This window comes from Erpetoichthys calabaricus, chromosome 14 (genome assembly GCF_900747795.2).
Source record: "Erpetoichthys calabaricus chromosome 14, fErpCal1.3, whole genome shotgun sequence".
NCBI classification, from domain to species: domain Eukaryota; kingdom Metazoa; phylum Chordata; class Cladistia; order Polypteriformes; family Polypteridae; genus Erpetoichthys; species Erpetoichthys calabaricus.
In genome coordinates, this window is record NC_041407.2 from 30,520,131 (window position 1) to 30,660,704 (window position 140,574).

At 39.2% G+C, this 140,574-nt stretch overlaps 1 protein-coding gene across 1 annotated transcript; it reads left to right on the forward strand.

The window, feature by feature from the left end:
* Nucleotides 1–2,666: 2,666 nt before the first annotated feature.
* Nucleotides 2,667–101,028, forward strand: mrpl58 (mitochondrial ribosomal protein L58). Its single transcript, XM_028791826.2, has 6 exons — nt 2,667–2,925; nt 18,044–18,080; nt 30,567–30,626; nt 79,826–79,908; nt 87,631–87,800; nt 100,715–101,028. The coding sequence occupies exons 1-6, from the start codon at nt 2,725–2,727 to the stop codon at nt 100,797–100,799; spliced, it is 636 nt and encodes a 211-aa protein (XP_028647659.1). The 5' UTR covers nt 2,667–2,724; the 3' UTR covers nt 100,800–101,028.
* The last annotated feature ends 39,546 nt before the right edge of the window (nt 101,029–140,574 follow it).

Below are 140,574 nucleotides of genomic sequence, written 5' to 3' on the forward strand. Positions count from 1 at the left end.
GGGCAGGACGTGATTTTCTGAAGTCCACGATTATCTCTTTTGTCTTGTCGACATTGACAGATAGATTGTTGTCTTCACACCATGCAGACAGCCATTCCACCTCATCTCTGTATGCTGTTTCATCATCCCTGCTTATCAGTCCCAGCACCGTCGTATCATCCGCAAACTTGATGATGTGGTTGGTGTTGTGCGTGGCTGTGCAGTCGTGAGTCAGCAGGGTGAACAGCAGTGGACTAAGCACGCAGCCCTGCGGCGCTCCAGTGCTCAGTGTGATGATGCTGGAACTGTTGTAGCCCATCCAAACTGACTGGGGCCTCTCTGTCAAGTCTACATCTGTCTGTTTTTTTACTTCTCTTTTTGAGCTGGACGCAGATGTTGCTACAATATTATAAAATTCAGGAGTTCCCATCTTTTCCAATAAGAAGCACACTTACATACGCAGATAAACGACAATATCAAAATGCCTTGCAAATACAATTCAAATCTAATGAGTGACGCGTGTCGTAAAACATTCGACAGGCGCAGTACAAATCGGGGAGTGTCGTAAAAGTAATTTTTAGAAGGCAGAGTACGCACCATAGACATAGAATTACTAGACGCCTCATGACCAGCAGCATCGTACGTCAACGTTGCTGCCATATTGCGAGTGGCACTGCTGTGGAGTGAAGTAATGGATAAAGATGCCTCACGCATGTGCTGCTTGGGATTGTACAAACCGCTGTACTCTCCAAACCAGGTCACAGGGATTACATTTCATAGGTAAAGCCGAAACAATTGTTTTGGTTATATTTGGCCATTAGAAAATCCCGTTTTACAATCTCAACTTTAGCTACGCCAGGCAAAGCTATGCATTTATGTGCTCAAGTGAGCCTCCAAACAACGTTTCGGCTAAACGTATTTAGTCACTAACTATGTAGATTGTTGTTCGCTGTTAACATTTCTCAAACCTTGAAATTTTCCCAAAGAAATCCACCTCAGGAAGCAATGGGAGGTAGCCCCTTAGACGGGATTTTGAGAAAGCTGTCCTGTGATGTGTGCCGTGCTAGTTTGGTAACAGATGCTGTACCGGCATCATATGATCAAAGCTACCATTTGCTCACATTAAAAAAAAACAAAGGAGGTTTGATGATTCCTTCTGAGGGTACAGTCAAGGTGGTCAAAGTAGCTGAGCGTGTTATCCGACAGTTGACATTAGGGCAAGCTGTCAGTGTATCTTTGATCAATCAGTTTGTTCGGACTGAGATTGATTCAGATGATGTGTTTTTTCTCAAGGAGCACATTGAGGAAACACAGTTTGAAATTGACAACCATCATTTTATGCTCATATCTTTAGTTGTGCCTGTTTCCACAAACTAAGGCTGCACCATATTGCCAGACTGAATACTCTCAAATTACAGAGTGGCAACACACGGAAAAAGTTATGTAAGACAGTTCTGTTTCATGGATTTTAGATCCTATCCTGCATATATTTAAGTAACCACATTGTGTGTGTGTGTGCGCGTGTGTGAGAGAGAGAGAGAGATTAAGAGAGGAATGAGTGAAATGTTTTCAGAAATTATTAAGGCAATTTGTATACAATAAAATTGTTTATTTTTTGTCATTGAGTGTATCATTTCACTGTTAAAAGAAAGACAAACAAAGATAACTGGCAGTAACAGCGCAAAATTCACAATTGGTATGCCAGTTTGAAAAAATAAGTTTTAAGGGTAGTTTTAAAATGTGTTATTGAATCGAGCTGATATATGAGAGGTAAGAGAATTCCAGAGTTGAGGAGCACAATGAGAGACGCGCGAGCTCCCATAGCACAGAGTTTGATGTACGGTACAGAAAGCAGAGCTGCAGATGAGGATCTGAGTGAGCGAGAGGAGTGTAAGTCTGTAGGAGATCAGTGAGGTTGTGGAGAGCTTTAAATGTTAAGAGCAGTATTGTGTATTGTATTCTGTAGTTATCAGGGAGCCAGTGAAGTTGAGTGAGAATAGGTGTAATATGTTCAGTGGATTTAGAACAGCAGGTTATTAAACTGGCAGCAGAATTTTGAAGACGTTGTAAGCGATGGATAAGTTTTTGTGGGATGCCAGATAGAATAGCATTACAGTAATCTATACGTGAGGTGACTCGGGCATTAATCAATACTTCAGTACTGTGTTGCATAAGAACAGGACAAAGTCTAGAAATGTTTCGGAGATGGAAGAAGGCAGTCCGAGAAATGTTACTTATATGGGATGAATTATTTGATAATAATAATTATTATTATTTAATAATTGTCATTATTAGTGTATAAATTGATATAAATAATTGCATTTAAACGATTCGCCAAAATCTGTTGTATGTAAACGATACTGTTTTAAAAGTTATTGTTTTTTCATCAGAAAACCCGGTTTCCACGTTTACCTGTATTAGTTTAAATAGCACTTCCGCCACTCGCAATAGGGCGGACGCGCTGACGTATCGTGTCGACTGGGCAACACGGTGAATGCGGCGTCTATCTATATATGTCTACGGCGCGCACAGCAAATAAAGTTATGCGCATGCGTGCGTATGCGTGGTGGTTCGGGCAGTCATTGTGCGAACGGAAACGGCCGGCCTGGTAGCAACATGTGATCGAGTAGTGACTGTGACAATGACATCACACACGCCGTAAATTGTTCACGCATACGTAAAACAGATCGTTCGCATTGTAAACAAGTGTTCGAGGAAGTAGGCGATTAATACGTCGGTACATGAATGATGCGAGTGCTGCTAAGAGCACCCGGTATTTCTTTGAGCTCACTTTCATTTTTTGTTTCAAGAATCCATTCACCTACTCTCTCCAGTATAACTGGAAATTATGATGAGCGCCTTGTGCCGAACTGTCGAAGCAATTACGTCTTTAAGAAGATTTATTCTGTTATGTCTTTCTGTGACATAAGAAGAAAGACTTCTGGGGTAACTTTTACATCGTCTTTAGTTTCTTTATAATGATAATTACTAGTTATTAATGATAAATACTTGTTATTAAAGTACTGTACTTTGTAAGGTTATTTTGATAATTTGGTAACATCGTTTTCAGTGTATTAATGGTAATAAATAAATATTGCTGTATATATATATATATATATATATATATATATATATTTTTTTTTTTTTTTTTTTTGATTGATTTTAATTTGAAGCAAATAACATTCCATACAATCAAGTCAGACTTAACAAACTAAAACTAAACCCCTACCCAAGAGAAAGAGAGGAGAGCCAGCAACCAGAGCAAATCTTTAAAAGCAGCAGGAAGAAAGAGTATTCTTTTCCCTGATATAGAAGCTTATTCTAAAATATTATTAACTAGCAAAATGCCCGCGCTTCGCAGCGGAGAAGTAGTGTGTTAAAAAGGTTATGTAAACATATATATACATATCTACATATACACATATCTACATACATATACACATCCACATATATATACATATATATATATACACACATATCAACATATATATATACAGATACATATACACACATACATAAACACACACATATACATACATACATAGTGCGTTGTAACACGGGCTGTGATTGTTACATGGGAGGGAGACGACAAATCACAGCTTCCCGCTTTCTAATCGGGCCTGTGATTGGTGCTTTGACGGATGCCCAGATCCCACAGTATGTCCCCTTAGGAGAGGCGTTAGGCAAGTGTAATTGAATAGCGGTGCTGCAAGTTTAGCTTTACACCTGTTTTTAATTCTTATTGACTGAAAGGGGCTTTCATGAAAAAACTTAGGGCTTTGCTACAGGATACACCCTCCACAAGTTAAGGAAGTAAAAATAAAGGTATATATTTCTGTTTTATTTAAAGCTTTTAAGTTTGTATGCGGGCAGTATGGTGGTGCAGTGAAAGGTGCCAGTTAGGAGACCCGGGTTCACTTCCCTGCGTGGAGTTTGAATGTTCTCACCGTGTCTGTCTGGGTTTCCTCAGGGTACTCCGGTTTCCTCCCACAGTCCAAAGACATGCAGGTTAGGTGCATTGGCGATTCTAAATTGTCCCGTGTGTGTGGGTGTGTGCGCCCTGCGGTGGGCTGGCACCTTGCCCGGGGTTTGTTTCCTGCCTTGTGCCCTGTGTTGGCAGGGATTGGCTCATGTATTTAGTAGGGATGCACCGATACCGAAACGGGTATCTGGTATTGGCCTCGATACCACATTTTCTAAAGTACTCGTACTCGTTAAAAGTCCCCCGATACCGGGGACCGATACCACGGTCTGAGAAATGTCTATGTTTGAGCAGCGTGTAAGGGGTTAATCACAGGCGCCGAGTGCCCGCCCCCAGGCCCCGGCTGCAGCTCAGAGCGGGGAGAAGGCAAGGTGAGGCGAGACATGTCAGCCGTGTGGAACTATTTCAAAGTGAATGAAGACGACAAAACAAAGGCGGACTGCAAATTGTGCTCAGCGAAATTGTCCAGAGGAGGCTCAAAAGGTAGCGCATTTAACACAAGTAATTTAATCAAGCACCTAAAATCCCAACACGACAACAAGTACAAAGAGTTTACCCACGCTTCTAAACCAACACAACCCACGCTGCAGCAAACTCTTGCAAGACGAGAGAAAATGTCCAGAGACAATCCACGTGCTGTGAAAATAACACAGGCAATTATCGAGTACATTGCATTGAGTGACCAGCCACTCACGGAGGTAGAAAATGTGGGATTCCTGCGTCTCCTCCATGTTCTGGAGCCCAGATATGATATCCCAAGCCGCCGCTACATGACTGACACGGAGCTGCCTAAACTACACGACTCCGTGAAAAAACATATCCACAGCCTACTGCAAGCCTCCTCTGCGTTTAGTTTCACCACGGATATTTGGACAAGCAGTGTTAGCCCCGTGTCGCTAATTAGCCTAACCTCCCAGTGGATAGACGAGAGTTTCTTGTTTTTTTTGTTAAATTATATGACTAAAGCTGTTACCTGTAAATTTAAATCATGTTTTTATTAAGTACTCGGTATCGGCAAGTACTCGGTATCGGCGAGTACTGAAATGCAAGTACTCGTACTCATACCCGTTTTCCAAAAAAGTGGTATCGGTGCATCCCTAGTATTTAGGATATAGCGGGTTGGATAATGGATGGATGGACATTTGTATGCATAGCCCCATTTGCCCGTTTTCGTTTTTTTTCATTCTTCAGTAATATTTCAGCAAACCCGGAGCTTTTCAGTTCAAATCCTGGTACTGACACCACTGTGTGACCCTGAGGAAGTCATTTCACCTGCCTGTGCTGCAAAAAACCAAAGTAATGTAACAAATTGTACCTCAGATGTTGTAAGTTGGTGGAATAAAGGCATAAGTAAAATAGATAAATATGTATTATACACATAGGAACTATTCATTTATTTTCAGTTAAGTCATCTGCAGCAAACTTTTATAAATGAGGGTTTCTGATTTTTAGATTTTTAGATGTTTCTTCTTTATTGACGTTTTCTCTTGGAGAGCTTTTTTCATTTCATTGAAAATGAAAGCAGCAGCTGCCAAAATATGTAGCTTTCTTATTAATTTTTCAACATTGTGTAAAATAAATGTATAAAGTAACATAAAAGGTTTAAATACTGGTTATTCTTTTACACTAAAATTTTACTACAGAGATACAAAAAAAGTAAAATGGATATGTTCTTTTTCTTTAAGGAGATTAAATATTACTGAAGAAAAAAAAAAAACCTAAAACAGCCAAATGGGGCTATGCATACGAATTTAAAAGGTTTAAATAAAACAGAAATATATACCTTTTATTTTTACTTCCTTAACTTGTGGAGGGTGTATCTTGTAGCAAAGCCCTAAGTTTTTTCATGAAAGCCCGTTTCAGTCAATAAGTCTTAAAAAGAGGTGTAAAGATATTGACAATAAGCTATGCAAACCCACCAAGACATGGAATCATTTAAATAAAGGCGCGAGTCGAAAAACACCATCCGATACTATTAGTTAACGATTAACACATTTCTATATGAATTGTAAGCATACAATACAACTGATAATATGTTGCGCTTATCTATCTGGTGTACCGACATTTTTGCGCGTTTAACGGCTGAAATCTAACGTGGTTTGTGCCCTTCAGAATGAAAACAGTTTGCATTTACCTTTTTAATAAAAAGCGAGCTTTTAAGCCTGAGAAATCACTCCGTAAATGCACACGTTTAATTCTTTATCACTTCAAACAACTGAACTATCCAGAACATTTCAGGCATACATCCAGCATTCAAACTATGTATAAAAAGCACAACTGTTAAAGGAATTCAGCATTTCTTAATTGAAAATGTTCCTTTAATCCCCAGCATGTCTCAATGAGTCGTTCTGGTGGTTTTACTTGACATTTTGATATTCTGGTTAATTGTGTTTGCAGTTGAGATGTTCTTTCCTGATTTTTACTTGTTTTCTCATTAATATTTGTTTCGCTGGTGTTAGTGTTCTGATTAGAGGTTATTGGTCCTTTGATGTCTTGACGGTTTCTTCTTAGAACAGCTCCGTCACATACTGGTCTATTGTTTCTCTGCTTTTCTGGAAACATGTAAAAAAACTTGTGCCGCTCAAACGTCACATTGCGCTTTGGGTTGCAATACGTTTCGAATTTTTCAACTATTTTGTTCAATTTCATATTGTCTCCATCTTTTTCAAACTGAAAATTGTTATACACCTCTAGCGCCTTTTCGCCAATTACATGTAGAAGCATAGACGCTTTCATTTTTTCACTTTTCCTATCTGCTTCAATCGCAGCAAGATACAACTCAAATCTCTGTTTAAATCTTTTCTAATTTTCAGCTACATTTCCCTTTAACTGGAGATTTGGTGGGGGCTGTAATCCTAACATATTTTTTTTTCTCTTTTGCTAGAACGTCTTAGCGCTTTCTGATCACGTTTTCGGGTTACTCACAGACACGCGACTCATTCAAAAGCTGAACCTCTTCTTCAGATTCCTCTTCCAATCCGCCACTTCTGACACCATGTAGTGATCTTGTTAGGTTCGTAGTTTAATCAATACACAGGATTGAAAGATATAATAACTTTTTAATAGACAGACTTTAGAGACATTTACTGTACAAGTTACTAATCGTTCTTTAGTTCACGCCCATTCTCCTACTTGCATTGGCATTCACAGGCATTACTAATCATTCTGAAAGTATCCCTTAATAGACCTTACTAATCAACTATCATTACAAAATCCAACGTGGTTTGTGCCCTTCAGAATGAAAACAGTTAGCATTTACCTTTTTAATAAAAGGCGAGCTTTTAAGCCTGAGAAATCATCCCGTAAATGCACACGTTTAATTGCACATGTGTTAATATGTATGCTTACACAGTATTAAAAGACACTCAAAAATTAATGTCATTTACCTTAGTTCCCGCGTTTGACTCATGCTGTAAATCTCTTCCTTGTTTTTAGTTCAAGTGATTACGTAGGAGGCGTGATGACGCGATACGTGACTCCGCCTCCTCCATTAGAGTATATGGACAAAAAACAGGTTCAAGTTATGACCATTACACGTAGAATTTCTAAATGAAACCTGCCTAACTTTTGTAAGTAAGCTGTAAGGAATGAGACTGCCAAATTTCAGCCTTCCACCTACACGGGAAGTTGGAGAATTAGTGATGAGTGAGTGAGTCAGTCAGTCAGTCAGTGAGTGAGTCAGTGAGGGCTTTGCCTTTTATTAATTAGTATAGATTTGATCCTGCCATATTTTAAAGTTTTCAACAGATCCTCCCAATGAGAATTAGATTTTTTTCCACTTTCAAATTGTATATAACATCAATTATCCACTGACTTAAAAGAGGTGCGGTGGGATTCATCCAGTTGAGCAAGACTAGTCTATGTGTTAGTAGTGAGGTAAAGGAAATTACAGTTTGTTTGCCTTCTCATCTTTAAGCCCATCTGAGAGTACATCAAACACAGCTTTTAGTGGGTTAGGAGTGATCGTGACACCAAGGCTGTCTGATAGGCATTCAGAGATTTTTGTCCAAAATTATATTAATTTGATGCACACCCAAAACATGTGGCTTAGTGTGGGTGGAGCTAGATAGCAACTTTCACAGGTTGAGTCTTACCGTGGACACATTTTTTGACAATTTTAACAAGATAAATCTGATTGATTAAAATATTTTAATTTGTATGATTGAATGCTTTGTGCATATGGGACTGGAGTGTATCCTATGCAGGGCTACCTTTCACTCCTTTCTGAAACATTAAGTGAAAGGTGTTTTCTTCACCGTACCCTGGGATCTTTTAAAGGAAGGGACTTCAAAATATTTTTATATATTGCAGTGATGCTATCTGAGACTTTAAGATTGATCAGTATTTATTCTGGAATAGAAATAGGTGAGAGGTGAGGAAAATTGGGCAGGTTCCATTAAGCAAAGTTTTTAATTTGAAATTAGTGGAAAAATTGTGTTGATGAGAACTTAAATTTGAAGCTTAATTGTTTGTATGATGCAAAAGACCTTATCTATGTACAAATCTCTCAGTATTTTCCAAACATTAAATACTGTGTATGTTTGAGAGTGTGAAAAAAGGTGCTTGTCATGTAAAGGTGCAACAGTTAAAAGCTTCTCTGTCTTAAAGTAGTTCATTGGTGGCACATTGTTTCCATATTCTGAGCGAATAAAGGGCAATTCGATTATTAGTGAATTGACAATAATTTGTATTTACTGGGGCCCTGAGCAGGGACGGTAAAGAAGTACTGCAAGATTTTAATTCTATTGCAGACCAGGTGTGTTTTATCACTCTTTAATTTAATATTGTTTTTTATTAGTATGCTGCTGCTGGAGTATGTTAATTTCCTCTTGGGATTAATAAAGTATCTCTAGGTATCTATCTATCTATTCATTGATTTGTTTCAATGTCCAAGGGCCTCATGTATAACGCCGTGTGTAGAACTCACACTATAACATGGCGTAAGCACAAAGGCGGGAATGTGCGTACGCACAGAAAAATCCAGATGCAGGAATCTGTACATACGCAAACTTCGACGTTCTTCCGTATGCAAATCAATATAAATAGCCTTCTGTGAAAAGACAATGGGAAAAGCACGGGGGAAAATATAAGAATTTCAGCGAATATCAAGTGGAGGCAAAGGAAAAACGTACTATTTGTTGGTTTAAACAGTGGTATAATCAACAAAAGGAAGTTGATCAAGTGACAGAGTGTCGGAGAAACTCGAAAGCTCAAGTTCACAAAGTCGCACAGTGCCCAAAATAAAAAAGAAGTCACATATCAAAGTCGCCGTGAAAAGGCGAGTTGTAGCCCACCGTCTGAGTGTCATATGAAAGCTTATTAGGGTACAGACAAAAAAAATAGGCACACAGTGGGGAAAAAAGCACGAAATGTCAACTTTAATCTTGAAATTTCCACTTAAATCACATATTTTATTTTGCCATTAAAGTAGAACATCATAAACTTCATCTTAAAATCGTTTAAGTTACTGGTTTCTCAAATCCCATTGTAACTAAAGTAGCACGTTAAATGCTTTGTTCTGTATTTGATCTTCTATGTGCTCTGTGTGTGAATCACTACCTGCTTCTTAAACAGGCTTTCTCTTTCTCCGACAGGACACATAATCCATTACATTCATGATATTACTCTGAATAATTAAAATACTGAGATGTATACGTAATATCTTTTTCATGATGATAGGAATGAAAGCATGTTATTAAACTTGGGAACACGGTGGCGCAGTGCTTGTTCATGTCTCACGCAAGAGGCTTGCTGCACCATGTGTGACCTTTGATGAAATAATTTATTACAGAAGTACTGTCTCTTTCAAACGTACTAACCTCCAATTCCTGTCCTTACTTTTCTTTCTCCAAGTACCCAATCACCACACAATCAGCTCTGTAATAGACGTTAAGCCATTTGTAAGCTTAGAATGCCGATTCTTCAAAACTTTTAAGGAACATTGAAATATATTCATGGTACATGTTTAATTATTCTATCCGTCTATCCTTCCAGTGTCGCGTCAGCACCATCAAGAATACAACACAATGCAGGAACAATCCCTGAACTAGCTAGCGCTGCGGCATCGTGTCCTCACATGTTTAATTATTAACAATACAGATTATTTAAATGAAGTTAAAGTTTTATCTGTATAATATAATCAACATATTTTGCTGCATTTCATCTTAAAAATGATATTGTCATCATATGTAAATACGCGCTTTATAAAGTGGCGCAGGTTGTGCAATATTATAACTGTAGTGCAAGTTTACAGTGAGGTAATTGTACTTATAAGTGCAAACAGTTCTACAAGGAGCACTTGATGGACTGATTGAGTGCGTTTATAGTTCTTGGAATGAAACTTTTTCTAAACCGCGAAGTCCGTACAGGAAAGTCTCTGAAACGTTTTGCCGTGGCTCAGGCAGCGTTTGCTTCATGCTGTGTACCGATAATTCTCTTTCCAATTAGATGCTGCTGTGATTCCCCACTCAGATACAGTGATATAAATACTCCGAGTGGTGCAGTGAGAGTAATATGGAAAAATATGATATGCTGTGGCAACCCTTAACAGGAGCAGCTGAAAGAAGAAGAAGATGCATTGAGAGTAACAACGTTAATGCAGTTATGGTATTTGGAATACTATGGCTATTCCCTGGACCATTATATTGCTGCAGGTTAATTACAATCAGATGCATTACACTAATAAACATATGCAGTTAGTTTCAGTGTATTTATAAAGCCGCGTCAGGAATGTGGATCTAAGAAAGAAAGGATGACCACACAGGAACAGTAGCACTGCTTTGACGCTGGGTGCCACCAGTCTGCAAAACCGAGCGGTGAAACTGTTTACGCCAGGGTATGAGGTACTGTGGAAATGTGCATGCTTTACGCCAAGTTTAGGTTTTATACATTGCAATTTGAGTGTGGAAACGTTCTAACGCAACATTTCTGTGCGTATGCACCGTTTATACATGAGGCCCCAGGTCTTTATGGCCTTTATTTGTGCCACCCAGTAATACAATTGAAAACTAGTGCCATGTCCCCTTCTGTTTTAGGGTGTTGTAGTGTCACCCTTTGGATGCATGGATGTTTCAAATTACAAATAAATTAGATTATAGTTTAAGTCTAATTTATTAAAGAACAATGTGTTTATATGCATTGGGATGTTCTGAAATAGACGAGGAATCTTAGGAAGGATGTTCATCTTGACAATATTCATTCTCCCTGTTAATGTGAGATGGAGTGTAGACCAGGGGTAGGCAACGTCGGTCCTGGAGTGCCACAGTATGTGCAGGTTTTTGTTCCAACCCAGTTCCTTAACGAGAACTCAATTATTGCTGATGAAGCACATATTGCTTAAGTGACATTTTAATGCTTCATTTTAGTGGTCTTGCTTGTTAAGGTTCTCCAACCTTAATTGCTTATTTCAATCTTAAACTGCGGCATTCAGTGTTTTAATTGCTCCTTATTAGCAATAAGATGTAAAACAGGGGTAGGCAATGTCGGTCCTGGTGAGCCGCAGTGGCTACAGATTTTCATTCAACCCAATTGCTTAATTAGAAACCAATCATTGCCAATCTCAGACCTTATTTAATTTTATGGCTTGTTAGTCTGTGCAATGTAAGGCTTTTATATCGTAGATTTTTTTCCTTTCCAAGGATATCATCCAAATGATTTGAAGCCTAAAACAGATCATTTTCAGTCTGTCACATTTTTCTATTAAGTGTTTTATTAAATCAAACCGTGCATGATGAACACACACAGATGTAATTGGAAAAAAGCTAGCTGGAGAACTGCTGGCTGCTTTGTCTTTTACATCTTATTGCTAATAAGGAGCAATTAAAACACTGAATGCAGCAGTTTAAGATTGAAATAAGCAATTAAGGTTGGTGAACCTTAACAAGCGAGACCACTAAAATGAAGCATTAAAATGTCACTTAAGCAATATGTGCTTCATCAGCAATAATTGAGTTCTCGTTAAGGAACTGGGTTGGAACAAAAACCTGCACATACTGTGGCACTCCAGGACCGACGTTGCCTACCCCTGGTGTAGACGGTCGGTTCACATCTAATTTAATTTTTTCCATGCAGTCAGCAAAATTCTGTTGATAAAGTTCTTTATGTTTACTTGTGAGATTTACCCTTAGGTATTTAAACTGACCTGCAAATATAAATAAAAAGGTGTCCGTTCTAATATTGTGTGCTAAAGAGATCACTGGAAAAAGCACACTTCTATTCAAATTGATTTTGAGTCCAAATATCTTTTGAAAATCTGCTAGTGCTTTTTAGGACTGTCGGCACGGAATTTTGTGGGTCTGATGTATACCTTACCATATCTTCTGCATATAGTGATATTTCCTGTTCAAGTCCTTTTCTGAAAATCACCTTTATCTCTGATGTATTTCAACTGTAAACAGCCAGTTGCCCAGTGGGGTTTGCAAAGAGCAATGGTGATAGGGACATCCTTGTCGAGTACCATGTTCTAGTTTGAAGTGCTCTGAAATAATGTTGTTAATACAAACTGAGGCTTCTGGACTAGTATAGAGTGGTTTGATCCATACACGTGTTTGGGCAAAACCTAAATTTGTGTAATATAGTGAATAGGTAGTCCAGTTCACCTACATGAAATGCCATTTCTGCATGCAAAGAAAATAAGATCTCTGGGGTGTTAGATTGAATGGGTGACTATATTACATTAAACAAACAAACAAACTTTGCTTCTAATATATCACATTAGAAACAAAGTGTCTGCCTTTATTAAATCTGGTTTGGTCTTTTGATATTAAGAAAGTAAGCACTTTCTCAATCCTTCTGGCTAGAACTTTGGAGAGTATCTTAACGTCATTATTGAGGAGTGAGATTGGCCTGTATGATGCACATTGTAACTCCTTATTTTTCTTAGCAAAGTTGATTATTAATGCTTGGTGAGAAAAGTTTGAGGTAGAATTTTGTTGTCTCTGCCTTCCATAAACGTTGTTAATTATAGTGGAGTGACGTTATTTTAAATTTATTTTATACATTTCCACTGAGTAGCCATCAATATGAAGAAATAATCAATTCTTGAGTAACAATGATGTACTACTGGTGAGAAGAATAAATATGCTCTTAGGCTTGAATTTAAAAATGTTCATGGGTCTGATAAGTCATGATCCATTATAAACTGCAATTATTTTTGCAATATTAGATGTTATCGCCACTGTAGATGTTAGGTGGGGGAGAGAAAGATATGTTTAGGTCCTTTATTTCTTTCTTTCTTTCTTTATTTCCCTTATATCCATCCATCCATCCATTTTCCAACCCACTGAATCCGAACACAGGGTCACGGGGGTCTTCTGGAGTCAATCCCAGCCAACACAGGGCACAAGGCAGGAACCAATCCCGGGCAGGGTGCCAACCCACCGCAGGACACACACAAACACACCCACACACCAAGCACACACTAGGGCCAATGTAGAATCGCCAATCCACCTACAGTTAGGTCCATAAATATTTGAGACAGCTTTTTTCTAATTTTGGTTCTGTACATTAACACAATGAATTTTAAATGAAACAACTCAGATTCAGTTGAAGTGCAGACTTTCAGCTTTAATTCAGTGGGGTGAACAAAACGATTGCATAAAAATGTGAGGCAAGTAAAGCATTTTTTTAACACAATCCCTTCATTTCAGGGGCTCAAAAGTAATTGGACAGTTGACTCAAAGGCTATTTCATGGGCAGGTGTGGGCAAATCCATCGTTATGTCATTATCAATTAAGCAGATAAAAGGCCTGGAGTTAATTTGAGGTATGGTGCTTGCATGTGGAAGCTGTGAACAGACAACATGCGGTCAAAGGAGCTCTCCATGCAGGTGAAAGAAGCCATCCTTAAGCTGCGAAAACAGAAAAAACCCATCAGAGAAATTGCTACAATATTACGAGTGGCAAAATCTACAGTTTGGTACATCCTGAGAAAGCTAGCAAGCACTGGTGAACTCAGCAATGCAAAAAGACCTGGACATCCACGGAAGACAACAGTGGTGGATGATCGCAGAATCATTTCCATGGTGAAGAGAAACCCCTTCACAACAGCCAACCAAGTGAACAACACTCTCCAGGGGGTAGGCGTATCAATATCCAAGTCTACCATAAAGAGAAGACTGCATGAAAGTAAATACAGAGGGTGCACTGCAAGGTGCAAGCCACTCATAAGCCTCAAGAATAGAAAGGCTAGATTGGATTTTGCTAAAGAACATCTAAAAAAGCCAGCACAGTTCTGGAAAAACATTCTTTGGACAGATGAAATCAAGATCAACCTCTACCAGAATAATGGCAAGAAAAAAGTATGGAGAAGGCGTGGAACAGCTCATTATCCAAAGCATACCACATCATCTGTAAAACACAGTGGAGGCAGTGTGATGGCTTGGGCGTGCATGGCTGCCAGTGGCACTGGGACACTAGTGTTTATTGATGATGTGACACAGGACAGAGGCGGCCGAATGAATTCTGAGGTGTTCAGAGACATACTGTCTGCTCAAATCCAGCTAAATGCAGTCAAATTGATTGGGCGGTGTTTCATAATACAGATGGACAATGACCCAAAACATACAGCCAAAGCAACCCAGGAGTTTATTAAAGCAAAGAAGTGGAAAATTCTTGAATGGCCAAGTCAGTCACCTGATCTTAACCCAATTGAGCATGCATTTCACTTGTTGAAGACTAAACTTCAGACAGAAAGGCTCACAAACAAACAGCAACTGAAAGCCGCTGCAGTAAAGGCCTGGCAGAGCATTAAAAAGGAGGAAACCCAGCATCTGGTGGTGTCCATGAGTTCAAGACTTCAGGCTGTCATTGCCAGCAAAGGGTTTTCAACCGAGTATTAGAAATGAATATTTTATTTCCAGTTATTAAATTTGTCCAATTACTTTTGAGCCCCTGAAATGCTTTAGTTGCCTCACATTTTTATGCAATCGTTTTGTTCACACCACTGAAAGTGTGCACTTCAACTGCATCTGAGTTGTTTCATTTAAAGTTCATTGTGGTAATGTACAGAACCAAAATTAGAAAAAAGTTGTCTCTGTCCAAATATTTATGGACCTAACTGTAACCTGCATGTCTTTGGACTGTGGGAGGAATCCCACGCAGACATGGGGAGAACATGCAAACTCCACGCAGGGAGGACCCGGGAAGCAAACCCAGGTCTCCTAACTGCGAGGCAGCAGCGCTACCACTGCGCCACCGTGCCGCCCTATTTCCCTTATATCCTACTATATATCACTCTTTATATAATTTATAGATAGATAGATACTTTATTAATCCCCAAGGGGAAATTCACATACTCCAGTAGCAGCATACTGATAAAAAACAATATTAATTAAAGAGTGATAAAAACACAGTGCAAGTTAAAAAGAGCAAAGTGGACAGTGAGAGGCAGGTATAACAGTTCATAACATTGTATAATGTTACCATTTACTCCCCAGGTGGAATTGAAGAGTCGCATAGTATGAAGGAGGAACGATCCCCTCAGTCTGTCAGTGGAGCAGGACAATGACAGCAGTCTGTCGCTGATGCTGCTTCTCTGCCTGGAGATGATACTGTTCAGTGGATGCAGTGGATTCTCCATGATTGACAGGAGCCTGTTATGTCCTCCCTGAGTGTAGCAATCATTAACTTCCGCTCCGGCAGGGTGTTTTGGTTTTCTCCGCACTCTGTAGGTGGAGTTGTGAGACCAGTTGGAGTTGATGCAGCTGACTGTAGTTGACAGCGTAGATGAAAGGCCATGCTCCGTTCCAATAATCATCCTGGAATCGACAAGTTCTCCTTTCCTGCTTCACTTGAAGTTTTGCTGCCACATATTTGTAATCTCTAAGATCATAGAAAACTAAGCAGCATGGATACAATAAATAATTAAAGTAATAACACTGCTCTAACATTTGAAGCTAAGGTCTTAACTGTTTTTACAGTTTTTTATAGTTTATTTTATGCCACCTTTCCTGTTTAACATGAAATTCTAAGAAAAACTTACATACATTATAAATGAATGACATATTATCTTGGGAGTTTTTAGGGCTAATGACCGTCCTGTCAGCATTGGCCTGAAGGAAGAAATCAAGCAGTTTTTTTTCTCCTGGAAACGAAATAGTATACAGTATACAATCAACCAAACACACATATCTTTATAACATGGAGGGGTTAAACAATCATGTGAAAGTCCAATCTAGACATGCCTGGATTTGAATCTACTATTCTGGAGCAATTGGGTTTAGTTTTCCCCTGCTCCTTAAATATGTATTTCGAACAAACACATTAATATGATAAAGTTTTACTTTATTAATTTAAAACATTATTGCTTTTTGGACAAGTTTCTGGTGCACCAATTACACTTTTATAATTTTTTTTTTCCTAGCACAACCCCAGCAATGGTTGTGAAAATGAAGACATTCTGAAAAATCAGCCTGAGCCTACTGTGGTTGCATTCATAAAATACTTGATGTCAGACAACTTCTTTCTTGTTGACAGCTATCACTTATTTTACCTAGAATGGTCATTATTTAATAATAGTTTCCTCATCAGAAAATCACACCAAATGCAGCAAGAGAGGTACCATTTAGTTGAATAGTTAAGTGGTATCAAAATCAGAGAAATGCCAGTCTTCAGATATTCTTAAAGAGAATGTGACTGGTGCATACATGGTTGTGAAACATCATCATTAGACTAAGGCAGAAAAATAACCAAAGAACTTTTTTCACTCAATTGGAGTTCCATAGTCCAAACCCTACACCTACTTCTGGTCTTGGGTATAAGTTTCTTTTCATTCCTCTATGCAAACTTGTGAGAAACTCAGGTGCAACCTCAAAAAGTTCATTTCCACCCAATACAGTCCTTTGAATTTTATGCAAGTACCTGAACATACTCAAGCTTTCCACTGGAGTATACTTTACTGACTGAGCTGAGCAGCCCTTTTCATTTGCTGAAATGAATGAATGGGTACTGTTTATACTTGAGTAACCATGGAGTACACTGCCTTTTTTTTCTATGTGTGTGCAACAATGCGCTGTATCAGCACGTGCTCCTAAGCTCTCTCTCTCTCTATTGTGCCTACGTGACCACACGGTAATACCCGAACTATTCCGAAGCAACGTTTGCACTGATTTGTGTTTTTTGTATGTCACACCCTCATACACCTTTATCGTAAGAGCATCCCTTATCTACGATGGAGCGTTCAATCAGAAGAAAATATGAAGCTGGTTTTAAATTAAACGTCGTTGAAGTAGCGAAAGATATTGGTAAATGCACTGCTGGAACAAAATTTGATGTGTCCGAGAAACCGATGTGAGACTGGAGGAGGCAAGAAGATGAAAAAAATAAAAATAAGTGTCTGATTTTATGATCAATTTTTCTGGCCTCAAGACCTGACTTATACGTGAGCATCAATATTCCCTCTAAGCTGAGTGCGTGAGCAATCGCTCACATGAATTCAGAGTGTCGCTCATACTTCCCGCACAATCGCTCATTCTGACGGCGTCGCTCGTGCTTATCGCACGATCGCTCACTCCGACCGTCGGAGTTGGTGCTCATAAGTTTTTGGCTTAAACAAAATGTCGCTCATAAACAATGTTTTTTGCTCACTATATGCTACTCCTTAGAGGGAACATTGGTGAGCATATATGGTACGTTAGTTAAACACATTAAAACAAGTTGTTTTCCTAAATGAAACTACATTTTGAAATAGTTAAATCCCCTTTGCAGTATATACGTAGAAGATAACTGATTGTGTCTCATATTATTACAATTTTACCATTCAGCACATTGTATTAATCTGTAGTTACCCTGTAGAACATTATCTATATGTCAGTAATGCCATCCTGTATTGGCTCTTTCTTTGACATTAATGTGGTGCAAATCATGTGAAACTCAATATAATTGTCCACTTACATTTTTCTTCCTGAATACACTTTCCCCTACAAAAACTGTATTTTTGCCATGGATGGGGACTCATATAATGAGAAGAACACCTATCTGCAAACTATGATGGCCAGAAATCTGAAAATTTTTTGCATATGTTTTTTTCTTAAAGAAATGTGCTTAAACATTTACTAATTTGTTTTTATTATTCATTGTTTTACAGAATGAACAAAAACAAAATGCTGTTGATGTACCACTTGGTATGTTTTTTATTGATTACAGTTTACAGTTTTAATAGTTTTAATGATGTGGTAAAATTATATGTAGCATTTTAATTTTAGTTTCCATATAATTTTACAATGTAGCACTTCTCATTCCTTCTGATATAATACAGCAAAAAACGTTCCCTCAGAGTTCATGCTTAAATGGTATGGTTTTGATTCTGTTACTAGTGGCTTTTTCAGCTTATTGTGTGCTGTCAGTCATTCTTACCTGTAGTTGGAAATTTTATGTAGCTGGCTCAAGGTCTACACTACATTCTATTCTTTTTTTTTTTTTTTTTGTAATTTTGAGACGTTCTTCTTGCTAACTGTTATGTATACTTCTTGATTTGTAAATGTCAAGGGGTATTCTGTTATTTCTTATATGCTAAAGGGCATGGTTGTGTGCGCATACAGTGGTGTGAAAAACTATTTGCCCCCTTCCTGATTTCTTATTCTTTTGCATGTTTGTCACACAAAATTTTTCTGATCATCAAACACATTTAACCATTAGTGAAATATAACACAAGTAAACACAAAATGCAGTTTTTAAATGATGGTTTTTATTATTTAGGGAGAAAAAAAATCCAAACCTACATGGCCCTGTGTGAAAAAGTAATTGCCCCCTTGTTAAAAAATAACCTAACTGTGGTGTATCACACCTCAGTTCAATTTCCATAGCCACCCCCAGGCCTGATTACTGCCACACCTGTTTCAATCAAGAAATCACTTAAATAGGAGCTGCCTGACACAGAGAAGTAGACCAAAAGCACCTCAAAAGCTAGACATCATGCCAAGATCCAAAGAAATTCAGGAACAAATGAGAACAGAAGTAATTGAGATCTATCAGTCTGGTAAAGGTTATAAAGCCATTTCTAAAGCTTTGAGACTCCAGCGAACCACAGTGAGAGCCATTATTCACAAATGGCAAAAACATGGAACAGTGGTGAACCTTCTCAGGAGTGGCCGGCTGACCAAAATTACCCCAAGAGCGCAGAGACGACTCATCCGAGAGGTCACAAAAGACCCCAGGACAACGTCTAAAGAACTGCAGGCCTCACTTGCCTCAATTAAGGTCAGTGTTCACGACTCCACCATAAGAACGAGACTGGGCAAAAATGGCCTGCATGGCAGATTTCCAAGACGCAAACCACTGTTAAGCAAAAAGAACATTAGGGCTCGTCTCAATTTTGCTAAGAAACATCTCAATGATTGCCAAGACTTTTGGGAAAATACCTTGTGGACTGATGAGTCAAAAGTTGAACTTTTTGGAAGGCAAATGTCCCATTACATCTGGCGTAAAAGGAACACAGCATTTCAGAAAAAGAACATCATACCAACAGTAAAATATGGTGGTGGTAGTGTGATGGTCTGGGGTTGTTTTGCTGCTTCAGGACCTGGAAGGCTTGCTGTGATAGATGGAACCATGAATTCTACTGTCTACCAAAAAATCCTGAAGGAGAATGTCCAGCCATCTGTTCGTCAACTCAAGCTGAAGCGATCTTGGGTGCTGCAACAGGACAATGACCCAAAACACACCAGCAAATCCACCTCTGAATGGCTGAAGAAAAACAAAATGAAGACTTTGGAGTGGCCTAGTCAAAGTCCTGACCTGAATCCAATTGAGATGCTATGGCATGATCTTAAAAAGGCGGTTCATGCTAGAAAACCCTCAAATAAAGCTGAATTACAACAATTTTGCAAAGATGAGTGGGCCAAAATTCCTCCAGAGCGCTGTAAAAGACTCATTGCAAGTTATCGCAAACGCTTGATTGCAGTTATTGCTGCTAAGGGTGGCCCAACCAGTTATTAGGTTCAGGGGGCAATTACTTTTTCACACAGGGCCATGTAGGTTTGGATTTTTTTTTCTCCCTAAATAATAAAAACCACCATTTACAAACTGCATTTTGTGTTTACTTGTGTTATATTTGACTAATGGTTAAATGTGTTTGATGATCAGAAACATTTTGTGTGACAAAACATGCAAAAGAATAAGAAATCGGGAAGGGGGCAAATAGTTTTTCACACCACTGTATGTAATATAAATAAGGGGATGTGGAGTTTAGAGCAAACAGTGTGTATGTAAGGAGTGATAGAGAGACACGTGTGTGAAAAAGATAACGTTTGTGGTTGGTTCAGTTTCATTAAATAAAGTGTTCCTGTTGTTCATCACCCCGTGGAATTGGTTGTATTTAAACATATACAGAAGACAAGAATATATAACACTAACCTACACTGGCAAGAGAAAAAATAGTAATAATCTTATTTCTGAGCATTTCCATGCTTTTAAATATATGGACCTTATTACCAATTGCTCATGACTTGTTTGTATGTAGAGATACATATAGATAGATACTTTATTAATCCCCAAGAGGAAATTCACATACTCCAGCAGCAGCATACTGATAAAAAACAATATTAATTAAAGAGTGATAAAAACACAGTGCAAGTTAAAAAGTGCAAAGTGGACAGTGAGAGGCAGGCAGGTATAACAGTCCATAACATTGTATAATGTTACCATTTACCCCCCAGGGTGGAATTGAAGAGTTGCATAGTGTGGGGGAGGAACAACCTCCTCAGTCTGTCAGTGGAGCAGGACAGTGACAGCAGTCTGTCGCTGAAGCTGCTCTTTTGTCTGGAGATGATACTGTTCAGTGGATGCAGTGGATTCTCCATGATTGACAGGAGCCTGCTCAGCGCCTGTCGCTCTGCCACAGATGTCAGACTGTCCACCTCTGTGCCTACAATAGAGCCTGCCTTCCTCACCAGTTTGTCCAGGTGTGAGGCTTTCCTCTTCTTTATGCTGCCTCCCTAGCACACCACCGCATAGAAGAGGGCGCTTGCCACAACCGTCTGATAGAACATCTGCAGCATCTTATTGCAGATGTTGAAGGATGCCAGTCTTCTAAGGAAGTATAGCCGGCTGTGTCCTCTCTTGCACAGAGCATCAGTATTGGCAGTCCAGTCCAGTTTATCATCCAGCTGCACTCCCAGGTATTTATAGGTCTGTACCCTCTTCACACAGTCACCTCTGATAATCACAGGGTCCGGGAGCAGGGAGTGTAGGACACACCTTGTTTAGAACTATATATAGAGGAACAAACAATGGTGTAGACGTAAAAATGCGTAGTAATGTAAATTCTAACCCAACATTTAAATATAGAAGTAACACATTAAAAATAGCTTCCCTTAATGCTAGAAGTATCAAAAATAAGGCAAGTGAGTTGTAGCTGTATGTAGCAGAGCATAATTATGATATTATAGCAATAATGAAAACCTGGCTAAATAACAAAGATGGGGATGAGTGTAACATAGAGGGATACACATTTTTTAGGAAGGACAGATAAAACAGCAAAGGCGGTGGAGTTGCTGTTTATGTCATACATAATTTAAATGCAAGTCCTCTTCAGTTGGATGATGAGCCCCATCTTAGTGAGGACGTGTGCCTCCCCTGGAAGCATTGGGGAAAGAGGCTTTATTTTGTGTGTTATTGACCACCCAATACAGACATTAATATCAACACACATCTTTTTTGTTTAACTGTAATTTTGTATTCATTGGGACTTTAATTATATCCTAATATTAACTGGGATAACCTTTCAAATGGAGGAGCACAAGAGCAGGAGTTTTTAGAAGTAATCAGTGACAGTTTTTTAACACAGTATATTAAAGCACCAATGCTGGGTGAAGCTTGTCTGGATTTAGTATTTTGTAATAACCAAAATAGAATTGGGGGTGTAGAGGCGGTTAAACCACTAGGGTCAAGTGACCATAATATAATACAGTTCTCAGTGTTTTTTAAGAGTGCAGATGCAAAGAGTAAAAGTTTAACTTTGATGGGGGAAATTTTGATCGGATACACCAAAGTCTTAGGAGGATAGACAGGGATAAGATTTTAAGTGTGGAGACAGTCGAGAAGAAGTAGAACAAGTTTAAAAACTGTTTTAGGTGTAATGCAGGACAGGATCATACCTAAATTTGGAATTAATCAGAAATTTAAAAAAATTCCACAGTGGGTTAGTAAAGAGTTAAAAAAGAAGCTGCAAAGGAAAAAACAACTTTATAAGGCATATAAGACTAATAACTCCAAAGTGAATCATAGGGCGTATGAGAACATGAGGGCAACCATTGAGAAGGATGTTAGGGAGGCTAAAAGACAGAGTTATATAGCAGGTAAGGCGAAAGACGACCCTAAGAGATTCTTTCAGTATTTTAGTAGTAAAAGAATAGTCAAGGAGGTGGTGAAGTGCATTGGAAATAGTAAAGGGGAATTAAAAGATACAGACAATGAAATAGTGCACACTCTAAACTTGAATTTTTCTGAGGTCTTCACAAGTGAGGAAGTGGATAATCTCCCAGTGGTAAATAGGACTACTAAGGAGGTACTGAAGGATTTGGAAATTGTAGAGGAAAAAGTACTGCTCAATATAAATAGGATGAAATCAAACAAATCACCAGGACCAGATAATATTTACTCTAGAGTTCTTCAGGAGGCTAGTGAGTACATATATAAACCCTTGACGCATATTTTTAGGAAGTCACTGTGCACTGGGGAGATTCCGAAGGACTGGAAAATGGCAAATATTAACCTGTTATATTAAAAAGGGTGACCAGGCAGATCCAAGAAACTATAGGCCAGTAAGCTTAACATGCATCACTGGAAAATTAATGGAAGGAATTAGTAAGGATAAGATTGATCAGCACATGGCAAGTATATTAGTTTTTCTGAACAGTCAGCATGGGTTCAGAAGTGGGAGGTCGTGTTTTACTAACATGCTGGAATTCTATGAGGAAGGAACAAAAGGATATGAGCAAAGTGGAGCATATGATAATATTTATCTTGACTTTCAGAAAGCATTTGATAAGGTGCCACATGAGAGCTTGGGCATCAAACTAAAAGAAGTTGGAGTTCAGAGTGATGCTTTTAGATGGGTGCAGAATTGGCTCAGACACAGGAAGCAGAGGGTGATGGTGAGAGGAACCTTATCAGAATTGGCTGATTTTAAGAGTGGTATTCCACATGGGTCGGTGCTAGGGCCACTGCTATTTTTAATATATATAAATGATTTAGGTAGGAATATAAGTAACAAGGTGGTTATGTTTGCAGTTCATACCAAGATAGGTGGATTGGCAGATAATTTGGAATCTGTTAAATCATTACAGAAGGACTTGGACAGCATACAGGCCGTTGGCAGATTTGTGGCAGATGAAATTTAATGTCAGTAAATGTAAGTATTACACATAGGAAGTAAAAATGTTAGGTTTGAATACACAATGGGCAGTTGGAAAATCGAGAGTACACCTTATGAGAAGGATTTAGAAGTCATAGTGGACTGTATACTATCAACTTCCCGACAGTGTTCAGAAGCCATTAAGAAGACAAACAGAATGTTAGGTTATATAGCACAGTGTGGGTGTGCAAGGCCAGGGAGGTTATGCTCAAGCTTTATAATGCAGTACTGTGTGCAGCGACTAGGCTGATTCCAGAGCTAAAGGGGACGAATTATGTAGAAAGATTAAGAGGTGACATGATTAGAATGTTTAAATTTATGAAGGTAATTAGTACAGTGGATGGAACGAGACTGTTATTTTAAAATTAATTCACCAAGAACACGGGGACACAGTTGGAAACTTGTTAAGGGTAAATTTCACACAAATATTAGGAAGTTTTTCTTTACACAGAGAACCATAGACACTTGGAATAAGTAGACAGTAAGACTTTAGGAACTTACAAAACTAGACTTTGTTTTTTTAGAAGAATTAAGTGGATAGGACTGGCAAGCTTTGTTGGGCTGAATGTACTTTTCTCGTCTAGATTTTTCTAATGCTCTAATGTTGTAACTTATAAGGCCTTGCATGGACTTGCACCAACTTACTTAGCTGAGCTAATTACACCATACACTCTCTTCACTCTCTTAATGTTGATCTTCTGCTCATTCTTCCAGGGAATTAAAAATCAGTTGGTCACAAAGCACTTGCCTTCAATGCACCTTATCTTTGGAATGGCCTTCCATTATGTGTTAAAGAAGCAGTTAATATTTTTAAATCAAGATGAAAAACGTATCTTTACTCCCTTCATTACACCTTAAAATTCAGTCAGGTCTATCTTCTTGAAACATTCTCATAAATGCTTAAATTTGTATTTTTATTATTTGCTGACATCCCTTAATAAGGTTTCTTAATGTTAAATTTAATTTATTATTTCTTTAACATCGATGTCATAATTTATTTAACTTTTGTTTTTTTTACTTGTTTACTATATATTTTGTACCATGTTTTCTTCTTATTTGTACAGTGTATTCGGACCATTCTGCATGGTGATTTTTGCACTTTTATTGAAGTTGATTGATTGATGAAGTCAGGCCAGGTCTGAATTGTTCTCACATTTTATCCTCCCTTCAGATCTTCATCTCTTCCATTTCCAGACAAACTTATTAACATTTATCCTTGCTATTCGCCCTTTCACCCTTCATTTTCGGATGAGCAGCTCTTAACAATGGGGCATAATGGGATTCCTTATTTGGTGGTGATTGCAGTGCTACCAGGTGAACATGGAAATATTTAATACATCCCACTTTACATTCCTTAGAGCTTCTTATACTCTCAGATGTTTTAGACGTAGGCAGCCACCAGATCTTCTACACTTACTGTGTGACAGTTCCTAAGTTTGCAGCTTGTCTGAGATTCAGTTGAGGTGGGCTAGAGCAGGGGTCTGTGCCAACAGCAGCATCTTTTCAATTTAGTTTAAAAATTAATTAAAAAATGTATTGTAACAGACCAGAGGCCAAATCTTAACATTACTAAATAATGACATTAATAAATTACATTATCAACACAGTCAATAAATAAATAATTTTTTCCAGTGTAATGAAACATAATGGTAAACAAATTTTTTTGTTTTTTCAGGACCTGCTGAAAATTAATTGTAGTCAATTAATCTAAAAATATATAGCCTGAGAGAGTTCCTGTGGTTCCACTTGCAAAATACAATAAACTTGAGAGAACAACACAAAATACATAGACACTAAAGAGTAGAAAAACAACATTATTAATAATCAATACATAATTACAAGAAATATATGAAAAATAATCATTTTAAATGAACAAAGAAGGTTCAAAATGGGATTATAAACATAAGCCAAAGAACATACCCTGGTTGAAACATAACAAAGGTTATGCTTAAGTTATATACCTCACTAGTGAGGCCTCATCTGGAGTACCCTGTACAGTTTTGATCTTCATATTATAAAAGAGACATAGCAGTTCTAGAGGAAGTCAAGAGAACAGTTACATTATTAATGAAGTTCTGTGTTAAGGTCATTTAAAACTTTGCGTGTTAGCAACAGAATCATATATTCAGTTCCATAAGACACATGGAGCAAGTGAAGAGAAGGTGTAATCTAATTGGCGTTATGTTCTAACTGTTATTGGTCTGAGTTTGGACTCTTGGAGAATTTAAAGAAGCTAGAGGAGACATAATTAATTTGAAGGGACACCTGCCAACAGAGAGTTACCTTAGTCGATGTAGGATGCGACAAAAGCACAAACAAACATCCCACTATCAGAAAAGGGCTGAAATGAGTGAACATGGGATGTGATATGGAGGTGGACTTAAAAAACTTTCAGAATGTGAGTTTTATGGGTTGACTAAGAAAGGAAGAAAACAAAAATGTCACCAAGATTAAGGTTTTCTTAAGATAGGCTTACGTGCTACTTAGCTTCACTTATATTTTTGTTTCAGTTTAATTTTAAGAAATTGTGCCATACTCAGTATTTTATTTCTTCCTAAGACATGGTAGTAGTAGAGGCAATGGTGAACCTTTTTTTAAAAAGCCAAAACATGTTGTGCTTCCTTTCACCCCCTTTGGCTCCCTAGTCATTCCAAGAAATTTAAACCTGCCCATCTTCTCAACAGCATCCCCTCAGACTTGCTTGTGCTTCAATGAGCTGGTAGACCTCTTTTCTGTAAGATGTCTATAGTTAGTGATCAGGCATATGATGATGAATGGTTGGATCAAAAAGTGGATGCTTGTAGTTAACATTCAGAAGTCACAACTCAAAACTCAATTCACAATGAAAATGTCACCTTGAAAACAGAAAAGCACAGGAGCCCCTTTCACACATGGCCTGGTGTTACCAAGTAAACTGCCTTGTAAAGACTTGTGAACTGAGATGAAGTTAATGATACATTTAAAATGAAATTGTCAGTGTGTGCTCTGTTTTCTGTTAGTTCATAGGTAGATGCCTGTTCATAAGGCAATGAAGAAACAGAGGTGACAGTTGCCTTATGCTGTGGCAATTGCTGATGCACATCTTTAGGAAATAAATAAAACGGAATCTAGATGAAAAGCTGTGCAGTCACAAGGATAATCAATCTTAAAACAAAACCTATCCTGGGCATGGCCTTGTCACAGGGCTAGGCTTCTGGAATTGAATGGTTTGAACAGCATCCTGGCAGCTTCGGTGAGATCCATCAAGTCTTGCAAAATCCATCTCCCTCCTGGTACTGACCTTGATGATGTTGTCAGTTCGTCCATGAATGTCCTGTTCGGAACTTGTTGGATGCTGCTTACAATACTGCAAAAAAGCTACTTTGTGACCAAGCTGCAGGGATGGTTGAAATCTGACCGAAAATGCTGAAAGCACTGGATATTTAGAGGGGTGAGGGGGTTTGGGTAATTCACCTATTCATTATTGCTTGGTGGCAGGAACTAGCAAACTAAGATAGTGGATCATGGATCTCATTGTTAAATAGAGGATGACATCAGGGTGCATTCCAATTACAGAGGGATTGCACTTCTCAGCCTCCTTGGAAATGTATAACCTGGGGTGGTGTAATGAGGAGTAAAAACTTATTTTCCAGTTTATTAAATAAGACTCATAATATTTAATCTGTGTGTTTTGTTGGATAAGATGTAGCTTTCAAGTGAATAAACTGTATAACCAAGATTATAGCTATACTTAACCAAGATTATAGCTATACTTAGAGCTTGGGAGAGAAAACTTGCATTGATTGCCTTTAATTGTGTGTATGAAGAGTTTGTCAAAATTTTTTGAAGAAAAGCTGACAAGCAGGCAATGATATTATGCTATCTTGGTGGTGGGAGGGGCAGATGCCAAGGAATGAAGACAAATATATGAAGTGCTATTGAGAAAGCTAACAGTTACACGTTAACACATTAAGTTAATACATTGTGGACAGATTTTGAGACCACTGTCGTAAAGGATTCTGCTAGATCGATTTTTCTTTTAAACCTTCACCTAAACAAATTGAAGCGTATAAAAAATATGTGTAACTGTGTTGAATTCTGAGATATGCAAGAGATAGACAAGAATACTAGGAAGGATATCTAAATATAAAGCAAATTTTAGGAAAAAGTGTTATTTATTAGAATGTTGTTTGTTTAAGCTCAGATAAACTAACCAGTATGTATATGATAATAAGAATTTGTGAAATGGGGGCTTTTGAGGACTGTGTTATTTATGTTGTAACTTATTTTAAAATAACTTCAGGTTGATGGAAGAGTAAGGCCAATGGTAAATTAACAGTAATTATATTTTTACTATTATCACATATTAAAATTGCCATCAAGACATGAGGCAGCAGAGGTAAGCACCAGTTATCATGAATAAAAGTATGGTTTATATGTCATATAGTAAATTAGACTAATGCTGAAAAAAATATCACAACACTTTCTTGATGGTAGAAAATTCAAGAAGCTCACCATTTTCTCACATCCTTAGATTATAGAAGGGGCAAAGGAAGATACTTCAGTTCAGAATAGTAGGGACATTTGGGTTCTTGCCTTATGTAAATCTGGATATAAACTGTTTATTTTACAAGAGCAGCAACCTCAGAATTGGTGTCCACCATTTGGAGGTGAAAAACAACTGTAAATAACTTTGGGTTGTTTGGTCAGGACTCAGGAAAGTCATAAGGGAGTCACTAAAAAATCAGACCTAGAAATGTAGAAGTTATTAGTTAAATTATTCAGTTATTTTGTAGATTGTCACACAGATTTCTTATAGCAATAGATACCCCTTTACAATGTATTATGTGTTCATTACATATATAAGATGCCTCTCTAATCGTGAAGGTAAACTGCTAGTTAGATGTGGTAAGTACATATTGGAGTATTTACTTAACTCATAATGTAGTATTTTAAAATCAAATTAAACCAGTAAGCAGAAAACAGTCTTTTTTCTCTTTACATCCTAGTCAATGAAACTTCCTTTAAAAAGTACTGTGAAGAATTTCTGCAACCTGTGTAATAAAAATTCCTTAGAATATAATATGGTGTAATATACTATGATATTATGTATCTTGATTTTCAGAAAGTATTTGTAAAAGTCCCACATGACAGGTTGGGCATCAAACTAAAAGAAATGAAAGTTCAGGGTGTCATGTTGTACTTCATTCATTTCCCACCGCTTACCTGAAACCAGGTTGCACGGGCAACAGTCTTACCAGTGAGACCCAAATGCCCTTTTCCCCAACCACACATGCCACCTTGTACTCTGTGATCCCAAAGTGTTCCCAGGTCATAAGAGAGACAAGTGTTGTAGTTGGATGCAGAATTAGATAAAACATAGGAAATGGAACATTATGGTGCAAATAACCTTATCAGAATTAGTAGGTGTTAAGAGTGGTGTCCTTCAGGGGTCAGTGTTGGGATGGCTGCTGTTTTTTTTAAATATATATGTGTTCTAGGAAGGAAAATAAACAATAAACTGGTTAACTTTGCAGATGGTATCACGCTACTGTAGGTAGATTTTCAGGTAATCTGGAATGTGTTGGATCATTACACAGGGACTTGGACAGTATACAGGTTTGGGCAAATTAGTGTCAGATTAAATTTGAGTTAAGTAAATGTAAGGTATTATGCGTAGGAGATAAAATTTAGATTTGAATACATAATGGAAGTTGTGAAACTTGAAAATACTGTTTATGAGAAGGAGTTGGGAGTTGCAGTGGACTTGTCACTATCAATTTCCAGACAGTGTTCTGGAGCTGTTAAGAAGCTTACCAGAATGTTAGATTATATAGGATGATGTTCAGAGTACAGGTCAAAGTAGGTTATTGTTATTAGGCTGTATAACACACTAGTTAGGCCTTAACTGGAGTACTGCATGTAGTTTTGGTCTCCAGGCTACATAAAAGACAATGCAGCATTAGAAAAAGTTCAGAAAAGAGCAGCTAGGCTGATTCTAGGACTGCAAGGGATGAGTTATGAAGAAACATTAAAGGAGTTAAACTTTTTCAGTTTAAACAAACTGAGATTAAGAGAGGATATGACTGAAGTTCATAAAATTATGAAAAGAACAAGAACACAGGAGTACAATTGGAAACTTGTTAAGTGTAAATTTCATACAAATGTTAGAAAGTTTTTCTTCACACAGACAACTGTAATAAGTTACCAAGTAGTGTGGTTGACAGTAGGACTCTAGGGACATTCAAAAGTCAACTTGAGTTATTTTGGAGGAATTAGGTGGATAGGATTGGTGACCTTTTCTGGGCTGAACGGCATTTCTCTAGAACATTTTTCTAATGTTCTAATGATTTTCCTTTTTCATACTCTCTTAATCTGCTATAGGATCACAAATATAATATGATCTTTTAGGTATTATCAAAATATATAGTTAAGTGGAAATACTGTATTTTTTCAAACGTTTTAAACCTTTTGTAAATTCATGTATTGTTTAATGAATAATTCAGAATAATAATAATAATAGTTTATTTGTTGTGGAATATTTGACAATAATAAGCTCCTGTGAAAATGAAATAATGATAAATGCATGTACGAGGGCAATCCCAAAAGTAAGGTCTCCTATTTTTTTAGAAATACAAACAACCGTTTATTTTCTATAATGTTTACATCATTTTAAAGGTTAAAGACTTATTTGTTTTTCTACATAATCGCCATTTCGATCGATGCATTTTTGTAGACGCTGTGGTAGTTTTAGAATGCCCATGTCATACCAGCTTGCCACCATGTCCTTCAGGAAGCGTTGAACCTCATCTTTCACCTCTTCGTTGGAGCAGAATTGCCTTCCGGACAAATGTTCTTTCAACTTAGGGAACAGGTGGTAGTCACTGGGTGGCAAGTCCGGACTGTAGGGTGGGTGGGTGATGAAGTTCCAACCGCTGATCTTTACGCATGTTTTCCTCAACCTTTGCGACTGTCTCGTAGGAAATTGACGGTCTCCTGCGCGATCTTCGCACTTGGCGGTAGCGTTCAATGGGAACTCCATTTTCAAGGTCTGCCAAGCCAAGATTGAGCATCCCTGCGAAGCCACACATGCTTGTTTGGGAGTGAAGGAAGCACCAATCACAACAGTGTGGCCAACAGCCGTACGAACAGTTTCTCTACGTCCCCACCGCTTTGGAGACCTTACTTTTGGGATTGCCCTCGTATATTTCACAAAGTTTATTTGTTGGGTGCATTACTGGTAGCACATTTTTATAAAATATTTTTTTTTGTTTAGATCGGCTCACAGTTACTTATACCAGAAGCAGTGGACCTGGTGGCCAGCATGTCAATAAAGGTACTGTAATGGCTGTTTAACCCATACCATTAAGAATATACCTTTACTTTACTTTTGTTCTAAACTTATTGATTTTTTGACTGTTTTCTAAATAAAATTCTTCTCTCAAACCTACATAATCCAATTCAGGATTTCCTGTGGGCCTAACATATCTTGGGAGCACCAGGGGCAAGGCAGAAGTCCATTGCACTACTACTGCTTGTTGTACACAATTTTTCTTTTTATTGAAATTAGAGGGTCGCATTACAAACTGTAAGAGATAAGGTTATGATATATTTGACTTTCTATTATAATATAAGCATAATATATTTAAATAAAATTAATTAATTCATACTTTATTAATGATTTTCAGTACATTCATATCATCATCATATCATATTAGATAGATAGATAGATAGATAGATAGATAGATAGATAGATAGATAGATAGATAGATAGAACTTATTAAAAATCTTATTAAAAAGAAAATAATAAAAAATGAATTGGACAATTACTGACAGTTAATACATTTGGCCAATACTAGAGAAGTCCTAACAGAAAATACATGTACTGAGTTAAATTAGAGTAATCAGAGAACTATGTTTATATATATATATATATATATATATATATATATATATATTGTGGTGCCCGGCGGGCATCCATGCCCGGCCGGGACGCCTAGGAGGAGTGGAGGAGGGCTTGTGCCTCCTCCAGGACACGAGGGGGCGTCCTCCCTGGTGGTTTTGGGGACCACGGGTATGGAGCTTGGAAGCTCAAGCCTGTAGGGACCCGTGGTCACCGCCAGGGGGCGCCCCGATGCCTTGGGAACATTGGCCCTCAGTACTTCCGCCACACCGGGAAGTGCTGGGGGGAAGAGACTTGAGGGCACCCGGTGGACTTCCGGCTTCTCCTTGGGAGCTTCCGCCACACAGGGGTGTGGCAACGGAGGTCCTGAGGATGCACCTGGAGCCCATCCGGGGCACATAAAAGGGGCCGCCTCCCTCCAGTCAGGGGCGAGAGTCGGGAGGAAGAAGACAAAGCGTGCTGGAGAGGAGTGGAGGCGGACCAGAGAAAGAGAAAGGCATTGTGTTGTGGCCAGGACTTTGAAGGGGTGATTGGTGCTTTGTGCACTGGGATTGTGCAATATAACTGTAAATATTATGTATAATAAACGTGTGTTGGGTGACATGAACGTGTCTGCCTGTCTGTGTCCGAGCCAGTCTTCACAATATATATATATATATATATATATATATATATATATATACAGTGAAATACGTTTAACGCTAAAACGCTTAAGGTGAAATATCGGTTAACACGAAATAATACAACGGTCCCGACAAACTACTATGTATTTTCATGCATTTTTTTCTCTTAACACGAAACGAAAATCGCTTAACACGAAAAGATTTCCCTTCTGGGAATGAACAAAATACGGAAAACACCAGCCGCGCAGGCGAGATTTAAGAGGGGTGTGAAATGAAAGAGAGGTGGTTTCACATGTTTCGTAGAAAGGAGGCTAACTTGGCTTTGAAATACCCTCGGAATAGCCTGTGACACGAGCCAATTTTGTTTATCTAAGCTACTTTCACCCTCCACCCCTACAAACGCCACACAAAAACATCTCATCTCTCATCAATTAGCTTTGGAATTCAGTGACGAGTACATCGCAGTGTGAGTAAAAATCAGTGAGTTTGGTTCTCGTTTTTTTTTTTCTATTTTAGAAGAATTTTTTTTACGAGCACAATGGCAAAGAGCTCAGGGGGAAAGCAAACTGCTATTTTGCTTAAAATGAAGATGGATCTTCTTAAGACTGTTGATCAAAAACAGAAGACGAAAATGGAAATCTGTAAAGATTTTGATATTGCTATCTCTACATTATCAACAATACAGTAATTAAAAAAAAAAAAGAGAGCAAATTACGGAAATGTTTGAACGGAGTAAGTTTGAGCCAGAGCGAAAATGGATGAGAACGGCCAAGCACGAGGATTTAGAGACGGCTTTACTTGTTTGGTTCAAACAAGCGAGATCTCAGAATGCTCCCATTTTTATTAAATACATGCATATATACATATCTATGCAAATAAAATGTACTCTAATAAACTTAATTTTGTTGAATATACTGCATGTTTTTTTTTTTTGTAATATCCTTTAACACGAAATTCTTGTAACATGAAAAAATATTTCAGTCCCCTCAGTTTCGTGTTAAACGATTTTCACTGTATATATATATATATATATATATATATATATATATACAAAAACTAAACTGTATCAGTACAATGAAGTCATATTGCATGGTTCAAAACTGAAAACAACATGTGTAAACACTAATTAACATTAGAACATTAGAAAGAGACAAGGACAGGCCATTCATCCCAACAAAGCTCGCCAGTCTTATCCACTTAAGCCCTTTAGAATAACAACAAATCGAGTTTTGAAGGTCCCAAAAGTCCTACTGTCTACTACACTACTTAGCAATTTATTCATGTGTCAGTGGTTCTCTGTGTGAATAAATATGTTTTAGTGTTTGTGTGAAATTTACCCATAACAAGTTTCCAACTGGTCCCTGTGCTAGTTTTGAACTCATTTTAAAGTAACAATCTCATCCACTGTCCTACATCCTTTCGAAAGTTTGAACACTTTAGTAATGTCACCTTTTAATCTCCTTTTGCTTAAACTGAAAAAGCTCACTTCTTTTAATCTTTCATTATAACTCAACCCCCTAGTCACTCATCTCTGGACTTTCTGTAGTGCTTCTATGTCTTTTTTTGTAGCCTGGAGAGCACATTTACACACAATACTCCAGATGAGCTTCAGCATAACCTACTTTGGTTTGTGCTCTACAGATTGTTCTCTAAAACTGATAATTCTGTTAGCCTTGATAATAGCTTCTGACAACTGTCTGGAAGTTGATAGTGTTGAGTCCACTATGTCTCCTAAATCCTTCTCATAAGGTGTACTTTCAGATTTCAGACCTCCCATTGTGTATTCAAACCTAACATTTTTACTTCCTACATGTAATACTTTACATTTACTTACATTACTTAATCCACCACATATCTGAACAAGCCTATTTGTTGTCCAGGTCCCTCTGTAATGATTCAATGGATTCTAGATTGTGACGTGTGAGCCCCAGTCTTGCACCCCAAAACACGAGGCTGAGTCTCTGTACTTTAGTAAAATCCACTTTATTCAACTTGAAACAGGAATAGCATGTTTATTTATTATAGTGGGATCTACCACTCTCCTATACACAGACACAGCAATCAGACAGGGTTGTGACCAGATTAATGGCCAAGTAATACTGTTCCCTGCATTTAGAATATTCCTTGCATCACCCATCACCTCGCAAGCTACTACAGCACTGGGAGCCTGCGGTTGCCCTGGCGACTGATATGCTGTCTTCCACAGATGCGGTGATCACACTTTGGAACGCTCTTCGGTGTGTCGCCCGTTAGAAACCTTATAAGACTAACTGCCAATCCTCCTATCTTGGTCTCATCTGCACATTTAACCAGCATGTTATCTATTTTCCTATGTAAATCATTTATATACATTAATAATAGTAGTATCCCTAGCACTGACTACTTTGAAACACCACTCTTAACCACTTAAATATAAGGTAACCTGTTGGTGGAATACCACAATATTTTCAAGTTGTTTGTACATGATGCACGATGCATTCTAATGCTCTGAACCTCAGTTAATGCTCAAACTTTATAATGCACTTGGGAGCCCTCACTTGGAGTACCGTGTGCATTTGTGGTTTCCAGGCTACAAAAGGAGATAGCCCTGGAATCAGTCTAGTCACACTTCTTTGGACTTTTTCCAGTGCTGCTATGTGGGGTGAATTACGAGGAAAGATTGAAAGAGCTGAGCATTTTCAGTTTAAGGAGACATGAATGAAATGTTTAAAATTATGAAGGGAATTGGTACAGTGGATTGAGACTATTATTTTAAAATAAGTTCATCAAGAAAACAGGGATAAAGTTGGAAACTTGATAAAGGTAAATTTCGCACGAACATTAGGAGATTTTTCCTTATGCAGAGAACCGTAGAAATGTGGAATAAGATGATAAGTACAGTATTGTGGTAGACAGTAGAATTTTAGGGACTTTCAAAACTAGATTAGATGCTATTTTAGAAGAATTAAATGGATAGGACTGGCAAGCTTTGTAGTGCTCAATAACCCATTCTCGTCTTGATGCTATTTTAGAAGAATTAAATGGATAGGACTGGCAAGCTTTATAGTGCTGAATGACCCATTCTTGTCTAGATTGTTCTAATGTTCTAATATAGTTGTCTCTGATAGGTCATTTGTAATACATGTCACAACTATGTGTAAACGGCAACAATGCTTATGCAACAGCTCATCTTTATGTACTTTTGCACATCATTACGTAACAAGCTTGAGTCAGATTCTGTGCAAAACATGACTATTAAAAATGATGTGTTTGATGAAGGACTCGAGGTTACACTTGATTTGTAAGTACTGCTTAATATGGCTTTGAAACATAGTTGCATGCAGTTTTACAGTTCAAGCATCATGGGCTCAATCACCATACCCAGAGGTTTTATATTGCTCGGTCTCCCTGTGTTAGTTTTATGAGCAGTGCTCTTTGAAGTTCAACTTAGAGTACAGAAAGTGTTTCTCAGCATACTGATGAGTAATTGTTACTTCTTGTGCTTCTTGAACATTTTTTTTTTTTTTTTCACCTGTATTATTATCATTCTTTAATTTAATATTATTTATTGTATCAGTATGCTGCTGCTGAAGAATGTGAATTTCCCATTGGGATTAATAAAGTATCTATCTATCTATCTATCTATCTATCTATCTATCTATCCATCCATCCATCCCCCAGCCAGATCGAATGTCACTGTATCAAATAATTCGTCTCACTGTGTCATAAGAATATGAGCAAAAAAAAAAGTTTCAGCTAGTGAATTGATCACAGTATAATCCTACAATTGAAGAGATAGATAGTGCTGTGAAATATTTTTTATCCTGTTTCTAATCGTGCACACTTCATCCCCGGCTCCCCCACCCCCTCAAGAAGAGGGGAATGAGCATGATTAGGCAGCACAAGGCAGGTGAAAACAGATGAATTGCAGCACAAAAATCTCAATCTAGTATACAAAATGTAAGCTTAATCTACTGGTAAATGAAATTGTTTCAAGGACTGGCATGAAAAATAATTTTGGAAGTAAAGGATTGGATGAGTACATAATTACACATATAAAACTCCAAATTGTTTACTTCTTGGTTCAGAGTAATATAAAGTGTTTTCTAAAAGCAAAAAAATATATAACTGCAACTACAATGTATGTTTTGTGAGATTGTGTATGTGTGCAAAACAGTATAACTTTGCAGTACTATGGGATATGCAGTCTAAACCTGTTACACTGATAGTTGACAGACTGGGGCACAAATGAAACTTTATTAAAGGGTTTTGCATTCTAAAATCTTTTGTTATACTGTAAAATCAGGTTTTTGGAGAGAAATTTATAATCCATTTTTTTGTGTTTAATTTAGTTGATAGTGGTGTAAACAAAGTTTTTAAATTATAATAAACTAGACAAAGAGCCCGTTTCGACAACGTAAGATGAAATGGGCACGAGTTTGTGTCAGCAGTGTATGAAGAACAAATGATAAGTAATGAAGAAGTTGTTCTGTAATGATTGTAGTCCGCTTTACTCATTACTGTTCAGGCTTGTACTGTTAGTTGATGAATTTTCCAGGTGTATAGTATAATATTGAATGATGAATGTTCCAGTACAATATGGAATAGTAATAATAGTATAAGCACCACAAACCTGATATAGGTGTATTGAATGAATGCTTAATTGAATCAGAATGCGTAATTAGGCCTCGAGCTGTAGTCAAAATCGCCTTTCAGGCCTCTAGAGCTTTAATCGAAGTCGCCTTTCTCTTTGAATTTTTGCGGCCGTAAATCCGCCACCTGCCACGATGGTGGGGTTGGATGTCGGTCTCGTAAGGTTTTTCAGGTAGCTGCGCAGAAGGCGACTGCGCCTTCGGCTTCGGACGTGCGCAAAAGGTGACTGCGCATTTGGCTTTGGACGGACGTGAGTGAGTGAATGAGGAGGCAAACGAATTATGTATTAAGATTAAAAAGTTGGTGTTATACTACCTATTCTTCAGCAATTTGCAGTTCTTTTATTACAATAAAGTAGTAATAACCATTTATTTTTGGGTATGTAAGTAGGGTTGGGTGATAGGGGAAAAAAATTATCACAATAATTTTTTTGATATCAGTCAATATCGATATATATCATGTATGGAAGGTAGCCTCGGACACAAGCAGGCAGACACAGGAGGTCCCGAAACACACGTTTATTAACAATAAAAGTCCGCACACAACACAGTGCCTTGCACTAAACACCCTTGTGTCAGTCTCTTTCTCCTCCACTCTCCGGACTGCTTCTGCTGCCTTTCCACCTCTTCTCCCAAGCGTTGCCTTCTTCCTCCCGACTCCGGCTCTTTCACTTGAGGGAGGCGGCCTCTTTTATAATCACCTAGACTTGCTCCAGGTGCTCTCACATGAACTTCCGGCAGCACTTCCTGGTTTATCTTGCTCCCACTCATGATATACTGGGGTGCATGGCTGTTTCAACTCAAACATTAGCATGTATACTGCTGCCAGCTGTTACGTACCATAATGTATGCATTTACCTAACCTGACGTGGCTGTAACTCTATTCCAGCTACATGATTAGTTCAGCGCAGTACTATTCTCATTATCTTTGGCTTTTCATGTTGTCTGTCAAAACATGGATGGAATGAGTTCTGTCGACCTTCTATTGACTGTGTCTTATGCTTCTATTGAGGAAAAGTTATTTTGCGATAATTATCTTTATCGTTTTATCGCCCAGCCCGATATGTAATTTAGGTGCAGTAATGCCCAAAACCCCTTAGTGTATGAAGGGTTAATGTTATCTGATTTTGATAAGAATCCATGCACCACACCACCACTCTCTGCTTCCTGTGTTTTAGCCAGTGCTGCAGCCATCTACACCGTGTTCCCTGAACTCCTGCCTCTTTTAGGTTAATGCCTAACCTGTCATGTGGGAACTTATCAAATGGTTTCTAAAAGTCAAGATAGATAATATCATATTGTAATGTATGATCATATCCTTTTGTTGCTTCTTCATAGAATTCCAGCATATTAGTAAAACACGACCTCCCTCATTTGAACCCACGCCGACTGTTTAGTAAAACTCCCATTCCTGTCACATATTGCTCATTCTTATCCTTAATATTTCCTTCCATTAATTTACTTATAAAGCATGTAAAGCTTACTGTCCTATGGTTACTTAGTCTGCCTGATTGCCCTTTATAAATAATTGGCTAATATTTGCCATTTTCTAGTCCTTCAGAATTTCCCCAGTATGCACTGACTTCCTAAAAGTATGCTCCAAGGGTTATTATATGTACTCACTAACTTTAATATTATTAAAAAGATGCCTATGAAATTATTAATATGGATATTATAAAAGTATAGAAATATAAGTTTACATAGAATAACAACAGTACAAGGCAACAGCAGTAGATAATAATAAAGTCCAGTGTTCTTGATCCAGTGTACTTGGTCCAGCGGCTTTCCCAATTTTGAGCAGATTTTCCAGTGAATAACATTGCAACATTTGCTTCGACCCAGGTACTTGCACATCGTAGAGGGTCCTCTTCCTGGGGAGGGGTTACCAGCACATCACCCAGGAATCCTTTACTGAGTTGACTCATTCTGCAGAAAGTCATCCAGGAACTGTTGGATTAGTGACTTGGAACGTTCATTTGCTTGATGGTGATCTGAGTAATAAATGATCTGAAGACTGGCAGTAGGCAACAAAATATTAATATGAGGGAAATAAGTACAATCAAGAGAATAATACCCACTTTCATAAAAAATGCCTTCCATGCACCCAAGTTAATAGAGAATTGATCCTAAAATTTCTGATTCCTTCCTGTGTTATTCATAACCTCTTCCTTAAGGGCTGTAAGTTTCACCATAGCATGTGTAAAGGACCCATCAGGTGCTCTATTATTGGGAATAAAGGTGCAACAGTCATCTCCAAACATGTGGCATATTTCTCCTTTTTCTGCTAGTAACCAATCCAACCCCAATCTGTTTTGCCATGCCATATGGCTGGTGGCATCCAACTGTTCCCCTAATTGGCAAGGCTGAATCTGTATAATTAATGAACCTCTGTTGATTATAGTACAAGTAATTAATCCACTCTGTGTTTTTATTAGGGGTAATCCATATAAAGATGGATTCAAGCCCTGACTTAATTTCAGTTCTTGCCTTAAACTCCCCCAGGATCCCCCTAGGTTACCCTGTTGCATCCAGATAAACATTCGGATTAGGTTTGTATGCTCTCACAACTCGCTTGTCTTAAGGATGTCCAACTGTAACTTCTTGAACAGCCAGCACCATCATGCTTCTTTCTGACCAATCATATGGAAGGACATCTAGCAGTCCGTATTTTGAGCCACACAACCACCACCTGTCTGCAAGCAGCCTATCCTGAATATTGACTGTACTCATGACCAAAGAAGTTCGCATCAGGTTCCTAATCTTAGTACCGGTACAATTTCTATTAAATTTTCCCACCGGGATTTGACCCTGTCTAGTGTAGCATTCAAATTCAGATTGTGCTATCTTGATTTATGTAAGTAGGCAGCTTCTGTTTTGTGGTTGGCCAAACACCAGAGTGTTTACAGTCCAGCCACTTCAGCCCTTCATTAGTAAAGCTTGACGATCCCTGTAACAAAATACACCAATATGGACAATATGATTCTTTTTCTCTAAGGTGTTGCTGACATATTTTCGTGGAGTATGGAAAAGGAACTAAAATCACTGCTGGTTTTGCTTTGGTACATAGCCAACACTCCCATTTTGCTACCTCCTTAACTGTTTATATGGCCCACTTATACCAATCATTTTCTGGGCCTTTACCCACAGTTCCCCACTCTCATTGTTCTCCCCATTGTCCCATTCAATTACACTACTTCTCTTATTTCTTATTTCCGAATTAACAGTCATATTTAGTCCTGCTGCCATTCTAATCTCATTGTCCATCTGCCAGCTTCTGTTTTTATATGTCCCACTAACAGTCTGCAAAGCTAATTGTGGGGAACCCTTTTGAGGAACCTTCTGGACTTGTTGAATTATTACCACCACAAACAATATTGTCACTGTCAGGCGTATTGCTGTTAGATACATCACCACCATGCTGATTTCCGCTTGTCTGATTCTCATCGTCAGGTACTGATTGCTGTCATGCTGGGTTCTCCGCTGTTGCTGTGTGACTTCTTGTGGGGGTTATTTGGCCTCCTGACCCCTCTCCATGTCCTTCTCCTCTGCTGGTGACACTTTTTCCTTCTGACGAAACATCATATTGATGAACAAAGCTGTCTCTGGGGATTCTGGTGCAGTGATTCAGGTGATACCAGGTTGAGCTTCCCCGGACTTTTATGGCTGTTGGTATAGTGTGTATGACCTCGTTTGGACCCTCTTGCCTTGGCTCGTTCCACCGCCTCTGGAATACCCTCAGGAAAATCTGGTCTCCATGTTTATTAGGACACTCAGGCTCCTCATCTCATACTAGATCTCTGCTCTTTTCCTGTAAATAGATAGTTTCTTGTATAGCAGTTAAGTTTTTCATATAATCACTTAATTCCGTTTGTAGCTGTTCTAATGAGAGGCCCTCATGATGTTCCCTATATCCCGGGGTAGGCATTGGCCAATCAGTAAGCATCTCATGCAGTGTTAAGTGAGTTATTCTGTTAGTTTCCATGCAACAGTACATTAAAGCGAGTGGCAATGCTTCCACCCAATTCACTTTTAAAGAGGCACAAATCTTACTTATCTTTGCCTTTAGGGTCCCATTGACTCTTTCTACTATCCCCAGTGACTGTAGGTGGTACACCCAACCAAATCTCTGTTTAATACCCAGCATTTTCAAAGTCTCTTGTAACGCTTCCTGAATAAGTGCTGAGCCATTGTCTGAGCTTATCTCTGTTAGAATGCCAAACCTTGGTATTACGTCCATCGTTAAAAATTTCACAACTGTAGCTGCTCCTTGATTTGGGGAAGGGGTCGCCTCCACCCATCTACTAAATTTGTCTGTTATTACTAGTAGGTACTTTTTTTCATTGACTGGTTTTATCCTGTCCACATAGTCCATTAACAGATGTCTGAATGGTCCATCTGGTACTGGTATGTGCCCTATTGGAGTAGTGATTCCTTTCCTTATATTATTTTTTGCATGAATCAAACAATCTGACAGATACTTGTCAACTATAGTAATCTCCCCTCTTGCACAATGGTCAAAACCATGCGTATCTGTTACTAAAAGATTTAACAGTAAAGTGAGTGCAACGACCAAACCTTCTGTGGAGCGCCACAGCCCATTTTAATCCTTTTTGGCACCCCTTTGCATCTAAACTGTTTGTTCATACAGTCCTGCTCTCTGCTGTATGTCAATTATGTCTGCAGCTGTAGTTCCAGGCTGAATGATTACAAGTGGAGTTAAAATAGAAGTCTGTGTACTGTATTAGAGGTCTTTTTGGCCACTTCATCAGCCATGTTGTTTCCTGTAATTACAATAGAGTTTCCGTTCTGGTGAGCTTGGCACTTGATTGTACCCAACTTGGAAGCAAGCAACATAGCCTTAATCAGTTCTTGAATCTGGTCACAGTGCTATATTGGTGACCCATCACTCTTCTTAAATCCATATTGTTTCCAAACTGATCCAAAGCAATGACACACTCCATAAGCATATGCTGAATCTGTGAAAACATTTACAATTTTGTTTGTGCCTAGTTTGCAGGCCTCACTGAGAGCTTTAGTTTGGCTAGTTGAGCGGAACATAGCTGTTTACAGTGTTGTGAGGCAACAACTGCTAAACCATCTTTTGTCCATTCCACAATCCCAAATCCTGCTTGGTTACCTCTATAATTCACTGTAACAGGACCCGTCCACAAAATAAGTGTGTTGTGTATTCTGTAACGGTTTGGACTCCAAGTTTGAATGAAGTCTGGTGAAAACTAGTGAGTCAGTGACACACTCAAGGGGCTCACCGTCAATGGGAACAAATTCAGTAATATTAAGGGTACCATACCTTTGGATTGTTACATCAGGGTGTTAACAGTTGAAGTGCGGATATTAGCCTAGTTGGTGTCAAAACAAATCTGCCTTTGTTAATCAGTTTAACAATTTTGTGAGGGGTATAAATGATTATTGGGTAGCCCATTGTTATAATTGAGGCTTTATCATAGGCATAATGTAATGCTGCCAATCCTTGAAAGCAAGGTGGAAACCCTTGTGCTTCGTAGTCCAGCTTAAAGCTATAGTATGCAATCGGTTGTCGTTTTCTACTCTTGCACGTGTCTTGCATCAGCACAGCAACAGTGTATCCTTATTGAACTTTTCCAACATATAGTAAAAAAAGGTCTGTCATAGTTAGGCAAGGCTAATGCTGGTGCTGTTTATAGTTCCTGCTTAATGGAGTCAAACACCACATTAGCATCAATAGTCTATTCTAAGTGATTTTAAAATTTTGTAATCCTGCAATCTGTTTCTCAGAGGAACTATTTTTAAAGCATGTTCTTGAATCCAGTCTGAGCTAAAGCCAGTCATTCCCAAAAATGTCATCATTTGACCTAGAGTCATTGGTTTAGGTGCTGTAGTTATTCCCTTCAGCTGCAAGTGGGCTATTGTTTTACTGCCTTGTGTTATGATTCTTTCTAAGTACTCAACTTCAGGCTCACAGTATTGCAGTTTCGTTTTTTGAGATCTTAGGAGCAACTTTTGCTAGTTTTTCAAGCACTCTTAATAGAATCTATATGGCATTGATTCAGTGTTGACGAGCAGAGCAACAAATCATCCACATACTGGATCATTGTACTATCCAGTGGCAAGTGTTCCAAATCCATTTTAAGAACCTGATTAAAAACATGTGGTGAGTGTTTCAGTCCTTGTGCCATCATTGTGTATGTGTATTGCTATCCTTTGTATGTGAATGCAAACAGCTGCTGGCAAGCCTTAGCTAGAGGAATGCTGAAAAAAGCTGAACACAAATCAATAACTGTAAAATACGCAGTTTCAGGAATGTTAGTGAGAAGTGTGCGTGGATTAGGAACTTCAGCTGAGGAATTCTGGACTATTTCATTTACTGCTCCCAAGTCATGTACCAGCCTCCACTTTGATTTATCTGCTTTCAAGGCAGGTAATAGTGGTGTATTACAAATGCTTTTCATTTCTTTCAGCACTCTAGCTTGTAAGAGTCCTGAAATAGTGATCTGTATTCCCTCTTCTGCCTCGGGTTTAAGTGGATACTGCATTTTCCAAGGTAGCTTGCATCCAAGTTTCACCCTCACCCCTACTGGGTTAACAGACTCGATTAGGCCTACCTCTGTGTCATGAGCAGACCAGAGCATGGTCGGGACTACACTTTCCATTTCTTATCTCAGCTGTTCCTGCTTTGTTCTATTCAGTTCTAATTATCTAGATAGTTCTACTATTTTTGGGACACCTTCCATAGTAGCTGAATATTGGATTTTTAGGTACTTGCTGTCTTCAGAATGGGAAATTAAGGAGATGTCTGTGTATTTCCATTTGGCCTGCCCTGTATTTTTCATCATAGGCCAAAATCCTTGCTCTCATATCCGTGTGGTACAAGTAGGGTTATGTATGGCACAGCTCCAAAGTTTCGGAACCATTTCGTAATAAATTAATTCTGTTCTATTTGCATGGCAACCCCCTGCTTTCCAATTATCACATGTTGAGAGGCAAGGTGGACTGTCTGAGAAGCCGCTTCAGAGAGCCAGTTTTTTGTTCTAATTCGCTGTCGCCCTCTGCATCATATATCATTGTACAATGATATTCTAATTTAGGTTTTTGGGCATTAGTTAATATAATTTCAATAAAAGATCCCCATTTTTTCCCAAAGGTTAGCTATCGCTTGTTTAATGGAACAGGACAGACCATCTGCCACCAAGTAAACTGTAGCTCCTATAGTTTGCAAAGCCATTTGTGTTTGTCCCTTCTTGAAGTCAATGCACACTCCACCTGGAGTGCATGAAATGGTCATGTTTAATTTACATAGTGCTTCTCATCCTAACAGATTTACAGGGGAGTTGTCTGAAACCACTATGGAAATTCTGTCTGTCACACCTTGTGCACAAATTAACTGTGTTTGTCCCGAGAATCCTACTGTCTTAACATATTTGCCTTTTTATTCAGGTGTAAGAGGCCCCAGTGTCCATCATTACAGGAACATTTTTCCCTTCAATGTCAATCATCATTACCGTTTCAGTATCTGAGTTTCCTGTTAATATTGGACATAGACCTCCCAAGTAGGATTCTGTGGGCATCCCTACATGTCCTGATTAAAACTTAGCCATGCGTTAGCTAGCCCTGAAGCAGCCTGTTGCTGACACCAATTGAATTGATTTGGGCTCTGTGGGAAATTAAACTGCCGATTTTGCTTACCCTGAGCTGACTGATTATTACCTTGTTGCCATGGGTTCACTCTACAGTGTCTCCTGTTTTGACCCAACTGGCCACGCACCATGCGGTCCTCGTGATGGTTTAAAAGTCCCATCTTTTTATTTTTCTGCTCTCCCCTCCTCCAGTTTGGCTGCTGGACATAAATGTCTCATGGGCACGAGTTGGTGGAGTCTGCGATTTATTTTTATTTTTCTGTGTCAGCTCCCCCAGCTGAAGCTGAGTCAGCTTTCTTTGGATCTCATATTTTTGATCACTTAGATTTTTCTCATCATTTCGATACTTTTCCACAGCATGAGCCACATGGTAACAGAACTCACTTGTATGACTTAGTCTCTAGACCCACAGTGTCCTCTAGCCTGTTTTCAGCTGGCACAGGTAATGCATTATCACTGTCCTTCAAAACAGAGCAGTAATCATTGGATCCCCCTCTGGATCTTTCTCAGTTTCTAGTTTCCACTTTCTCAGCTGCCTGTCCACAAAAGCGACTGGGTTCCCAGAGCTCCCAATCGGCTCCCCGTTTAGCAGTTTTGGGTCAAACTTGACTGAATATTCTTCTCTGAGGACTCTCCATAAGTGGGTGCAGTAATTGTCAAAAGTATCTGCACCATATAATGTAGTATCTGTGGCCACACCCAGATGTACTTTTCCCAGTAGGTACACCATTTGACTGGTGCCCCCTATCCTGGCCAACAGTGCTTTCACATCCCCCACATCCAGCAGCTTTCCCATCATTTTTTCCTCAAAGGCTCTAATCCACTTTCCCCCCACCTCATGTATGCTAGGGAGGCTAGCCACCAGGCATTCCAGGTCCTGCGTCCCCCATGGCAAATATTGTGCTCTGTCTTAATTAGCACTGGAAGCTGAAATCTGCTTCTGCCTGGTATTCCTATACTGCTGTAGTCTAAAAGATCCTTGCTTGAATTTCCAGCATCTTTCCTTTCTTTCTGTAGTTTCCCTGTGGGAGTGGACAAGCTAGTCTGTTCCCTTCTTTTGGCCCTTCTTTTTATTTCACTGTCTAGTTCTTCAGCAAGCGACACCAGATAGCCGAAATATTTAGCCTCTTTCAGTCCAAAGAAACGTTTTTTTGGATTAATTCGAAGCCCGGCTTCTTCTAGTGTCCACAACACCTCTCTGACCTGGTGTACGTGTTCCTTCCATGTGCTGGAATAGATGAGGACGTCATCCAGATAGGTAGCACTATACACATTATGGGGACGGAGCACTTTGTCCACCAGACGCAGAAAAGTCACAGGAGTCCCGTGTAACCCGAATGGAAGGACACGATACTGCCAGTGTCTGCTAGGGGTGCTGACCTTTGCGGAATCCATTAAAGGAATCTGCCAGTACCCCTTTGTCATGTCAAGTGTTGTCAAGAATCTTGCTTAGCCCAGCCTTTTGAGGAGGTCATCCACGCGAGGCATGGGATAAGCATCAAATTGGGAGACTTGGTTAAGCCAACGGAAGTCATTGCAAAACCTCCAACTACGGTCAGGCTTACTAACCAAGACGACTGGACTGGACCAGGGACTAAAACTTTCCTCTACCACTCCTAGTTCCAGCATTCGCTTGATTTCCAGCCCCACTTCTACTTTCTTTGCTTCTGGGAGTCTATAGGGGCGCTCTCGGATGATAACTCCAGGATCAGTCACTATGTCATGCGCAATCAGAGAGGTCCTTCCGGGCTTCTCACTTACCACCTCTGGGACAGACAGGATAGCTGATTCCAGCTCCCGTCTGAAAGTTAATACCTCACCGAAATTAAGGGTGTCTGTTAGAGCAAAGAATGAGCGGGGCTGAGCGGAGGAGGGATCAGGATCCCTTTCCTTCCACGGCTTCAGCAAGTTCACATGATAAATCCGCTCGCTTGGTTGACGATTGGGTTGTTTCACTGTGGAGTCAATCTCAAAAATAACTCATAATAATTTAAGTCAAATTTACATTTCACATATGTCAATTACACTTGCGCTTCTGAAAGTTATGCTTGCTTCTGAAAATTACGAGTACAATTCTCAGGCGTAAACAAACTGTCAATAATATGTCACTGGACACACAAGGCATTCTCTATCGAAAAAGAAACAATCGATTTTTGTTACTACATATGTGCCACAAAGGTGGAACGATGTAGTTATTTTTGACAGTGATCCTACTCCATATATACTGTACATGCTAAAGCTATTGGTAATGAGTTCAATTGCTGCCTTGGTGTTGCATGTTTGTGATCCAACTGGAGGTCTCTGGGACTGGAGTTTGGCTGTGATGCTAATCCATCACTGGGGTGAGTAATTGGACCCTCTATTTACTTCACCTGTGAGTCTTTGGAAGGTCTGGCGTAAAGCCCACGGAGATATGGGGAGAATGTGACCGTTTCACGTCAGCCTGAAGTTATTCGCTTCCAGTCACTTTCCAATTTATACAACTTGTGCAGAACAGTTAAGAGACGGTCAAAATAGTCTGCATCATGCAAAGATATTAACATGCATCACTAAAATGAAACCTTTATTTGAAAAAAAAAAAAAGTTTTTATACCTAATCGACACAAAGGAGTTGCATCAAATTGGACCAACTTAATTTTCAAAGTTTTGGGACAAGACAGGTGCCTTTGATAATTGGTAGTTCAGTTTTGCCCAGCTCAATGACAAACTTGGCACACTGTCATATCTAATGAGTAAGATGTACTCTAATGTTTAATGGGCACAGTAAAGAATTAGGTGATATTGGGCAGTCCTCATTTTTACAACTTTGTGACAAGACAGATGCCTTTGTTATATATGAGTTAGGTACATGGGTCAAATTGACAGGCAAAGTTGGCACATTCCCATATCTAGTGAATGAGATTAGATGTTCAGTGGACACTGCAGAGGCTTAGATGAGATTGGGCTACACTAGTTTTGAGAAAAGAGAGGTGCCTTTGTTAAATTGCAGTTGAACTTTGGGTACATGGGTCAACTGGACAGGCAAATTTGTCATATTCTCAAATATCTAATGAACAGATTTCAGTGTGATGTTCAGCTGGCATTATACAGGGTTTTATGCCGTTGATCCACTCTAATTTTCAGAGAAAAGTGAATACCTTTTGTTAAAGTGCAGTTAGTTGAGTTTTGCTGTACCAGTGCGGTTACATGCGTCAGACTGTCTGGCAAACTTGCCAATGAAGGAATTTAACTGTGATGTTTAATGGGCACTATAAAATTGCCCTTGGGGATTAATAAAGTCTATCTATCTATCTATCTATCTATCTATCTATCTATCTATCTATCTATCTATCTATCTATCTATCTATCTATCTATCTATCTATCTATCTATCTATCTATCTATCTATCTATCTATCTAAATGGTGTTGGAGCACCCTAGTTGTCACAGTGTTGAGAAAATGCAGATGCCTTTATTAAGTTGCAGTTGAGTTTTGCACAGACATGGGGAGAACTGGCATATTCCCATATTTAACGTTACTATGTATTTATTGTCATATTTCACAGTTCGTTGATTTATTTTGCTTATTTATATTTGTCCCAAATATTTTTCCATTATAAGGGCGTAACATTCTCCGCACTCAGTTGATAATCTAACTCAGTGCTTCCATAGCAAAATCGTTAGTGTTAAATAAAAAACTCACTTAAAAGCAGTGCTGTCACGAGGGGGAGGCTTCAGAAGTTTATATTGTGCAAAGCCCCTGATCTTTACATCTGTTTTGTATATATTCATATCCTTCAAAAATGGGGGGAGGGGTGTCATAATTCAGTGTATCCCACCCTAACTCCAAATCTATGACCACATTCTGCAACTTCAAACATGTGGACATTCAGCTAATCCATCCATCCATTTTCCAACCCGCTGAATCTGAACACAGGGTCACGGGGGTCTGCTGGAGCCAATCCCAGCCAACACAGGGCACAAGGCATTGAGCTAAGACGTTATGTAAAGTTTAAAACGCACCGCCGTTAATTTGTTAATTTCATGCTCTTACTTTTTATTGTTAATTACATGTTGTCATTGTTTAATTAATTTCATTGTGTCAGTTTTATTTTGTTGGGTTTTTTTTGCGTTTTGCCCTTTGGAGCTACAGTAAGCTTCTAAATATGAAGTACAATCACTGTCAAAAATAACAACAACATTTATTTATATAGCACATTTTTATACAAAAAGTAGCTCAAAGTGCTTTACATAATGAAGAGAAGAAAAATAAAAGACAAAATAAGAAATTAAAATAAGACAACATTAGTTAACATAGAAAGGAGTAAGGTCCGATGGCCAGGGTGGACAGAAAAAACAAAAAAAAGACTCCAGAAGGCTGGAGAAAAAAATAAAATCTGTAGGGGTTCCAGGCCACGAGACCGCCCAGTCCCCTCCATCGTTCCGTTTCTTCTTCTATAGAGAAAGCCTTATGCGTCTAGTGATGTATTTTTGACAGTTTGTTCATCCCTGAGAATTGTACTCGTAATTTTCAGAAGCATGCATCACTTTTCAGAAGCCCAAGCATATTTTTCAGAAGTAAACAAAAAAAGCTGCTGTACAGTGGCATGCAAAGTTTTGGGTACCCTTGCTTAAAATGTCTGTTATTCTGAATAGTAAAGAATGGAACATGAAATATCAACAAAAGGCCTAAAGTTAAAGATGACACATTTCTTTAATATTTTAAGGAAGATTACATTTTCATTTCCATCATTCACAGGTACAAAATACCAAAAAAGTGAAAAGGGCCTGAAGCAAAAGTTTGGGCACCAAACATGGTCAGTACTTAGTAACACCCCCTTTGGCAAGTATCACAGCTTGAAAACACTGTTTGTAGCTATTTAAGAGTCTTTCAGTTCTTACTTGGGGTATTTTCGCCCAAGCATCCTTGCAAAAGCCTTCTAATTCTACAAGACTCTTGGGCCGTTTTGAACAGATTACAACTGCACACTTCAAACCTGTGGCTACAGGGATATGGGGATTTTATCCTAACTTTCACGATCACTCCTACTATTTTCAGTGTATTCAGGCTCAAACTTTTAAGAGCACACCAAGTGGTCAAATGGTCTACATTTGTCCAATATGATGCCTTGTCCCTGTCCATGATCTGGCCGATGAGGGTGATGTCTTCAACCAAATTTTGCAGTTTTACAGGTGGGATTGATGGGATTTATGGATTTCCCATTATCTTTGTTTTCAACTTTTCAAGGAAACTGTCTTGCATAATTCCAGGTTCTCCGGACTTAAGAAAATTATTCTAATGCTCTCAAATTACAATGCTGATGCAAGAACAGCATTTTATGCAGCTGTGCTATCAAGGCATTCATCTGCTAGCAGTAAGACCACCATTGGCTATGCATAAAAACTTGTTTTGCTTAGTTGGAAGAATTCTAACACCCTCATAACTCAGTAAGAAAATGATGTCCTGTATTATCTTAAATTGCAAATAACTTAATTCTCATTCTTGAGAATTGTTAATATTATCTTAAAATAGATTATCAGAATTTTTCTTGACTTTTACAGTAGTTTTAATTAGAGCTGCTGATTAATCATAGTTAATGTGCACCATTAACGCATTAATTTCTGTGATAACATTTTTTTAACACACATTTTTTAAAATTTGTTAATTTAATCTGAGTAATTTGACCATGCTTCACACTTAATGATACAGCAACAAATGAATCCAAGTCTATTGAATCCAGTAGAGTCGGCACTCATCCCATGTAATATGGAAATGTGCCACATTGAAACATAAAATAAAGCATACCGTATTGAATTAGTATAGGATGGGAATTTCCAGCACCTCATTTCATATATACACTAGCTCTTCAAAGTTCAGAGAATAACATGAGAACAATTGTACAGGCAGAGTAAATAAGTTTCATTTTCATGTTGCACTAACATTGCAGACAGACAAGAACTGTACACTGAGTCAGCTTTGCCATTACACTACGTTCACATCTTGATAGTAAAAAAAAATAAATACAATATAGACCACATTGCAGAATATAGTGGAACATCCAGAACAAGATACTACACACAGTTATGTCTGCTAATGGAAGTTTGCTCTTGAAATGTAAGAGGTATAGGTCTGAATGGAAGACAGAATGTCAGTGGGTCAGCTGTGTCTTTGGTGGTAAATATGCTTGCCATGCAAAGGCGTAACTAGAGTTTACAGCGCCCGTGGACAACTGAAGATTACGTGCCCCCTCCTGTTTGCCAAAATGCAATGGGGTAGAGAAATTTGGTGCCCCCTGGATGCTGCGCCTTGACCCCCCCCGACCCCCCCCCACCCCCCCCCCCCCCCCCCCCCCCCCACCACAGCTACGCCGCTGTTGCCAGCCATGTGGCTTTTTCTTTCGCCCTTTGGAAGGATATCAGACCTGAACTAGCATGGAACAGGTGCTACCCATGTCAGAGCAGATGACACAGAGTGGAATAGCTCAGTTCCTTATACATCACTCAGACTTCCCCCAGAACAAACATGGTTTGTTGTAGGTGATTAATTAATTATATGTTACCTACTGTAACCGACATTATGCATATAATATACTACAAAGAGACTTTACCACCGTTACAGCACAAACCAGGAGACTCAGATTTCCACTTATGAGCTTGGCAATACTCACAGTGAACATCCATGGATCCAATGTGTACTGTTTTGTCAGATTCATAATGTATGTTTGGGTCGTTCGCAAATCCACAATCGCCTTTTTTCAGCCAAACCTGTTGTTTTTGTATGAGCTGCTTTTCATTATTGGGATCGTACCTAGAAACAGAAGCTCTATTAACTTGTGGATTTGCCTGCGAATATTTAGCGGCAGCGTGTCTATGAACTTGTGGATTTGCCTGCGAGTATTTAGCGACAGCGTCTCTATGAACTTGTGGATTTGCCTGAGTATTTAGCAACAGCGTCTCAATGAACTTGTGGATTTGCCTGCGAGTATTTGGCGGCAGCGTCACGAAGTTGTTTCCGTCTAGCTGCATCAGAAAATGTACCAGGACGTTTGACACGCCTCCTTTTTACTGTTTTCTCACAGCTTGGATTGCTGCTGTCATAATTGGTTTGAGTTTCATGGTTTGTTTCAATTATGTTAGTATTTGCAGGACTTGTGTTGAAGTGACATTTGGCATCTGTCAAGCGTTGTAAGCTTTTGAGAGTTGAAACATTCATAAACATCAAAGTGTCCACTACTCAAATCGTCACCTGTGAATCTAAGATGTTTAAGAGGCATTGGCAGTTGTCCAAAGGTGTAAAATATTTGGCCATTTCGGTACACTTGAAATCGACAACCGAACAATTCAGCGGCAGCCATCAACTCACATGCAGAACCATAGGTGAAGGGCTTATGCATTTCACTCTTATAGTGCTCCTGTGTAGTATAATTATCTCCTGTACCGTCATCAGTCCACACCTTGAACCTGTTCCAGTCATTCAATACATAAGACACAATGTTCCTCCGGATATCAAGAGTGAGCCTGATATGGCTGTGCAATATGTAACACAGAGAATGGAAAAGGCAGGCACCATCTCCGGGCATGGAAACCACTCTGTAAGTGACAGTTCTTTGATCAATGGTGATCACCTCGATAGACATGCTAATGGGGGTACGGTTGGAACGATAAAGGAAATGGGTACCTGAACAATGTATACTAAGTCTAAAATACCTACACAATAACTATAATCATAATAAACGAACAATAAAACAGCGGAGAAGCTGTGGATTAAATAAAAAGGCTGCAGTTATCAGCAGGGAGACGTGAATACCGTGGCGAAGCAAGGAAGGGAATGAAGAGACCGGAGCAACGGACGGCCTTATATAGGCAGGCAGCCAACTACGTGGGAGGCGTGGGGATGGGTGACGCAACGGCGACCGAGCTGCAGGCTATGGACGTATATATGTACGTAAGTAGGATTCAGTTAGCGTTGGGAACCCGCGTACCAAATTTCTTGAAGATGGGCCCATAAGTAACAAAGACCGTTGGAAAGTTCAATATGGCGGCCGACAGTGGCGTCATACCACCAAAATAACTACGTACATCGGTTTCGGTTAGCGCAGGGAAGCCGCCTACCAAATTTCGTGAAGATGGCGCCATAAATAAGAATGTTTAACATGGCAGACGTTGTCGACTGTTATGACCATTACACGTAGAATTTCAAAATGAGACCTGCTTAACTTTTGTAAGTAACCTGTAAGGAATGAGCCTGCCAAATTTCAGCCTTCTACCTACACGGGAAGTTGGAGAATTAGTGATGAGTGAGTCAGTGAGGTCTTTGCCTTTTATTAGTATAGATATTAATGGCTTGAAGGAAATATGATCAATTCTGATTAATATGCAGTTAATCTCAATTAAAAATTGTAACTGTTCCAATTAATCACAATTGCATTGTTTTAATTGAATGACTTCCCTAGTTTTAATACACATGAAGAATCGAGTTCCCCATTTTTTGTCATACAAGTCTCTGAAGGGTGTCATGTAAAAAACGTTCCTGTATCTTCAAAGGAGGCATGGAGCCCAGATGAGAATGCAGAATGTTTCTTTATTTACACAGGTCACGCACATATGACTTTTCTATTACCATTACCTCATTACATCACATCATTTCAATATGCATAGCTTTATTATTTCATCCAGTCAATTAGTACCACCAGTATTTTCTTACTCCTGTCGACTCTCCCATTAATGTGAATATCGCCTAGTTAATAGGGGTGTTTTATGGATTCTCCTAGTTTATCCTCACTTTCTATTGGGGTGTCCATTACTCATTTAACTCATTCTAACCTTGGAAAATAAAGCAAGTAGTTTTCTGTAAGATGATGTGGACCTCACATGCTTAAACTTTAAGCTACATTTATTTAACTCTTGAGTTACCTTCAGTCCTTTTCCTTATGTTTAACATTTCATTCTGTTATTTTAAATACAATGGCTCTGCCTCTATAATGCTTATGTGAGTGTATCTTTGACTGAATTGTTTGTTGCTGTATATGTTTTGCTCTCTTAAATATAATAAAAGTTGCACAATAAAGATGTTGCCTTCAGCAAAATTGTTTGTCAGGTGTACAGTCCAGCAGTTTTGACTAATATCAAGAAATCAAGAAATTTCTTAACTTGGTATAATAAGGATTAAAAATTGAAGTTTTTACATATTTTGAATCTTACTCATATTTTATCTGAGTGTTTTATTTAGATAAAATGTACCTTTGATGTGAATAAACTGTGTGTCCAAAACTATAAATATATTCTAGATAATTAACTATTAATTGTGTGCATTTAACTAATAGTTTAGCAAAAAGATTTGGGAAAAAACTGACAGGTAGGCAGTGACATCATACTCTCTGGAACAGCTGCTGAGGGAGTTGTGAGCAGATACAAAAGGAGAATATGAATGAAAACAAGCATGTGAAAGGTTGGTAAGAAAGGCAAAAGTTTTCAAAGACATTGTAGGCCACGTTTGAGACCTCTTTAAAAAAGAGGTTGATTAGATCTGCTTGTCTTTTGTATCCATCAGCTTAACAAAGTGTTGAATTCTGGGATGCACAATAAATATACAAACTAGAACTATTAAAAATATGCATATGTAAACCAAAAGTTAAAAAAGAATTATCTTTAAGTTTAGGTAAAGTTGTACCCCAAATTAGCCTAAAGTACCTTAAGATTGACAGAGGAACAAGACCACAATACAATACAATACAATACAGTACAGTTTATTTTTGTATAGCCCAAAATCACACAGGAAGTGCCGCAATGGGCTTTAACAGGCCCTGCCTCTTGACAGCCCCCCAGCTTTGACTCTCTAAGAAGACAAGGAAAAACTCCCAAAAAAACCTTGTAGGAAAAAAATGGAAGAAACCTTGGGAAAGGCAGTTCAAAGAGAGACCCCTTTCCAGGTAGGTTGGGCGTGCAGTGGGCGTCAAAAGAAGGGGGTCAATACAATACAATGCAGTACACAGAACAGAACAATTCCTCAATTTAGTAAGGAATAAATAATATAAATTTTAGAAGTACAGAGCAGACTTTAACAGTAGATGATATATCCCATAATAAGATTTGGATTTGTGTAGAGTCCTGGAGACCTCATCCTTCAAGCTGCCTCCCCCATTTGGCCATTCCACGGCTGAAACAGTGCTGGGCCAGCCAATCCGATGAAAGGACCCCTCTTTCCCACGATTCCTGCGATCCTCCATCTGGGATGACTTTTCCTTAGGCAGGCAAAACAACTTGGCAGGTCGGCCGTGGCACCAAGTGCCACATTTGAGTACCGAGAAGAAAAACAGAATAAGTGAGGGTTAGTATACAATTATAACTGTCATGTTACTTATGTTTAGGTGCTAATGACTAACAACAGAGATGCAGTCTGTACAGTTAATCAGCAGCTCTAATCAGGATATGCTAAACTGAAGTAGTGAGTCTTCAGCTGGGATTTAAAAGCTGAGACCGAAGGGGCATCTCTTATGGTAGCAGGCAGACCATTCCACAGTTTAGGGGCCCTGTAACTAAAAGCTCGACCTCCCACTGTTATTTTATTAATGCTTGGAATCATAAGCAGACCGGCATCTTGAGATCTTAATGTGCACTCAGGTTTGTAAGTCATGATAAGTTCAGACAAGTAAGCCGGACCTCGACCATTTAATGCTTTATATGTTAAAAGAAGGATTTTGAAATCTGCCCTAAACTTAACCGGGAGCCAGTGTAAGGATTTAAGAACTGGAGTTATGTGTTCATATTTTCTTGTTCTTGTAATAATTCTTGCAGCCGCATTTTGGATTAACTGGAGGCTGTATAAAGAACAGTTTGAACATCCAGTGAACACCGCATTGCAGTAGTCAATCCTACTAGAGATAAATGCATGAACTAGTTTCTCAGAATCCTGTTTATTTAAAAAGCGCCTTAATTTTCTAACATTTTTAAGATGGAAGAAACATGTTTTGAACAACTTTGTAATATGCGCTTTAAATGATATGCTAGAGTCAAAGATAACTCCTAGATTGCGGGCTGATTCAGTAAAATTGACTGGGATTCCAACTGAGTTAAATGATGACAAAATATTGTTGTGATTAGCATCATTCCCTCCAACAATTAACATCTCTGTTTTATCTGTATTTAAAGACAAGTAGTTCTCATTCATCCACTCCTTTAATTCGCTAACACAACTAATTAAAGACAACATTGGAGAAACTTCATTTGATTTAAATGAAAGGTATAACTGGGTGTCATCTGCATATGAGTGAAAGTTAACATTATGTTTCCTAATGAGAGATCCCAGTGGAAGCATGTACAGTGAAAACAGTAAAAGTCCCAGTACTGAGCCCTGCGGGACACTATATTGAACTTCTGTGTATAATGATGGAGTACTGTCAGCACATTTCTGTACATATTGGAATCGATTTGATAAGTAAGAACTAAACCAAGCGAGAACGGTGCCTGTAAGCCCAACATCATTTTCTAGCCTGTGCAGTAAAATAGAATGGTCGATGGTGTCAAATGCTGCACTTAAGTCCAACAGCATAATTACAGTGGAGTTTCCTTCATCAGAGGATATCAGAATGTTGTTTACAACCCGTGTTAGTGCCGTTTCTGTACTATGACCAGTGCGAAAACCAGACTGGAATTTCTCAAATAAATTGTAATGCGTAAAGTGTGTCTGAAGCTGACTGGCGACTATTTTTTCTAGTTTTTCAGAGAGAAACGGTAAATTTGAAATAGGCCTATAATTATTTAGTATATGTGGGTCAAGGTCTGACTTTTTAAGTAATGGTTTAATGACTGACACTTTTAGTGTATCAGGTACTGTGCCATGCAATAATGAACTATTGATAATGTTTAGGATAGGCGCCTCAAGAACATCCATTGCACTTTTTACTAGTTTTGTTGGCACTGGATCTAGGGAACAAGTAGTGGGCTTCATTTTAGAAATTAAAGTTAAGACTTCCTGCTCAGTTACAGGATTAAAATTACTAAAGTGCTGAGTGCAATGTGAGACAGGGTCTGCTAAGCTAGTATTTGGTTTGTACTGTGATGCATAGATCTGGGATCTTATATTTTTAATTTTCTCATTGAAGAAGTTCATAAAGTCTGTACTGCTGATATCTGTTGGTATTTTGCACTGTTGATCTGAATTTCCATTTGTTAATTTAGCCACTGTTCTAAACAGTACCCGAGGATTTTTATTATTGCTATCTATTAATGTAGAATAATATTCTGACCGAGCTTTAAAGAGGGCTTTTTTTATATTTATTAACACTCTCTGTCCATGCAATTTGAAAGGCATGTAGCTTTGTTGTTCTCCATCTGCGCTCCAGTTTTTGACACTCTAATTTAAGAGCTCGAGTGTTTTCATTAAACCAGGGAGAGTTTCTATGTGCTTTGATCACTTTTGTTTAAAGGGGAGCCACTGTGTCCAAAGCATCTCTCAAGGTCACATTATAATGTGATGTTAGCTGATCTAAATTGTTTTCCGTGTTTACATTTGATGTTAACTGATCTAAATGGTTTTCCACAATTACACTCGACTTACTCAAAGTATCTATAAATTTTGAAGCAGAATTACAATCTAGATGTCGCACTGTCTTTGTTTTAATCTGTGAGTGCGCTGGCAAGGGCAGGACTAAATCAAATGTAATTAAGTAGTGATCGGAAATAACTTCATTTAATGGAGTAATAATTAAATTTTGAATTTCAACTTTGTAAGTTATAATTAAATCTAATGTGTGGTTATGATTATGAGTTGGACCTTTGACATTCTGACAAAATCCTACTGAATTTAACAAATAAGTAAAACATTTGCTAAAAGTGTCAGTTTCCACATCAATGTGTACATTAAAATCTCCCATCAGTACTACGTTATCATAATTTATAGCCAAGTCAGATAAAAGGTTGCTAAATTCAGACATGAACAATGAATACGGCCCTGGTGGTCTATAGACTAGCACTATAATTGTGTTGGAATCTGTTTTAATATTTAAAATGATTGCTTCAAAGGATGTAAATTTGCCTAAATTTTTAGAAGTGATTTGCATTTTGTTACAATGAATTATTCCAAGGCCTCCTCCTCGACCTGAATCTCTAGATTTATGAAGGAACGAGTATCCATCTGGTGACGCCTCAGCTAGGGGTACAGTGTCACATTTACTAAGCCAGGTTTCGGTGAGAAGACACAGATCAGATTTTGTACTTAATATAATATCATTTACCAAAACAGCTTTAGTGCCAAGAGAGCGAATGTTCAATAAGCAGCATTTAAAACTGTATGCTTCTTTCTGAATTGGTGATATACTTTTTGTTTTAATTTGAAGTAAATTTCTATTACAGATGCCCCTGGTGGAGGGTCTGGTTTTATCCCTTGGTCTAATTATACACCTTATATTTTGGTTGTCAATTAATTTAAGGTTTGTATCAAGACTAAATTTACTGGATGCCCCAAGACAAGGATTATGGGTAACAGCTTCAGGAAAGTAACAGGTGGGATAAACAACAGCCTGGGGTCAATTGACCAAGGGTCAATTTACAGTCATCCAGTTTTGACTAATGTCACTTTCTAAAAACAGACATCAAGCTACGGAGTAAAAGAAAATGTGGGCTATTGAGAGATGATTAGATGCTATACACCCACTGAGAGAGGCAGACACTATACATTAATTTAAAATTGAGGGGTGAGGCGCAGCGTCTGATATACGAAATGACAATGCAGCATTAGTATGAAGGAGAGGGGTCACTGGCAGTTCTTAAGCTACGATGAATCATCATGCTGTCTCAAAAACAAAAACACAGTGCCACCTAAGATGCTCCCCAATGAAGAAGAAGTGGACCATGGCCCTAGCTGAATTAAGAAGAGTGAGTTCTTTAATTTATACAGACATCTCTCTCCTGGCTGTGGTGGGCTGGTGCCCTGCCGGGGGTTTGTTTCCTGCCTTGCACCCTGTGTTGGCTGGGATTGGCTCCAGCGGACCCCCGTGACCCTGTAGATAGGATATAGCGAGTTGGATAATAGATGGATGGATCTCTCTCATGGTTATGTTGAAGAAAAGTTTTCTGTATGGACATTGATTACAATCATTCAGGTTGTATCTTCTATGTTTGACTTCTAGTATTTAATGCCTGACTTTTCTGCACAGCAGAAGTAGTGATTAAATTAAAGTTTGAATATTATCTCACTGAAACTTGTCTTATTTTATTGATTTCATCTTCCCCAATGTACTGTACTTGTTTCAGTGATTTATTTGTTTAGCTCTTCCAAAGGAAGTGATCTGGCCTTGTTGCTGTCTTGCATGTTTGTTCAGCTTTGAGCTGTTCTTCATCTATTAAAACTGCATAGTCCTTTCAGGATAATAATGAAGTAGCCAGCTTCTGCTAAGGTTTTGAAGCTGAGGTCACCAGACTTGGCCATATTGCTCTGTTTGATTTGTGTATTTGAGATATAAATGATGGGTGGATGTCACTGTGGAACTGATTGTGCCTAGTTGAAAATTAACAGAAAAAAAGAGTCATATTTTTTTTCATTTTTCTTTAATAATAATGAAATTCAAAAAAGAGAACAGAAAAAGAAAGGCACTTACCTTTTTTGTTAAGAAATAGTGACTTCAGCAGGGTAACACAATGAAGCGCTAGTGCCTCAGCACCTCTATGGAGGCTTTATATACCTTTACTTGGTGTCCGGAATCAACTCTGGCAGCTTGTGGCCACCTGCTGCTCAGCTGGAGAGCTTCAGGATTGGTCATCAAAAACAAAGGAGAGTACAAAGGCACTTCCTGCTTTCAGGGTTCGGCTATTGATCGAATCATAATGGCAAGTGTCTGGTGTAGGTTAGCTCTAAAAGTACATGAAGCATAGCGGTTTGTGCCTTATTTTTGTATTATTTTATTTTTACTTTCAATCTGTACATTTAACTCTCTCCTAGTATGGTTTATTTTGGTAGTGGTATTTACTATATGTGAATAGGGTTTGTGATGCATTGTTCATTTTTTGTATACACACAAATTTTTCTCTTTGAATATGTATTTTTAAATATGTTTGTTCATTATTTCCCGAACTGTGGATTGTTTTCTGAAGCAGCATCAGTATACATTGAGGAAGACAGCCTTGCTTTTGTGTATATACATTCATTCACTAATTTGTTTTTGCTTCTTTCCTTTTGGGACATGCCACACTCATTGTCTTTAAGTGTTTTGTTGTCAATTGTGGTGTGGACTGTGTAAAAAGCCCACATGACACTGTTTGATGTGCAGTTGTAAATAAAAATCTTTTTGTGTCTGTGCCTCAATATGTCTCTCATTCTGATCCCAATTGGTACCGAGCTGCAAGACACCCAGTGTGAAGTCTGGTGCCCCCTTTTACACGACACAGGGTGTCACAGTCACATAGGTTATGTATTGCGTGGTGTTCATGTAAATCTAATGTAATAATTTAGGCATTTCCAGTATTAACTTGTCCACCAATATAAAAAGAACCTTAGGCAACCCCTAACGGGAGCAGCCGAAAGAAGAAGAAGAGGTTAAAGTAGCTTTTATGAACACTTTTACACCACAAAACAACTGGCAAGTAAACCTGTCTCACAGCTATCTCCTTACTAACCTGAAGGTTGAAATTCCTGGTGTGGGTGGTTCTCCTATACCATTTAAATGTTGATAAAGCAAAATCATCCTGGACCATCCACATCAAGCATTATCAGTGTTTCTCAAAATGTAATGAAATGGGTGAAACTGGTGAAATTCAATAAGTAAGTTAGAAAACTAGCCAATATTCATAATGTACTTGATACTTCAGTACATTTCTAAATCCTTGCGGATCCAAGCTTTTGTACATCATTACGGTTAACATGCATCACAGGTTAAATTAATCGAAGGAATGATTAAGGTATGTACAGGAGTTTTAAGTCAGCATGTGCTCAGAGGAGGGAGTTCCTGTTTTATTAACATGCTGGAACTCTATGAGAAAGCAACAAAAGTATATGATCAGAGTGATGCATATGATATTATTTATCTTGATTTTCAGAAAGCATTTGATAAGGTCAAGCATGAGCGGTTTGACATCATTCTGAAAGAAGTGGGAGTTAAGGGTGTAGTGTGAAGATGGGTGTGGAACTGGCTAAAACACAGGAAGCAGAGGGAGGGTTATGGTGCAAGGAACCTTATCAGAATCAGGTGATGTTAAGAATGGTGTCCCCCAAGAGTCAGTGCTGGGATCACTGCTATTTTTAATGTATATAAATGATTTTGGTAGAAGAATAGACAACAAGCTGGTTAGATTTGTAGATGATTCCAAGCTAGGTGGTGTATAGGAAAAACTTCTATAATTTTGTAAAGTGCTTGAAGCTGCTTGCCTGTTAAACTAGGACATCCTGACTTCTTTTGTATCAGCGCATTTAAATTACACATTTGATTATATAACATTTTAACTTATTATTTTTGTTACATGATAAAAATTTACATAGAAGAAGTCTTATTTCTAAGAAGCAGATATTTAATCAAAACTTTTAATCTGTTTAATTATTTTGGGGTCTTTAGATTATATTTACGAAAATAGGGATGTTGCAGAATATACCATTTATCTGTGTGCTAATTAGGATAGATTGAAATTGTTTGACTGTGATACGTAAACAGGATCTGCTGTACTTTAGATCCTTGTTTTTTCTTTGTAGTCAGTGTGCCATGTTGCATTGAAAAAGAGCTCATGGAGGCTCCATTGATGTTAATTTAAATAAAGGCCATGGCGTTTACTATGGGGCTGTCAGTCCAAGACACACCAACCAATACTGCCTGCTTCTCTGTCCGCAGTTGTTCCGTTGCTTCTGTTAATATCTCACTACCTGTCTTAGGGTTTTCATGAGCCCTTGCTTGCTCATGACACTTTGTTCTAGACCCCTCATACCGTGAGTAAGTTGCAACTTTCTTTTGTTTTTTGTTTGGTTGTTTGTCTGTTCTGCCTTGGGGCTGGCAGACTAAGATGTTTTTGACCCTTATGTGCCAGGGTGGCGTATTGGGGAGCAGTTGGCTGCATGAAGAGTGACTAGTTTTTATTTAATACCATTTTTTCTGGATCTGATCCCCTGTTCTTCAACTTATGCTCTAACCTTATGCATTTTCATAGCTCTTGTTTATTCATCTGTTGAGCTGAGAAGTTTGAAGTCGATGCCTCGTCTAAGTGTTGGATTTATATAATCACAGTGTTGCTCTAGGAATTATATGACAGACCCGCTATATACATTGTGGATCTCATCGAAGGCTGTGCTGGAGTACACTGTGGTTTCCTGACCGTCAGTTTAATTCCTACTATCTATTCTGCTATTGGTTATTCTTTCAGTGGATCAAATGTGAGGGGTGGAGAAGTTAACTTAGTTAACCTTCACTCACTTAAATACTCAAGTATGAAGAAGACCAATCAAACAAACCTTGAATCGCCTTCAGAAGGCTTTGTGAAGATGGCCTTAATGAGCATTCCATTTCATAACCAATAAATCTTTCATTTTAAATTACTTTTTTATGTCCCGCAACCTGGACTTTCTATTTATGTCAGAGACTTGGTTAAGTGCTGGCAACTCTGTTTCTCTCCAATGTCTTTCTCCTCCTGATTGTAACTTTTTTACGTCACCTAGAATCACTGGTCAAGGTGGTGGACTTGCTACTGTTTTTCAGAATCGTTTTTGAGATTCAGCTATTTAAAATTGTTCTTACAAATTCCATATTGTGTGCACTGATTTATAGATCTCCTGGATATAATAATGATTTTGTCTAGGAGTTTTCAGAGTTCTTATCTTTCATGGTGTAACACGCTGATAGAATGCTAATTATAGGTGATTTGAACATTCATGTTTGTTGTCCAATAAAACCACTGGTTAAAGAATTTCTAGGTCTTGTGGACTTAATTTTACTTTTAATTTTACTCAAGTGGTGTCAGGCCACACACATCAGGGAGGGCATATATTGGACTTAGTTTTAACAATTGACCTCTGAAAATAACCTGGAGTTCTCTGATGCAGGCATTTTTGATCACTTTGAACTTGTTTTTGAAATTAAGTTTTTACATCCACCCATCAATTTCACTAAACCACAGCACCATTCACGCAGTATAAATGCAAGAAGTATCCAGCTGCAGGCCTGGAACCGTTTTGTATTCATGTGAGAAACACAATGTTTACTTTTACTTCTTGTGTAACTGTGCAATTAAATAATTTACTAATTGGATTCAGTGGACAATTTTAATGCTATGTGTTGCTTTACTTAAAAAATTGATTAATTTTATTTTTTCACACAAAAAAAAGCTGACTTCTCAAAACACATATATATATAAAACCAATAACAAAAGACACATAAATTCTAAGGTTTTGCTTTGGATGCAGAACTGAGAGACCACGATAGTTTGGAGGTTTAATAGATGTGGAGATAAACAGATCTCAAAACTACCAAGTCCCCTGGTTTGAGAGCAGGAACTGAGAAGTGCATGTAATATATGCATCAGTACCCCAGCAAAACAGGGAAGAGACTCCTTGAAAGTGGGCAGAGTCAAAAGAGATGCTGCTGACAGGACACTCCTGTCCTGTAGTGTCCCTCCATTTATTGATATAATGAGGAGATACCCCGTTGATTTGTGCAGCTGACAGTTCCAACATAGCAAGATTATAAAAGGAAGACTTCAATACAGAAAAGGTAACAAGTTCTGGGTTCTTCCATTGGGAAACTATGAGTGTTTTGGATGCTAATAAAATAACGAGCTGATGATGGACAGAGAGAGAGAGAGAGTAGAGAAGCCTAAAAGAGGCAGAGTAATAGGGGAACATGGAATAGATATATAGAGGATAGGAGAGCACATAAGCAACTGAGGTCCAAAGAATAGCAACAGTGAGACATTCCCAGAACATGTGGAGAAAGGTGCTTGTACATTATGGAAGCATTGGTGACAGAGTGGATCAGGAGCCAAACACTTCAGGAAACAATTTCCAGGATAATGATAAGCTCTATAGACAATTTTGTATTGGATGTGTTGATGATTAGAATTTCATATGTATTCCAACACAATGGTTCTGACAGATCAAGCTCAGTGTAGCCGTGTTTACCCAAAATTACCAAAATTCTGCCACTCCAGCTTGTAAATGGGATTCAACAAAAGCTTGACTCATCGAAATGATTCCACAGACAAAATATCTTCATTTTATTTTAAAGCTTTAGTAAAAATTCAGATTTATACAGTTCACACAAAAAAGACAAAATAGATATCTCTCTATTATAAAAAAAAAATCATTGTCTTGAAAGCAAAAGCAAGGCTATGATACGTGATCTTCTCGGAAGACATTTAAAAGACACGCGAGACCAAAGAGACTTGCCACGGTGCGTCTCGCAGGCACTGTAAACATGAGACATTGTGCCAAAAGATGGACCCAGGACTGTCTCGCAATGATGTAGAACATGAGATTCTTGCAAGACACGACCTACTTACAATCTATCAAATAAAGACAACGGGGCAGCAAAACATTCAGTCTTGTGAAGGATTTGAGCACACACAGATCTGGGGTCTCAGCGCATATAAAGCATATAAGGACAATATGTTATAAATGAAACGACGACGAATAAGCGAAGAAGAAAGCAGCACGGAGAAAAGAGACTCAAAAGCGTTGGAAAGAAAAAATAATCGGCGCAAATTCAGAAAATAAGGCAAGTAATTATCAGCCCGTAACAAGTGAAATTGAAATAAAGCACGTCCAATCGGGCTCAGAATTAAAAGACAAAGTAAAAGACAAAGTCGAACTTCATAAAGACATTCACAAATGTTCGCATTATACACATGCAGAGCAGATTATGAAAGAAGTGCAATTCGAAAGACTCCAAAAAAAAAAAAAAAATGCGCGATTCAAATATGGAGAAAGTTAAAGAATATGAAAGTAGGAAAATTAGAAAGTATAAAAAAGAAAGTAAAGATCTCAGTAGCGCAAACAAACGGAAATTAATACTCAAAAAAGGGAAAATAATCACCACGGACCAGGTGTCATTGAAAAAAAAGCAGGACAAAGCGAGGTCAGAAATAAAAGACAGAGTAGAAAACAAAGTAAAACGTCATAAAGAGGTTAAAAAACAAAAGGGCCAAACACAGGCAGAGCAGGTTAGAGATAATTCAGGATAGGTTTCTCTGTTTGGAATTTCAGCACAGACAAAGCGATCTACATCATCATCAGTTAATAATTTTTTTGGAAAAGTAAACAATAAATGCATGTGAGGTAAAACACGTCTTTGAAATTCTCTGACTTAAACTTCAAAGCCTTACAATATTTACATACTTCTGACATATCACCTGTGTCCATATATTCGATCTTTATTCGCCTTTTAGTTATTTCTCTGAGTAATAATTTCTCTTTTTTTGCGCTAATGCGATGTTTACTTTTTTTTTTTACACTGTCGTTTTTTTCTGCTTTCATATTCTGTATCTTGCTCTGCATGTGTTTCGCGGTTACATATTTTTGGGGTCTTTTGAATTCCAGTTTTCATTATCTCTAACCTGACAAAGTCATTAAACACATGTCTCACTGACTTCATTTAAAAGATTCAGCATATTTGGACTCAAAAGATTCCAAATATTGTTTTTACAGAAGTTCTGAAATAAAAGTGAAACTAATGAAATAGCAACATTTCAAAGAAAAAAAATCTTAAAAGTGTGTCCGGAAAACCAAACACGGGGGTTGGCGAGCGAAGTGAGCAGGGGGTGAAGCCCCCTAGTAGCAAAAAAAAAAGAAAAGTTCTTCTTAAGAAAAGTTCTGTCTAAAGTTTAAAATTCTTGTTTCATTTCATTAAGTTTGCTTATTCAATTAAATCATTTCCAAACGTTTCTGAATCATTTCAAAATGGTCAGAAAACTGTATGTGTCTCCCATTTCTACAGTCATATGAAAAAGTTTGGGAACCCCTCTTAATTCTTTGGATTTTTGTTTATCTTTGGCTAAGCTTTCAAAGTAGCAACTTCCTTTTAATATATGACATTCCTTATGAAAACAGTAGTATTTCAGCAGTGACATTAACTTTATTGGATTAACAGAAAATATCCAGTATGCATCATAACTAAATTAGACAGGTGCATAAATTTGGGCACCCCAACAGAGATACAGTAATCCCTCCTCCATCGCGGGGGTTGCGTTCCAGAGCCACCCGCGAAATAAGAAAATCCGCGAAGTAGAAACCATATGTTTATATGGTTATTTTTATATTGTCATGCTTGGGTCACAGATTTGCGCAGAAACACAGGAGGTTGTAGAGAGACAGGAACGTTATTCAAACACTGCAAACAAACATTTGTCTCTTTTTCAAAAGTTTAAACTGTGCTCCATGACAAGACAGAGATGACAGTTCAGTCTCACAATTAAAAGAATGCAAACATATCTTCCTCTTCAAAGGAACAAACAAATCAATAGGGCTGTTTGGCTTGTAAGTATGCGAAGCACCGCGGCACAAAGCTGTTGAAGGCGGCAGCTCACACCCCCTCCATCAGGAGCAGAGAGAGAGAGATAGAGAGAGACAGATAAAAAAATCAATACGTGCCCTTCGTGCTTTTAAGTATGCGAACACAAAAGATAGCAACGTGAAGATAATCTTTCAGCATTTTTAGACGAGCGTCGGTATCATCTAGGTGTGCGAACAGCCCCCCTGCTCAATCCCCCTACGTCAGGATCAGAGAAAGTCAGCGCAAGAGACAGAGAAAAGTAAGCTGGGTAGCTTCTCAGCCATCTGCCAATAGCGTCCCTTGTATGAAATCAACTGGGCAAACCAACTGAGGAAGCATGTACCAGAAATTAAAAGACCCATTGTCCGCAGAAACCCGCGAAGCAGTGAAAAATCCGCAATATATATTTAAATATGCTTACATATAAAATCCGCGATGGAGTGAAGCCGCGAAAGGCGAAGCGTGATATAGCGAGGGATTACTGTATTACATCAATACTTAGTTGACCCTCCTTTTGCAAATATACAGTGGGTACGGAAAGTATTCAGACCCCCTTCAATTTTTCACTCTTTGTCATATTGCAGCCATTTGCTAAAATCATTTAAATTAATTTTTTCCCTCATTAATGTACACACAGCACCCCATACTGACAGACAAAAAAAAGAATTTTTGAAATTGTTGCAGATTTATTAAAAAAGAAAAACTGAAATATCACATGGTCCTAAGTATTCAGACCCTTTGCTCAGTATTTAGTAGAAGCACCCTTTTGAGCTAATACAGCCATGAGTCTTCTTGGGAAAGATGCAACAAGTTTTTCACACCTGGATTTGGGGATCCTCTGCCATTCCTCCTTGCAGATCCTCTCCAGTTCTGTCAGGTTGGATGGTAAACGTTGGTGGACAGACATTTTTAGGTCTCTCCAGAGATGCTCAATTGGGTTTAAGTCAGAGCTCTGGCTGGGCCATTCAAGAACAGTCACAGAGTTGTTGTGAAGCCACTCCTTCGTTATTTTAGCTGTGTGCTTAGGGTCATTGTCTTGTTGGAAGGTAAACCTTCGGTCCAGTCTGAGGTCCTTAGAAGGTTTTTGTCCAGGATATCCCTGTACTTGGCCGCATTCATCTTTCCCTCGATTGCAACCAGTCGTCCTGTTACTGCAGCTGAAAAACACCCCCACAGCATGATGCTGCCACCGCAATGCTTCACTGTGGGGACTGTATTGGACAAGTGATGAGCAGTGCCTGGTTGTCTCCACACATACCTCAGTGCAAGACACATGACAGCCCGCATGGAGTTTGCTAAAAGACACCTGAAAGACTCTGAGATGGTGAGAAATAAGATTCTCTGGTCTGATGAGACCAAGATAGAACTTTTTGGCCTTAATTCTAAGCGGTATGTGTGGAGACAACCAGGCACTGCTCATCACTTGTCCAATACAGTCCCCACAGTGAAGCATTGCGGTGGCAGCATCATGCTGTGGGGATGTTTTTCAGGTGCACGGACAGGACGACTGGTTGCAATCGAGGGAAAGATGAATGCGGCCAAGTACAGGGATATCCTGGACAAAAACCTTCTCCAGAGTGCTAAGGACCTCAGACTGGGCCGAAGGTTTACCTTCCAACAAGACAATGACCCTAAGCACACAGCTAAAATAACGAAGGAGTGGCTTCACAACAACTCTGTGACTGTTCTTGAATGGCCCAGCCAGAGCCCTGACTTAAACCCAATTGAGCATCTCTGGAGAGACCTAAAAATGTCTGTCCACCAACGTTTACCATCCAACCTGACAGAACTGGAGAGGATCTGCAAGGAGGAATGGCAGAGGATCCCCAAATCCAGGTGTGAAAAACTTGTTGCATCTTTCCCAAGAAGACTCATGGCTGTATTAGCTCAAAAGGGTGCTTCTACTAAATACTGAGCAAAGGGTCTGAATACTTAGGACCATGTGATATTTCAGTTTTTCTTTTTTAATAAATCTGCAACAATTTCAAAAATTCTTTTTTTTGTCTGTCAGTATGGGGTGCTGTGTGTACATTAATGAGGGAAAAAATTAATTTAAATGATTTTAGCAAATGGCTGCAATATGACAAAGAGTGAAAAATTGAAGGTTGGTCTGAATACTTTCCGTACCCACTGTAACAGCCTCTAGATGCCTCCTATAGCCTTCGATGAGTGTCTGGATTCTGGATGGAGGTATTTTTGACCACTCTTCCATACAAAATCTCTCTAGTTCAGTTAAATTTGATGGCTGCCGAGCATGGACAGCCTGCTTCAAATCATCCCATAGATTTTAGATGATATTCAAGTCAGGGGACTGTGACAGCCATTCTAGAACATTGAACTTCTCCCTCTGCATGAATGCCTTTGTAGATTTCAAACTGTGTTTTGGGTCATTGTCTTGTTGGAATATCCAACCTCTGCGTAACGTCAACTTTGTGACTGATGCTTGAACATTATCCTGAAGAATTCGTTGATTTTGGGTTGAATTCATCTGACCCTCGACTTTAACAAGGGCCGCAGTCCCTGAACTAGCCACACAGCCCCACAGTATGATGGAACCTCCACCAGATTTGACAGTAGGTAACAGGTGTTTTTCTTGGAAGGTGGTGTTCTTCCGCCATGCAAAGCGCTTTTTGTTATGACCAAATAACTCAATTTTTGTCTCATCAGTCCAAAGCACTTTGTTCCAAAATGAATCTGGCTTGTCCAAATGAGCATTTGTATACAACAAGCGACTCTGTTTGTGTTGTGAGCAATGTTCCCTCTAAGGAGTAGCATATAGTGATCAAAAAACATTGTTTATGAGCGACATTTTGTTTAAGCCAAAAATTTATGAGCACCAATTTTCGCGGAGCGATTCTGGGGTTTATTTCAGAACAATGACAAGCTGTATTGACATTTGAAAAATACTTAAAAATTGAAGAAGCAGGTTTACATAAGCAAAATATTTATATTAAGTAAATGTACTAAGTTAAACTTACTAAATTAGTTCCTCAGTCAAATTCAAATAGTCTCTCTTCTGCTTTTTTCTGCTTTCCAGATGTTATAAACTTTATCTACGTCTACAGCCTTTCCAGAATTCAAGAAGAGTTTAATTCTAATTAAATGTTCCAAATGTTCAACTTCTAAACGGTTTCTGGCTTTAGTCTTTATACTGTTCATCAGGCTAAACCCTCTTTCACAGTCTGCACTTGAGGCCTGAAATGTGCCGCAAATATCCATGATTAAGAAGAGTTCATTTAAGTGATCCTGTTGTTGAGTGAATGTAAGAATATCTGAAAATGACTTTAATGCTCCACATTTTAACTTCTCATTAATAAGAATTTTGAATTCTGAATACTGTTTACAAAGATCACTTTTAAGAATATCTTCATCTTTCTGTAGGAGAAGATAATATCTGGCTGCAAGGCTTTTCATCTGCTCATGTCCAAATGAATAATCCTCCTGATTTGCAGTGGCACAGAAAGAGTCTTTTTCAAATATTGACCAATCTTTTAATTCATCATCTGGAAATCGGCTGTCCATATGGTCACACATCTGCTGGATAAATTTTATTATTGATGTTGTATTCACTGGGACTTGAAATGAAGAAATTAGAATGCTTGTTTCTTCAAGGAAATGCGTATTCTCTCCCAGATACTGTGATTGCAATTTCTTAATTTTTGCTTTTGTAAACTGAAAGGCTTCAACAGTTGAAAGCACACTTCTTTGTAGAATTTTAGTTAATTCTGCTAGTTCTGCTAGAACATCATTAAGTATTCCAATTGCTACATGGTGTTCTGGATTACATAACTTATCCAAGCAATATTTGTGAACAGGATCATTGTCTTCCTCCACTTTTTCTTGGTAATATTGCAACAAAACATCATAATTCTTTACCAAAGCATTTACTGCGAAATGTCTGGATAGCCACCTAACCTCATTCAGTGGTCTAAATGCAATCACATCTGCATCAGCAGCTTTAGCTAGTTCTTCAAACTTTGCCTTCTTAACAGATGATCTGCAGAATATTGTGTAAACAGTCCTTAGTAAAGTTTCTATCTCTCTCATCAAGGGTATATTCTTCCATGCATCATCTATACCCAAATCCTCATGATGGGCTATACAATGTTGCTCTGATAAATGTGGAATTGACTGTCGCAATAGTGCAGCTACACCTTTTCTTTTACCCAGCATAACCAAGGCTCCATCAGAAGTAAACATAACCATCTTGTTTAAATCAAACCCGTTTTCAAAATAAAAGTTCTGAATAGCTTGAAAGATTGATGAACTATCGCATGCTATTAACTTCAGGATTCCCGCAAACACAGTTTTATAGACGGATTCACTTTCACTCCTGCATTTTATGTATAAAATTAACATCTTCGAAACGGAAATGTCAGTTGACTCATCAACTATCAAGGCATGATAAGCTGCTTTCCTTATTTCGGTATACATTTCAGTTTTGATAGCTGAGTTTATACACTCACTAAACTCAAAGGCATAGTTCTTACTTTGCCAACTCTCTGGGATTTTGACATATTTTCCGACGTGATTATGAATATCCTGAACTGACAGCATTGAAGAATTTATTCTAATAGCAAGCAAAACGTTATCTATTAAAATCTTTACCTCATCCAGGATTGCTTGTTTTCGCTGTGTGGTCTCTTTCCTGGTTTCACGATCTTCTTTTGATTCAGTTAGCATGCTTTTTAAAATCCCTCTGCTTTGATTTTTAAGTTTTGTGACACAATCCACATGAGATTTTTGACCTAAATGTTTTTTTAGATGATCAACTTTCCAGTCGGTCCATGTTTTTCCTGCCGTCCATTCACTGTTGGCTCCAGCTTTCACGCAAATTTAGCATATAACACCACGTGCTTCAGAGGACTCGAAAATTTCACCCAGCTGCACGTGTTGTCCAGAGCCATGTGGCAAGTCTGCGTCTACTGAACATCCTGTCAACCATTCTTTCTTGAATTCCAAACATCGCTTTTTACTCACATTTCCTGAACAATTGTCTGCCTGACGCTTAGACATGGTTCTTGATTTTAAACTCCTAATATAAACTGATGCGCCTAATTCTATGTAAATCAAAATATGTGCGTAAAGAACGGCTTTAAACACGAGTTGGAAGTCGGAAATAAATAAAACTTTCGAACTTCGAACTTATAAGTCTATGTTCAAACAAAGATAATCACATACGCAGAGCCAAACAAACAGAAACAAGTTTCAAACAATTTTTACCAAAGTTAATCACAAACGCTGACTCGCTGAGACAAACAGAAACAAGTTTCAAACAATTTTTATAATACAAGCACGTTTCTTAGGTGGCGGCCTAAAAGAATAAGACCTTCGGCTTTGGACTCTGACGGTCGGAGTGAGCGATCGTGCGATAAGTACGAGCGACGCCATCGGAATGAGCCATCGTGCGGGAAGTATGAGCGACGCTCTGAATTCGTGTGAGCGATCGCTCACGCGCTCAGCTTAGAGGGAACATTGGTTGTGAGTGCAGAAAGGGTTTGCCGTTTCTGTATTTTTCTTGGCCTGAAGATCCCATGCTCTTACTCTTCAGAGAATTCAAAGGGAAGCACAACTTGCAATTGACCACCTTAAATACCTTTTCACATGATTGGACACAGCTGTCTATGAAGTTCAAGGCTTAACGAGCTAATCCAACCAATTTGGTGTCACAAGTAATCAGTATTGAGCAGTTACATGCATTCAAATGAGCAAAATTACAAGGGTACCCAAATTTTTCCACAGCCAGTTTTTCACTTTTGATTTAATTTCATTCAACTACTGCTTCACTAAAAATCTTTGTTCGGAAAACACCCCAGTACTCAGATGTTCCTAGGAAATGAAACACATACCACTGTTATCGTTTTTGTTGAAAGTAGAGTAAGTAGAGTTTAATTTCCCTTGTTCTACGTTTTTTCTGCTTGCAAGTCCAATCAGTACTCAGAACATGTGGGGTTTTGCTGTGTGCCCCTGTACCAAATCACTCATGGTGCTTTCTGTTTCTGTTTCAGTCTTTCTCTCCCAAAAAAAACTGCCTCTACCATGTACTCTTTACTTTGTAAAGTATCTTATAATCCTCTGCCCTTGATTTTTCTTTGGTCCAGAGACCTTTCTTCTCTATCTTCACACATCTCATGGGGCACTGTTTTCTTCAATGTAAGGTTTTGCTCTAGGAATCCAAATTATTAGCACACCCATTTCAGAATTCTTCACAGACTTTATCCTGACTCCCTGTAAGTAGCATCTGATAGGTATCGCTGCTGACCCTGTCTGTCATGCATGTTCCATTGGTGGGTATGTTGGTATGTTCCATTGGCACTCCACATGTTCTGGCACTGTCCTCCTGTCTTTTCTTTTTGGACACACGTTTGTCACCTACTGTCTTACTTTCTGTCTTGCAGTATTTCCCTGCCGCCTCTGATCTTTCTCTTTTTAGACCTCTATCTTAAATTTTCTCAATGCAAGATATTTTGTTTGGGTACCTTGACATCCAAATTAATTATTGCCTTTCACTGGAAGACACCTGAATGTGTTACTGTTGACAAATGGCTGGCCTCTTCCCATACCTTAATTCATTTGGAGTTGTCTGCACCGTGGATTCATGGTGCTTCCAGTAATATAATCGATACTTGATTTGCTGCTGCTCAGTTAAATCCAGGTTTGTAATGCCTTGACTTTGTCTTTATGTGACATGATTCTTTAGTTCTTGTTTTTTTTGTTTTTTTTTCACTGTCAACTGGATTCTTTCAAAATATATTTTTATTTTGCATCTTGGCACAGGCTGGGTAGGTGTGCATGGGAATAGCTGAATCCGAACACAGGGTCACGGGGGTCTGCTGGAGCCAATCCCAGCCAACACAGGGCACAGGCAGGAACCAATCCCGGGCAGGGTGCCAACCCACCGCAGGACACACACAAACACACCCACACACCAAGCACACACTAGGGCCAATTTAGAATCGCCAATCCACCTAACCTGCATGTCTTTGGACTGTGGGAGGAAACTGGAGCGCCCGGAGGAAACCCACGCATACACGGGGAGAACATGCAAACTCCACGCAGGGAGTACCCGGGAAGCGAACCCAGGTCCCCAGGTCTCCTAACTGCAAGGCAGCAGCGCTACCCACTGCGCCACCGTGCCACCCGTCATTATGTATTGTCCTGTCAATTTGTCTTTATGTAATGAAAAGTTCACAAAAAAAGATAAAAGGTACAGAGAGCTGTGTTTGTCATTTGAAAGAGAGGAACAGATACTTGTGGCCAAAACATGGAATATACTGTACTTCTGGCTGTATACCATCTGGACCAGGAGCTTTGTTTTATGCAAATGATTTTAAGGCAGATTTTATTTATTCAGCTATAACTGGGGCCTCCAAACAGGCAACATTGTCTTGTGAGAGTTTTGGCAAAAGAATAGATTTGAAAAACCCATCCAGTGCATTTGACACTGGGGGTTCATTGGAAGGGAAGTCAAAAAAACTTGTACTAATTTCCAAGGAGTGATTAGTGATATTATCACATTTTAATTTGAGTTGGGAAATAGATGCTAATGCAATCTAAGTTCTAACAGCTTATTCAATTTAGCACCAGAGAAGAAGTAACAAGTGCACATGTGGTGAATTTTAAGCTCTGCACGCCTCATAAGAAAGTAATTTAACTCAGCTCTGGTTTTGGTAATTTTTAGCTCATGTACTGAATCAAAAATATGTGGGCACACATTTTCAAAATTATTCAGACGTTTCTCAAGATTGTCAGTATTCCTGCATGCCATGTGGGCAAAATTGGATATACGTAAAAAGCAATGGATATGTCTAAAATACACTCCTTAATAGCCAGCCAAACATAAATTGGATCATGAACAGAGTCTGTTCAAAGCTATAAACTCCCCAAATTTTGTGGAAGTTTGTTTGATAAAACCTGTGTTTTGCAAAAGAGAAGTGTTAAAATGCCAAGAAGGGGACTTAGAAGACAGAATGGAAAGAAGAAGATAAAGATTAACGTACCAGTGGTTGGACAAAGAAGATGAAGATAAAAATTGATTCATCATACAGGGTGCAAGAGATTTTGAAATTAAGATATAATCTATTCTGGAAAAAGACTTGAAATGAGGAAAATTCTTTCGTGGTAGGATTTAATAACCTAAAAGAGTCTGCGAATTTTAGATCCATAATATATTTGGCAAGCGTGCTTGAAGAGGGTGGGATTGCACTGTCAATGGTGGGGATTTATCAGGTAGAGGGTCGATAAATATATTTGCATCCATTCCAATGATTAGGTGGAATTCAGAAAAGGAAAGGATGTGTTTAGTAATATTGGTGAAAAACATATTATATATGGAGTTGGGGCGTAAACTGAAACACAGGTCAATTTACTTCCACCAGTCTCCATCAAATTGTAATAAAACCTGCCTTCTGGAGCACTCCAGAACCAAGAAATTTAGTTGCAAAGCACGGAGAAGTAGAACCAAAACTGTACTTTTTAGTCATAGCAGTGGAGGATACTTGCAAACAGGTGATATCTACCTTATTGCAAGATAATAAGTCAGCAACTCTTGAACGCTTGCATGCAGAAGACAGTGATCTTACATTCCAGGAAGAGACATTAAAGTTAGCCATTAGAGAGGAAAAGGGAAAGATAGCAGCATGTAGGGTTCATGTCCTAATGCTTCCCAACCCCTGCAACCATCAAAACTATGAGAAATGAATTCTAAATCCTCAGTGAAACCAAGGAAAATACACATTGACATAAATATGTACATACTGTATATCTATACATGCACAAAGACAGACATGTGCATGTACAACTGCACATACCTACATTGGAAGAACAAACAGTACAACCATTGGTAATAGCCATTATAAATCAATGATCAGGAAGAAGATTAAATCAGCACTGGAATTGTGAACATAAAACCGTGAAATCAACCGAGTACCTGTAGAACTGATTGAGTCCAGGGCATTAAGTGCTTGTTGAGAATCGGAAAACAGCTGCTGCACTCCTGGGAAGGAAATCCGAAGCTTGGCCGAGTAGATCCAGAAAGCAGAGAGAGCAAGTTGTCTGGCCTTTTTGATTACTGGAAGGAAATCCAAAGCTTGGCTGGGTAGATCAGGAAAGCAGAGAGAGCAAGTTGTCGGAGACATGGCCATAATTGAACATGAACATGCACTGTCCGTGTCATTTGTATGTATTCTACAGTGGTGTGAAAAACTATTTGCCCCCTTCCTGATTTCTTATTCTTTTGCATGTTTGTCACACAAAATGTTTCTGATCATCAAACACATTTAACCATTAGTCAAATATAACACAAGTAAACACAAAATGCAGTTTTTAAATGATGGTTTTTATTATTTAGGGAGAAAAAAAATCCAAACCTACATGGCCCTGTGTGGAAAAAGTAATTGCCCCCTTGTTAAAAAATAACCTAACTGTGGTGTATCACACCTGAGTTCAATTTCCGTAGCCACCCCCAGGCCTGATTACTGCCACACCTGTTTCAATCAAGAAATCACTTAAATAGGAGCTGCCTGACACAGAGAAGTAGACCAAAAGCACCTCAAAAAGCTAGACATCATGCCAAGATCCAAAGAAATTCAGGAACAAATGAGAACAGAAGTAATTGAGATCTATCAGTCTGGTAAAGGTTATAAAGCCATTTCTAAAGCTTAGGGACTCCAGCGAACCACAGTGAGAGCCATTATCCACAAATGGCAAAAACATGGAACAGTGGTGAACTTTTCCCAGGAGTGGCCGGCCGACCAAAATTACCCCAATAGCGCAGAGACGACTCATCCGAGAGGTCACAAAAGACCCCAGGACAACGTCTAAAGAACTGCAGGCCTCACTTGCCTCAATTAAGGTCAGTGTTCACGACTCCACCATAAGAAAGAGACTGGGCAAAAACGGCCTGCATGGCAGATGTCCAAGACGCAAACCACTGTTAAGCAAAAAGAACATTAGGGCTCGTCTCAATTTTGCTAAGAAACATCTCAATGATTGCCAAGACTTTTGGGAAAATACCTTGTGGACTGATGAGACAAAAGTTGAACTTTTTGGAAGGCAAATGTCCCGTTACATCTGGCGTAAAAGGAACACAGCATTTCAGAAAAAGAACATCATACCAACAGTAAAATATGGTGGTGGTAGTGTGATGGTCTGGGGTTGTTTTGCTGCTTCAGGACCTGGAAGGCTTGCTGTGATAGATGGAACCATGAATTCTACTGTCTACCAAAAAATCCTGAAGGAGAATGTCCGGCCATCTGTTCGTCAACTCAAGCTGAAGCGATCTTGGGTGCTGCAACAGGACAATGACCCAAAACACACCAGCAAATCCACCTCTGAATGGCTGAAGAAAAACAAAATGAAGACTTTGGAGTGGCCTAGTCAAAGTCCTGACCTGAATCCAATTGAGATGCTATGGCATGACCTTAAAAAGGCGGTTCATGCTAGAAAACCCTCAGATAAAGCTGAATTACAACAATTTTGCAAAGATGAGTGGGCCAAAATTCCTCCAGAGCGCTGTAAAAGACTCATTGCAAGTTATCGCAAACGCTTGATTGCAGTTATTGCTGCTAAGGGTGGTCCAACCAGTTATTAGGTTCAGGGGGCAATTACTTTTTCACACAGGGCCATGTAGGTTTGGATTTTTTTTTCTTCCTAAATAATAAAAACCACCATTTACAAACTGCATTTTGTGTTTACTTGTGTTATATTTGACTAATGGTTAAATGTGTTTGATGATCAGAAACATTTTGTGTGACAAACATGCAAAAGAATAAGAAATCAGGAAGGGGGCAAATAGTTTTTCACACCACTGTACGTGCCTGCTTTATTTCAGTCCTGAAATTAGGGATGGATGGAAACCAAACACACCATTGTTACTCTAGAAAACTGGACGTGTTACCACTGTCAGCATTCTCTGGGACACCAATATTTTTGATACTGTCTCTCCTGGCTCTATCTTCTTGTTCATAAAGTTTCTCGTGGAGATATTGGGTCTTACATCGGAGGAAATGTAGCTCAGCATCATGCTTCTCCACTTGACTGCAGACCTGCATAAAAATTGATGAGTTTCTATTGTTCATTTCTGATTTCCACAATATCTGCATGTAGGTCCAAAAAACTCTGTATTGAACCATTCAAGGTCGCAGTTAGAACAGCGTTTTACTCTTTTACAAAGGGTTGATTGACAAATGAAACTGCCATTTCATCTTCCATCAAGGTCCTGGGGGCTTTCTTCACTGGGCTTGAATGTCAAGTGCCTGAGTGATTGTTTCGACCTGAACAGTCCATGCATACCACCAAAAAACAAGAAAGACATGTTGAGGCTTTAATCAGAAATTATTGAGGTATATTTGCAAAACACGGAGTAATAGTGGGGTTGGGACTTGGAGCATGTCTAGAACACAGCCATGTTCCACCAAGCGTTACGTGATCCCTCCCTTCAAAACTATTCCTGATGTTATTTTGGAGCAATTAAGTGAATAGGATTGGAAAGCTTTGTTGGGATGAATAGCCTGTTCTTGTCAAATATTTTGTAACTAGGGGGCTCCGCCCCCTGCTCGCTTCGCTCGCCAACCCCTGGCGTTGGGACATGACAAAGAGTGAGATGTATGAATTAGATATAGAATAGTGTGCATCTTTGGATGATGCGCATAGAAATAACAAATCGAGTGTTTGGCATATATTAATGTTTTATTGGAATATTTCTTTGTATACAACATTAGTAGTAAAGATGGTGTCTTGTCCTTCAATGAGTCTTCCTTGGCATGGATCATTTATAATTTTAACTCTAACGTCAGATGAATGTCGAACACGTGAGAAGGCAACATAAAGTTGTCCATGTCCAGGAAGGTTCATGCGTTGATAGATTGCCTCATCTGGATCTAGGATGTAGATTTGTGCATATTTGCGTTGTTGATTTGTTTCAGGGTGCACTGTTCCAATGCGATGCAATATTTGTGCACATATGCGAAAGCAGTATGGGCCATTGCCTTTTGGTGGCCTGATATGTACTCCGGTAGATGCAAAAGCAAATTAACTATTGTAGGATCTAATGCAGTTCATAAAGTTTTTACTTTCAGGCACATCGTTAGTTAGAAGCTTCTTTAGATATTCAGGATATGAATGTAAAGGAGGCAGTCTAATCTGACCTTTTTGACAACAACGTGTAAATTCATTATTTGTATTGCCAGTTGTTTCTTCTGTGAAGTTAAGTGAATGACAATGATTGCAAATGACATTCATCAATCCCAATGAATTGTCCTCAATAGTGGATTCCTTATTGAAGGCGTTTTCAGCCATTTGGCGTAAGCGTTTAACAGGTGTGTGGCATTGATGTCCGCGACGGGCATGTTTTGCTTTTTGCGTTTGATTGCCTTTTTGTTGCATGTCCATTATTTGTGACGTGCTATTTTTTTCTTTTTTTTTATTCGCCTCCGCTTTGCGCAAAGTCCGTTTCAGTCTACGCCGTGCATTGTTTGTATCGAGCCTTGTCCGTTTTTGTATGTCGGTCATTTGAGCTTTGTGCTTTTCGCGTCTTGCTTTTTTTTTTTCTGTCAGTTCATTTGCGCGTTGTACACGTCTCCGTTCATTTATTCTGTCTCTTCGCTCCCTTTTTTGTATGTCTGATACGCGAGCTCTTTCGGTTTGAAATCGTGCTTCTTTCGATGCAGCACTTTGACACGCGCGCTGAATGTGTCTACGTTCATTGTGTCTGTCCATTTGGGCACGTCTCTGTAACGGTGTCACTTGTGCTTTGCGTTTTTTGATCCGAGACATTTTTTCTCCCGGTGTTTCAGAAGCGCGTTTTATGCTCCGCCGTCTATTTTCTTGTTTCTTTCGTGTTCGTGTGTTTGTTCCCGTTATCCTTTCCAAATCGTTTTGTACCCATGACCGTGTATTCATGACTTGTTTCTTTCTCAGCATGCGAAATATGGATAAGTAATAAGGAGGATCGCACTCACTGTTAATATGTATCCTTTTCTGCAGTTGAACGGTTAATAGTGCTTTATTGAAAGGACATCCACCTATGCTGACACCTATGCCGACACCTATGCTGCCTAGTGTGAAGGTGTCGACGTTCACTTTAGAATATGTGGCTTTGGGTGTCACTTGTTATGGATGTGTGGGGGGGATTGTTGTTGCGCGAGCGTCTTCTTTCTTTTTGTGTTCCTGTGTCTTGTTTGAATCCCCCTCTTTGTGTGTGTCCCGTCCCTTGCTTGTAGGGTCTGTGGGGTGGTTTTGTGTTCTTTTTTTTTGTCTTCCATGGGCTTGTTGAATCCCCCTCTTGGTGTGTGTCCCGTCCCGTCCCGTGCCTGTAGGGTGGGGGGGGGTGTGGTCGTGCCTTGCTGTTGTGCGCTCGCCTGTTCTTTTTTTTGGGGGTGTTTAGTTTCGTGTGCAATGTGTTTCGTGCTTTGCCCGCGTTTGACTACTTTTTTATGTGCCTTTTCCTTTTTTCGGTGCTTGTTGCGCCTCATCTCTGTGACTCCTTTTTGTATGTGCTCACTCCTTTTTTCTGTGGTCTTGTCCGCCTCTTGCGGCCGCTCATCCGCCTTTGTCGCCCTCTTTTGTCCGCCTTTCTCCGACTCTCTTGGACTCTTTTTGCGCCTGCGCCTCTCGCGGACCCTCATCCGCCTCTCTCGCCCTCTTTTGTCCGCCTTTCTCGGCTCCTCAGCCGACTCTCGCGGACTCTTTTTGCGCCTGCGCAGTACGTCTTTTTGCAGCTACGGCCCATGGCCGGATGTCCCTGCGTCCATCATCCGGTTTAGCATTCTCGGTTAGTAATATGGATATTCTAATGATGTCAGTGAATATCTGGTACAGTGTTAGACAAGCATACTGCAACAATTTTTTTTTTTTTTTTTTTGCTTTTTTTACCTCCAGAAATGAGTTATGATGATATGTGCAGAAAGGGGTTGGGAGTCAGAAATTTTGACTGTTCTCATTGGATTTTTATATATTGCCATTTCAAAGTGGAGTGTTTTAGAGAGTATGTGCATTATACAGGTTTTTAATATTGTCATTTTAGTTATATTTTATATATTTTTTCTTATTTAATGATAGATTACATTAAATTGGTAGGAGGTCTAAAATGCATTGGATTTGAAAGTGGAAATAGACACATTTATAATGTTAAATTTATAGGTACTTGTCTAGAAAAACTGTAGTGGACTGGTGCCTGCTTTGCACTGAGTGCTGTTGAGATAGGCTTTGGTGCCTGCAACACTAAATAGGATCAAATGTCCTTGAAAATGTGTTATGTTATGTTGTATGAAAAAATTTAAAGGTAAAGAGAGATCATATCTTTAATTTTTTCTAGTGAATTCAAAAACAGAAATTCGATTCCATGTTGAAACAGCTGACTGGATTCCAGATGATGTAAAACAAAGGATAATTGAAAAGGTAAAAAATAAATACAACATTCATTTTTCCATTGTATTTTTGATTAGGTTTAATGGAGTCTGCTTTGTTGTTTTCTTTTTTTACTAGCCTCTACATTAGTTTTTAAGAAAAGATTTGAATAGAGCAAGCATTTTAGCCCAACAGTACTTGGTAGTGAAACATTTTCTTTGCAGAAATACTAAGATAAGATTTAAAAACCAGCAAGATTTTTCAATTAACTTCAGGGTTTTGTGATGAGTTCTATGTAATTTATCCATAGATCTCTGATTGGTGCAACAGTTGATAAGATTTGCTGATTTTTTTTTTCTTAAAACAGTTTCTATCAGATTTGCTCCTTGACTGGTTTTTCAGCATAACAGCTGGTGTCTAGCTTATTCCTATTATAATTAGCCATGTCTTGTCTTCTAATAATATCAGTTTGCTTAGGCTAAAAAGTGTCAAACATGGTGAAAATTGATAAAGACCTCCAGAAAACAGAAGAGTGGGCCATTATCTTAACTGGCAAGCCCAGATATGGCTCACTCAGTCTAGCTTACTCCCAGCAATAACATTATGTGTCAGCCCAGCAAGGCCCCAGTATTTGGAAGCTTGTTAACAAAATTCGATAACTACTTAATGTCCCAAAATGCCTCACAGTAGGGAGAACCTGAGCAAAAACTCCAGCTTGTGACAGAAAAGTCAACCGAGAATATTTAGAAATCAAGGATAAGTATTTAAGAAAAAAGCAATGACAAAAAGAATGCTCAAAGACCAAAAAGGATTTGCCAAAAAGGCTGTCATATAGGGCGGCACGGTAGCGCAGTGGGTAGCGCTGCTGCCTCGCAGTTGGGACACCTGGGGACCTGGGTTCAATTCCCGGGTCCTCCCTGCGTGGAGTTTGCATGTTCTCCCCGTGTCTGCGTGGGTTTCCTCCGGGCGCTCCGGTTTCCTCCCACAGTCCAAAGACATGCAGGTTAGGTGGATTGGCGATTCTAAATTGGCCCTAGTGTGTGCTTGGTGTGTGGGTGTGTTTGTGTGTGTCCTGCGGTGGGTTGGCACCCTGCCCAGGATTGGTTCCCTGCCTTGTGCCCTGTGTTGGCTGGGATTGGCTCCAGCAGACCCCCGTGACCCTGTGTTCGGATTCAGCGGGTTGGAAAATGGATGGATGGATGGATGGATGGCTGTCATATAGCAAACAAGTCCCAATACCCTCACCCAAACATGGTAATATGAAAACCCAATGGCAGAAAGGTTAACAAGCTGGTAAAAGTAATTTTAAAATTATTCCAAAACTACTTTCTGTAAAAATATTTTATCTAAAAATGCCAGTCTGAAAAATCTGACCCCAAGTGGGCTAGAGTTTGCATACTATTTGTTTAGTCTGCGAGAAAATGTAATCTATATATGTTCAAAGTAATACTGCTGATTAATTGCAGTTAATAATACAGTACACCCCCAAATTTCGCATGGGTTATGTTCCTAGAGCACCCGCGAATTGTGAAAAACCGTGAATTTTGGATGTGGTTAAAAAAAAATGCCTATTTTTATAGTTTAAACTCTAAATATGCCCCCAAAACACTTTAATTTAATTTCAAACTCAGCTTAATACATTACCTAAAAAAAAGAATGTAAAGGTAAACCTGCATACTGTACAGTACTGTTCTGCTATGTCTCCCGCAGTGCTAGAATGTAAAATACTGATGTTACCGCTATATGTCCTGTAATTCATGCAAGCGCGTTTTCATTGCCAGAAGCCTTAGAAAGTGCAGGCTGTTTCGGTGGCATCTTGGGGCTTTAACTCTTAAACTGCCACATACTCGGGGGTTAATGCATCCCTGGATGCCAAATACTTTTTTTGCTGCACTTTAAGTAAACGTCACAATTTACAAAGAAAAAATGAAATTTTAATGGAATAAATTTTTTTCATGCAAAGAGCATCATATTTACTGCAACACTGATAATTTTACACACTGCTAATGAACTGTAAAAACTATTCAAAAAAACTACTGGAACAATAGTGCCGGCCATGTATATAAGCAGTGCTTAAAGATGAACTGAATACCTTACAATAATTCCTGTACTCCCTATAGTCCCTTTTCTGTAGGCGTCGTGTTGACTTGTGGTATACTTTATGTAGAAGTTCAGAGGGTGGGGGTTGACCAGTCAATCTTGTGCGATTGATTCAGTAAGAGAGATTTCACCTTATCTAGAACCTTATGGCAATGCCGATATGGGGACTGCAAATCACATCAGCCAGTGCACTGCGCCAGAACATTTTATCAGTCCTCAGTAAGTTTAAATAAAAGCATCAGCAAAATCAGTATGTCATCAAAGGTAGCAATTGCTGCACTTTTTTTTTTTTCCTCAACCACTCTGGCACAACAATATTGTCTCACTGGATTACAACTTTTATCTTAAAGTGTTTATTTTTGTCTCATTTTGGATTGTGTTTAGACATGTTGCATTTACAAAAGACACATTTATTTTCATCTGAACCCTTTTCTGAGAAATGTATGCATCTAACTGGGTTTTTGCAGTGTTCCTAAAACATTTAAGAGCAATTTAAACCAAAAAAGAATTGCTTAAAAACTACCAAATCCAAATACCTGTTTTAATAAGATTTTCACTATTGCAAACTTAAATATGATACATAAAGTTTTTGAAAGGAAATACACCTGCTTTGCTTATCACTACCTATTATGATGCTATATTTAATATAGGTAGGCTGTGTGGTGTAGTGGTTAAGGCTTTGGATTTCAAATACTGTGCTCCAACTAGAAAACCAAAAAGAAATGTAGCCAGTTGTATTATAAATGTTGTAAGTCGCCTTTGATAAAGGTGTCAGCTCAATAAGTAAATGTAAATATTCTAAAAGAGAGATACGGGCAGCTGGACTGTGATGCACTTGGCCAAGCATGTACTTCATTTTACTGTGTACACCATATGTAACAATAAATATGAAATGAACTGATTCCACTGTGTTTTACAATGAATAGGCCTGTGGTTTTAAAAGGCCAACACTGTTGTCCATCTGCATATCATCATTAAGTTTGCAATAGCAATTAATAATCAGTGTTAAGAACTTTTTCAAGGAAAACTTAAGAAATTTAAAAAAATATAATATAATAATATAAAATCTCAGAAAAATTAAAGGAACACTTTAAAAACACATCAGATCTCAATGGGAAAAAATCATGGTGGATATCTATACTGATTTGGACTGGGTAATGTGTTAGGAACAAAAGGATGCCAATGATGGAACTGAAAATTATCAACCTACAGAGGGCTTAATTCAAAGACACCCCAAAAATCAAAGTGAAACAATGATGCGGCAGGCTAGTCCATTTTGCCAAAATTTCATTGCAGCAACTCAAAATCATACTCAATAATTTGTATGGCCCCCACGTGCTTGTATGCATGCTTGTATACAACATCAGGGCTTGCTCCTAATGAGACAGCAGACAGTGTCCTGGGGGATCTCCTCCCAGATCTGGACCAGGGCATCACTGAGCTCATGGACAGTCTTGAGGTGTAACCTGGCGGTGTTGGATGAACCCAAACATAATATCTCAGAGGTGTTCTATTGGATTTAGGTCAGGCGAGCGTGAGGGCCAGTCAATCGTATCAATTCCTTCATCCTCAATGAACTGCCTGCATACTCTCACCACATGTGGCTGGGCATTGTCGTGCACCAATGGGAAACAAATGCAGTTTTTTTATCTCCTCTTTGCTGGATCAGTTGCTGCTGGTGTGCCACGTGATCTGCATCTCTTGTGGGGCTTTGAACATTTAAAAGCCTGCACCGCAGCTGGCCTTTTGTCTCACTGCCATGTCTCTCTTCCCCCAGACATCCTCTGCTCCTGTTGGGGCTCCCACTCCCAAGGTGCACCCCTTTGAAGAGGAAGATTTTCTGTTCTTTTGATTGAGAGACAGAGCTGTGGCCTCCGGGTAGTCACGGAGCCCAGACCACTCCTGAAAGAGTCTTATGTTTGTTCAAACTGTTTGAATAAAGTTTTTGTTTCTGGAATTTCCTGATCTGTGCAACTTTGTGACGCAAAAACACTACTTTTCCCTGATGGCAACATGAATTAGAAGATCTACTAGTCTCCGACTTAAACTTTAAATCCGAACAATATTTACATACTTCTGTCATATCACCTATGTCCATTTATTCAGTCTCTTTTCGCTATTCCATTATTTCACCAAGTAATAATTCCCATTTGTTTGTGCTAATACAATCTTTACTATCATTTTTTTGAGACTTTCAAATTTTAGTACTTTTATTATGTCTAACCTACTCTGCATGTGTATCGCGCCAATGTTTTTGAACCTTTTTATGATGTTCTACTTTGTCATCTACTCTTTGTCTTTTATTTCTGGCCCTGGGCATGATTAGATCTCTTGGCAAAAAGTCTTGTCTCGCAGGACATGTAATTATCTCTCTGAAAAAGTCTTGTCTCATCCCAGGACTTTTTTATATAATATTGAGATATATACAATCTATATTACAGTATATAGATAGAGAGATATACAGTATATATTACAGTATAAGAGAGAGAGAGCGGGTATGTATGTGAAATGCTGCTGTACTTTCTGACTGGGATTAGGAAGAAACTTATATAACAGTGCCATCCTTTACAAGGATATTGTCTTTTAGTTACGTTTATGCCAATACTGTACGTAATGCATTAGCTAGCTTTATCCTATTAAGTTACAATTAATAGTCTTTGGAATCAAAGTAATTTGTACATATGGTTTGAGATGAGAGATGCTTTTTTCCTTTCCTGGCTAGTTTTCTCCAGGCATCTATAAAGATTTTCAGCACACTTTCTTCCTTTGTTCCAGATGTGGTCTTCTCTGCCTTTGATCACATCTTCTGGTTGTAGGAAGTACTGCAGTTTCTCTCTGAGGATTTTACACAGCATCCTCAGGTGCTAGCAAAATAATGTAATCAGTCAGGTTAGACTAATGGTAAACTCATCCAAACTCCAATACAGTCAAGTATTCTACCCTTCAGGTCCAGCACAGTTGCCCTCTGGTGTAAAGGGATTACTTCAAACTTCTGTTTTGGCCTCTCCATATCAGCTATAGGTTCTGGCTATGGGCAGCCAAATTACAGCCAGGTTGAGCTGCAGCATGGTGAGAGAAGAGCAATTAGGGTGTTACAAGGGGTTTTTATAGGAAAGAATAGAGATTTTGTCATTGGCTCCTTGGGTGCACATAAGCTCATCCTCTTTTTTGACCATTGGTGCAATGTTCCTACCATCAATGTTACTTATCCTAGATTTATGGTTTTTTTTTTTTAGTGCTTGAGTGTCCAGTTTGAACCACTGAGAAGGATGTCCCTGACTGTTGCATGGTCTGGTATCAGTGATCTTATCCGATAAGGTTGTAAAGGCTGTATTCCAAACGGTGGCCCATTCAGGCAACTTGAGACTTTTAGCTGACAATAAGAGTGTCTAGCAGCAGTTCGCTAAGCCAAGACTTGGATTCCAGCCTGGCAAAATAAATAATGCCAGCCTGACCTACACAATTAATAATTTGCCAGTGAACATATTTGCTTTTCTAGATATACATATCCAGAAGGCCATAACTGAATTTAAAAGTGAATTGTGGTAACCTACAGAGAGTCCTAATATTTCTGCTGAAATGTTGTTCTTTTTAGAGTTAGAGAGGTGGCAGCCTTTTTCAGTTGATTTTCGTAATGCTCAAGTTATCCTTGAACATTGTTTGTCATCTGTTTGTGTGTGTCATTGATTTTTACTTTTCAGATTCAGGTTTAAAGGTGCTAACTCCAATATAAACATTTTAAAGAACTTATGATTGTGTGTTTCTTTAAATTTCCCAACACAGCCACATTTGTCTGTTCATCAAATAAAAAGAACGAACTGAATTTGAATCACTAAACAATCCAAGACAATTTCCTGGATTCCTTTATTACTGGCATGCAATAATATACTTTTGTCCATTTTTAGCCTTTAGTTTAATAAAATGTAATTGAGTTTCTCATAAAGTGCAATTTAAACAAAGATCCACCACAAGCCCCATCTCTCGGCTCCTACTGCACACCTGCTGCTGAACAGCCAATTGTCATATTCCACAGCTGTGTATTCTGGTCAAGATCGATGTCAAAAGTAAGGTGATGTCCTGTGCATACAGTCTTAACAAAATGTAAGCAGTGAAAAAATAAATCAGTTCTTAAGTAACAAATTTTGGCATAATAAATTAGTGATTTAGAAAACAATTTTGACTATTCTTGCAACAATTAAGAAAGAGTGCTGACCCAGTCAATATGTATGGAAAAGCCAGGCATTAAAAAATTAGAATTTGTGGGAATTACTAATTTTTTGCAGAATTCACGCAATCCCACAGCGAATTTCAATCCATGTCCCACATCAACTGACCAACAATTCCGTTAGTTTCAGGGTTACATTTCAGTATATCAGTCCAGAGAGATTAATTTTTGTTAATAGTTACTGTACAGTTACTATACATTTGTTTTAGAATTCTCATAACTTATGTGTAAGTTATTTCAGAGTGCTCTAAATTCAGGTATCACAGTTCTTTTACAGTGCTGTGAAAAGTATTTGTCCCCTGTCTAATATCTTCTGTTTTTGTGTATTCCATACAAGGAATGCCCTCAGATAATTAGGCAAAATGAAATATTAGAGAAATGAAAGCAGAATAAATGCACAGCAGTTTCTAAATCATTACTTTATTAAAGGAACATTTTTTCCACCAACCCTATTACAAATGTGAAAAAATAAGTTGCTCCCATAGTTTTACTACGTGGTTGCCACACTTTTAGCATCAAAAATTGTATCTAAATTCTACATATACAGTATTTTGATATCAGTTCTTGTCACTGTTGTTGAGAAGTTAGAATAATAATAAATACATTAAATTTACTGTCACACATTGTGTACAGGCAGCTAAAGGGTCTAAATGAGAGTAATTCCACGCCAGACCAGGGGGTGGTGGAATGCGCTAACCTTTTTTCTCCCTTTCCTGCAGATCGTTCATGGGAAATTCCACCTGGTCCTGATGAAATCACTTCTAAATTGAGAAAGAAAATGATTTTTACTGTATGAAAATAAATTATTGCATTAGCCAAGTCTACTGCATACATAAATGGATTTCTACTCTGTTTAACACTTTCCCTAGGGCCTATTCATGAATTCAGCAAATGTATTCAGATCTCACTTAAAGTTCAATTGTTCTTTGCTTCACTTAAATCATCTTGACTATTATATTACTGTATTCTCAACTCATTCTTTGTACCAACTATGCCAATGTACACCATACTATTGAGATGCATTTTACTTAAGTACCCTTTGTCTTATTATTGTAAGAAATATTTAAACATCATGAATTTGTTTGATTTGAAGTATTTACCTCTTTGGTGGTTAATGTGCCTTTTTACTGTACTATGTGAATTAACTGTTCAGAAACAGAAACAGTTACTGCAGAATAGTAAAAACTCAAAAGGAAAGAATTATTTAAAGGTACATGGATTTTTACAGAATTACACTAGTATTTTCCATGTATAACTGCCTTAAACATAATATAAACGAACCAAAATTAATGAACTATCATAATTTAAATATAAAAAACTTATTTTGCTAAAAGCTTTTTTCAAAATACCTTTATCAGATTCAGCACTACTTAGATGTTTCCCTGGGAAGAATTCAATCTGAAATAATGTCTGTCGATTTATTTTATTAATTTATTTTTGTTTTTCAGCATAAAAATGACATTAATAAAAATGGTGAAATAATTATTAAATCACAAAAAAGTCGGTACCAGGTGCAAAATCTTCGTGATTGTCTGCAGAAGATCAAAGACATAATAGAAGAGTCTAGCATAAAACCCAAGGAGCCATGCAAATACAAAGTGCAACTCCACTATATAAGGTAATATTATTTTATTTTATTCCTATCTAAAAACATGTTACAATGCAAAATATATAATAAAAAAGAATGGTTTTTCAAAGAAATATGAGGTGTGATCGGACAATTTGGGACTAACAGTACGTTTAAAATGCAGCATGTTTTGAGTTAGATGAAACAGACGCCAAGGGTGACAGTAAGAGTGATTGGCGGCAAGCGAGAGGGAGCACATCATGCAATTTATTTTCTGGGAAAGAAGCCATTACACTGAACAACTAAAATGCCAGCATGGCATGGCCCATAAATACAGAAGTTTTTCTTTTAATTTTGTTTATTAGCACTTTGTGTTGCCCCTTTTGTGTACCACTCTTTTGTGTTTGTTTATTTATGTATTTGTGTTAGTAAATACAGTTATTGTTTTATTACTTTTGTTTTCTCTGTTTTAACCATGGATTTCAAGATCCATTGAGATCACCCTCTGTTGTCATAAAGCAAATCATTAATACAAGGGAATCCATTCCCGGACGGGTTTATCCATTCCCGGGAATTCGGGAATCCCAGGCTCCCAGACATCTCACATGTGAACGGTTTTAGAACGACCAACACTTATTTTTAATAAAACTACTGCGATATGTTGACGCAAATAAAAGACTAACCTTATCTACAAGCAGTTCATGCTGTCATAGAAGTACATGTATCTTTAGTTGCGGTAATAAGAGCATAGAAAGCACAATGTCCTCACAGGTGGCTCAGTGATAGTGCTGCTGCTTTGCAGTAAGGAGACTGTGGAAGATTGTGGGTTCGCTTCCCGGTTCCTCCCTGTGTGGATAGCGCTTTGAGTACTGAGAAAAGCGCTATATAAATGTAATGAATTATTATTATTATTATTAACGTGTCCAGCGTGCGGTTGTCCATGCGAGAGCACACCTTCATGCAGAAGTACGCCAGCCGCTGAGAAAGCACACTCTGTCTCCACTGAAGTAGGCGGTACAATCATCAGATACTGATAGACTTGTTCTAAACAACGCCTGCACTTGCCGTTGTGCTGAAACACAGCCATTTCAGCTTTTACTGATGCATCCAGTTTCTTGTCATCATTCTGTGATGGCAAGTTTCTTGGTACAGATAATGCGGATGCAACAGACTGACGCATTGCAATTTCAAGTTGCTGTTCAAAGCTGTTGTCTGATGAAGTGCAAGCTGCAGCAATGGCGCCACCTTAATTATTTTCAACTATAACTCTGTTATTTCTTGATCGATTTTTATACTTTTACATGCTATATATGCGTGCTTGGCCATTCCCGTTTTCCCGGGAATTACAGCAGTTTCTTTCCCGGGAATGAAAAATGTCCGGGAATCCCAGGCTCCCGAATGGATTGTCTAATTAATACCCCAGTTGACAATCTGAGTTAAACTCTTAAGTTACCAATAATTTTTATAGCTAGTTTTCATTTGATTATATAAGAATGTTTAATTAGTGGTCAGTAAGAAGTGGAATAAAGTACAGGCCAGACTTTAACATCACCAGTGTGAAACTCAAAGTATGCTTGCTATAAACTATGAAACGGGCACATTTCATGGCATATTGTTAAGTACGGGGAGTGATTTGCACAAGATCTTGCAACTCCTGTGGAAAAGTGTTACCAGCTAAGCCCGTAATGGTCCCCATCACAGATTAAGTAAGCACATGACACCAAAGGATAATGCATAGGTAGATTTAGTAATACAGAAGCCTAAGTAAGAGAGCAATCTGGCTCATCTGCCTTTCAAAGTATCTTTGCACAAAGAATGATTCAGGTTGCACACATGACTCACAGAAATTCATCCATGGACGAGCTTCTGAATTACTGCCAAAGATTCCTGTCTTAAATCAGGTGCAGCTCCCATTACGAGGTCATTTTGAAAGTTCCTGTGTGGTTAAACAGTTGTTTTTCTAATTACACATTGGTTCAAATGTGTACCTGCCAGGCATATAGACAAATGCAGAGATAGGTCCACCCAACTCAGGGTTTGAAATATTATCCTATGTTATTAGTCATTGTCGGAATTGGCATACAGTATCTGAATATGTATTTAAGAATATATTAACTTGCCACATGATATTGCATTTTATAGTGAAACATACTTTTTACATTTAACAAAAATAATGGTACCTGGGTCGCAGTGTGAAAAAGGTCTTAAAAAAAAAGCGCAATTTTATGTGTCCTTAGTAAAAATTCCAGAGGTGTCTGAGATTGATAGATAACCTCTGTGTTGCATGCAAATTTAATTCTTGATGATAGGTCTTCGAATTTTGGTTAACAATTTGATTAATGTTAGATTGGTGTGACCTTCAGTATTGGAAAAAAAATTAATTTTGTCACAGATTCTTGGTACTTTTTTCTAGAGTTATAGATATGTTTCTTGTTCACTTCTCTGCTCACTGTGGGAGCCATAGGTGGAGTTGTGACAAGCCCCCCAGTTTTATGTACCCTAGTAAGGATTCCAGTGCTGTCCAAGATTGATAGGTAACCACTGTTTTGCATGCAAATTGAATTCTTGATGATAGGTCTTAGAATTTTGGTTAGAAATGTGATTAACATCAGACTGGTGTGACTTTTGGTATTGTGGGATGTATGTGCAAAATAAGATTAATAATTTAGGCATTTCCGTTCCATTAGGCAATTAATATCAATTTACAAAGAAAATTTAGAGGCTAAAGTGTCTTTCATTGACATTTTTTTAATAAAGCACTTGTCGTAGTCAGAAGATTTTGTTGGATTCTATAAAATGTAGGGTATCTTTAAGGAATCCAGTAGTCAAAGAACATGACTAACAGTCTAACTGAACATGTCTAAATTGTTCAAGAAAACAGCTAAGTTTAATTAAGTATGGTCATCATAGTGCATAGCATGGAGCAGTGCATCTAGGAATGGAAATAGTGTTGAAAGATGAGTTCAAGTTTAAAATGAAAGAAAGGTTGAGTATTATTACCTTACTAAACCTGTCTTGTTTACTGACATTAGCAATTCTTCTCCAAGTGATGAGTTTTAATAATAGGTCGCACATTCCGGTAGCATTTCCAGGAGAGGGCTGTGTTCTGTTACATAGAAGGAGCAGGTCTCCAGGCCTATGGTAGAGAATTTCTTGCTCACCTTTCGAGGATAGTCAGTCCCTGCTAGGCATATTTGTTCAGGTTCAGCCCTTTCAAATGTAGTGATCTGAGAGCAGGCTGTGTTCTGTAAATCCTGAGAAGAGCAGGGGCCTCATGTATAAACGGTGCGTACGCATAGAAATGTTGCGTACAAACATTTCCATGCTCAAATCGCGATGTATAAAACCTAAACTTGGCGTAAAGCCACGCGCATTTTCCACGGTAGCTCATACCTTGGCGTACGCAATTTCTCCGCTCGGTTTTGCAGACTGTCAAAGCAGTGCTACTGTTCCTGTGTGGTCCACCCTTTCTTTCTTAGCTCCACATTCCTGACGTGGCTTTATAAATACACTGAAACTAACTGCATATTGTTTATTAGTGTAATGCATCTGATTGTAATTAACCTGCAGCAATATAATGGTCCAGGGAATAGCCATAGTATTCCAAATACCATAACTGCTTTAGCGTTGTAACTCTCACTGTGATCTTCTTCTTCTTTCAGCTGCTCCCGTTAAGGGTTGTCACAGCAGATCATCTTTTCCATATTACTCTCACTGCACCACTCGGAGTATTTATATCACTGTATCTGAGTGGGGAATCACAGCAGCAGCTGATCGGAAAGAGAAATATCGGTATACAGCATGAAGCAGACGCTGCATCAACCAGGCAAAACGCTTCCCTGTACGGACTTCGAGGTTTAGAAAAAGGTTTCATCCCAAGAACTCTAAAAGCACTCAATCAGTCCATCAAGTGCTCCTTGTAGAACTGTTTACTTATAAGTACAATTACCTCACTGTAAACTTGCACTACAATTATAATATTGCACAACCTGTGCCACTTTATAAAGCGCGTATTTACATTTGATGACGGTATTCATTTTTAAGATGAAATGCAGAAAAATATGTTGATTATATTATACAGATAAAACTTTAACTTCATTTAAATAATCTGTATTGTTAATAATTAAACATGTGAGGACACGGTGCCGCAGCGCTAGCTAGTTCAGTGGATAGTTTCTGCATTGCGTTGTATTCATGCTGGTGCTGACGCGACATTGGAAGAATAGACGGATAGAATAATTAAACATGTACTACGAAGATATTTCAATGTTCCTTAAAAGTTTTGAAGAATCGGCGTTTTAAGCTTACAAATGGCTTCACGTCTATTACAGAGCTGATTGTGTGGCGATTGGGTTTTTGGAGAAAGAAAAGTAAGGACAGGAATTGGAGGTTAGTACGTTTGAAAGAGACAGTACTTCTGTAATAAATTATTTCATCGAAGGTCGCGCATGACACAGCAAGCCTCTTGCGTGAGACATGAACAAGCACTGCGCCACCGTGTTCCCATGTTTAATAACATGCTTTCATTCCTATCATCATGAAAAAGATATCACGTATACATCTCAGTATTTTAATTATTCAGAGAGCTGTAATATCACAAATGTAATGGATTATGTGTCCTGTCGGAGAAAGAGAAAGCCCGTTTAAGAAGCAGGTAGTGATTCACACATATAGAGCACGTAGAAGATCAAATACAGAACAAAGCATTTAATGTGCCACTTTAGTTACAATGAGATTTGAGAAACTAGTAAATTAAACGATTTTAAGATGAAGTTTATGATGTTCTACTTTAATAGCAAAATAAACTACGTGATTAAAGTGGAAATTTCGAGATTAAAGTTGACATTTCGTGCTTTTTTCCCACTGTGTGCCTATTTTTTTTTTGTGTGTACCCTAATAAGCTTTCATATGACACTCAGACGGTGGGCTACGACTCGCCTTTTCACGGCGACTTTGATATGTGATTTCTTTTTTATTTCGGGCACTGTGCGACTTTGTGAACTTGAGCCTTCGAGTTTCTCCGACACTCTGTCACTTGATCAACTTTCTTTTGTTGATTATACCACTGTTTAAACCAACAAATAGTACGTTTTTCCTTTGCCTCCACTTGGTATTCGCTGAAATTCTTATATTTGCCCCCGTGCTTTTCCCATTGTCTTTTCACAGAAAGGCTATTTATATTGATTTGCATATTTAAAGAGGCGTAATTCTGGGAGGAGTTGGGGCAGGACAGAAGGCGCCTGCACGTGCGTTACTTTTCACGCTGATCGGGATATATGTAGTGGAAGAACGTGAAAGTTTGCGTACGTACAGATTCCTGCATCTGGATTTTTCTGTGCGTACGCACATTCCCGCTTTTGTGCTTACGCCATGTTATAATGTGAATTCTACGCACGGCGTTATACATGAGGCCCCAGGTCTGTTGGCCTTTGGTAATTTATTCAGGTTCGAGAGTACTATAAAATTACTTATATCCTATATAATCCTAATAAGGAGCCCGGCATAATTTATTTCTTTTGAGCAAATTGATGTATATTTCCTCTTTTTTCCTTAGATTGCTAAAAGCAAGTTTTAGTTGTCTTAATGTGTATCAACAAGGTGGAGACTCCACAGCTATCAAAAAAGTGTCCAGTTCAGCCTTAACATTTTACTTGTACTGCTTGATTAATATTGCAAGGAACTGTGACATTGTGAACTATGGAGCAGAATTTTTGATCTGTGTGATGAGAATCAAACTTACGACTTCTTAGACGCTCTTCTGACAGTAACTTAACCGTTCTGGGGCTCAATTGGTATTGTTAATGTTGGATGAACATTTAATGCAGAGCAAAAATCATATCAGAATTGTTTATGAAAATAGAACCAATCCTGTTTTAATATGCCTAAAGACTTATAGTATGTATTTCCTCACTGATTCTAAGTTCTCTACTTAAAGAAGTATATTAACTTTATCGTTCATGGAATTAAATAAGTTGTACTTATTGTAGGACACACAATAATACATGGGCTCTCAAAAGGAACGGAAATGTTATCTTACATTCAGGACAGAATCTGTTGTATCCTTTGTGATCATACTGGAGGTACTTTTTGGATTCTAGGTGCCATGGTAGTCTGTTCATGATATGGCCAAGGGATTGCTTTTGGCTGAAAGTTGTGACTGGGAGATTCTGTGACGGGACATTTTTATCAGTTGTGTTTGCCATTAGTAAAGATTATCATCAGTTAAACGTTAGAAGAAGAAGCACCAGCAGCACCACCACCACCAGCAGCAGCAGCCTGTCAGTCCAACATCCTCATCCATCCTGTTTAATAAAATTGTCAAAAATAACATCAACTCAACAGCTGACATTACTCTCTGAGATTTTTCTTGCAACATTAACATGTACCTTCTTAGGACATTTGAAACCCCAATTAAAACGGAGTGAAGTTATTTCAAAACCTAATCACATTGTAAAAGTACAAAAATGGACTGCACATGTGAGCAGGAATGACTCTCGTGGTAAATGGGGACTTCCAACAATTTGAAAGAATACATCATGTAGAATGTGACTTGAGAGATTTCTGACTTTGGACAATGAGGGTAGAAAGACTGTGGTGGATTATATTAATGAATTACTTTTTAAACCAAGAACATATTTTGTAAGATTGATAAAAACATATCAAACATATTCTGGTTGATTATTTATATTTTAGGTTGATTACTGCAAAATCGCCCTGGGTATTGACTTTTTTATATATAGTATACTATAGCTGCTGCCATATTATTCTTTTTCATATATTGTGCATGCCTCATTCTGGCATATCAGAAGTGATAGTACATTGACGCGCTGTGGGAAAGTTTGCAGTATTGACGCGCTGTGGGAAAGTTTGCAGCAAGGAGTTATTACATTTGCCTTCCCACTTCACTGTTTTCAGTACATTTCAAGTTGGGGATTTGGAGATTTACACAGTAAAATGTCAAAAAATAAATTCCATGCATACACCCACAAATGTAAACTGTTTCATGTACACAGCTTACATCAGTCCCAGGCAATCAGATCAAACCCGGCACCTAACTCAGGTTCAGAGACACTCTTTCTTTCTGCTCCAATAATATAACAACTGACTGCATAAAAAACTGTAAATTCACTTGTGATCTGGTTGATAAAATCACAAACTATGGTGGTGAAAAATGAATAGCAGTGTTCTGTACTGAGCCGATTTGTGCAAAAGGTGATCAAAGCCCTCATCTTACAGCATGTAAATCAACCCGTCAATGCCTGACCCTGGAGATGAAATTGAATGTGTAAGTGTAATTACTCTGAATAAATGATACCTAGATACAATGCAGATATAAAAACGTATGAAGGTGACATGTTTAAAAAGTTTGAAAAGCAGGCTATAGTTCATACCTGTTTTACAGTACAATGTTTTTGGATTGACTGTGTCTTCTTAAGTGTTTAGAGTCTGAGAATTGTTCAGTAAAATACATGAGTATTAGCGGTAACTTTATGTTATGTGTAGTGGTTCATGACAGGCTGAAATCCATAGTAATTTATTTAAAATATGTTACCCTAAAGGCACTCTTTCATGGACTCGACACAGTACTATAAAATATTCTAGATGACACATGACGGAATTTGCCAGTTGGCACTCCCATTTATTGTAATAATGAAAAACAATGGAATTAAACTCAGCATATTACCTTTAAAGATGAGTTATAATTTTGTAGTAAAACCAGCAAGTGGTTTCCATGTAGAAAAACAAAAATGTACTTAAGTCAAATGTTGAGATGTATTAAGAATTGTCTTATAATTGCATTGAATTGTGAGGTGTCTTGCATAATTAGGCATAATCAAATTGTGATGTTTAGTTAATTAGAGATATTTACAGTGAACCTGAATAACAATAGCAGGGCAGAAAGGATGAAAACATGGAAAAGTCATGAGACTTAATTGTATTTCATTGGCATAACTGCAATAGACCCAAATAATACTGCATAAATTACAGACGGAAGCAAAGAGGCAGCCCGCTAAAGAGCCAGTTACTGAAACAAAGATTGAAAATTAGAAAGAAACAATACAGTGTAGGCTTGATTATATGGATGTCATGCTTATGTAGGCAATTATGGACATCTGTGAAAAGTACACCTGAGTAAATGTGAGAAGTTGGTGCCTGTCCGCTCAAACACAAACCACAGAAAGCACAGAGCAACAGCTTACCACGCATGGAGCTCCCTCTGTGTTTGTAGTCCCAAGTCATCCACAGTGATCAAACTTGAAATGTGTGATTCAATCCAACTGTGGCAGGCACCTTTTTCATAGCTAATGTTAGCTCAAGTTCTGCTCACACTGCTTCAGAGTTCAATTCTGGAGCCAATATTGGGATTTGCAATAACAGATAAACTGCCAAGGGACAGTTGGGGGGGGACAGTTTCAGGAATTTTCTAATATAATTTTTTGAAACTGATACACTCTGTCTTGTAATTATCAGTGGTTCACATTGGCAAATTTGGACATACATTGCTGTGCACAAAACCTCTTTCACATGGGCATGTGGAAATATCAAAATCCACTTTAGTACCCTGCTGCCCTCTATACAGGTGGATACATTAGATACTAATGAACTGTCTTGTTAACATGAAACTAAGTGTAGTTTAATTTTTCTGACTTCATAACCATTTTACTGTTATTGTTAATTGCCAAATCAGAACTTTTCTTGCTTTTTAAATTTTCTTTCTTTTTTAGTCATTCTGTTGTGTGTTCAGGCCATAGTGTGTGTTTATACTTATTTACTTAAACACAGAGACATGTCCCCTCATGCAGCTTGCATACACTGTTTTGCTGTGTGCTGCACACTGTATTTTTGTATCCTAAATGATGATGTTCAAAAAGAAGCTGGTTAAACTGGGTGCCAGAATGATGACCCAAGGACGAAATATGAAACAAGTCATTAAAGTGCAAGAAACTCGTACAAAAATATCTAAACGTCACCCACCTCAGAAGAATATTATGCTCGCCGTCCCTTCGCTGCTTTTGGTTAATGGGGCTGAGACTTTACATTCTCCTTTTTTTACTTTCTCATATACAAAGTATAGGGAAAGTATTGTAATCATCTAAAGTTTCAATGTCGTGATTTTGATGAATCGCGAGACGTTTTAGACCTCCCTGACTTTCTCGTATACAAAGTATGGGGAAAGTATTGGAATCTTCCAAAAATTCCATTCTCAGATTTTGATGAATCTCAAAGTTTTAGACCTCCCTGAGTCCAAAAATACCATTTTTGGAATTATGTCTGTGTGTGTTTCTGTGTGTGTGTGGGTGTGTATATATAAACACAATAACTTGAGTATGTTTTCACTTAGGTCAACCAAATTTTGCATACAAGTATTAGGTACAAAACATAGATTTCTATCAATTTTTGAGCAATTTCCGTTAACTGGAAGTGGTATTTTACCTTTTAGTCATGCAGCTGCAGAGTCCGATTTATTCAGCTTTACTTTTATAATAATTGTTCAATATAATATTAATTTGATTTGTTGTTGATGGTTCTTTAATGTACACAATATAAAAATATAATCATTGTCTTGCGATTTACTCCTCAAATATCTATCCCCATATCTGAGTATACGAGAAAGTCTAGGGGAGACCACTCCCGATTTTTTCTCTTAAAGCCAGTAATAACAAGCACAGCTGCTTTTCCATCACTACTTGGAGCAGTGGATCAACTCATTTTCTCTTTACTCAAGAGACTCGATGAGTTATGTCAGGTTTTCCAATCCAGTCTGCATTTGCTTTGTAGATCATATACTGTGAATAGAAGTTATCTTGTAGAAACAGCTACAAAAGTGTGAGCTTCCAGTGGTGGTGCAGTTGCAAGCCATTTAGTCCCAGTATTTGCATAATGAGAGATGTGTGTGCTGTGAAAGATTAAGGTCTCCATGACCCCTTGAACCCTCAGACCAGACGTCAGACACCAGGTAAAATCCCAAGATGAATATTTATATACACTCCACAATACTCATATAATTAATAACCAATACAATAAACCAATCAATAATCAATCCTCCACTCCCAGACGCGTTGCCACCCAGCTCAGCTCAACATCTGGCTTTCCCAGAGTCCTTTTATATTCCCTGACCCGGAGGTGTTTCTGTTCCATTACCCACAAGTCCTTATTCCTTCCGTGTCGGGGTAAACAGTCCTTATCTTCAACCCGGAAACATGTCGTTCCTTCTAGTCATATGATCATGACATGCTTCCGGGTTATAGGGCACGAATGAGGCCTTGAGCCTCCCTGTAGCGTCCTCTGGTGGGCCCCACGGTGTCCAGCAGGGTCGGGAAATAAAAACTCCATTGTCCATAATTCCCTGTTGGTCTTCGGGGCACTTCCATGCTACAGGGAGGGCTCCATCTAGCGGCCTGTGGGTATTGGCCGGGATGAACGGCCGGCCATATCTCACAGTGCATACATTAATTTTAATCGGTGTAGACATTGGACTTGGGTGCTGCTAAGGGGACCTAAGCAAAGTAATCTAAATTTAAAATACAGATTCTGTAGAATGTGATACATTTATTACACCACTTGCCTAAACTAGAAACAGCATGAAGTGATGAATGGAAAGCTTTTGATAGGCAGAAGAGTAAATAATTTAGTTTTAAAAGTAATGTTTACTATTACTCATTGTTTGGAAAAAAAAAAACTGCCCCCCTCTTTCCAGACAACATTGAAAAGACATAGTTGTCAAAAATTTCCACGATATCTAGTGCTTTCATCATTTCCAATCTTATTCCATTCACCCCTGCTGTCTTGCCACTACAGAACGTTTTTAATCACATAGAAGCTACATCTATAGAAATAAATCCCAACCCAAACAATGCTTCTGTTGACAGTGTGTTCACCAGTTTTACAAGTAGCTTCTTCACTTTCTAGTAAGATCCCCAGTTCAGGTCCACATTTTCCTACACTACTTGAAAATAGCCTAGACTTGACCTGCTTATTTATCCTGAATCAATGAATATGTAGCATGCCAGAATCACTTTGATGCTATCAAAGGTAATTTCCATTACCTTACAAACCCCCTCTCGCATTGCTGCTTTTTCTAGCCTCCTGGTACCCTTCAGTTAAATCTGAAAATGTTCTTGCTAAAATGGCATGAGAGACCTCCATCTTCCATGTCATATAAAATGCTACTAATAGTGTTTTAGCCACAGCTTCTTGTAACTTCCTTGAACTGGGTCCATTTAAGACTCCATGTCCCTGACTGCTCCTGAAATATGGGAAAATATCTAAACTAAACACTAGCATGCTCTCACTAGTTATTTGAGCCTTACTTCTTTGTCTAGCAGGTGCCTCATCTGTCTGAGGCAACCTACCTGCAAGTAGTGATTAGTTAACAGCTCAGCACTTCTCTTTACCTGGATGTCCAAAAGATATTGCACAACTACAGAGTTGAACATTGACATGTGGCCCAAGGTATTTTGGAACCAGGTACACTTATATACAAGTTTGTGTTCATACAAGTTGTTTACTATGAACTATCCATGAAAAGTATGGGAATTAAAGTTTATGTTTTTGTTGGAGAAGAATAATGTTCTCTGGACAGGCATGTCAAAAGGATGAAGTATGTGTCTGCAATACCAAACAGCTTTGGAAGAATTTAGCATTTAATGTTTGTTTACAGCAGCATCACACTCTCTTGTAATTCTTCTTCTTTCGGCTGCTCCTGTTAGGGGTTGCCACAGCGGATCATCAAAAATTGTTGTCCGCATATTGATTTGGCAAAATTTTACACAGGATGCCATTCCTGATGTAACCCTCCCCATTTATCCCCACTTGGGACCGGCACGAAGAAACACACTGGTTTGTGCATCCCCAGTGGCTGGGTTATCGCGTAATAAGAACCGCAAAGGTATAGACTGATATTTTTTAGCCCAAAACCTGGTTTAATTTTTATTCCTTTCTCAATAGTTAATTATGTTAATTTAGAATTTAAATTGGAAACCCATTGTCATGAATCTGATTTATGCCTTTCCTAAAGTCATTTTAATTACATTTTGGGAATTTTAATGTGTGTTTTCTTTATTATTTAGTTTTTTTTTAACATTTAAGTCATGATGTCTTTCCATGCTATTTTGTTTTGTGTTTTTTGGATGTTTACTTCCATTTTGTGGCCATGCTGTTTGTAGTTACAATGCCTCTTGCTGATAGTGTAACAAATATCAAAATATTCAATAAATATTCACTTTATTTCTTTTAATTTCATAAACTATTTATATATGCCCCATAACCCTGAACTGTGTTAAGTGGTTTTGACGATGTTGTATTATTTATGTGACATCGCTTACCAGGTGACAGACTTACAAGGCTTGTGGGAAACTCTTATCCCTTCTAGCGGTTAAAATAAGTAAAATAAATAAGTAAAATAGCATAACTTGTCAGTTTATTACCGTATTTTCCCTAATCTTTGAGAGCATTGATACACAGAAGCACTACATTTGCAGTTTCACTGCTTTTAATTGTATTCTTGTGTTCTTTTTAAAGTGCCTTTTGATAGTTTGTGAAAGGCCCTGTATGAAGTTAAGCTTAATTTACTTTCAATTAGATGACAATTACAATAAGGATCCCACAATGTGGTGGTGTGTTTTAAATCAAAAACTTCTCACCAGACTAAAAATCATTGGTGATTTGTTCATACACACCCATTTTCAATCTAACTAAGTTTAGTCAGCAAAGCCAAATTGTGGTAATATGAGCAAGACAAATGAGTATGCCATTGCAGCAGGATTTTCTTATGGATGGAAACTACTTGCCACTTTGTAAGTTCTCTCTTTCTTTATTTTTCCATTGTGTATCTTCTTATATAATTTGTGGTTCCATGGCATTATTCTTGTTATAAAGAGAAGCTGGAAAGACAGTCTCCTGTTATAATGTTTATTCAGTAATAAAATATGTATTTAATTAATTGTTCCCTACTCTCATAACAGGTTACAGAAAAAAAGCCAAGAGAGACTAAAGCAAAAAAAACTGCATTCGATAAAGAAGCAAAGCAGAAGGGAGGATCTGGACTGAAACTAAAACTATGTGAAGACATCAGAAAATTCAAGATTATTTATTTCAAACATAAAAATATTTAGCATTCCATTTGGTGTGTACTGTAGTTATTACACATTTTTTACGCAGTGTACACATACTTTACCATTTTTTGATCAATATATCTTGAAAAGATGCAAGGCATTTGTACCCACACTATTTGCTCACTGTAATCACCCCCAGTAATACATCCACAATCTCAAACCCCACACTGTCTGTGCCCTGATTAGCACTATAAAGAGGTATGATTTGAGGCAGTTAATTATTTTACTTGAAAACAGAATGGCACCCCCAAGCCTCTTCCAGAAGCTGATCGCAATGCACCTTTCTCAGAAGCACATCTTTCCAGGTAGTAGTCAGAGATAAAGATTTAGTCTGATCATGGACTCGTAAGAAAGGATTGCAAAACAAATTCATTTCTGCCAGGGAAGACTGCAGGCGGGATGCAGACAAAGAGTTGAAGAACATATATAGTCATTCAGAAAATGCGTGAATAGTTTTTACTTCGTCTTGTAAGTGGAGTCACATTTTAAAGACCTTTTTACAGTATTCCTGCAATCATAACTATAGTGTAGATTGTAATTTCAGTTTACTCTTAAAAGCAGAGTAGTATAAAAGCTACTTTGCACATACTGTACTTAAGCATTATCAAATAGAAATGACAGTACTCATCATCTTCTGTAAGCATATAATAATTAAATTATTCCAAATTTGTTTATTCTATTACATAGTGTGCAATAGCAATAAAGACAACTTATAAGACATTTAAGTTATATGATACAATGTGTAGAGTACTAGTCAAGAGTGGTTATGCATAAGCTATCTAACTCACTAGTGAGGCCTCAGTCGGAGTACATGTACAGTTTTGATTTCCACATTCCAAAAATACATTTAGAGCATTAGAAAGTTATGAAGAGAAGAAGCCATTCAGCCCAACCTATTCAACTAGATTATCCAAAATAACATCAAGTCAAGATTTGAAGGTCCCTATACCACTCCACCATGCAACAGGTTATTTATTCCATGTGTCTATGGTTCTTTGCGTGAAGAAAAACTTTCTAATATTTGTGTGAAGTCTACCTTTAACAAGTTTCCAAATGTGGACCAGTGTTCCTGATTCAAAATTTATTTTAATGTAACAACTGAGATCTACTGTAGTAGTTCATTAGATACTTACTACAATCCAGACAAGAGCAGGCCATTCAGCCCAAAAAAATCTTGCTACTCCTAACCAGGTGATTCTTCTAAAATAACATCAAGTCTAGTTTCTATTGTCTACCACACTGCTTGATAACTTATTCCATGTTCCCATGGTTCACTTTGTGAAGAGAGCAAAACCCTACACAGTATTCCAGATGAGGTCTAACTAGTGTTTTATTAAGCTTGAGCATAACCTCCTTGGATTTGTACTCTACACATCATGCTACATAACCTAACATTCTGTTAGCCTAATAAACATCTTCTGAACACTGGCAGTTGATAGTGATGAGTCCACTTCTTTTTCTTCTTCTTCTTCATCTTCTTTCTGCTGAACCTTTTAGGGATTGCAACAGCAGATCATCTTTTTGTATATCTTCCTGTTCTCTGCATCTTGCTCCGTTACACTCCCCAGCTGCATGTCCTTTCTCACCACATCCATAAACCTCCTCTTGGGCCTTTCTCTTTTCCTCTTACCTGGCAGCTCCATCCTTAACATCCTTCTCCCAATATACCCAGCAGATGCACATGCCAAACCAATGCAATCTCCCCTCTCTGCCTTTGTTTCCCAACTGTCCAATCTGAGCTGACCCTGTAATGTACTTATTTCTAATCCTGTCCATCCTTATCATACCCATTGCAAATCTTAACATCTTTAACTCTGCCACATCCAGCTCCGTCTCATGTTTTTGATCAGTGCCACTGTCTCCAACCCATATAACAATGCTTATCATCTATAACGTCTAAATCCTTCTTATAAGGTGTACTTTCAATTTTCATACCTCTTTGTGTACTCAGACTTAACATTTTACTTCCTACATGTATACTTTTACATTTACTTTCCATTAAATTTAATATTTCAGAAATCTGTCCAAGCCTGTATACTGATCCACTTATAAAATAAATACAAGAACAATGTCAAAGGTTTGGGGATCCACCCTGTATACTGCAGTGTATAGATAACAAAACGAGGTCTTTACAGATTGGAATCCAGGACAGAACTGAGAACAACAAAAATGAAGGTCATATATGTATATAGTCAGTGGAAGGGAAATGACATCATGAGAAAATGGAATTCTGGAACTGGAAGTGACATCAGGGGGAGGAAGGATCTTGAGGATCGGGACCGGACATGATGTTGAGGTTGTCATCTGAAGATTGCACATTGCTGACAATTTTTAATTTGCACACAAAACAAACTAACTCTTCATAGACAAGAAGAACAAATTCATTCCATCACAGCAGTCCTCCATAGTACTTTCTTATCAAATGTGCTCTTCCATTCTTTCATGGTAGAGGAGACACATATTTTCATAGTAGCCATACCCAAGGTATATTGTACTGATTACTGAGAAAAAAATATTTAATGATTCAATGGGGAAATGAAGATGATAAAGTTCATGATATAATACAAGCTAATGGTGACCAATACTGTACAACAGCACCTGATATAAAAAAAAACATCCATGGGAAAAAAAAATTCATGTTACTCAGGTCACATAAGTCACATTTACATTTTCATTTATTTTCTTGGCCGATCCTTTTATCCAAAGTGACTTACAACAGAGGTAAACGTAATCGAGTAACATTAAGCTAAGGCCTGTTTTTTCAGCAACTGTATTAGAACAGGTAACAAAAGCTGATTGCCACAAGTGAAAAGAGGTAATAACTAATAATTATCCATCATATATTATAATCAATAAGGCAATTAAACTTAAACAACAAATTAACCAACAATATAAAAGATCACAGGCCATGTTTTTTAGTTTAAATCAATTAGACAGATATTCAAAGAACAGGTGAATCTCTAATTGCTTTTTAAATACATTGAGGGAGTCTGTTCCACCAACTGGGAACTACACAGGAAAAGAGTCTGGATTAAGACTTGAAACCACACAGAGGTGTGGCATCACCAGATGCTGTTCACTGGTATACTTGAGTGGGCAAAAAAGAGCGTAGCACCTCACCAGTGTCTGTATAGGCACTCATGCTGACCCACTGACTACTCTGTAGGCAAGTACCAGAGATTTGAATTTAATGCATGCTGCTACAGGGAGCCAATGTAGCAACCTGAAGAGAAGAGTGACATGTGCCTAGTTGGTTAAATACAAGACACGCCACTGCATTCTGAATCATTTGCAGTGGCTTGATAGGACAGAAGTGAGTTGCAGTAGTCCAGACACAACAACACCACCGCCTGGGCCAGAAATTGTGCTGCTTACTCTGTTACATAAGGTCTGATCTTATGGATGTTGTACAGTGTGAACCTGCATGAACAAGAATCAGTGGAAATGTGGTCAGGAAATGCTGCTTATCAATCACCATCCCTAGGTTACGTACACATTTGGCAGGTGTTAGAGCCAATCTGTACAGAGATAGAGAGCTGAACAGACTGCCTGACCAGGATCGCAGGAAGCTTGGTTTGGTCAGGTTGAGCTGCAGATGGTGGTCCTTCATCCAGGCTGAGATATCAGTAAGACCTGCGGAGACTAGCTTATCCCGTATTATCCTCTGGAGGGAACAACAAGTACATCTGTGTATCGTCGGCATAGCACTGATAAGAGAACCCATGGAATTTGATGACAGAGCCCAGCGAGGTAGTGTACAGAGAGAACCAGCACCAATCCTTGGGGTACACCTGGCCATGGCTGATGTGCCTTTGACAACTCTCCTCACCAGGATACCCTGTAGGACCTGCCCAAGATGTAGGACTCAAACTATCAGAGAACATTTCCAGTGATGCCAGTGTCAGAGAGGGTGGCAAGAAGGATGCCATGGTTGACTGTGTTAAGCACATAAGAGAGATTTAGCAGTATCAGGATTAATGACATGTTGGTTGCTCTAGCATGATATAGCTGGTTGACCACCATTAGTACAGCCATTTCAGTCGAGTGGTTCCTCTTGAAGCTGGACTGGTTGAGAACCAGAGGGTCAGATTGCTCGCTGGTTGGAGGAACTTAAGGCTTACCGCTTTTGCATACAGCATCGACCTGGAGAGCAACACAAAAATGCAGATGCTCTGTCTCGATGGCCCTGTGCAGACAAGGGGTGTGCCGATTGTGAGGAATGGGAGCGTCAAGATCAAAGCTGTGAGGATCCCGATATGGTTCAGTGCCAGGTTGTGCTCAAGAGTGGCGAGTCAGTCCGTAATGTGACCCCGAAGTCAAGAAGATCCTCCAGTGGAAAGAGAAACATTATTGTCTCTTCTGGGAGGAAGTGGCACTTGAAAAACTACAGTTTTTCAGTCTTTGGTCCCAGTGGGACAGCTTGGTTGTGGAAGAGGGGGTATTGAAGTGACAGTGGAAGGACCCCGCAACTGGAGAAGGGAGATGGCAGATCGTTGTAACATAACAGCTGCATGAAGAGATCCTGAGGAACATGCATGGAGTGCTTGGAGTTGGTCATTTCGGACTCACCAAGACCTTAAGGCGGGTGAGGCAGGTGTTTTATTGGGGACAGTGCAGGTGCGATGTAGAGGACTACTGCTGCAGTTGTGATTTATGCACAGCCAGTAAAGTACCCAAAGGAAAGTCTTCTGCCCCACTACAGCAGTATCAGGTAGGGGCCCCAATGGAACAAGTGGAAATTGACATTCTTGAGTCATTTCCCTACTCAGAGATGGGGAATCGGTTTGTTTCAATCACGACTGACCATTTTACCAGGTGGCCAGAAGCCTATGCACTGCCTAATCAAGAAGCTGGGACTGATGCTGAAGCTCTAATTTTCGGATTCTTTAGTCGGTTCATGATGTCTGTTGAACTGCATTCAGACCAAGGGAGAAACTTTGAAAGCCAGGTCTTTCAAAAAGTATGTAAGAGGCTTGTCATCCAGAAAACCTGAACCACCCCCCTACACCCCTAGAGTGATGGCCTAGCCAAGCAGTTTATTCAGTCTCTGACCACACAGCTGACTTTTAGCACATCTAAAGGTCAAAAGGACTGGGACCAGCAGCTGGCTCTGGTTCTGATGGCCTGCCGATCTTCTGTGCAGGAATCCTCTATCTGCATCTATGCCTTAATAATGTTGGGACAAGAGCTTCAAACACTGTCTGCCCTTGTATATGGTGTACCCCCTGACCCCCCCGCTGAACCTCCAGGAACCTGACTATGCTCCAAGTTGCAGGATCGATTGGAGGTGGCACATAACTTTGCAAGGGGCCAGATGAGAGTAGCAGCAGAGAAACTGAAGTGCCACTATGACATTCGGCTTCGGGGTAGCCTTTTCAAGTAGGCGATCAAGTTTGGGTGTATGGGCCAAAAAGTCAGAAGGGACGCTCTCCTTCCACAAATCCTGACTCAAATGTTACACCACTTGCCCAGCCTGACTCCACTAAAAGTGTATTTATGAAATACACTGAAATTAGCTGAATATCGTTTATTAGTTTAAGGCATCTGATTGTAATCAACCTGTAACAATATAATGGTCCAGCGTTGTTACTCTCAGTGCACCACTCAGAGTATTTAACCCACTGTATCTGAGTGTGGAATCACAGCTCTACAGCAGCTGATCGGAAAGAGGATTATCGGGATACAGCATCAAGCACACGCTGCATCAGCCATGCGTATAGTCTATTTGAACTTCACCCATACAGAAAATGCTTCAGAACCTTTCCTGTAGGGAACTCGCAGTTCAGAAACAGTTTCATCCCAGGAGCTCTAAGCGCACACAATTATTCCATCAAGTGCTCCTGGTAGAACTGTTTGTACTTAAAAGGACAATTACCTCACTGTAAACTTGCGATACAGTTATAATATTTTGCAACCTCAGCCACTTTATGAACCATTTTCACTATCTGCACTATATGTACATGTTTATTGTATTTATGCTTTTATATTGTATATTTTTCATTGTTTTTTATCATTTTTATTATTATTGTTATCATTTTATAGGAAAATAAGTTTATGGTGGATTTGCATATTGAATCTCATCATACCATACAATAACAATAAAGTAGTTCAATTAAGGGCGGCACAGTGGCGCAGTGGTAGTGCTGCTGCCTCGCAGTTAGGAGACTCGGGTTTGCTTCCCGGGTCCTCCCTGCGTGGAGTTTGCATGTTCTCCCCGTGTCTGCGTGGGTTTCCTCCGGGCGCTCCGGTTTCCTCCCACAGTCCAAAGACATGCAGGTTAGGTGGATTGGTGATTCTAAATTGGCCCTAGTGTGTGCTTGGTGTGTGGGTGTGTTTGTGTGTGTCCTGCGGTGGGTTGGCACCCTGCCCAGGATGGGTTCCCTGCCTTGTGCCCTGTGTTGGCTGGGATTGGCTGCAGCAGACCCCCGTGACCCTGTGTTTGGATTCAGCGGGTTGGAAAATGGATGGATGGATAGTTCAATTAAATTCAATAGAAGAGAGCGCGTATTTACATATGATGACGACTGGCTTCTAAGTCGATTTAGATTTCCAAGCTCTTCTTGGAGCTCTTGATATCATTTTTAAGATGAAATGCAATAAAGTATGTACATTGATCCCTCCTCGATCGCGGGGGTTGCGTTCCAGAACCCCCCGCGAAAGGTGAAAATCCGCGAAGTAGAAACCATATGTTTATATGGTTATTTTTATATTGTCACGCTTGGGTCACAGATTTGCACAGAAACACAGGAGGTTGTAGAGAGACAGGAACGTTATTCAAACACTGCAAACAAACATTTGTCTCTTTTTCAAAAGTTTAAACTGTGCTCCATGACAAGACAGAGATGACAGTTCTGTCTCACAATTAAAAGAATGCAAACATATCTTCCTCTTCAAAGGAGTGCGTGTCAGGAGCAGAGAATGTCAGAGAGAGAGAGAAAAAAGCAAACAATCAAAAATCAATAGGGCTGTTTGGGCTTTTAAGTATGCGAAGCACCATGCGGGAAGCATGTCGCTTGATAAAGCAGCTGCAAGGAAGCCCAGTAAGGAAGGGAGCAATGTGAACATAGTCTTTCAGCATTTTTTAGACAAGCATCTGTATCCTCTAGGGGTCCGAACAGCTCCCCTGCTCACACCCCCGCCGTCAGGAGCAGAGAATGTCAGAGCAAGAGAAAGAAAGAGAGAGAAAAGCAAACAATCAAAAATCAATACGTGCTGTTTGATCTTTTAAGTATGTGAAGCACCGTGCGGGAAGCATATCGCGCAACAAAGCAGCCACAAGTAAGCCCAGCAAGGAAGGGAGAAATGTGAAGGTAGTCTTTCAGCGTTTATTGAGGAGCAGCCGTATCCTCTTGGGGTGTGAACAGCCCCCGTGCTCACAATATATTTGAGGAGTTTTATTTAATACGTAATACATGCTCTGATTGGGTAGCTTCTCAGCCATCTGCCAATAGCGTCCCTTGTATGAAATCAACTGGGCAAACCAACTGAGGAAGCATGTACCGGAAATTAAAAGACCCATTGTCCACTGAAACCCACGAACCAGCGAAAAATCCGCGATATATATTTAAATATGCTTACATATAAAATCTGCGATAGAGTGAAGCCGCGAAAGTCGAAGCGCGATATAGCGAAGGGATTACTGTTTATTACATTATACAGCTACATTTTTAACTTCATTTAAATAATGTATACTGTTAATAAATAAACGTGTGGGCAAATGGTGCAGAGGTAGCAATGAACTGGTGCCCTGTTCAGGGATTGTTCTTGCCTCGTGCTGTATGCTTGCTTTGACTGGTGTGACACTGGATGGATAGTTGGATGGAATAATTAAACATGTACTACGAAGATATGTTCAATGTTAAACATTTTGAAGAATTGGCCTACTAAGCTCACAGATGGCTTGATATTTATTATTGTATGGAGATTAGTTACTTGCTGCGGTGGGCTGGCACCCTGCCCGGGGTTTGTTTCCTGTCTTGTGCCCTGTGTTGGCTGGGATTGGCTCCAGCAGACCCTCGTGACTCTGTAGTTAGGATATAGCGGGTTGGATAATGGATGGATGGATGGATAGATTAGTTATTTGGAGAAAGAAAAGGAAGGACAGGAATTGGGGGTTAGTATGTTTGAAAGAGACAGTACTGCTGCAATAAATTATTTCATCGATTGTCACGCACAGCGCAGCAAGAATCTTGCAGAGACAGGAACAATCTCTGGACAGGGTGCCAGCTCGTCACTACCACTGCACCACCGTGCCCCCATGTTTAATACATGCTTTAATTTCTATCATCATGAAAATTATATCAAGTACACATCTTAGTATTTAAATTGTTCAGAGGGCTGTAATATCATGAATGTTATGTATTCTGTGTCCTGTCAGCTTAAGAGAAAGCTCGTTTAAGAAGCACGTAGTGATTCACACACCTAGAGTACATAGAAGAACACACAGAATACTGCAAACTCAAAGGCTCTGAAGCGTTTGCCATATTCTATGTTTTTAATGTGCTACTTTAGTTACGATGGGATTTGAGAAACTAGTAAATTAAACGATTTTAAGATGAAATTCATGACCTTAATGACAAAACAAACTATGTGATTAAAGTGGAAATTTCAAGATTAAAGTTGACATTTCGACATTTTTTTCCACTGTGTCCCTATTTTTTATTCTTTTCTCTGTACCCTAATACACTTCCATATGACACTCAAATGGTTGGCTACGACTCGCCTTTTCATGGCGACTTTGATATCTGACCTCTTCTTATTTATTTTGGGCACTGTGCAACTTTCTGAACTTGAACCTTCTGGTTTCTCTGCCACTCTATGTCACTCAATCAACATCCTTTTGTTGTTTATACCACTGCTTAAACCAACAAATATTCACAAAATACAACAATACAAATAAAAAATACAAAAAAATACAACAAATAGCAACGAAATCAGCGAAGTTACTGCAAAAACAGAGAAGATGATATCAGTACTAAACATAAGTTCCATCTGTTCTCTGCCCATCAGGGGCACATTTGTATGTTGTGTGTCCTGCGGAATGTACAGTTCAGGTTTTCTGGACAACAATGTGGACAGCTTCAGCTGCCAACGGTGTTTAGTTAATTTAGAGTTGATCAGGAAAATACACAAATTGGAGGACCACGTAAGGAATCTGACAGCAATTAGGCAAACTGAGAATTGGATCGACTTGGTTTGTTTAGACAATTCGGCTACTTCTGATTCGGTTTCAGTCTCTCCAGGTTCCACTGTAGTCAGTGTGTGGCTGAAGTCAGCAGCACCAATTCAGCTACAGGGTGAGTGGGTAACAGTAAGACAGAGGCCTAAGAAGCCAAAATTTAGTCCCTCAGCACCCAAATCACCAATTCGGACCCAGAACAGATTCTCAGCACTCTGCAGCATGCCTGTGGATACTGTGCTCATAATTGGCGATTCCATAGTGCGAAATGTTAGAATTTCAAACTATGTTAAACCAGCAGCTAATGTTAAATGCCTTGCAGGGTCCAAGATTGCTGTCATAGAGGCTGCATTGGATTGTGTCGCCGATGATGAAGTATCTACCTTATTGCTGCATGTCGGCAGTAATGATATTTATTTAAAGCAATCTGAGGTATTAAAGAGGAATTTCATCTCTCTATGCACCAAAGCTAAAAGAAAATGTTTTGAATTTAGTTGTATCTGGCCCCTTATCAAGATTATATAGAGGGGATGTGACTTATAGCAGATTGTGTTCCCTTCACTGCTGGCTAGAATCCTGGTGTGCAAATAAAAGCATAGCCTTTGTGAACAATTGGGATGATTTTTGGGAAAGGCCTGGATTTTTCAAAAGAGATTTTCTTCATCATAACTGGAGGGGATCTTATGTATTATCCCAAAATATGGCAGTAAAACTGCTTGGCTGACTGATTATAGCATGGCTTATGGCTCTGAGGCTAGGGATCTGCACTGGCAATCGGAAGGTTGCCGGTTCGAATCCTGTAAATGCCAATAGGGACTCTGCTCTGTTGGGCCCCTGAGCAAGACCCTTAACCTGCAATTGCTGAGCGCTTTGAGTGGTGAGAAAAGCGCTATATAAATGTAAAGAATTATTATTATTATTATTATTAGCACCATCCAGGCCGCAGTCATGTGATCTTAAATCACAGGCTGTTGTTTATCCCACCTGTTACCCATAATACCTGTTGTGGGGTATCCAGTAAATTTAGTTATGATGCAGACCTTAAATTACTTGATAACCAAAAAATAAGGTGTTTAATTAGACCAAGAAATAAAACCAGACCCTCCACCAGGGGCACCATTAATAGAAACTTACTTCAAATTAAAACAAAAAATATATCACCAATTCAGAATGAAGAATACAGTTTTAGATGCTGCTTATTGAACATTCACTCTCTAGTCAGTAAAGCTGTTTTGGTAAATGATATAATATGAAGTACAAAATCTGATCTGAGTCTTCTCACTGAAATCTGGCTTAGTAAATCTGACACTGCTCCCCTAGCTGAGGCCTCTCCAGATGGATACTCATTCCTTCATAAATCTAGAGATTCTGGTCAAGGAGGAGGCCTTGGAATAATTCATTGTGACAAAATGCAAATCACCTCTAAAAATGTAGGTGACTTCACATCCTTTGAGACAGTCATATTAAATATTAAAACAGATTCCAACACAATTATATTGCTAGTCTACAGACCACCAGGGCCATATTCATTGTTCATGACTGAATTTAGCAAACTTTTATCTGACTTGGCAGTAAATTATGATCACGTAGTATTGATGGGGGATTTTAATGTACACATTGATGTGGAAACTGACACTTTTAGCAAATGTTTTACTTATTTGTTAAATTCAGTAGGATTTTGTCAGATTGTCAAAGGTCCAAATCATAATCATAACCACAAATTAGATTTAATTATAACTTACAAAGTTGAAATTCAAAATTTAAATATTACTCCATTAAATGATGTTATTTCCGATTACTACTTAATTACGTTTGATTTGGTCCTGCCCTTACCAATACACTCACAGATTAAAACAAAAGTGATCAGAGCACATAGAAACTCTCCCTGGTTTAATAAAAACACTGAATCTCTTAAATTAGAGTATCGAAAACTGGAGCGCAGATAGAGAATAACAAAGCTGCATGTCTTTCAAATTGCATGGACAGAGAGTGTTAAAAAAATATATAAAAAAGCTCTCTTCAATGCTCGCTCAGACTACTATTCTACAGTAATAGATAGCAATAATAAAAATCCTCGTGTACTGTTTAGAATTGTGGCTAAAAAAACAAAAGGAAATTCAGATCTACAGTGCAAAATACCAACAAGTATCAGCAGTACAGACTTTATGAACATCTTTAATGAGAAAATTAAAAACATAAGATCCCAAATCTCAGCATCACAGTGGAAACCACATACTAGCTTGGCAGACCCTGTCTCACATTGCATTCAACATTTTAGAAATTTTAATCCTGTAACTGAGCAGGAAGTCTTGACTTTAATTTCTAAAATTAAACCCACTACAATTAAACCCACTCCAGTACCAACAAAACTGGTAAAAAGTGCAATGGATGTTCTTGCAGCACCTATTCTAAACTTTATCAATAGTTCATTATTGCATGGCACAGTACCTGATGCACTACAAGTGTCAGTCATTAAACCATTACTTAAATAGTCAGACCTAGACCCAGGCGGCACGGTGGCGCAGTGGTAGCGCTGCCTCGCAGTAAGGAGACCCAGGTTTGCTTCCCAGGTCCTCCCTGTGTGGAGTTTGCATGTTCTCCCCGTGTCTGCGTGGGTTTCCTCTGGGTACTCCGGTTTCCTCCCACAGTCCAAAGACATGCAGGTTAGGTCGATTGGTGATTCTAAATTGGCCCTAGTGTGTGCTTGGTGTGTGTGTGTGTCCTGCGGTGGGTTGGCGCCCTGCCCGGGATTGGTTCCCTGCCTTGCACCCTGTGTTGGCTGGGATTGGCTCCAGCAGACCCCCGTGACCCTGTGTTCGGATTTAGCAGGTTGGAAAATGGATGGATGGATGGACCTAGACCCACACATTCTTAATAACTATAGACCCATTTCAAATTTACCCTTTATCTCCAAAATACTAGATGGATCTTTACTGTCTGCTTTGGTTTAATTTTTGGCTTTTTTGATTAGTAGCTTCAAAGTTTGTAATGTGCATTCCACCATTTCATTGGACTGGGAACAATGTGGACTAGAGGTAGTATGCATAAACTCCCAGTCTTGTGTAAATTTCTTAAACTCTATACTTGAGAACTGTGGACAATTATCCATTATTACCTTTTCAGGAATGCCACAGCAAGCAAAGTTTGACATCAGGTGATTTATGATTGTAGTTCTTTTTGAATGGTGGCTTAAGAGAACAGTTTCAAACAATTTTGAGAAGTAATCTATCACATGCCCTCAGTAACTTTTCAATGTCATTTCTCATTTCAGGCCAGTACATAACCTCACGTTCCCTTCTATGACAGGTGTCTATGCCCAGATGACTCTCATGTATGCGTTATAGAATTTCATCTTTAAAAACTGCTAGGTTAATTATTTTCTCTCCTTTAAAGAGAATTCCCTCATTACATGGATCTCTTCACAGAGGTTCCAATACTGCTATATTTCAAATGGTATTTCATTTTGTTTTGCTGGCGATACAATCTGTATAATTTGCTGTAATTTTCTCTATGCTGCATCTGTTAAGACAATAAAACTGAACAGAATTTAACAGCTGTAAAATAAAATATTCTCTAGTAACTGAGCAGAATTTAAACAGCATGAAATAGTTCAGTTTATGATTATCACCATGTGGACAGAGTGCAGTGATATTTTTTCTTATATGTCTAATCAACATAACATGCACATCAATGTTGTTTTTGTGCAGACTTCTCATCTAATGTGAATGGTTTTATTCCACCATATTGATACAAAGCCAGTTCATTTTTATAACTTAAAAAAAAAGAAAATACAATACACTTTTTCATACTTTTTTATTGAATAAATAAATGGTATGTTTAAAAATAAAAAAGTGAAAGATGTGGGAACAATGTTTCTCAATATATACTGTATATATTAATGGCATTCGTAGTCTGAATCACAATCTGATTGTATGGGTGGTTAGCTACCAGGTAACGCTTGTGGTTGGTCAGCAAGTCGGCTAACATCCGCCACAGTGCCCTCTTTCAGTTGTGAGAAGCAGATTATGGTGCAGTGAGTGTGTACGCCTGATGAGCCCAGAATGAGGGCGAAACACGTGTCGTGTACTCTTTGCATTTATTTGACAGTAAACTATTTCAACCATTCTATGATCTGCTCTTCACAAACTGAGGGCACCGTGGCAGATGTTAGCAGATTGCTGGCCAACCACAAAGCGTTACCTGGTAGGTAACCACCCACACAATCAGATTGTGACACAGACTTCGAATGCCGTGAATGTAATTACCCCGATCTACATGCTGTCAAATAAACGAACCACACGCCGTGGCGCAACGTTAGGGGCATCGCTTCTGACGCTGACGTCCGAGGTTCGCTTCCCGAGAGGGAGTGCAGTGGAGTGTGTACACCTGATGAGCCCAGAATGAGGGCGAAACACGTGTCGTGTACTCTTTGCATTTATTTGACAGTAAAACTATTTCAACTATATATATATATATATATACTAGCAAAATACCCGCGCTTCGCAGCGGAGAAGTAGTGTGTTAAAGAGGTTATGAAAAAAAAAAGGAAACATTTTAAAAATAACGTAACATGATTGTCAATGTAATTGTGTTGTTATTGTTATGAGTGTTGCTGTCTTATATATATAATATACACACACATAAACATAAATATACATATACATATCTACATATACATATATATATATATATATATATATATATATATATATATATATATATATATATATATACATATACACATCCACATATATATATACATATATATATATATACACATATCAACATATATATACACACATACAGTACATATATACATATACACATACATACACATACATATATATATATATACACATACACACAGACACATATATATATACATATATACTTACATATCTGCATATATACTGTATTTACATATCTACATATATACACATATCTACATATATATACATATCTATATATACATATCTACATATCTACATATACATATATATATATATATATATATATATATGTAGACATACATACATACATACATTTACAAACATATATATATATATATATATATATATACACATATCTGCATATATATACTGTATATGTAATTGTGTTGTCATTGTTATGAGTGTTGCTGTCATATATATATATAATATATACACACACACACACACACAAACATATGTATATATATGTAGATATGTGTATATGTCAACATATATATACACATACATACACACACACATATACATATATATATATATACACACACATACATATATACACACACAGACACATATATATACATATATACAGTATATTTATATATCTACATATATATATATATATATATATATATACATATCTACATATATATACTGTATATGTAATTGTGTTGTCATTGTTATGAGTGTTGCTGTCATATATATATATAATATATACACACACACACACACACACACACAAACATATGTATATATATGTAGATATGTGTATATGTCAACATATATATACACATACATACACACACACATATACATATATACACACACAGACACATATATATACATATATACAGTATATTTATATATCTACATATATATATATATATATATACATATCTACATATATATATATATATATATATGCATATATATATATATATATATATATAGATAGATATCTACATATATATATATATATATATATATATATACATATCTACATATATACATATCTACATATATATATATATATATATATATATATATATATATCTATCTACATATATATATATATACATATCTATATATATATGTATATCTACATATATATATATATATATATATATATATACATATCTACACATATATATATATATATATATATATACATACATATATATATATATATATATATATATATATATACATACATATATATATATATATATACATACATATCTACATACATATATATATATATACAGTGGAACCTCGGTTCACGAACGTCTCGATACACGTACAAATCGGTTTATGACCAAAAAGTTCGCCAAACTTTTGCCTCGAGTACACACTTGGTATACGAACAAGCCAGTTTCCCTTTCGGTTTGTACATGTTCAGTCTCTACCTGTGCATTTCCTGTGCAGCGAGCAAGAGAAAGAGAGAGAGAGCGTGACACACACACACACACACACACACACACACACACACAGACAGAGGCAGCACGAGAGAGAGAGCTGGACTCATAATGTAGGAAGGCAGTTAAAGAAGGCACTGGGCTTAATTTTGTTTTCACTTCTGTTTACAGTGATCGGTTCATAGCGTGCATTGTTGCAATGTTACTTTTCTTGGTGGTTTATTAAATTAGGGATTTTTTCAAATGTTCATTTTTTTCCCTGTGCTTAAAACTCATTAAAAAAAAGTGTTTTTAGCCAGCGGTTGGTAGCACTATAGCGCAAACTATTGCAGTGTTAGTTTTCTCTGTTGTTCAAGGTTTTCTCAGTGTTATTCAATGTTTTTACATTTAGTTTACTATTACGCTGTGCATTCTATGGTTTAATTAATTATATTTGTAAATATATATTTACATACAGTTCGTATGGTCTGGAACAGATTCATTGTATTTACATACAATCCTATGGGGGAAATTGCTTCGGTTCACAACCAAAGTTTTGGAACGAATTATGGTCGTGAACCGAGGTTCCACTGTATATTGTAGGGTTTCTAAACTCTTTTGGGGCTCCCCCCAACGGGACCACATGCTGAAGAGTGTCCCAAAGTGCGATCACAGAGTCTATGGAAAATAGCCTGTCAGCTGCCGGGGCAATAGCAGTCTCTCACCACTGTGGCAGTTTGCCGCGAATTCAAATCCAAAAAGATCGCAGTCACGCTATAAGCGTCTGCCATCGATGGGTGATGCAAGGAACATTATAACTGCAGGGAATAGAATTACTTGGCCATTAATCTTGCCACGGCCCTGCCTGACTGCTGTGTCTGTGTATAGGAGAGTGGTAGATCTGCTACAATAAATAACCGTGCTGTTCCTGTTTCAAGCTGAATAAAGCTGGTTTTGCTAAAGTACTGAGACTCAGCCTCATGTTTTGGGGTGCACGACAGGGACTCACACATCACATGATACCAGGAATGGGGTCCTTGCACCGATGGATCCCCAAGAAATGCAGCAAAACCCAGAGGAAGATGAGGCTCCAGAGGCCGCCACTGCCTTGGCACAGCCATGAAATGTGCTGCCGAAGATGGCTCCCTCAGACGACCCTGAGTGTTTCCTATTCCGCTTTGAATGTATGGCAACATTGATGCACTGGGACAGGGGAGCCTGGACAGCTATTCTAACCCTGTTTTTAACCGGAGAAACCCTCCAAGCCTTACGGAATCTCCCTCCCCAAAGGCTCGATGATTATGACTACCTGAAGCAATAATCTTCCTTCGCACGGCTGTGAGTCCGGTGGTCAAGGGGCACCAGTTTCAGCTGTGGCATATTAATTCAGAATGCCCTGTACGAGGACAGATCCGGGATTTAGTGGACCTGATTCAAAGCTGTATCCACGGAGACCCTTACGAGCACATTGTGGAGAAGCTTGCTATTGATGCAGTTCTGTTGGGGATAGACAAGAGCCTTTGTGATGAAATGCTACTGAACGACGTCCAGTCACTGCTGGATCTGACCCGCAGACTTGAGGGTGCACAAGCCACCTAGAAACAATGGGCCTACCCAGGCTTGAGCCCAATGTCAATCCAGCCAGCACAGACCTTCCGGATGAACACCATTGTGCAGAATAAGCGAAGTTGCTTTCGCTGTGATCAACTGGGACACCTGGCTCGGGAATGTCACCTCCCACCAGCGCAAACAATGGCTATCGGTCTGGCTCAGGTATGCGGCTTGCAAATTTCCCCCAAGATGTTGAAGGAGTACAATTTTAAGGTCCCTATTACGTTGGCTGGATGGGAATTCTCTGCGCTATTGGACTCTGGTAGTGATCTCTGCGTAGTCCACCGTGACTTGCTCCAGCAGATCCCTTATAAGGCCACAGGCAAAGTGAACATCCGCTGCGTCCATGGGGACATTAAAACATACGAGACTATATTACCCTCCCCCCACCGCCCAAAATTTAAAGGGAAGAACTTTAAGGTTTGGACTGCCGTATCAGACACCTCACCCTGGCCATTCCTAATAGGAAAAAAGGAATGCCATCTTCCAATGGGTCTTGGCCACCTGTAGTACACCTACCCCGTAATGGATAGAGAGGGGCTCAATGCAGACAATGTCAGTCAATTGAAGTCAATTGAACCAGAGTTCCTCAGATGAAGTCCCAGGACAGCTAGCTAACCTTTCCCTGCCATTACACACACCAACAGCCTCCACAGACCGGATTCTCAATCTGGACCCAGACGAAAACAAAATAGCAGTGGAAGGTGAGTGTGATGCTGCATCAAACACAGAGGAAGCAGAGGCTGGCATCCAGATGGAGGTTGCTTGCCAATAACGAGCTGATAACAACTTGGATTTTGCATTCGGACAAGCCTACGTCGCAAATGACTCTTACTATCTGGAAAGAGAGGACCCGAATTTTAAAACACCATATGTTTTTATTTAAGGATGGCTTTCTGTATCGAGTGATTTCAGATTGCATGGCTGAAGGACAGTAGTACCAAGTGAGCATAGGAAGAAGGTTTTAAAAATTACTCACAGTCAGGTTTTGGGGGGTCACCTTGGCGCGGAGAAGACGAGGGAATGCATTTCAAAATGCTTTTATTGGGTGAATATAGGCCTGGTACAGATGCCTATTTTAGATGTCCCCTTTGAGAGAATGGGATTAGATATTGTTGGTCAACTTCCCAAGACTAAAAGTGGCTTTCAGTATATGCTTGTGTTAATCGATTACACCACAAGATATCCAGAAGTAGCAGTGTTGTGATGGGCGGACACCAGAACTATTGCAAAAGCACTCTCAGATATGTTCACACGTATTGGCATCACCCGTGAGATTCTCACTGATTAGGGCATACCCTGTATGTCCTGCATCATGAAGCAGCTATGCGAAAGTTTTGGAATTAAGCAGTTACATTCCACAGTTTATCATCCGCAGACGAATAACCTGACTGAACAATTTAATAAAACCCTAAAATCCAACTTCCTGGGACACTCCTTTCCTCCTGTTTGCTGTCCAGGAGGCCCTGAAAGCGACCGTGCGGGGTGTTGGACATTTTTTGGGATGAATGGACGGAGACTTGCGAGGCAACCACTGGGGGGAGGGTTGTCAACCGAGTCGTTTCGCTGCAAGAACAGATTGCCAGATTGTCCTTGTCACGGATGAGCGGGGACACTGCCCGGCCGGGACACCTGGACAGTCCCCGAGTTAGACGATACTTCTCCTCGGCCACGAGAGGGCAGCCGCCCGGGCCTAATTGGGGGCCACAGGAATGGAGCCAGGACACTCACCACTGTGAGAAGACGTGGCCACCGCCAGGGGGCGCCCGGACAGTTAGGGAGTCCTGGATGGCAGCACTTCCGCCATACCAGGAAGTGCTGCCGGAAGTAATCCCAAGGGCACCCGGTGTACTTCCAGGTGCTCTCCTGACACTTCTGCCACGCCAGGAAGGGATGCCAGGGGGAGCACCTGGGGCTCATCTGGGTCATAATAAAAGGGGCCGGCTCCCTCCACTAAGAGAGCCAGAGTTGGGAGGAAGAAGATGAAGCTTGTGAGGAGGTCGAAGGTGAAAGAGAAAGAGAAGAAGAAGAGAGAGAGAGAAGGTTGAAGGTGAGAAGAGAAGAAGAGAGAAAGAGAAAGAGAAGACGAAAGAGTTGGTGAAGGAAGGCATTGTGGTGCTGAAAGAAAATAAAAGAAGTGTGTTTGGACATTCTGGTGTCTGTCTGTGTCTGGGGGTATGCTTTCCACAATGGCGCCCAACGTGGGGCCCTCCTCCTGCTAAAAGGAGGGGACCCCGTTTTCAAAAAAATAATTTTGTGGAGGCTGCCCGCACAGCGGACGAAGACGCACGTTTATCGTGGCACACAGTCCTGCGCCAACGTTTCAGAAAACGCTTGCCGAAGGCCACGCCTGATGGACGTTTAGCAGTATGGGGAAGAAGAAGGGCAAACGCACCCCTAAGATAGCGACGCCTCTGCCCAACGTCATCTTTGTGGACGCACGGGTCGGCAGGGCAACAGAAGAGGCCACCCAGCAGCAGTACGCTCAAGAAGACGGGAACCGGGAGGTAAGTCTCGCGTATGACGGCGATACGCTTGGCTGGGCTTACCCTGTTGTCTCCTGGTCTTGCTTTTTAGCAGGAGACTGCCCGAATCCGCGTCTGTGGCCGAAGCACGCCGACCCCTGGAGTGATGGCGAGATGGGGACGGAAGACGAAGTGGAATCGCTACTGATTGCAGAAGGGCTGCGGGGTGGAAGCTGCCCGGAAGGCTCTTCCCCAATCGAGTCCGCTCAAAGGGTGGAGGGAGCGTCGAAAGACCGGAAGTTCCTCCCAGAGACAAGCACAGGATTGGACGGGGTCTGTTGTGTACCCGCCGGTGAAGGCTTGAAGGCGGGACCTACGAACGTCAATCCTGAAGCGCTCAAAGACCCAACGGAGCATGCGCAGGGGCTCCACGGCTCCCAGCCGGCAGGTGAGTGCAGAGATGGCATGAATTCACCGCCGGCTGATGTTAGTGACTTGTTGTTGGCTGTATCGGACTTGGAGAAAGTCTTTCGTCCTGTACAGCCTCTTCTACAGATGCTGAGTGAGGTAAAGGGCGTAATTAAGACACTGGAAGAGACTGCGGACGCACCCCTGAGAACTGTACTGGGATGGTTGAGGCGGCGCGACGTGGGATTCTCCTGCCAGTCCGATGTCGGGGTACAGGTAAGTGATACTGGTACCAAAAATAATAATGGAAACCCTAGCGAAAAGGACCCGGATGTAACGGAAGGGATCCAAGTAGCAGGGGTTCCGACAGTAGATCGGGGGACGAGTACTGAGCCTGCAGTACGAGCAGAGACGGGGGGGCGGTGCCGGCTTGTATGTGTCGGTACCTAGACCGCCCCGCACAAGAAAACTGCAGCGCTCATAACCCGTTCGAAAGGTGTGCAAACAGCACGGGGTCCCTCTTTGTCCCATAAGGGGATCCAGGCTGTTACAGCACCCCAGAGTAACGGGAGGCCCCGGAGGAAAACGGAACGGTCTCCCGACAGGGCGAAACAAGACCACGAGAGCTCGTGTGCGGTGAGAGAGCTCTCTCCAAGGCAATGGAGAGTTGCCCCAAACCAAGATGAAGAGATACAGGCACGGGCGTTCCCGTCCTGTTTTCAGGCCCGGAGGGCACCGGAAAGACAAGGGGTGCGCCGGTGTTACATGTGCCACGGAGTCGGCATCTGTGGAGACGTTGTCCCTATGCCTTGAGCAAAGATGCCATTAGGCGACGTCGGGACGACTTCTCCGCGTCTGTTTCTTGTTTTACAGGTCTGGACCGTGGAAGATGGTATACCGGGACCCCGCCTTGGGAAATTTCTATCCCTCACGGGACGGGCCGCTTTGCCAGATGGGCTTCAGCTGGTGAGGGGGCAGTGTCACGGATGAGCGGGGACACTGCCCGGCCGGGATGCCTGGACAGTCCCCGAGTTAGATGATACTTCTCCTCGGCCACGAGAGGGCAGCCGCCCAGGCCTAATTGGGGGCCACAGGAATGGAGCCAGGACACTCACCACTGTGAGAAGACGTGGACACCGCCAGGGGGCGCCTGGACAGTTAGGGAGTCCTGGATGGAAGCACTTCCGCCACACCAGGAAGTGCTGCCGGAAGTAATCCCAAGGGCACCCGGTGTACTTCCAGGTGCTCTCCTGACACTTCCGCCACGCCAGGAAGGGATGCCAGGGGGAGCACCTGGGGCTCATCCGGGTCATAATAAAAGGGGCCGCCTCCCTCCACTAAGAGAGCCAGAGTTGGGAGGAAGAAGACGAAGCTTGTGAGGAGGTCGAAGGTGAAAGAGAAAGAGAAGAAGAAGAGAAAGAAGAAGAGAGAAAGAGAGAGAAGGTTGATGGTGAGAAGAGGAGAGAAAGAGAAAGAGAAGACGAAAGAGTTGGTGAAGGAAGGCATTGTGGTGCTGAAAGAAAATAAAAGAAGTGTGTTTGGACATTCTGGTGTCTGTCTGTCTGTGTCTGGGGGTATGCTTTCCACATCCTTTATTGCGGTGGAACATCAGCGAGCAGAAGGTGCAAAAACGTAATTATGACAAGACGAGTAAACTCTGCGAGTTTAAGAAGGGGGATAGCATGCTGGTGTTGATCCCATTCGATCCACATAAATTTCTAGCCGAATGGCAAGAGCCGGCAGTGATAGAAGAGTGTATGTCCCCAGTGAGTTATAAAGTCATAAGTCCCGTGTAGCGGAAACCTGTATAGATTTTGCATATACTGAAAATCTTTTAAAGACAGTGGTGGGCTGGCGCCCTGCCCAGGGGATGTTTCCTGCCTTGCACCCTGTGTTGGCTGGGATTGGCTCCAGCAGACCCCCGTGACCCTGTAGTTAGGATATAGCAAGTTGGATAATGGATGGATGGATGGATCTTTTAAAGGAGAGGCACAACTATCACGAAGTCCTGGTAGCGGCCCCCCTGACTGAGGTCGTCATTGGGGATGATTTGACTGACACCCAGAAAGCGGAATTGCTATTGTTGATCAAAGAGAACTCAGGTGTTTTTCAGCAAAACCTGGCCTGACAATGATTGCAGAACACATGATTGTCACTCCACCCGGTGTTACTATACAAGTGCCCCTGTATCGCCTACCAGAGGCAACAAGGAAAGTGACACACGAGGAAGTCCAACAGATGCTCCAGTTAGGCGTTATTCGGTCGAGCAATAGCAAATAGCGAAGTCCAATTGTCTCAAAGTCCAACGGTTTGGTTTGGTTCTGTATTGACTATAGGCGTTTGAATAAGATTTCCAACTTTGATGCACACCTGATGCCTCGTGTGGATGAGCTGTTAACCCCTTAACCGCCCTCTGCCGGATATATCCGGCATCGTAGCTTTATTGCTGACGCCTTACTGCCGGAATTATCCGGCACATTTGCCTGTGGTTATGTGAATGCCTGGCGCGTAGTATAACTGACAGTTTGGCGTGGGTATTATTACTATGTTGTATTTCGACAACTCTGCGCTTGTATTGGCCGATCACGTGATGTGATTCGAAAGTGAAAGCTGTGAATATGGCGAAACGTAAACTGACTTCACGTGAGGTTTTGCAGGCGATTTTGGACAATAATTCTGATCATGATTGTAGCAGTTCTGAAGAAGATTTTAGCAACAATGATGATCAGCAACGTGCGCTGCATGATACTGTGAATGAAGACGCATCGGATGACGGCGATGAGTGGGTGTATCCCCAGCATCTCAACTGGACTGCTGCCCGAGGTGAACTACCTTTTCTGCATCCGTTTGAGGCAACGTGTGGCTTTATTGTTGATGTAAACAATTACACTGCTGAGCAGTTTTATGAGCTGTTTGTGTCACCTGATTTGATCAGACATTTTGCTCATCAGACAAATCTGTATGCAGCACAGTTTATTGAGAAAAATCCCAATTTACCTCCACATTCCCGTGTTCGTGCTTGGGTAGACACTGATGAAAACGAAATGAAAAAATTCATTGGGATTTTGATGTTGATGGGAATAATCAGAAAACCAGATATTGAGATGTACTGGTCTACAGATCCTATGTATGCAACACCTATTTTTGCAGGTATCATGACACGTAACCGATTCTCTTTGCTGCTGAAATTCTTTCATTTGAATGACAACAGAAATGAGCCAGATAAGAAAGATCCAAACCGCGACCGCTTGTTCAAGCTACGTCCTTTGATTGACCATTTATTTGAAGCATTTCAGTTGCCCTACATGCCAGGACCGTCAGTTACAGTTGATGAAAGTTTATTGTTGTGGAAGCCTGAGAAAAGGTACATTTTGTGTTTTATTATGTGTTTGCCCATTTCTAGAACTTGCACAACATTTAGTGGTCAATACTGCTTGAATAAATGTAAAAAATGTAAAAAAAATGTAAAAAAGTAAAAAAACGAAAATTGTTCAGATTTCGCCTGGCGTGGGGAATATTTAGGGAGTTGGCGGTTAAAGGGTTAATAAAGCTTGGACAGGCTTCATATATTTCCACTCTTAATTTCACGAAGGGTTATTGGCAGGTCCCCTTGGAGGAGTCTAGTTGTGAGAAAACCGCGTTCGCCACTCTGTACGTTTGCAAGTTTGTCTTTCTCCCTGGCTATTTGACCATGCAGTGTATTTATTACAAAGGACAAGAACCCATCCATTTCTTTCTTATTTACTTTTATAACCCCTTCAATTTTCTTTGTATATTTTTGTAGAGCAATTTGAGCTACACTTGTAAGCAAAGGTGATATAGAAATATTATTTCTGAACAAATTTTAAGGGACAGATCAGAAAAAAAGTCAGTTTAAATATAACAGATGTTTTATGGAATATTGTTGGATAATAACTCTTTGACTCTGAAGTATCTTGTTCATAAAAATAACATTATCCCTTTTTGAAAAATGTAATGATTCACTTTTACTGTGTTCAAAACCTTGGCTAGCATTTCTTTAAATATTAAGGTAAAAATCTGTAAATATGTTTTTGTTCATTTTCTCTAATAGTTTTTACTTCCCCATTGTTGACTATTTTCCTTTCATTCATATATATATTAGAAACATTGTTCCAACATCTTTCACTTTTGTTATTTTTAAACATACCATTTACTTTTTCAAAAAAAGTATGAAAAGTGTATTGTATTTTCTTTTTTTTTAAAGTTATAAAAATGAACTGCCTTTGTGCCAATATGGGAGAATAAAAGCATTCACATTAGATGAGGAGTCTGCACAGAAACAACATTGGTGCGTTATGTTGATTAGACACATAAGAAAGAATGTCACTGCTCTCTATCCACATGGTGTTAATCATAAACTGAACTATTTCATGCCGTTTAAATTCTGCTCAGTTACAAGAGAATATTTGAATTTTACAGCTGTTAAAAAATTAACTTCAATTTTATTGTCTTAATACGTAAGTTTGATTTCTCAGGGGGTTTTACAGAGACACCTTGAAACAACATTAAAAACATCACAAAAACACACTTATTACAAATATGAAATGTAGCAGCAAGCACTTACTGTAAAAAAGTACATCAAACATATCACACATAAAAATTAAATTGACATTTAGATCTGACTAATGATTGATTCAAGTGATAACAACTCACTCACTTAAGTCTGTGGATTTAAAGTTGAACTTTTTTGTACGATTAATAGCCGTTGGAATAAAGGAGGATTTGAACCTGTGGCTTTATACTCTTGATTCCTTCAGCATCTCACCTGATTGCAACAACAGAGAATGGATTAAAGAATCTTAACAAGTGGACAGTCACAGTTAACACTAAGGTGGACAGTCAGCACAATGCCACATAACACTGTGTTACATTCTTTTCTTTTATTGAAAAAAGGCCATTTATTTCTATAAAACTGGTTGGCTATAATAGGTTTTGTAAACCTGATGCCTTAAGACAAATGGCAATTTTATTAATAATAACGGATATCTAAAAATATTTTTAAACAAACACAATTTTTCCATAGAGGGAAACTGCAGCAATACATCAAAATGGAATTTTGGAATGACTGGAAAAATAAAAACAATACATACTTATATGTGTGTATATATATTTGTGAATTTCCCCTTGGGATTAATAAAGCATCTATCTATCTATCTATCTATCTATCTATCTATCTATCTATCTATCTATCTATCTATCTATCTATCTATCTATCTATCTATCTATCTATCTATCTATCTATCTATCTCTCTCTCTCTCTCTCTCTCTCTCTCTCTCTCTCTCTCTCTCTCTATATATATATATATATATATATATATATAATATATATATATATATATATATATATATATATACAAGGGGGCTTCGCCCCCTGCTCGCTTCGCTCGCCTACCCCCGGCGTTTTGAACCTGTGCCCGCTGGGTAGCGGTAGTTTCAGACGCCCGTTGTAGGAGCTTGCGTTGTTTTGAACCCGTGCTTGCCCTGCTTCTGTGGTTTGAGACGCGCGTTGTAGGTGTATATCCGTCAGTCGAGCTCATTCGGTTTGAACCCATGCCTGCTTTGCCTCCGCAGTTTCAGACGGTGGGTCTCATTCGGCATTTTGTACGATCCCAAGCAGCACATTATTCCTAACTTCACTCCGCAGTAGTGCCACGCACGATATGGCGGTGACGGCTGTGCCTTCACTACGCAGTAGTGCCACTCACAATATGGCGGCAACGCCTGCGCTTTCCGTATTATGTCGGGTTTTACCATGCTGTGTAGGCGCCTTTGCATTTCGTACTTTCCCGCGCCTTCTGACGCACGATGTAGGCGCCTGCACCTTCCGGGTCTGCCTCCGCTGTGTGGTGTGGACGTTTAACTGTCGTTTTTTCTGCTTTTATATTCTGTATCTCGCTGTGCATGTGTTTCGTGCCTAGGTTTTTTTGAAGCTGTTGCATTCCAGTTTTTATCATCTGTAACCTGCTCTCCATGTGTTTGGCCCCGTTCTTTAACTTCTTTATGACGTTTTACTTTGTTTCCTACTCTGTCTTTTATTTTTGACCTCGCTTTATCCTGCTTGCAGCATGTCAGACGGTTCGTAGTCTCTCCCGTTTCACTCTGGGGAGGGGGGCTTTGTGTGGCGCCTGCGCACTATGTCTCCTGTGTCCACGGGCAGGTCCCTGCATCCATATCCGGTTTAACATTCTCTATCTGGGATTGTCTCCAGCAGACCCCCGTGACCCTGTAGTTATGATATAGCGGGTTGGATAATGGATGGATGTATATATATATATATATATATATATATATATATATATATATATATTAATGGATGGATGGATGTATGTATATATACAGTGATCCCTCGCTATATCGCGCTTCGCCTTTCGCGGCTTCACTCCATCGCGGATTTTATATGTAAGCATATTTAAATATATATCGCAGATTTTTTGCTGGTTCACGGATTTCTGCGGACAATGGGTCTTTTAATTTCTGGTACATGCTTCCTCAGTTGGTTTGCCCAGTTGATTTCATACAAGGGACGCTATTGGCAGATGGCTGAGAAGCTACCCAACTTACTTTCTCTCTCTCTCTCTCTCTCTCTTGCGCTGACGTAGGGGGGTGTGAGCAGGGGGGCTGTGTGCAGCTGCTTCCTGAAGGACATGCTGCACGGTGCTTCGCATACTTAAAAGCTCAAAGAGCACGTATTGATTTTTGACTTTGTTTTTCTGTGGCTCTCTCTCTGTCTCTTCCTGCTCCTGACAGAGGGTGTGTGAGCTGCCGCCTTCAACAGCTTTGTACCGGCGGTGCTTCGCATACTTAAAAGCCAAAAAGCCCTATTGATTTTTTTTTGACTGCTTGCTTTGTTCTCACAGTTTAAACTTTTGAAAAAGAGACAAATGTTTGTTTGCAGTGTTTGAATAACGTTCCTGTCTCTCTACAACCTCCTGTGTTTCTGCGCAAATCTGTGACCCAAGCATGACAATATAAAAATAACCATATAAACATATGGTTTCTACTTCGCGGATTTTCCTATTTCGCGGGGGGTTCTGGAACGCAACCCCCGCGATGGAGGAGGGATTACTGTATATATATATATATATATATATATATATATATATATATATATATATATATATATACAGTGGAACCTCTAGATACGAGTTTAATTCGTTCCAGCACTGAGCTCATATAGCGAATTTCTCGTACCTAGAACAAACTTCCCCATTGAAAATAATGGAAATCCAGTTAATCCGTTCCACACCCCCAAAAATATCAACATAAAAATCAATTTTCCTAATAAATAACACTGGTAAATAATATAACTGTAGTTTACCTTTATGAAGAGAACTGGCTGGCTTGAGGGAGACGATAGGGAGTAAGTAAGTTAATTTCAATGGCCATGGCTTCCTTTTTTTTCTTTGCAGCACTATCTGAGGCAACAATCTTCTTGAGAGGCATCGTGGAATAATTATTTTCACGTTAAATGCAAAAAAAAACCAATGAAATCACAAGCACACGCTACGGGAGAACAAGTAACATTGAGTGAGCTGACGGGCGGGCAGCGTCAGCTTGGGTGAATCCCCGAGTCGAGGCAGATCGGGAAACGCATCACGCATACCCAGAGCCTGGCTCGTGGCTCGTTATGCGAGCCAATGCTTGTATTTAGATCCGAATTTATATATATATATATATATATAGTGAACAGTAGAGGTGGCTGTTGCCCCTTTAAATCCAACAGACAGATATGCAAACACAGGGTAAAAGCACAAAGAAGTTCTTTTAATTCTTTTTCCTTCTTCACAGTGCCTTTCAAGCACCACAGCCACCATAAACAATTAAATAAACAATAAATCAACACAATTCTCTTTCCTCCACACCTCCCAACAAGCTCTGTCCTACTTCTCCCGACTCCAGCTCACTAGCTGGGTTCCCCCAGTCCTTTAAATAGTCTTTGACCCGGAAGTGCTTCTGTCCTTCTGATCATGTGACTTCTGTTAGATGGGAAACTTAGGTTTCCTCTTCAGCCCAGAATTACTTCAGTGCTTAAGTCCTCATGACTCAACAGTACTTCCGGGCTATAAGGGAAGCGCGACTTCTCTGGTCCTTACCTTAGCACCCTGTGGTGGCACCCAGCAGGGCTGAGATAGCGAACTCCAAGTCCCAGGATGCCCTGTGGGAATCTGGGGCACCACTATATTCCAGGGGAGCTGCCATGTAGTGTCTTGGAGGAGGCAGTGTCCAAAAGTAGCTGCCTCCACCCATCCTTTCATTCTCCTGGTGTCCTGGCTGTATTGAGTTGCTGGGTGTCCATCCCTATATACATATATATATATATATATATATACACACACACAGTACCTGCCAAATAATACAAAGAGTACACGACATGTGTTTCACCCTAATTGGGGCTCATCAGGTGTGCACACCTATACTTCCTAGGATCGAACGTTGGATCAAACCTTGGAAGTCAGTGCCTGAGGCAAAACCTCAGACATTGCGCCACGAAGGCTGGTTCGTTTATTTTGCAGGGTGTATATTCTCATTATGGTCAATTAATGTGGAACTAAACCTGTGAATCGGTTTGCACAATTCAGATCAGGCCGTGCCATAAAGTGGATTTTTTCCCCGGTGCCGGCTGAATCTGCACGCACGTGCATATTGAAAGGCTATGTCATTGCACACTTTATGGTGCTGCCCAATCTGTTTAACACATGCGTGATCACTTTACGGCATGTTAGACTTTCAATACTCATGCCCGTACGAATCGGGCCGGTACCCCAGATCAACCTTGACATGAAGTGCATTCCTTGTCTGATGTCATAGGTATTGCGGGCTGTAGTTACACCCTTCTCAACTGTAGCCCGCAAATACCTGTGACATCAGACATGGAACCCCCTTCATGTCACGGAACGCCCCTAACGTTAGTCATTATTTTTGTCAGAGCTCGAAGGAATTTTATACTTTGAATAAATCTTTGTGAAAGCTTTTTGAGGAAAGAAGAACAAGATAGAGTTTGAGTTGGAAATCAAGATGGCAGTGAGTTTGTTGCAAGTTTTATTAATATTAGATAACATCATACTTTACTGCTAGGGTATGAATTGTACCAGAGTGTAATAAAGATGTTAGTTGAATTGACTTCCAGGTGCCATGCAATACTAAGCATTCTTAGAAAGGTCTGTTTGTGTAGCGTATTGTTACAGGGCTGTTCGGAATATTCAATTCTGAATAGTAAATCGACAGATTCAGCGGTCAATTATTTTTTATAATAACTGTTATTATATGTAATTGTCCGTTGTTGAGTATAATTGAGTGTAACGGATTGTAATCAAATATCATTGAATGCGATTAAGTACTTACAACTACCGGAACATCATTCAGTATTTTTCCTGTATATCATGTATATGGTAGTTAATCAGAAGCAAAACCTATCAGTAACCTGGTATACCAAAATATATTTCAGAAAGACAATGAAGAGAGATTGAGCCAATATAAAGTGATTTTCCACAGAAAGCTTCTTGTTTGCATAAGTTTCTAAGACAAATACAGTTAATAGTGGATATACTATTTTTTCAAGTTATAGTAATGTTGCTAGTCAAAAGTTTGAATACACTTAGGTCACTTTAGATTATGTTTTTTCATAGTTTTATATATATATTTACAGTACATAATCGAAAATTTTAACAAGTAGCTACAAACACAGGTCAAGTGTTAAAGCAATATTCAATTATCTCCAGTTTAAGAAAGTTCAAATTAGACTCTAGACAATAATGGGGAAAAAAACAGCCAGTATAGAATCATGTTGTTGTTGTTGTTATTATTATTATTATTATTTCGTAAAGTTCTTTCAATTATAGTACAGTTAGTTTAAACTCTTAAACGAACGTTTCCAAACTCAAATCGTGATGTATAAAACCTAAACTTGGCGTAAAGCCACGCACATTTGCACGGTAGCTCCAACCCTGGCGTATGAAAGTTCTCAGCTCGGTTTTGCAAACTGGTGGCACCCAGCGTCAAAGCAGTGCTACTGTTCTTGTGTGGTTACCCTTTCTTTTTTAGATCCACATCCCTGACGCAGCTTTATCATATACACTGAAATTAACTGCATATTGTTTATTAGTTTAAGGCATCTGATTGTAATTAACCTGTAACAAAATATGGTCCAGGGAATAGCCAAAGTATTCCAAATACCACAGCTGTTTTAGCATTGCTACTCTCACTGCACCTTCTTCTTTTTCTTCTTTCAGCTGCTCCTGTTAGGGGTTGCCACAGTGGATCATCTTTTTTCATATTACTCTCACTGCACCACTCAGAGTATTTATATCACTATATCTGAGTGGGGAATCACAGATTTACAGCAGCTGATCGGAAAGAGAATTATCGGTATACAGCATCTAGTATACACTGCCTCTGCCATGCTATCTATTTGAACTGCTCTCACACGGCAAATGCTTCAAATTAGCCTTTCCTGTACGGACCTCGTGGTTCAGAAACAGTTTCATCCCAAGAACTCTAAATGCACTCAATCAGTCCATCAAGTGCTCCTTGTAGAACTGTTTGTACTTATAAGTACAATGACCTCACTGTAAACTTGTGATAGTTCTAATATTGCACAACCTGAGCCACTTTATAAAGCGCATATTTACATATGATGACGATATCATTTTTAAGATGAAATGCAGCAAAATATGTTTATTATACAGATAAAACTTTAACTTAATTTAAATAATCTATATTGTTAATAATTAAACATGTGAGGACACGGTGCCGCAGTGCTAGCGAGGAGCTGCCGCTCCGTTCACAGATTGTTCCTGCCTCACGCTGTATTCTTGATGGTGCTGGCGTGACACTGGAAGGATAGATGGATAGGATAATAAAACATGTACTATGAAGATATTTCAATGTTCCTTAAAAGTTTTGAAGAATCTGCGTTCTAAGCTTACAGATGGCTTAATGTCTATTACAGAGCTGATTGTGTGGCGATGGGGTATTTGGAGAAAGAAAAGTAAGGACAGGAATTGGGGGTTAGTACGTTTGAAAGAGACAGTACTTCTGTAATAAAGTATTTCATCGAAGGTCGCGCATGGCGCAGCAAGCATCTTGCGTGAGACATGAACAATCACTGCACCACTGTGTTCCCATGTTTAATAACATGCTTTAACTGCTGTCATCATGAAAATGATGTCACGTATACATCTCAGTATTTTAATCATTCAGAGAGCTGTAATATCACTAATGTAATGCATTCTGTGTCCTGTTGGAGGAAGAGAAAGCCCGGAAGCACGTACTGATTCACACACATAGAGCACATAGAAGATCAATTACAAAACAAAACATTTAACGTGCTACTTTAGTTAAAATGGGATTTGAGAAACTACTAAATTAAACGATTTTAGGATGAAGTTTATGATGTTCTACTTTAATGACAAAATAAATTACATGATTAAAGTGGGACTTTCGAGATTAAAGTTGAAATGTCGTGCTTTTTTCCCACTGTGTGCCTTTTTTTTTCTCTGTACCCTAATAAGCTTTCATATGACACTCAGACGGTGGGCTACGACTCGCCTTTTCACGGCGACTTTGATATGTGACAACTTCTTTTTATTTCGGGAACTGTGTGACTTTGTGAACTTGAGCTTTCGAGTTTCTCCGACACGCTTTGTCACTCGATCAACTTCCTTTTCTTGTTTATACCACTGTTTAAACCAACAAATAGTATGTTCCTTGCCTCCACTTGGTATTCGCTGAAATTCTTCTATTTTCCCTCGTGCTTTTGCCATTGTCTTTTCACAGAAGGCTGAGCTTAATGGCTATTTATATTGATTTGCATATTCAAAGAAGCGTAATTCTGGGAGGAGTTGGGGGTGGAACAGCAGGTGCGTGCACATGCGTTACTTTTCACACTGTCCGGGATTTGTGTAGCGGAAGAACGTGGAAGGTAGCGTTCACACAGATTTATGCATCTGGATTTTTTAGTGCGAACATTTCCACTTTTGTACTTACGCCATGTTATAGTGTGAGTTTTACGCACGGAGTTATACATGAGGCCCCTGCATTCTTCAAAAATACTGCTTTTGAAGTTTTTTTCAATTGAAATAAAGTGAAATGTTTGTTCATGTGCATATTTGTCAGTTTTAAGAACTTTATTTTATATTCGCTAGAGACACAAAAGTATATTTAAGTCCACAGAGGAACCTACAGTTGTGTTTGGTGCTCAGGAGTATGCTTGTCTATTTTGCTATAAAAGAACAGATTTTGCAGGCATCATCAGCCACTTACAAAGCTGCAAAATGACAGTGGTGGTTCATGGAGACATGTGAAACTCTTTAGAATACATCTCATAACTTATAAACTTTAATCAATTAACACTTTTAACACAATTGAATGCAGCTAGATCTCCACCTTAACAACAAGATTTTTTTTGACAAAATAGCATATACTGTGTAATTTTTCACCTTTTCAAAAGCTTGCTTTGATTAATTTTAGATTAATTAATTCATGACTGTTTAACATAATTTTCTCTTTTAAAATATCTAGCAGAATATGACAAAGATCATAGTACAAATACTTTAATTTTTAAGAATGTAAATGTGGAGTTACATTACCTACAATTGACAGGCAACATATAGTATATTTTCATAAATGTTTAAAAGCATCATGGCTGTATCTTTTATTAGTTTGTCCTGATTAAAAGAAATAACATGCTATTTTCTATTCATAGAATGTATTGTAATTTCCTGATTTACATTTTTTTGGAAGACATGCCACAAATTAGAAGATGGTGGTGTCTTCTCCTACTTTGGAAAGCTAGCATTAAAAGGTGTGTAACTTTTCAAGCATTTTTTTAAGGGATGAACATTTATCAGAATTTGTCAACTTACAGTATTTCTGATTTTTTTTTCTTCCAGCCAAGACAGCTGTCTTCAGTTTCCACACGGGAAGATGGAAATTCTGTGTACCACAGGTAGTGCTTCTTAATTATCTGTTTAAAAGTTCTTTGACCCTAATTGTATATATTACAACTTCATAAAAAGACTTTAACCAACAGGTCACAAACCTGGTCTCCAGTGAGGCCTTCACTGACTTGTGTATTTCTTCAGCCATCAATCAATCTAGAATGGAGTGATTGTTTGATTCAGGTAAACACTTTAAACTATGTATATATATATATATGTTTAGGTGAATGTTTTAGTAGTTTTTAAAGCATACTTACTAAATTGGGAACTATTTGAAATGATGAATTTGGCCTTCACAAGTGACTATATTGTTGTAATTGGACTCTTTGATTTTCAGGTACTCCATTAACTACAGTTCCTGTAGACTTACAAATTGAATTGAAATGGGTCTTACAACAATGTATATTCTATTATATAAAAAAATCTTGGGACGAGATGATAGTTTTTCAGAGAGATGAGACGTGACTTTCTCAGAGAGACACTTTCACGTCCCACGTGAACAGACTTTGTGCCAAGAGATTTAACCACACCAGGGGCCGGTAATAAAAGACAAAGAGTAGATGACAAAGTAGAACGTCGTAAAAAATTGAAAAACGTTGGCGCGATACACATGCAGAGCAGGTTAGAAAAAATGGAAGTACGACAATTCGAAAGTCTCAAAAAAATGATAGTAAAGATCGCATTAGTGCAAACAAATGGAAATTATTACTCGGTGAAATAACGGAACAGTGAAAAGAGATTGAATTTATTGTTTGGATTTAAACTTTAAGTTGGAGACTTGTAGATCATCAAATTTGTGTTGTCATCAGGGAAAAGTTGTGTTCCTTCCCAATGAAGAGGTGTATCTGCAAGAATTTAAAGATTTGTTGTTTGGTAAAAGTAAAATCCACATACGCTGTCACGCTTGGGTCACAGAGTTGCACAGATACACAGGAGATTTTACAGACAAAAACGTTATTCAAACACTTCAAACAAACATAAGTCTCTTTCAGGAGTGACTCGAGCTCTGTTTGTAGTCGGAGGGGACAGTTACGTTTCTCAATTAAAAGAATAGAAAATCTTCCTCTTCATCGGGGAACACCTCAGGAATGGGAGTCCCAACAGGAGTAAAGGATGTCTGGGAGAGAAGAGAGACAAGGCAGTGAAACAAAAGGACAGCTGCTGTACAGACTTTTAAATGTTCGAAGCGGCGCACGAAATGCAGATCACACGGCACAGCAGCAGCAGCATTGTCTCCCATTGTATCACCGTTTAAGAGGGGGTTTCGCAGGAGCAACCGCGTCTACTTGGGGTGTGTTCAGCCCCGCTCTTAATAACGTGAGCAGCAGAGACATAAAGTGGCTGGCGTGTAACGCAGGCCGGGCGGTGGGGGACATTGGAGGGGGATTGGCGAGCAAAGTGAGCAGGGGGCAAAGCCCCCTAGTATTAGTAAATGAAAATGTATGCTTTTTTCACTTCAGAGTACTTAGTCATTTTTAATTATTTGTGTACTTTCTGAATGGTTTCAAAGTAGACATGACATTCCCTTGAAGACGAACTATTGTGATTGTACCCTGGAGCTTATTTTTTCTTTTTTACTCTAACTCATGAATACAAAGAGTATAGTACAGTAGAGGCAAAAAGCAAGAGAAATCAATAGAGCTAAGCATTCCTATGACATGCTTTTGTCATATTGGTGTGCTTATTTCATAAACCAATTTGACCTTTCTTTGAATAAAAGTAGAGTTAATGTGTTGATGTTCCTAATAAAATACTTAACACTCTGTACTTTTTTCATTTTCACAAAAAAGTCTTCATTGATCAAAACATCCTGACTGCTTGTGACTGGCTGGATGCCAACAAAGACAGACTTGTTGGGACAGTACTCAGACCAAGAATTCTGGATATGGACGAGGATGAAGTGATGCACACAATTGCAAAATTAGACCAAAGAGGAGACGATGAAGATATTGAAGACGTCATGTCCTCCTTGTTATTTTTCTTTTGACTGTATGAAGGATATGCACTTATTTCTTGATGAGATATGGAGTTTAAAAAAATCCCCATCAGTTGCTGCTGTTCTACAAATTAGGTTGTTATGTTTTGTTTTGATTTTGTCGACCTTCAAAATTTCCACTTTAAAAAAAAGTGGGGATGAACTGGCTTTCTGACCTGGTTCAATAGTTTCTGGTCTACTCAAAGGACTGTATAGTGGATGGAGGACACGGATGGATGTCCTGACTGGGATTGTGCGCTTCATTTCTTTAAAATATATTCATATTTGAACCTGGAACTTGTGTGTGTGTGTGGTTGTGTTATGTCAAGGGTTTGGGTGCTAAACTGCCCCCTACAGGTTACACTCCCCTATGTGGTAGTTATAACAATGATTTTTGTGTTTTGATACATCATTTTAACTTTCAAGACCTAGACTGTTGGCTTGCAGTTTCAAGATAGGAGTCTAATTGAAAGCAAAAATTAATTAGGGACAAAAATCTGCAGCCCCTGGGAGTGAATATGAGAACCACTGTATCAAACAATGCCATGTTATAGTTCACTCCAAATCAGGATTATTAATACATAATATATGTGTTTGGGTGTGGGTGTATGTGTATATATATTGTGAAAGGCGCTATGTATGCGCCCGACCCGACACAGACTAACAACGGAGGCACGTTAAAATCAACCAAAAATTATTTATTTTCTTCTTCCCCTGGGGTCCCCGTCTACCCCGTGTCCCTCCAGTATAACACAGTCCCAAGCACTAAGCACACCAAATAAACCCAAAGAAAGTCACCACAACACACTCTTCTTCCTCCACCACTCCTCCCAGGCTGCTTTGTCCTCCTCCTCCTCCCAACTATGGCCGCTGAGTGGTGGCTGCTGGCTCCTTTTATGAGGCTCCTGGAAGTGCTCCAGGTGCTTGATTGCCGAGTTCCGGCTGTGACGAAAATACTGCCCATAAGGGCTCAGGAGTTCCAACTGCAGGACCCCCTTGGCGGCGCCTGCGGGACCCAACAGGGCTGCCCCAAACTCCAATTCCAATGGAGCCCTGCGGGAAATTGAGGCACTACTCCAACCCAGGCGGGTTGCCATGTAACGTCCTGGGGGAGGTATTGAATAGTCCATGGTTGCTCCCTCTGAACATATAATGAAGGGGCATCCCAGCCGTCCGCCACAATATATATATATGAGAGAGGGAATATGTGTGTGTTTCATGATCTTTGTAATATTTAAAATGTGCCTGTCTGTTTATTCATGCCTTTTCATATCCATAGCAGTCTATGTGCTGTATGTGATAATTCATTTTATAACTAACTGCACTCAGTCAGACTTCTTACTAACTTTCAACTTAGTAACTTTGCTCCCTTTCACCAACTCCATGATGCATACTGGTACAGCAGTTATGTCTTATACTCCATATCATCTTGGCACATCTGGATAATGTAAAAACTGCTCTTACAGAGGTATGTTTATGGACAATAGCTTAGCATTCAACACTGTTGTGCCAAAAGAACCGTATTTTGGACTTCATAGCAAACAGACCTTGGCTTTGCAGATTGCCAGCATCATATCCTCTATACTCACCCTCAAGTCAGGCACACTATGGGATAATGTGCTAATCCCCCAGTGTGACTGTGTGTCCAGACACCACACCAGTTCCATCATTAAAAATGCTACTGATATCACCGTCATAGGCGTGATCACCAACAATAATGAAATGGCTTGCAGACAAGAGGTCTATCTGCTAACTCAGCAGTCCCAGGACAATCTGACCTTAAATGTCTGAAACTTAAGGAGCAGGTCATAGACTTCAGAGAATGGATTACACTGTTGTTTGTTCTTGTGGGGTGTTGTGGAAATAGTGAACTTGTTTAAATTTCATACAGTAACAATCAGTGATGAATTGATGAGGGTACAGCACGTTTTGTCTATTGCCAAGTTCACCAATGCCTTCCTGAGATGTCGCACAGGTGCTGTCTGGAGTCCATCTTCACTGGCTGCATCACATACTGGTAGAGGGGCCACTGCAGAGGGTGATGAAAGCCACAAAATATTACTGGCACCCAGCTGCCTTCTATCCAAGATATCTAAAAGACATTCTGGCAAATAGTAGAGAACCAATGGCACTCAGTATGGCTTCAGAGAAAGTGTTTTAGTTGTGGAGATACTGAACAGCCAATTGTAATAACAAACACTGTAAGAAAAAGGCTACGTATAAATATTTATAATATACTTGAATATATATCTATACTGTATATTTTATTCTATGTATATTTTTTGTGTTTTATTATATTATCACTGTTCTGGAGAGAAATGTAAGTTGCAATATAATTCTATTGTATGCACAAGACAATAAATACTATATGTTTAATGATGAGATCACCTTTGGATGATTCCCTGCTGAATGCACACTGCAACTGACCCACTATTTATTATTACTATTAGTAGTAGTAGTAGTAGTAGTAGTAATAGTATCTAATATTTATAAAAAACAAAAAAGACGATGACTCAAAGACAGTTTGTTTTTATGCTGATCTAATTTGGGTCTTTGCGATCTACTTAAATGTTACACGAGAAAGGTTTAAGAACAATCACGATTGTCTCAAACTCAAAAGTTATTCAAAAATGCAAAATTACATAAATTTCCTGACTGTCACATGCCGTTTAATTGATAAGGACATGACATCCAGTATTTCACATATACAGCTTTTAGTAATAAAAACGTTAACCCAGCCACAGGGGATGCACAAACCAGTGTGTTTCTTTGTGCCGGTCCCAAGCCCAGATAAATGGGGAGGGTTACGTCAGGAAGTTCATCCGGTGTAAAATTTTGCCAAATCAATAAGCGGACAACAATACACATTTCCATACCGGATCGGTCGAGCCCCGGGTTAACAACAACCGCAACCAGTACTGTTAGCCAACAGGGTGCTGGTGGAAATTGGGCTACTGTTGGCTGAAGAAGAACAAGAAGAAGAAGGAGAAGAAGAGGGGAGGAGACGTGTCTGGAGGAAGGAGGAAAGGAGGAAGGTAAAGAAAGTGGAACTGAGGGTAGGAATTTTGAATGTTGGCAGTATGACTGGTAAGGGGAGAGAGTTAGCAGATATGATGGAGAGAAGGAAGGTTGATATATTGTGTGTGCAAGAGACTAAATGGAAGGGGAGTAAGGCCAGGTGGATCGGAGGTAGATTCAAATTGTTCTATCATGGTGTGGATGGGAGGAGAAATGGGGTAGGGGTTATTCTGAAGGAACAATAATGTCAAGAGTGTTTTGGAAGTGAAAAGAGTGTCAGGCAGAGTAATGATTATGAAGATGGAAACTGGGGGTGTGATGATGAATGTTGTTAGTGCATATGCACCGCAAGTTGGGTGTGCGATGGAGGAGAAAGAAGATTTTTGGAGTGAGTTGGATGAAGTGATGAACAGTGTACCCAAGGGACAGAAAGTGGTTATTGGAGCAGATTTCAATAGACATGTTGGTGAAGAGAACAGAGGAGATGAGGAGGTGATGGGTAGGTATGGTGTCAAGGAGAGGAATGAAGAAGGTCAGATGAAAGTGGATTTTTCCAAAAGGATGGACATGGCTGTGGTGAATACGTATTTTAAGAAGAGGGATGAGCACAGAATTATGTACAAGAGTGGAGGAAGATGCACACAGGTAAATTACATGCTACGCAGAAGAGTCAATCTGAAGGAGATTGAAGACTGCAAAGTGGTGGCAGGGGAAGGTATAGTTAAGCAGCATAGGATGGTGGTCTGTAGGATGGTATTGGAGATCAAGAAGAGGAAGAGAGTGAGGGCAGAGCCAAGGATCAAATGGTGGAATTTGAAAAAGGAATACTGCAAGGTTGAGTTAGGGACAAGGTGAGACAGGCACTGGGTGGCAGTGAAGAATTACCAGACAGCTGGGAAACTACAGCAGATGTAGTAAGGGTGACAGCAAGAAGGGTGCTTGGCGTGACATCTGGACAGAGGAAGGAGGAAAAGGAAACCTGGTGGTGGAATGAGGAAATACAGGAGAGTATACAGAGGAAGAGGATGGCAAAGAAGAAGTGGGATAGTCAGAGAGATGCAGAAAATAGACAAGAGTACAAGGAGATAAGACGCAAGGTGAAGAGAGAGGTGGCAAAGGCTAAAGAAAAGGCGTATAATGAGTTGTATGAGAGGTTGGATGCTAAGGAGAGAGAAAAGGACCTGTACTGATTGGCTAGTCAGAGGGACCGAGCTGAGAAAGATGTGCATCAGGTTAGGGTAATAAAGGAGAAAGATGAAAACATACTAACAAGCGAGGAGAGTGTGTTGAGCAGATGGAAAGAGTACTTTGAGAAGCTGAAAAATGAAGAGAACGAGAGAGAGAAGAGGTTGGAGATGATGTGGAGACAGTGAATCAGGATGTGCAACAGATTAGCAAGGAGGAAGTAAGGACAGTTATGAAGAGGATGAAGAATGGAAGGGCTGTTGGTCCAGATGACATACCTGTGGCAGCATGGAGGTGTTTAGGAGAGATGGCAGTGGAGTTTTTAACCAGATTGTTTAATGGAATCTTGGAAAGTGAGAGGATGCCTGAGGAGTGGAGAAGAAGTGTATTGGTGCCGATATTTAAGAATAAGGGGGATGTGCAGGACTGTAATAACTACAGGGGGATAAAATTGATGAGCCACAGCATGAAGTTATGGGAAAGAGTAGTGGAAGCTAGGTTAAGAAGTGAGGTGATGATTAGTGAGCAACAGTACGGTTTCATGCCAGGAAAGATCACCACAGATGCGTTGTTTGCTCTGAGGATATTGATGGAGAAGTATAGAGAAGACCAGAAGGAATTGCATTGCATCTTTGTGGACCTGGAGAAAGCATATGACAGGGTTCCTCGAGAGGAATTGTGGTATTGTATGAAGAAGTTGGGAGTGGAAGAGAAGTATGTAAGAGTTGTACAGGATATGTACGAGGGAAGTGTAACTGTGGTGAGGTCTGCAGTAGGAGTGACGGATGCA

Bases quoted from the DNA above. Each gene is read 5' to 3' on its own strand.
- mrpl58 (XM_028791826.2), top strand. From the start codon at position 2,725: ATGATGCGAGTGCTGCTAAGAGCACCCGGTATTTCTTTGAGCTCACTT. The intron at 2,926-18,043 runs GTAACTTTTACA...ATTGTTTTACAG, and splicing joins TAAGAAGAAAGACTTCTGGG to AATGAACAAAAACAAAATGC. The intron at 79,909-87,630 runs GTAAAAAATAAA...TTTGTTTTTCAG, and splicing joins AACAAAGGATAATTGAAAAG to CATAAAAATGACATTAATAA.